Source organism: Artemia sp. Qi Xiang Cuo, chromosome 16 (genome assembly GCF_049724085.1).
Source record: "Artemia sp. Qi Xiang Cuo chromosome 16, ASM4972408v1, whole genome shotgun sequence".
NCBI classification, from domain to species: domain Eukaryota; kingdom Metazoa; phylum Arthropoda; class Branchiopoda; order Anostraca; family Artemiidae; genus Artemia; species Artemia sp. Qi Xiang Cuo.
In genome coordinates this window covers 38,519,456-38,656,290 of record NC_142809.1, presented here as the reverse complement: position 1 = coordinate 38,656,290, position 136,835 = coordinate 38,519,456, and the positions used below count along the sequence as shown (strand labels likewise).

Here is a 136,835-nt window from a genome sequence, read left to right as displayed (position 1 = left end):
CTAAGATCATAATTCTGAGCTAGTGAATTTCCACCATTCAGGATGGTGAACGAAGACCATAATTCTGAGATATTAAATGTCCACCATTCAGTCTGGGTCGCTGAGACCTCCATCTTGAGCTAGTAGGGTTCCACCATACAGGCTGGTGGGCTATGACCCCACTTCTGAGCTAGTGAATTTCCAGCGTTCGGGCTGGTGGACCGGGTCCCCAATACTGAGATGGTGGACTAAGACCCCAATTTTCCAACTCTTGCATTTCATGACAAAAATTCAAAATGAACTTCGAAAAATCAAGAGAATGTAACTGTGAGAAGGTAAGGCACAGCAAGTCACTACTGAAATATTCCAACTCTTGCATTTCACGATAGAAATTCAAAATAAAATTTGAAAATATAGACAATGTAACTGTGATATGGTAGTTTTCGTGTGTGTGCATAAGTTTTCGTGTGTGTGTGTGTGTAAGTTGTTGTGCGTGAGTGTAAGTTTTTGTGTGTGTGTAAGTTTTTTTGCGTGTGTTTAAGTTTTTGTTTTGTTGTTATTGTTTGTGCTTTTGCTTATTTTGGTGTGGTTTTGCGCGTTAGTTTTTGGGTGTGGGTTGAAGTTTTTTTGTGTGTGTTTTGGCTGTGTGATGTTTTTTTTCGTGGAAGTTTTTGTGTGTGTGTGTGTAAGTTTGTGCGAGTTTTTTTATGTTTTTGTGTGTGTGTGTGTGTAAGTTTTTGAGTGTCTATTAGTTTTATATTGAAATTTTTTTAGTTTGTTGGTTTTTGTTAGTGTGTGTTTGTAATTTTTCTATAGATAGCAAGTGTGCTTGATATGGTTTAATTTTGTGTGTGTTTTTGATTTTGTTTTTTTGTTTGTTTGCTTTTTTTTGTATTTGTGTGAGTGTGTTGGTTATTGTTCGTGTGTGTGTGTGTAAGTTTTTGTGTGTGTGTGTGTGTAAGTTTTTGTGCGTGTGTGTAAGTTTTCGTGTGTGTGTGTTAGTGTGGTCGTGTGTGTTAGTTAGTGTTTGCGTTTGTGTTTAAGTTTGTGTGTGCGTGCGCGTGTTTATGTGTGTGTGTGTTTAAGTTTTTGTGTGTGTGCGTGTTTGTCAGTTTTTGAGTGTAGGTGTTATTTTTTGTGTGTTTGTTTAAGTTTTTTCGTGTCTAAGCTCTTGTGTGTGAAAGTTGTTACGTGTGTGTGTAATTGATCATGTGTGTGTGTATTAGGTTCAGAGAGAGTTAAATATTTCTTGAGAACGTTTAAGTTTTTGTGTGTGTGTGTGTGTGTGTTGTGTGTGTGTTAAATCGAGGGTGGTATTGTGTAAGTGTTGGCGTGTGTTCTGATTAGTGCGTTTGCTGGTGTTTTAGTTTTGTGTGTGTGTGTGTGTGTAAGTTTTTGTTTGTATGTTTAAGTTTTTGTGTGTGTGTGTGTATTTTTTTGTGTTAATTTAATTTTTTGTGTGCATGTTTGTTTGTGCGTGTGTGTGTAAGTTTTTGTGTGTGTGTGTATTTTTGTGTTTGTCTTATCTAATTGGTTTTTTTTTTTTTTTATGTTTTTTGTGTTTATGTGTTTTTGTCTGGGTGTGTTTTTGTGTTTTTATTATTTTTTGCTTGTGTTTTTTGGTTTTTGTTTTTGTAAGTTTTTGTTTGTGTATGTTTGTGTTTGTTTGTGTTTGTGTTAGTTTGTGTGTGTGTGTGTGTGTGTGTAAGTTTGTGTTTGTTGATGTTTTGGTGTTTGTGTTTTTGTTTTAGTTTTTGTGTGTGTTGTTGTTTTTTTTTTGTGTTTGTGTGTTTAATTTTTTTTGATTTTGTGTGTGAGTTTTTTTGTTTTAATGTGTTAGTTTTTGTGTGTGTGTGTGTGTGTTTGTGTTTGTGTGTGTGTGTATTTTTTGTTGTGTGTTTTTGTGTGGTCGCATGTTTTTATGTATTTGAAAGTTTTGTGTGTGTGTGTTTGTTTAAGTTTTTGTGTGCATGTTTTTGTTTTTCTTCATGTTATTTTTCGAGTGAATGTTTAAGTTTTTTTGGGTGTGTGTAAGTTTGTGTGTGTGTGTGTGTGTAAGTTTGTGTGTGTGTGTGTGTGTGTAATTTTTGACGTGTGTTTTTAATTTATCGTGTGTGTGTGTGTGATTTTTAGTGTGAATGTGTAAGTTTTTGTGTGTGTGTAAGTTTTGGCGTGTGTGTGTAAGTTTTCGTGTGTGTGTGTGTAAGTTTTTTGTAGGTGTGTGTGTGTGTGTTAGTTTTTTTGAGTTTGTTTTTGTGTGTTTTTTTGATGTATTGTGGAAGTTTGTGTGTGTGTGTGTGTGTGTGTGTGTGTTAGTTTTTGTGTGTGTGTAAGTTTTGGTGTGTGTGTGTGTGTGTGAGTTTTAGTGTGTGTGTGTGTGTAAGTTTTGGTGTGTGTGTGTAATTTTTCGTGTGAATGTAAGTTTTTGTGTGCATGTAAGTTTTCGCGTGCATGTGTAAGTGTTTGTGTGTGTGTGTGTGTGTGTGTGAGTGTAAGTTTTTGTGTGAGTAACTTTTGGCGTGTGTGTGTTAGTTTTCGTGTGTGTGTGTGTAAGTTTTTGTGTGTGTGTGTGTGTGTGGTAAGTTTTTGTGCATGTGTGTGTGAGTTTTTTTTGTTTTGATTGTGAAGTTTTTGGTTTCATTGGTGGTTGTTTTTAAGTTTTTGTGTGTGTGTTAGTTTTGGTGTGTGTGTGTGAGTTGTCGTGTTTGTGTGTGTGTGTGTAAGTTTTGTGTGTGTGTGTGTGTGTGTGTATTTGTTTGTTTTATTTGAATTGGTTGTGTTCAGGTTTTTTTTCGTTTTCAATATAAAGTTTGTGTGTGTGTGTGTGTGTGTAAGTTTTTGTGTGTGTGTGTGTGTAAGTTTAGTAGTGTGTGTGTAAGTTTTGGTGTGTGTGTGTGTAATTTTTCATGTGTGTGTGTGTGTGTAAGTTTTTGTGTGTGTGTGTAATTGTTTTAGAGTGTGTGTAAGTTTTTGTGTGTTTGTAATTTTTTGTGTCATCTAATGTGAATTTCAACCATTAAGGCTGGTGGACTAAGACCCCAATTCTGAGCTAGTGAATTTCCACCATTCGGGATGGTGGACTAAGACCCTAATTCGGAGTTAGTGGATTTCCACCATTCAGGCTGGTGGACTGAGACCACTATTGTGAGCTAGTGTATTTCCACCATTCAGGCTGGTGGACTAAGACCCCAATTCTGAGCTAGTGAATTTCCACCGTTCAGGCTGGTGGACTGGGACCCTAATACTGAGCTGGTGGACTAAGACCCTAATTTTCCAACTCTTGCATTTCATGACAGAAATTCAAAATGAACAAGCCTGAAATAGCAAACTAGTCATCCCAAACTATTGGTTTCAGACAACAAACACCAATGATGGACTAAGAATCCTAGCTCTGAAAAGTTCAAATAGCAAACTACACATCCCAAATCGTAATTTTCTGACAACACACACCAATGAAAGGCTATGAAACCTAGCTAATAAAAGCCAGAAATAGCAAATTAACCATCTCAAAAAACAAGTTTCAGACAGCACTAACCTATAAATGGCTAGAAAATCCAGCTCGGAAAAGTAAAAAAAAAGCAACACAAAGATCTCAAATCATAGGTTTCAGACAACACATATATCTGAAAGACTACAAAATCTAGCTCAGAAAAGCCAAAAATAGTAATTTACCTATCCCAAATCCTAGGTTTCAGACAACACTCACCTAAGAACGGCTAAGAAACCTAGCTCAGAAAAGTCAAAAATAGCAAACTAGTCATCCCAAACTATAGGTTTCAGACAACAAACACCTATGAAAGACTAAGAAATTCAGCTCAGAAAAGTCAAAAGTAGCAATCCACCCATCCCAAATCATAGGTTTCAGACAACACACACCTATGAAAGACTAAGAAATCCCACTCAGAAAAGCCCGAAATAGTAATTTACATATCCCAAATCATAGGTTTCAGACATCATTCACCTATGAAAGACTAAGAAACCTTAGCTCAGAAAAGCATTAAATAGCGAAACTACTCATCCCAAACTAGAAGTTTCAGACAACAAACGCATATGACGGACTAAGAATCCTAGCTCTGAAAAGTTCAAATAGCAAACTACACATCCCAAATCATAAGTTTCAGACAACACACACCTATGAACGGCTAATAAATCTAGCTCAGAAAAGACAAAAATAGCAAACCACACATCCCAATCATAGGTTTCAGTCAACACACACCGAGGAAAGGCTAATAAATCCAGCTCAGAAAAGTCAAAAATAGCCAACTACTTATCCCAAATCATAGGTTTCAGTCAACTCACACCATCGACAGTCTAAGAAACCTAGCTCATAAAAGTCAAAATTAGCAAACTACTCATCCCAAACTATAGGTTTCATACAACATTCACCTACGAAATACTAGAAAACCTTATCTCAGAAAAGCCTGAAATAGCAAACTACACATCCCAAATCATAATTTTCTGACAACACATACCTGTGAAAGGCTAAGAAACCTAGCTCAGAAAAGTTGAAATTAGCAAACTACACATCCCAAATCATAGGTTTCAGACATCACACACCTATGAAAGACTAAGAAATCCAACTCGGAAAAGCCCGAAATAGTAATTTACATATCCCAAATCATAAGTTTTAGACAACATTCACCGGTGAAATACTAAGAAACCTTAGCTCAGAAAAGTTTGAAATAGCCAACTACTCATCCCAAATTCGAAGTTTCAGGCAACAAACACCTATGAGTGACTAAGAATCCTAGCTATGAAAAGTCCAAATAGCAAACTAGACCTCCCAAATCATAATTTTCTGAAAGGACACACCTATGAAAGGCTAAGAAACGTTAGCTCAGAAAAGCCTGAAATAGCAAACTACACATCCCAAATCATTATTTTCTGACAACACACACCTATGAACGTCTAAGAAATCCAGCTAAGAAAATTCAAAAATCTCAAACTACTAAGCCCAAATCATAGGTTTCAGACATCACAAACCTATGAAAGACTAAGAAATTCAACTCAAAAAAGCCCGAAATAGTAATTTACATATCCCAAATCATAAGTTTCAGACAGCATTCACCTACGAAATACTAAGAAACCTTAGCTCAGAAAAGTCTGAAATAACCAACTACTCATCCCAAACTCGAAGTTTCAGACAACAAACACCTATGAGTGACTAAGAATCCTAGCTATGAAAAGTCCAAAAAGCAAACTATACCTCCCAAATCATAATTTTCTGAAAGGACACACCTATGAAAGGATAAGAAATCTAGCTCAGAAAAGTCAAAAATAGCAAATTAAACATCCCAAATCATAGGTTTCAGTCAACACACACCTACGAATGGCTAAGAAATCCTGCTCAGAAAAGCCTGAAATAGCAACCCACACATCCCAAATCATAATGTTCTGACAACACATAGCTATGAAAGGCTAAGAAACCTAGCTCAGAAAAGTCGAAAATATCAAACTACACATCCCAAATCATAGGTTTCAGACACTACACACCTATGAAAGACTAAGAAATCTAACTCAGAAAAGCCCGAAATAGTAATTTACATATCCCAAATCATAAGTTTCAGACAGCATTCACCTACGAAATACTAAGAAACCTTAGCTCAGAAAAGTCTGAAATAGCCAACTACTCACCCCAAACTCGAAGTTTCAGACAACAAACACCTATGAGTGACTAAGAATCCTAGCTCTGAAAATTACAAAAAGCAAACTACACCTACCAAATCATAAGTTTCTGAAAGGACTCACATATGATTGGCTAAGAAATCTAGCTCAGAAAAGTCAAAAATAGCAAACTATACACTTCAAATCATTGGTTTCAGTCAACACACTCCAATGAATGGCTCAGAAATCCAGCTCAGAAAAGTAACAAAAATATCACAAAACACACAAAACCAAATATGTTACAGAAAAAACCCACATACGAAAGACTAAGAAATCCGGTTATGAAAAGTCGGAAATAGCAAATTACATATCCCAAATCATAGATTTCAGACAACACTCACCTATGAACGGCTAAGAAACCTAGCTCAGAAAAGTCAAAAATAGCAAACTAGTCATCACAAACTATAGGTTTTAGACAACAAACACCTATGAAAGGCTCAGAAATCCAGCTCAGAAAAGTCAAAAGTAGCAATCCACCCACCCCAAATCATAGGTTTCATACAACACACACCTATGAAAGACTAAGAAATCCAGCTCAGAAAAGTCAAAAATAGCAAACTACATATCCCAAATCATAGGTTTTAGACAGGACACACCTATGAAAGGCTAAGAAATCTAGCTCAGAAAAGTCAAAAATAGCAAATTAACCATCCCAAATCATAGGTTTCAGTCAACACACACCTACGAATGGCTAAGAAATCCTGCTCAGAAAAGCCTGAAATAGCAACCCACACATCCCAAATCATAATGTTCTGACAACACATAGCTATTAAAGGCTAAGAAACCTAGCTCAGAAAAGTCGAAAATATCAAACTACACACCCCAAATCATAGGTTTCAGACACTACACACCTATGAAAGACTAAGAAATCTAACTCAGAAAAGCCCGAAATAGTAATTTACATATCCCAAATCATAAGTTTCAGACAGCATTCACCTACGAAATACTAAGAAACCTTAGCTCAGAAAAGTCTGAAATATCCAACTACTCAACCCAAACTCGAAGTTTCAGACAACAAACACCTATGAGTGACTAAGAATCCTAGCTCTGAAAATTCCAAAGAGCAAACTATACCTCCCAAATCATACGTTTCTGAAAGGGCAAACATATGATAGGCTAAGAAATCTAGCTCAGAAAAGTCAAAAATAGCAAATTAACCATCCCAAATCATAGGTTTCAGACAACACACACCTACGAATGGCTAAGAAATCCAGCTCAGAAAAGTCAAAAAAATAGCAACCCACACACCCCATATCATAGGTTTCAGACACCACACACATAAGATAGACTAAGAAATCGGGTTATGAACAGTAGGAAATAGCAAAATACATATCCCAAATCATAGGTTTCAGACAACAATCACCAATGAACGTCTAAGAAACCTAGCTCAGAAAAGTCAAAAATAGCAAACTATTCATCCCAAACTATTGGTTTCAGACAACAAACACCTATGAAAGGCTAAGAAATCCAGCTCAGAAAAGTCAAAAGTAGCAATCCACCCATCCCAATTCATAGGTTTCATACAACACACACCTATGAAAGACTAAGAAATCCAGCTCAGAAAAGTCAAAAATATCAAACTACCATATCCCAAATCATCGGTTTCAGTCAACACACACCAACGAAAGACTAAGAAACCTAGCACAGAAAAGTCAAAAATAGCAAACTATTCATCCCAAACTATTGGTTTCAGACAACATTCACCTACGAAATACTAGAAAACCTTAGCTCAGAAAAGTCTGAAATAGCAAACTATACATCCCAAATCATAATTTTCTGACAACGTATAACTATTACAGGTTAAGAAATCTATCTCAGAAAAGTAGAAAATAGCAAACTACACATCCCAAATCATAGGTTTCAGACACCACACACCTATGAAAGACTAAGAAATCCAACTCAGAAAAGTCAAAAAAGCAAACTACATATCCCAAATCATAAGTTTCACTCAACACACACCAACAAAAGGCTAAGAAACCTAGCTCATAAAAGCCTGAAATAGCAAACTACTCATCCCAAAGTATTGGTTTCAGTCAACACACACCTACGAATGGCTAAGAAATCCTGCTCAGAAAAGCCTGAAGTAGCAAACTACACATCCCAAATCATAGGTTTCAGACAACTCACATCACCGAAAGACGCGTGCTCGGGGAGAGCCTTTGAGGGTCTGTGGGTCCCTTGAGGGCCGGTGGTCCTTTGGGAGCTCGGGGGGGCCTGGGGGGCCCGGGGGAGGGGCTTGGGGGTCCGGGGGGGGCCGGGGGGGGTGGGGGGGGAATGGGGGTGGCGTGGGGGCCTGGGGGGGACCGGGGGAGGGGATGGGGGACGCCGGGGGCCGTTGGGGAGCTGGGGGGACCTTTGCGGACCAGGGGTGGACATTTGGGGCAGTTGGGGGCCGGTGGTGGGCCTTTGGGACCCCGTTGGTCCTTTGGGAGCTCGAGGGGCCTTTGGGGGGCCCGGGGATGGCCTTTGGGGGGCTGGGGGGGCCTTTGGGGGCGCCGGTGGCCCTTTGGGAGCTTGGGGGGGCCTGTGCGGGTCGGGGGGGACAGTTGGGGGCCTGGGGGACATTTGGGGACCGGTGGAGGGCCTTTGGGAGCTTGGGGGGCTTTTGAGGACCGGGGGCTTCCTTCGGGGTTGGGGTAGGAGGATTGGAACCCTTTGGGGTTGGGTTAGAGGACCTCACAACACTGTTCAAATGAAACTTGTGTATTATAACGACCACAGAGTTTCACCATTAAATTCTCTTCTAAAATCTTTCCTAAAATCATCTTTTAAAATGTCTCTAACCGTTTCGCCGAAATAGTTCCATAACCTGTCTAAAACGGTTTCGCCCAAATAATCCCTAAACGTAAATTCAGCGTGTTCCTTTGTTATTTGGCATCTCTGCGCTAACGCATTTCAAATTAATATGAAACCTTTCCGCGCGCTAAAACAATTCATCGCTAAGATGCTTCTTGCCTAATTGTTTCCATGGCCTTTGGTTATTAATATCCTTTGGAGTTCGACCAAAAGAGTTGTTTCCGAGGCAAAGACATTAATGACTTGGATCTATTCCTGGAGAATCGTTTCTAGGCGAAAATTTTAGAAGTCTGATAGATGATGTCATTGATTGATTGATCTGTCAAGAAAGGGAAATTAATTTGTTGTTTCTAAGTGGAATTATTAATTCACGATAGGTGAATTGAGGTCAACAGCACAGGTGTTCCAAGGTCGATGTTGTTGTTGTTGTAAGTGCACGCTCTCAGCAAATGTCAAGGTCGATGTTGTTGTTGTGAAATTTAGGTCATTGACCCCATTAACCACGTGTTCTCCCTAATGACTCCATGCCCATATTTGGTGCCCCGTCAGTATTCTATGCCCATATAAGGAGCCCCGTTTGTGCTGGTACCCCCTCCTATACTAACGTATTTTAAAACTCTAAGTTTCTATGTGGTGGTACATTTTGATCTCCTAAGAAAAAAAGTAAACCTATCATTAACCACCGTTTCTTTATAAGATAGATATTCAATGTTTTCTTTCTTTGTAGGGAACACTAGTATATAATGGAACATAATTTACCTGTCCGAACTTACCTTAGCAAACAAGACAGGCAGGGGTTTTCATTATATGATAGAGCTGTTCCATTCAGAGACGTATCAGAGGCAACGCTTTAGCGTTGCCTATAGTAAAGGCCATACGGCTCCAATGTTTTATTATTTATTATTTAATTTTTCCCAGAGGCACTTCATATGGAAGGGGTTGTCGTAGAAACTTCAAAGGGGGTTCACTCGATTGGAAATCGAGAGTTCTAGTGCCATTTTGAGTATTAGAAAATGATTTGAGGGCACCTAGCCCCCCCACGCCCCCCATTCCCCCAAACACATCCAATCAAACTTTTAAGATAGCCATTTTGTTCAGCGTAGTTGATTTCCAGATAGAAAATATATTTTTGAGGAGAATACCCCCCCCCCCCCAAAACCCTTAGAGCAAGGGTTTTAAGTTATGCCCTGGGGGCATATAAGGTTTTTATACAAGGCGTTGTCGTAGAAACTTCAAAACAGGCTCATTCAATTGGAAATTAAAGAGCTAGTGCCCTTTTTAATAGTCGAAAGTGATTGGAGTTTAACTAGCCGCCGCCCCCCCCCGCGCCCATCATTTCCCCAAACACATCCAATCAAAATTTTCAGATAGTCATTTTGTTCAGCGTAGTTGATTTCCAGATAGAAAATATATTTTGAGGAGGATACCCCCCCACAACCCTCAGGGCAAGGGTTTTAAGTTATGCCCTGGGGGCATATAAGGTTTTTATAGAAGGCGTTGTCGAAGAAACTTCAAAAAAGGATCATTCGATTGGAAATTAAAGGGCTAGTGCCCTTTTTAATAGTCGAAAGTGATTGGAGTGCAACTAGCCCCCCCCTCCACGCCCATCATTTCCCCAAACACATCCAATCAAAATTTTGAGATAGCCATTTTGTTCAGCGTAGTTGATTTCAAAAGTGATTGGAGGGCAACTAGCCCCCCCCCCTCCCTATGCCCATCATTCCCCTAAACACATCCAATCAAAATTTTGAGATAGCCATTTTTGTTCAGCGTAGTTGATTTCCGGATTGAAAATATATTTTTGAGGAAGACACTCCCCCACACCCCTCCGGGCACGGGTTTTAAGTTATGCCCTGGGGCAAATTAGGTTTTTATAGAAGGTGTTTTCATAGAAACATAAAAACAGGCTCATTCGATTGGAAATTAAAGGGCTAGGGCCATTTTTATTAGTCGAATGTGATTGGAGTGCAACTAGCACCCCCCCCAACGGCCCGCATTTCCCCAAACACATCCAATCAAAATTTTGAGATAGCTATTTTGTTCAGCGTAATTGATTTCCAGATAGAAAATATGTTTTTGAGAAGGATAATGCCCCATAATCGTCAGGGCAAGGGTTTTAAGTTATGCCCTGGGGGCATATAAGGTTTTATAGGCGTTGTTGTAGAAACTTCAAAAAAGGTTCATTCGATTGGAAATTCAAAGGGATAGTGCCCTTTTTAATAGTCAAAAGTGATTGGAGGACAACTAGCCCCCCCCCCCCTCTTTAAGCCCATCATTCCCCTAAACACATCCAATCAAAATTTTGAGATGGCCATTTTTGTCCAGCGTAGTTGATTTCCGGACTGAAAATATATTTTTGAGGAGGACACTCCCCTACAACTCTCAGGGCAAAGGTTTTAAGTTATGCCCTGGGGGCATTTAGGGTTTTTATAAAAGGCGTTGTCGTAGAAACTTCAAAACAGGCTCATTCGATTGGAAATTAAAGGGCTAGTGCCATTTTTAATAGTCGAAGGTGATTGGAGGACAGCTAGCCCCCCGCCCTACGCCCATCATTTCCCCAACCACATCCAAACAAACGTTTGAGATAGCCATTTTGTTCAGTGTATCTGATTTCCAGATAGAAAATATTTTGTTGACGAGAACTCTCCCCCAGAACCTTCTGGGAAAGGGTTCTAAGATATGTCCTGAGGGCATATAAGGTTTTTATAGAAAGCGGTGCCGCAGAACCTTCAGAAAAGGTTCATTCTATTGAAAATTCAAAGGGATAGTGCCCTATGTAATAGTCGAAAGTGATTGGAGGGCAATTAGCCCCCCCTACGCCCATCATTTCCCCAAACACATCCAAACAAGCTTTTGAGATAGCCATTTTGTTCAGTGTAGCTGATTTCCAGATAGAAAATATGTTTTTGAGGAAGACCCACCCCCACAACCCTCGGCAAGAGGTTTAAGTTATGCCCTGGGGACATATAAGGTGTTTATAGAAGGCGTTGTCGTAGAAACTTCAAAACAGGCATATTCAATTGGAAATTCAAAGGGCTAGTGGCCTTTTTAATATTCGAAAGTGATTTGAGGGCAACTAGCCCCCCCCCCCGCCAATCATTCCCCAAACACATCCAATCAAAATTTTGAGATAGCCATTTTGTTCAGCGTAGTTGATTTCAAAATAGAAAATATGTTTTTTAGGAGGAAACTCCCCCACAACCCTCAGGGCAAGGGTTTTAAATTATGCCCTGGGGGCATATAAGGTTTTTATAGAAGGCGGTGTCGCAGAAACTTCAAAAAAGGCTCATTCGATTGGAAATTCCGAGGGCTAGTGCCCTTTGTAATAGTCAAAAGTGATTTGAGGGCAACTAACCCCCCTCTCACGCCCACCTTTTCCCCAAACACATCCAATCAAAATTTTAAGACAGCCATTTTATTAAACGTAGTTTTAAGTTCTGGCAATTAGGTCTTTGAGGATCGCAACTCCCCCAAAGCCCTCAGGGCAAAGGTTGTGATTTAAGTATTCTTCAAATCCTTCAAATTGTTTCTTATGGAAGGATGCTCGTATAAACTTTAGAGGGGACTCGTTTAATTGGAAATTGAAAGTTCTTGTTCACTTTTTAAGAGTCAAAAGAGATTGAAGGGCAACTAGCCCCTCTCCCTCCTACACGCCCTCAATGCATCAGATAAAAATTTTGAGATATATTTTGTTAAAATAGTTCAAAGTACCGATAACAAAAACTCCGGTGTCGACACAGCCCACCAAGGTCCAGGGGTAGGCGTTGTAAGTTATGCCCTGGGGCATAACTTATTAAGGGGCGTTTGTAACTTATGGGAAGGGGTTTTGCATGGGAAGAATACATAGGAAATCTATTATAATTATTCAATTATAAGGTTAAAATACATACTCTGTGATAGATGAAAAATTGTTTTGGCGCACAAATTCCTATTAAGGTCAATTCCAAACAGTCGTGATCCCTTTGTGTCAGCAAGTGAAATGGTCTAAGCTCTCTTATTGGAGCTATTTTTTCAATACATTCATTGTTGTCAATCGCTGTCCACAAGTTATGCAAACTGTCTATTGTTCATTTATAAGGTTTTGATCAAAGAGGTAATCGTATAGACTTTGAAAAAAGCCTCATTCGATTTAAATTGAAAGTTCTAGATCCGTTTTTTAAAGTCAAGAATAATCAGACAGTAAGCACCCCCCCCCATGCCAAAAAAAACTTGAAAATTTTTCCAATAAAAAACGAACAAAAATTAATTTAAAAAAAAAATCCGAAAAATAAGTTTTTCAAATAAAAGTAAAGTCCATTTTAAACTTAAGCTAAAGAGATACAAATACCTGTTAAACTTCAAACTCAAAACGAACAGAAATTACTATTAAAGAATAAATGAAACCCAAAACGAACAGAAATTAGATAAACAATCATAGCAAAAATCATACAACAAGTAATAATATAAATGAATAAATAGATCTTAAAGCGAGTAATGCTTGGATTGAATATGAAAATCTAGATTAGAACGAAAACAAACATTTTTCTATTAATGTATAAATGAAACTTCAAACGAACAGAAATTAAATTAACAATCAATGCGAAAAAAACATACAATATATATCATTGTAAATGAATAAATAAATCTTAAAACGAGTGAAACTTAAATTGAATAAGTAAATCAAGTTTGAATAGAATAAAAATAAGTACAAACAAGAGTTTGGTTATCGTCTCACTGTAGAAGCCTGAAACCTACTGCGTCATTGGCGCTTTACTGAAAACGAATTATATTACAAATGTTTTGTTTTGTACTTAATATTGAAAATAAATATTAAAATTACAGTAAAATTTTGAACTGTTGAGCTTTTAGCAATTAATATCATTATGCATCAAATATTCAGTTTAATTTATTAGTTCTTTTCAAGATTGGTCAAGACAAATATAGTTTCACTACAAGCACAATATGGATACTGCCCCATTCTTTAACTGTAAAAACCTAAAGCCTTCTGAGTCATTGGTGTTTCGCTGAAAACGAATTACTCGTATATTACATATTTATTATTTTCCAGTTCTTACAGCATTGAAAATTAAAATAAAAATTACAGTGAAAAAAAAACTTGAACTGATTGATCTTCCAACAATTAATATCATTATATATCTAATTTTCAATTCGATTTTGTTTATACTTTCCAAGATTGTTCAAGAATCATAAAGTTTTGCCATTTTTTTTTAACTGTGCCATTTTTTTTAACTAATCGTGTTAGTTTGTTATGAAAAAATTCTATGGCTGCTAAGCATTTCTATTTCAGCGGAAAACTGCACTCAAACTTTGTGGAACACGCATTTTCTTGCATGAAACATTAAAATATAATGAAATGTCAAGTTTTTGTGTGTTCAGCCACTTGCAAGCAAGTGCCATTGGTATTTTTGAATCCGCCTAGTCAATTTAGGGAGTGGAGGGTAGGCTAATTCTCGTAGCAGCCCCATTCCGTCGTGGTATGGTTCACATTTTCAACACCTGGCGTCCGGACAATCATATAATCTACCAAGCATACAACTACCCCAAATCAGTATCAATATTATATATTGTATGTTTTGTTCGCATTGATTGTTTATTTAATTTCTGTTCGTTTTGAGTTTCATTTATGCTTTAATAGCAAAATATTTGTTTTTGTTTTAAGCTCGATTTTCATAATCAATCTAAGCATTACTCGCTTTAAGATATATTTATTCGTTTACATTATTGATCGCTGTATGTATTTTGCTGTAAAGACTCATTTTAGGTCCGGTTGTTCTTTTCTTCGTCTATTATTCAATTATAACTTATGGCGGTTTAAAGCCTGCATTTTAACAAGGACCTGCATCCGCTAAGGAGCGGTTCGGAATGACTCTTACATTCCATTGAAAAACTTCTTTTTCGAAAAGTTTTTTTTTATTAATTTCTTTATAATACTGTAGACTACAGACAACATGTTTTTGGCGAGCTCCTTGCGTTTTTCTCCATGACACTAACATAGGTTTCCGTGGGTGTTTGAGTGAGGCAAAACCGGCTAGGTAATGCAGTTAGGATTCCATTACAGACCCATTCACCAAATTAAAAGGCACCAGATTTATTTCATAATTTATTTTATTGTTTTTATAGATTAGATATTAGCATATCGATACATCTTAGATCTAGGTACGTACAACCCTTCCCTCTTCTTGCCTAACCTTTTCTGACTCTAATCTTGCAGCCAATTCTTTTTCCATTTAAACAGTATACAATATGCAGTGCGGGAGCCATCAACTACCCCCCCCCCCCCAAAAAAAAATTCTCCACACGCAAAATTGAGCAGCCAAAGAGAAAGTACAAAATAGGTATCTCAAAATGTCGATCAGATGTCCTAAGGAAACACAAAAGGACCAGATATCAGAACAGTTTTAGGAGAGGAGCTGGTTGGTCCCCAATTACTTCCGACTTATAAAAAAAGGAATAGAACCCTCAAATAATGTCCACATGTTTCCGAAAGCAAATACTATCTGTTAGAAATGGACAAATTGCAAAACTTACATACCTTTCCCTAAGGGCTGTGGAGGGGTCTTGTCATCCCCATAGACATGTTTATTGGACCTTTCAATTGTACCAAATGACTACCTCAGAATTCCATCCGGGTGTCTTTGGGAGGAAAAGGGACAAGGGAAGGGGGCTAGTTGCCTTCCCTTCTGTTTGGTTACTTAGAAACGAATGAGCCCTCGCCCAATTTTCTAGGATCCTTGGTAGGGGGTGTAATTTTTTTTTAAACGTATCAAAAATGTGTTGTTGTGCATTTTTACTACGTTTTTACAAGTCGGACAAACCTTTCTGCCCCGCATTGAGCCTTCAGGTAAATGCTGAATTGGTTCTAAGGAAGAGGCGGAAGGGGGGGGGGGGCAGGGGGAGGTAGAAATTGATATGTAATATCTCTTGATTTCTGGGAGTATATCTGTTCTACGCTGTTATTGCGAAAATAAAGAGTAACATTAAACCACAAAATAAGCAAAATTTACTCCGTATAGGAGGGCGACTGCCCCTTCCTCATTCCCACCCCCATCTCATGGTCGTAGAAACTTCGGAGGGTGCTTATTACAATCAGACATTGAGAGTTCTAGTCCTTTTTAGTATAAGTCGAGAGGGGTTCGAGACTAACCAGCCCCTGTCTTAAGACTGTTTTTGATATCTGGTCCTTTTGTTACCCCCTAGGACATCTGATCGACGTTTCAAGGTACGTACCTTGCATTTTCTTCTTGGCTGCTCAATTTTGCATGTGGGGGAATTTTCTGGGGGGGGGGGTAGGGGCTGGGGGTGGAGGGCGTAAATACCTAGACCCATGCAGTGCATAGCCATGCTACCACTCCAATACCCAGAAAGGAGATGGGGTGACTACCAGAGGGGAAACGAAAAAGCAAGACCCTCCGTCAAGTCTACCAGAGAAACCTGAAGCACATCTAAACAATGGTCCAACGCCGGTGGGAAGTCGTGTAGCCAGCAGCATATTTAAGCAATAATAGGTGGCTCTGTCTTGGTTTACTCTTGCAGAGAAGAGGGAACCAAGGTTTAAGGTACGTTCTTGTTTTAACACAATTTTATTAATTTCTATGGACGGTCACTTTCCGAAAATAGTTCACAAATATCATCAAGCAAACAAAGAAAACGGAAATATATAAAAACGGTTGAATTTATTAAGAAAGAATAGTCAAACGCTATAAACTACCTAAAATAACTATACAAGTGGACCAAATCCAGAACTAAAAAAAAAAAAAAAAAAAAAAAAAAAAAAAAAAAAAAAAAACACCAGAAGAGTAAATCAAGGTGAAAAAGTGATAAATATTTTAGCTTTCTGTTTTAACGCATAAACTGTGCAGCGTAAAAACATACATGGAAATCTATAATAAAGAATTTTGCAAATCAAATTTACTTTGGCAAATCAAATTAACCTGGGTAATAAAAATAGAGTCACAAAATAAATTTATGTAAAATACCTCACAGCAGCATATCATAGGAGCAAACTAACCGAATAAATGAATTTTGGCATCAGCAATTTTTCATTAATACAAAATTTCAGACCAAATTTAACGAAAAAAAAAGAAAATACAAAATAATGTAACTGTTATTTATTGTTCAGTTTAATTACTTTTTCGAAATCGGGTCTTTTTGTGCCCTTTCACTACACAAGTTCATTTTTCAGTTATTTTCTTTTCCTCTTATTCTCTGATAATGTGTGTCCTAAATTATTCGACAATTTTGTGTTTTGGTTTTACTGCTTTCCGTGCTTATATCGTTGTTTCTCCTTGATATGCCCCTCTGTTTTCAGTTACATTTTCTTTTTCCACCCTTTTGTTTTTAATCTGTTAGACAGATAAGAGCTCATCTTCCATTTCATTCATTTATGTTTTGCTTTTTGCTTCTATTTTATTAGATCTGTTCTTTTTCAACCGTAGATACGGAATCCAGATTTTTTTTCGGTTCAATAATAAGAGTTTAAAAACACTGAAAAAAGTGAAATTGTAAAATTAACATTTTAAGAGGCTTCTAAATAAAAATTATTAGATGCAGAATCTACCAGCTTAAGTGACTGGACAAAAGTTACTAGTTACATTAAACAACTTTGAGAAAAACAGAAATTGAAAATTCAGAAGTAAAACTGATTTACTCTATTGCGGAAAGTTTCTGAGACTTTAGTGCCACACCACTTAACTTACTTTTTGCGCAATCAAATATAAGTTTTTTCTAGAAAACTTAACATTTTCCAACTGATGATCTATAAATTTTAACTGAAGCCAAGCACACGGGTGTTTAAGGTTGTTCAAATAGAAAATTTTTTATGTATGTTAATTTTTACTTACGGACTTTGTGTTTATTATGAATTTTTTACTTACTTTCTGTGGCCATGATCTACGAGACTTCTGTCCTAATAAATCTATTTATCTATCCATGTTTTTTCTTGAAATTTGCATTCTTTTTATGAAATTATTCAATTTTGCGACTGAACTCCTTATATACTTGGACACTAAATACAGATTTTTTATTCAAATTTTGTAAATTATATCATGGAGCACTTTTAAAAGTTACGTTCATACTTATTTTCAAGGGTTCAGTACAATAGTGAAACAAACCCTTTCCTTTTTTTCATTTTTGAGCTGTCCATTTCCCAACATTTCTGAAACTCACTGTTCTTGTTTTTTTTAAGTTTTAAATCGTACACAGGTCAAGACACACATATTTCAACAGTTTTTGAAGATATCCAGAACAAATAACTAAATATAGACATGACATTGGTATATTACCCTCAGCTTTTAACCAGAAAGCTTTACTGGTATTACAAAATTATAACTACAAGAAAGAAATTCTATTTTAATAGCTTATCTTCACAAACCTATATATTCGAAGTGGCTTTTCCTAAAACTACAGCCTGACTATGAAACCAGTCATAAAATATTTGCTAAATTGCTTGAATTTTTCTAAATACTATATTTCGTTATTTACTAAAATTATCACCTCTATAAAAAAAAAGCGTATTCTAAAAATATGCATGTCGATTCTTAGGATTTGAATACTATTGGAGTTTATTTGAACAGCTATTTCCCTCTGTGTAAAGAATGTAACGTTGATTGAAAAGAATTAGGAAGTAGTATTAGTGGGGGCAATTTTGCTGAAGTTTCTTTTTTGCAAGGGCAGCACAGGGGGTGGGGTATTGTGGGGAAACGCCCCTCGAGCAGCCAAATTACACTACAAATATAGGGAGTTATGGGACACACCGAGATATCTCAAATTTCGGAGAAGGGGGAATGGAGGGTCAAAATCACAGGCATTGAGCGTACACGTATTTATAGCCACAAACCGTTATGTTTATAGTATAATTACCGAAGAGAGGGGGAGAGAGAGAGAGAGAGAGAGAAAGAGAGAGAAAGAGAGAGACAGAGAGAGAGAGAGAGAGAGAGAGAGAGAGAGAGAGAGAGAGAGAGAGAGAGAGAGAGAGAGAGAGAGAGAGAGAGAGAGAGAAAGAGAGCGAGAGAGAGAGAGCAATGTGGCGGGATAGGGAAGGGGGGGGGGGTAAAACGACTGTTTCCAATACAAAATAGAACCGTTCATTACAATCCTTAAAGTAAGCCTAATACCTGGTGCATGGAATGCGAAAATTGAAAGAGTATAAAAATAACTAAAAACCAACTCCTTAAATCATATTAGAGAACTAGGGTGTTAAGGCGCATATAAATTACAGAAATCTAGCTTGAACCAGTTCATTTAGCCGAAACACTTTATTGATTTCCAGCTTGACCTTGTTCAACATCGGCAGACATATCAACGGTGCCATAAGAAGGGGAAACACCATCAGTACTGTCATCAGGCGAGCTGATTCTATTTGTATCATTCTGAAAACAAATTAAACAAAAATATACAAGCACATAAATACAAATTGATTTGAGCTTGAGGTTATCTCTTTGTCGCAAGCTGCAATTTTAATTTAGCTAACCAGATTTTGGCTGATAGATTTACTTTTTCTTTAACAGTGCTTAGAAATATAATACTTCATTGTTACAATAATTCATATAATGATAAAAAAAAAACGGATACAAATATTTACAAACGCGACCAAAAAAGTAATGAGACTGGCGATATTGCAAGTGATCTGGCAACCCTGCATTGTTGTCCTTGAGAGAGCACATTTGTCAAAACTTTCCCATTGCTCAAAATTTAAGTTTTTACTCCGTCAATTTTGTGTAAAGCTTGGAGAATCGACAAGTGTGACGTTGAAAAGTTAAAAGAGGCCTGTGGGGAGCATGCTTCTTTATCCCGAGCTTAACTTTTTCGTTGGCACAAAGCAGTTTTGGAGTGTAGACATAATTTTGAAGGTGAACAACGTTAAGGGACGCCTTCAACTTCAAAAACCGACGAAAACAAAGAACATGTGAAAATACCTCTGAGATTAGGCCACTGTTTAACATTAATGTTGACTAAACGACTAAATTTGAACAGACTTACCATTCATAAAATTTTGAGTTAACACTTGCAATACGAAAAGTCTGCTCCAAAATGGCGCAGAAATACTTCTCAATTGAGTAGAAGGAATGCCAAAACACAAGAGTCTTGATCTTTTGAACAGAATCACTAATGGGCAAGATTTCTTTAGTCGTGTAGTCACAGCTGATGAATAATGTATGTTTATACACGATCCTGAGACCAAGAGGCAAAGTGAGGAGTGACACCCTTGAAACTCTCCTCGACCAAAGAAAGCTCGAATGAGAAAGTCAAAGATCAAATCATTGCTGATTCGTCTGATTTTTTTTTTACAGAAGGAGAATTGTCCACAAAGAATTCATTCCTCCAGAAAAAACTGTTAACCATTTTTTTTTATAAAGTCGTGTTCGAAAAGATCAGAAAAAAAGGCATTCTCGTAAGATCCTTGAATTTCAGAAGAACAACTTGAATTTTTCTTCACTTCTTCAAGAAAACTCTCGTTTCAGTTCCACAATTAAAAGTTGAACTGTTTCTCTTCTTGGGGAAAAATTCCGAAGAGAACTTTAACTTTTCTTCACTTCATTGAGAAAATTCAAAATTAAAATGGAACTTCTTTCTCTTCTTGGGGCAAAGCTCAGAATCGAAGTATAGCTTTTTCTATCTTCTACAGTAAAATTCCGAACAGAACTTGAAATGTTTTCTCTTCTTAGAGAAAATTCGGAACTGACGTGAAACTTTTTTTTCTCTTCCTTGGAAAAATTCAGAATTGAACTATAACTTTTTTTTCTCTCTTCCTTTAGAAAACTAAGAAGAGAACTTGAACTTTTCTTCACTCCTTTGAGAAAATTCAAAATCAAAGTGGAACATTTTCTCTTCTTGGCGAAAAATTCAGAAGATAACTTGAACTTTTTCCTTTCTTGGGGAAAAATGATTTGACAGCTCTATGAGGGAAATGATAGAATACCTTTTGAAAAGGATTGCTTAGTTCGGGTATGCAGATATGACAGCCCTGAGGGAAAAGATAGAATAATACCTTTTGAAAATGATTGCTTAGTATTAGAGTATGCATAAAGTCGAAATTAATAAAGTCACATATATTTGAAACGATGATATGACAGCCCTGTGAGAGAAATGATAGAACAAGGAAAAATTCAGAACTAAAGTGGAACTTTTTCTCTTTTTTGGAAAAATTCAGAATTGAACTGTAACTTTTTTCTCTTTAACAAAATTCAGAATTAAAGTGGAACTTTCTTTTTCTTCATGGGGAAAATTTCAAAAGAGAACTTTTCATCACTTTTTTTTGAGAAAACTCAGAATTAAAGTGGAACTTTTTCTCTTCTTGGGGAAAAATTCAGAATCAAAGCATAACTTTTTCTATTTTCTAAAAAAAATCAGAACAGAACTTGAGATTATTTTTTTTCCTCTTCTTTGAGAAAATTCAGAACTGAAGTGGAAGTTTTTTCTCTTCTTCGAGAAAATTTAGAATAAAACTTGAACTTGTAATGAGCAGTGTGAGAGTCATTTTAAAAGGAATAGTGTTGAAAAAAAAATCACCCACAAGTTCTCCCATCTTATAGATGGCAGCACAACCGCTTGAACACATATGCATAGTGAGAGAGACAAGCAAAACGTTAAGTTCATTTAGGTTCACTTAGCATGGCGCACCATGATAAGTGAACCTAAATGAACTCAACTTTTTGCTTGTCTCTCTAACTGTTCTCTCTGAATTCCATTCTCTCACTAATATGAACTTTATTGAAAATCCATCGTTATATTAGTTCTGGTTGCTATGAGCGGTTGTTAGGGCCTCTTGGTTATTTTTAATCCACTTTATTTGGAGTCCCGTTAGTAACATGAGTAGATTTATCGTCATATGCTAAATTTAGATCTAGTTTCGGATGTAAACCCCTTATACTACTGACTATACGGTATTAAAAGCCTTTATCATTACTGGAAAAAAACCTTGTTAACTTGGTGGCCCTCGTTTACCCCCTCCCTCATGGAAAAGACCCCCCAGAAAAAAACGAAAAATACCCCCCGTGGAAAATCCATCCTCGGAAAATATCCCCTCCAAGAAAATACCACCCCCACGTGGCTGGTTGGCCTCCTTCATCCCTTTAGACCTTAAAAAAGGACTAGAACTCTCAATTTCGGTTGTAATGAGAACACTCCGAAATTTCTGCGACCATGAGGTGGAGGCATGGATGAGGAAGGGACAGTTCCCCTTCTATAAGGAACAAATTCTGGTCATTTTGGGATTTAATGTTACTCTTTAGTCTTTACTTTCATAATAACAGCGTAGACCAGACATATTTCCAGAAATCATAAGGGAGTAGATATCAATTTTATATTTTTGATGAGTTTTTTGAAATTTCTTTTGTACCCCTCCCCCCCCCCCAAAAAAAAAACTTTTGCCGGAAAATACCCTTTGCTGGCTTTTTGCTGGGAAACTTTTCCGCAGAGGAGGGGATTACCGGCATGATTTAAAAAAAAAAATCAGAAATTGAAGTCTTTTTTAAATGAAAGTGCGCTCCAAAGAAATTTGTCACCTGAGTTTATCCGCAAGAAATTTTCTGGGTAGAATTTTCAGCTAGAATGGAATTATATGGGGGAACTTCCCCTGCGGGGGGAGGGGTATTTTACGGGCAAAAAAATTTTCCATGGAGGAATTTTCCGTAGGGTGAAGGAATTTTTCATGGGGATCCGATTTTCCATAAAAATGATCAGAAATGAAATTAAGAAAAAATTTTTCTCAACTGACAGTAAGAAGCAACATTAAAACTTGAAACAAACAGAAATTGTTACGTATATGAAAGCGGTTGACCCCTCCTAAAGACCTAGCTCTTTACGCTAATGTTTTGACTTTTTGTCTTAATTCTCTATAAAAGAATGGAGCGAGGTCCTGAGGAGAAGGCAACCCCTTTCATATACGTAATAATTTCTGTTCGTTCAAAGTTTTGACGTTGCTCCTAACTTTCAGTTGAAAAACTTGTCTTTTTTATTTAATTACTTACAGATATTATTTGTTAATGGGAAACATACGGAACAAGTTTCCTAAAGAAAAGTAAAGAGCTTCATTAAACCAAAAATGAGCAGAAAAAATTAAAATAATCTTCAAAGTAAACAACTATGGAGTCTAATAGAACTTAAAAAACCTTTTCCACAATTAAGCTTGTCAAAAGATAGTAAAAAGCTCCATTAAGCCAAAAATGAGTAGAAATAAATTGACATAATTTTCCAAGCGTAAAACTACCACAGATCACCATCAGTAAATAAATGAAACCGAAAATGAACAGAAAGTACCATAAACAACCGAATTAAAATCAAAACGAGCAAAAATTAGCATAGGTAGGGCTGACAACCCTCCCCCGCCTTCTCAAGACCAGAACATCATTTGCACTTTACGGAAAACAAAACACATTTTAAATGTTTTCGCTTTTTTGACTTTAATAAATAAAGAAGCATCAAGACTATAAGGAATAAATATCAGAATATGTATATTAAACTGACAATACACGGTTATTTTAATTTTTTTAAGTAAAGTGCAAATTATGTTCTGGTCTTGGGAAGGCGTGGGGGTTGTAAGCCCTACTCCTTTTAATTTTTGCTCGTTGAGTTTGACTGGGTTATCTATTGTCATTTCTATTCGTTTTAATTTCATTCACTGGACTTGCATGCAAAAGGGGGGGGGGACTGAATTTTCTTGGACTCACAGGTAAACAAGTGACCTATGCCTAATAGGCTTGCCCGCTTAGAGTTTCAGGCGGACTACCGTGTTTTAGGATTATCCAAAATTCTCAAATTTGGAAAACCTTATTTTCCATGAGGTATTTTCCGCGGGGGATGCTTCAGCTCGCCACGACACAAGGAAATCACGGTAACAGTAATAAAATAACCTTCGATGGATCATTCCATATGGATATAAAGAGCCAAACAAAGCTGCTTTTCAAGCACTTTAGTCATTTTTTCATCAGATTTAAGAGGTCATTTTATACTACGCTTTCAATAAAGGTACAGCTTGGTAGAGCAAGGTACAGCAAGCTTGGTTCTGGTGTTTTCCTTGCAAATATGATTCTGCACTTGCAAATATGATTCTACACATAAAATTGACTTGGCTAGATAATCACCATTCGTTTTAGGCTATACAGAACTATGCACAAACAGAAGACAATTTTAGCAAGTGGTATAAGGGCATAATAATTGGCTGAAACTTCAGACAAACTATAATGCACCTTGTCAAAGGAAAAATCCCCTCAAATATGCGTGAAAGACCCTAAATCGTTAAAAAGGTCAGTTAGGCCTGAATAAACTTTTCTCGGGGAGGGGAATACCACCCTTTTAAAACCTTGGCTGTGTGCACTTATATTATGAGATGTATTATAATGTCTTAACTAAGATGTATAAATTAAAATAGCCGAAAGCTATTGGACTCGTTCGCTCACGAGTCCAGGGGACTTGTCTGTCATGTGTTAATCCTAAAACACGGTAGTCCACCTGAAACTCTAAGCGGGCAAGCCTATTAGGCATAGGTCACTTGTTTACCTGTGAGTCCAAGAAAATTTAGTCCCCCCTTTTGCATGCAAGTCCAGTCGACAATGTCCGTCATGAGTCAAACCAAAAATCTCGATCATCCCTTAGTTCTATAGCTATCTACCTTAGTTCCACCCTAGGATAGATGAATGGATGATAGACTATTTATCAACCAGTGGAAATGCAATCATTTTTATACAATCCTGAAAAAAGCTTATGCCAGCTTTGCCTCTCACTCAGACTAATCTGTCTTGGCTTTGTCTCCAATTGGCCAGTGGTTTGATGGAAACTTGATTTTAATTCATTTTTTTTCTTCTTAAAGACGAGTACCTCGACGTGGAAACTGTTAGTACTAAGCCTACTGAGGATTCCTTTATTTCAGTTTCCTTCTTCTTCTTTTTTTTGAGGAGGGGGAGGGGGAGGAGTTTCCAAAGGACAGATATGATAATAGAGAAGCCTATTTTTCCAACATTTTATAGTAAAGCTTCCACGTTCCATATGTTTTTTGTGAATTTCTGAGCCTTATGCGGGCAGGGCACCTCCCCAAAATGACAAAACTGTATCAACACAAACGCTGTTTTCAGAAGTAGGGCGATACAAACGTCACTAAACTGTCTACGAATTATAAACAGGACTCCACTTAAAATATGAAATTGCATTAAACCTAAATACGAGACCCGTCGCAAATTGCCCCCCCCCCCGCCCCGAAAAAATGCTTATCTTTCTTTTATATAAATTTTTGGTAATTTTAAACGATAATTAAATTAACTCAAAAGCTGATTTATCTTAATATAGTAATCAAAGAACAAACCTCTTTCCATATCAGCTTTAGCTCGCCACGACACAAGGCAATTAGGGTTACAGTGATCACAGTAAAGGGTACAAGGTATAAAAGGGCAGGTTGAGCCATATCCATAACAAAGAGAGCGACAAATGTTGTTATTAAACCCAGAGCATAAGCTGAAAAATAAATATAATTTCAATTTTATTTCTTAGATAGGTACATATTGTACATGCACCCTCGTCCTAGCTTCAGAAGAAGGAGGTAGGAGTAATTTTTCTTAGAAGGAAAGTTGTCTGATCTCTACGAAATATTTTTTACGGCCAAAATCTTCCACACTTTTGCAAGATTTTTTTCGGGCAGATCAATGGGAAACCGCGTGCGCGAACCTACCTGGTTATCAAAAAGACATCATTATATAATTGAAAAATGGAGAAGATCATAACTATACAAAGGAGGTAGAATAAGGACTCAACCAAAATAATCTTAGAAAAATGAATTTGATTGAGCAAAAGTCTCGAGATTATACCTAAATATGCTCTATTTGTAGTACCAGATTGATACTTTACTTTTTAGAAACCATCAGATTTTTCACGTCTCACTTGGTAGACAATCCTTTGAGGTCGAGTAAGAAATTTAAGATACTCCGACAGCGTTTTAGCGAAAATTTTGTTTCCAAGTGCGAGCAGCTTTGGACCAACTTATAGGGGGAGGGTTCCATCTATTTCCTATTTAATTAAGGATATGTAAAGGTCTGATCTTATGGTTTACTCAGAAAATCCTCAGATACAGCTTCCATTGGTTGTGCCAAAATAGAAATTGCACCACACTTAATATATCACTTTTACCCTTAAATTCTAAGAATAAGTTTTACAACAAATCTATCTTTTTCTATAGCTTGATATTACACCCAGATAACATATATACCACGTGACCGACAAGGGAGTACTTATAAAGCATTAGGGAGACCCACTCAACACAGTTAATTACACGGATCTTTGAAAGTATAAGAGGAGTTCCGCAAATTCTAAACTTATAATTTTTCTGGTGTTATGCAGTCAAATCAAGGGCAAAAGATACTTCAAATGCCCATCGGTCACTGTGTCTTAAACAACGGTTCAGTCTTAAAAACTAATTCATAAGCATATTGCAGGGCTGCCACCAAGTCTTGACCATAGAAATAGTAACTTTAGGTACCTTTGAAATAAAAAAAAGTGACTAAATAGTAACCAAGAGTAAAAAAAAGTGACCATATTTAGGGACCCACAAATAACAATGACTGGTCAAGATCGCCAGCTTTGGCCCCGTTACAAGTTAGCTTCAGAAAACTAGACACTAAATTCAGGTCTAGATGATCATCATTAGCTTTTTTTTTCCAGATACATTGACTTTATTCGTATACAAGGATACAATGAAAAAAAGAGAAGAAAACACAAAACAAAAGCTGAAAATTGCACAGTACTGACTTTAGAAATCACTGCCTTCAAATCACTTCTTTTTCTTGGGGAGGAGCGGCAAAATCAAGCTTGCCTGCCTTTTCAACATTTTCTGCTGTCTGCACTCGTTTTTCTTGGCAGTTTCTCTTTCTTCACTTAGCCTTTTCGTCGCTGCTTCAATCATTGGCTGGGCAATCCCTATTTCCACAAGGTGTTTCGCTTTTATCGCCTTCTTTAGTTTTTCATTAGCTTCCTCGATCAGCTTATCAGTAACTTTTCCTTGTTCAGTGTGATTCAATTTTATGTCTTTGAAATTTTCTTCCAATGCTTCAATCTTCTTCTTTTCGCTTGCTATCAGCTGCTCGTTTTCTTTCTGCTTGGCAAGTTTCTCTTCTTCCTCCTTTCGACGCGCTTCCATTTCATCTTTTTTTCCTACGCTCATAGCATTCATACCATCACAAATCACTAGCCTTGTATTTAGCATCTTCAAACCCATGCAGGTTTTATCCTCAGTTAAAATACGACCTGACTTTGAGAACGTTCTCTCGTCATCGGCATTGCCATGTGACAGGGACAAACTGGCCTTTACTACCCCAGAGATCTGGGGGTACTTCGGGTTACCTCGACCGTCTTTCAGGTCAAAAAATACTTCCTAAATTCTTCAACTCTACGCGTGGCAATTGTCGGCTCAGGCTCAAGCTGTAGTACCGCCCATTCATCTTTGACTCTGTCACAATTTACAGCGAAAGGCATCACTTGACAGATCTTCAACAAGTCGGAGGAACTTCTGGGAAGCTTACGATTTTCACGGCGAAGGCAACGAAAATATTTCAAGACAGATCCATGTGGAGGCATTTTTTTGCAAAATATGCTTGGACACAGAAACGTAGGCTTCTTTGACCTTGGTACAAAACTGAGCACGTTCTAACTCTGACAGATTTGCAAGGCATTCTCCAACTCCTTGGCCACACTCTACGTTTTATAAGGAAAAAAAGTTATCAAACACGTCTAAATCTGCGACCACGACGCTCCGTCTACTGTGAATATCCGCCAGAACATCAGGTTTCAAGCACCTACTCAGCAGGATAAGCAGAAGCCTGCTCATTTCTTCATATAGAACATGGACCAGAGGGTCCTCCCGCTGGAACATTCCAGTGAAGCCAGCAAACAGGTAAGCATGTGAGACGACGAACAAAACCAGAGCTTTTGTTGCAGGTGATTTTAGCAACGAAACAATTTCAGTATATCAACTGGACTTCATTAACTGTTTCTGTTTTGACGGAATGTACTTCAAAAGGAACTCAGTAAGTCCATTCCACTGCTCGAGGAGCCTCCTCGCTGCTTCTCCAAGAGTAAGCCACCGGGAGGTAACATGTTTCAAAAAACGATGAACCAGAAGCCCAGGGGAACATTGTATCTTCGTGTATTCCTCTGCACGTAGGGGCCACCCGTGAAAAAAGTAGTACACACGAATTACAAGGTCAGAAACAGCCTGTCTGTGAACTTCTAAGCCTTTCAAGAAAGCATTGTGAATCATATGAATATTACAGGTGCCAACATCAATGAGGCCTCGGTCCCTACGTAGCAACTTAACCTGTTCATTAAAAAGTCGTCACACTTTCTTGTTGACATTCGGACCGTCGCTGCCCAACATCAGAAGATTAGCAGAAGGTAAATCTGAATTAGCCAAGGACTGTTGCAAATGTGCTAGCAGATTTTCTGCTGTGGCTCTTCCAACAAAGAAAGTCTCTAAATTGACAGCAGGAAACTTTTTCTGCCAACTCAGACCCATATCGTATCAGGACGTTCAGTTCTTCCACACCTTCGGCGTTTGTTGTTTCATCATTAAGCAATGTGAAAAAGGAAGAGCCAATGTCTTGAAGGAGCCTTTTTCTAAAATAGGGATACAATACTTCTGTTATTAAATAACCGAGCTTGGTTTGCCCAAGACTGAAGTCTTTAGCAGCAGGATCTCCAAACATTGCTCTAAAAACATCACCGAGACCATCGCATGAAGCTGCTGATATATCTGATACCACGTTCTTTAGAGCCCAAATCAGTTCTGCCTTTAGCGACGCATCTCTCTTTGCATTCACTTTCAGTTCAACTTGGTGATCCTTTCCGGAAGCAAGAGTCGAATGTTCACAGGCAGCAGACCTTGGCTGAAGAATTAGCTGCAAGGGATTCAGCGAAGCTCTCACATTTTCTACGCGGTTTGCTCCTTGGGAATGTTGTAGTATCGCTTGCCACCCTTTAACACAACTGAAAGTCTTGCAACAAACTTTACAAAAAGCCTCTTCATCACTCTTTGTGATTGCGCACCAGTCACCCACGCATCGTCCCGACTCGTCGACTTTTTTTTTTTAGCCAAGTGGAGTTGAAATTACACTTCCCCATTGCCAGAACCTTCAACACTGAATAACATTAAAATATGCAAAAAAAACATTAATATCTAACGGTAATACAAAGTGGATATTACCATAGCCTTCGTTAGCATGCCATTGAAACAGCCAAAATTGTGTACTGGACATTCTTAAGACAAGGAATAGTATGGTTGCAACTATGAAATGATCAGGTGAAACACAAATCATGTTTTTGTTACACTACATATGTGTAGATGTATCTACATGTGTGTCAGATGTGCATCTGACAAAACCATTTTATTAAAAGTTTTCAAACGTTTAAGCATTATTTGAAAAGGGAATAAAAAAAAAGTCCAAGCCCCATAGAATAAAACAAAATAATCTCGCACATGGCCAACCACTACGCATTATGAGGAGAACGCAGTTCATAGGCTTGATGTGCTATTCAAGGTTCCTCTTCAAAAAAGTGACTTTTAGGAACTTTTCAAAAGAACAGTGACTTTTTAGGGACCTTTTCAAAAATAGTGACTTTTAGGGAAATAGTGACCTCGGTGGCAGCCCTGATATTGGCGAGGTTAAACTAGCCCCATCTTTGGTAAATGGACCTTGATTGGTTACTCATTTCGATGTAACTTGGCCATTTTGCCAGAAGAGGAGAAAGGACGACATGGCTTTAGGCTTAATATATAAACAGTCAAACCTGTTTTAAAATTTCATTATTCCTTACTTCACAGAATTGGAATCCACAAGGTTGTTTTTCATGACAAATATATAATTCAATAGAACACAGCGCTGCACGTTTGGTAGGCTTAACTGAACATCAAACATTCTTACCATACACTCAGGCCAGGCAATCACGTCAAGAGAGATGGGCCTTCAGCCCGTATCCTCTCGTTTAAGAAAAAAAAAAAGTTTTTTTAACTGAAAGTAAGGAGCGACAATAAACTTAAAACGAACAGAGATTATTCCGTATATGAAAGAGGCTGTCCCCTTCTGAACGCCTTGTTCTTTACGCTAAATTTTTTTAATAGTTTTAAAAAATAGTTATGAGAGAGTCAAACTTTAACGTAAAGAGCAAGGCGTTGAGGAGGGGACAGCCCCTTTCATATACGTAATAATTTCTGTTCTTTTTTTTAAGTTTTAATGTCACTCCTTACTTTCCATTAAAGACTTGTTTTTTAATTTAATTTCTGAAAGTTTTTGAATTAATACCGGTTTTGATTTTGGCTTACCGGACATGAATAATTAAAACAAAATTTACATAATAATTAAACTTTTTTTTTTAGTTAAATGACTTTCTCGAAAGTTGTTTAATTTTAATTATGAACGTTTTTATTAGTAAAAAAATATATGTACCTTACGAATTAACTTACGTAACGAACTTCTATATTCGTATATTTTTATTACATACATAAGGGGATTTGCCCCCTATTCAATACCTCGCTCTTTACGCTAAAGTTTAAATTTTGTTCTAATTCTTTAAGAATGACCCTTAATCATAAAGGCCGTTATCATAGGCAGCGCGCTAGCGCTGCCTAAGTAAAAAACGATATGGGCAAAATGTGTGTTTTTTTTTCTCCGTACCCGGGCACTTCGTATAGAAGGAGTTGGCGTAGAAACTTCGAAAAGGCCTCATTTGATTGGAAATTGGAGTGGCTAGTACCATTTTTAATAGTCGAAAGTGATTGAAGGGCAAATACGCCCCCCCCCACGCCCAGACGGAGCCCAAACACATCCAATACAAATTTTGAGATAGCCATTTTGTTAAGCGTAGTTGATTTCCAGATAGAAAATATGTTTTTGAGGAGGACACTCCCCACAGCCCTCGGGGCAAGGGTTTTAAGTTATGCCCTGAGGGCATATAAGAACAATGTTGGCGCAATGTACTATTTATTATTTTTTCCTTTAGAGCAGGGCACATGGAAGGGGTCGTCGTAGAAACTTCAAATAGAGCTCATTCGATTGGAAATTGAGAGTTCTAGTGCCCTTTTTAATAGTCGAAAGTGATTGGAGGGCAATTAGCCCCCCCAAGCCCATCATGTCCCCAAACACATCCAATCAAAATTCTGAGATAGCCATTTTGTTAAGCGTAGTTGATTTCCATATAGAAAATATGTTTTTGAGGAGGACACTCCCCCCAATTCCCAGGGCAAGGGTTTTAAGTTATGCCCTGGGGGCATATAAGGTTTTTTATAGAAGGCGTTGTCGTAGAATCTTCAAAACTGGCTCATTCGATTGGAAATTCGAAGGGCTAGTACCCTTTTTAATAGTCAAAAGTGATTGGAGGGCAACTAGCCCCCCCACGCCCATCATTCCCCCAAACACATCACATCACAATTTTAAGATAGCCATTTTTTTCAGCGTAGTTTATTTCCAGATAGAAAATATGTTTTTGAGGAGGAAACTCCCCCAAAACGCTCAGGGCAAGGGTTTTAAGTTATGTCCTGGGGGCATATAAGGTTTTTATAGAAGGCGTTGTCGTAGAAACTTCAAAAAAAGCTCATTCGATTGGAAATTCAAACTGCTAGTGCCCTTTTTAATAGTCGAAAGTGATTGGAGGGCAACTAGCCCCTCCATGCCCATCATTTCCCCAAAACACATCCAATCAAAATTTTGAGATAGCCATTTTGTTCAGCGTAGTTCATTTCCAGATTGAAAATTTGTTTTTGAGGAGGACACTCCCCCAGAGCCCTCAGGGCAAGGGTTTTAAATTATGTCCTGGGGGCATATAAGGTTTTAATAGAAGGTGTTGTCGTAGAACTTCAAACGGGGCTCATTCGATTGGAAATTAAAAGGGCTAGTGCCCTTTTTAATAGTCGAAAGGGATTGGAGGGCAACTAGCTCCCCCCACGCCCATCATTCCCCCAAACACATCCAATCTAAATTTATAGATAACCATTTTATTAAACGTAGTTGAAAGTTTTGGAAATTAGATCTTTAAGGATGACAACCCCTCCCCCACAGCCCTCGGGGTAAGGGTTGTAAGTTATGCCCTGGGGGCATATAAAGTTTTTATTGAAAGCGTTGCCGTGAAAACTTCAAAAGGGATCATTCAATTGGAAATTGAAAAGGCTAGTGCCTTTTTTAATAGTTGAAAGTGATTGGATAGCGACTTACGCCCCTCTCAAGCCCACCATTTTCCCAAACGCATCGAACTAAAATTTTGAGATATCCATTTTGTTCAATGTAGTTGAAAGTTCTGGAAATTTGGTCTTTTAGGATGATAACCCACTCAGAGCCCTCAATGCAAGGGTTGTAAGTTATGCCCTGGGGCATATAAAGTTTTTATTGAAAGCGTTGTCGTAAAAACTTCAGAAGGGCTCATTCAATTGGAAATTGAAAGGGAAAGTGACTTTTTTAATAGTTGAAAGTGATTGGATAGCGACTAACGCCCCTCTCACGCCCACCATTTTCCAAAACACATCCAATCAAAATTTTGAGATATCCATTTTGTTCAACGTAGTTGAACGTTCTGGAAATTAGGTCTTTTAGGAAGCTAACCCCCTCAGAGCCCACAGTGCAAGGGTTGTAAGTTGTGCCCTGGGGGCATATAAGGTTTATATAGAAATGTGTTGCATAAATCATAGGCAGCGCGATCGCGCTGCCTAAGTAAAGAACGGGGACACTCGAGAACGAGACAAGAAACGGGGACTAAGTAAAGAGGAGGACACTCCCCCCAAACCCTCAGGGTAAAGGTTTTATGTTAGGCCAAAGGGGCATATAACAACAATGTTGGCTCAGTGTAGTATTTATTAATTTTATCATTTAGAGCAGTGTACTTCATATCGAAGAAATTGTTATAGGAGCTTAAAAAAGCGCAATTTCAATTGGAAATTTTAATGGCTTGTGTCCTTTTTAATTTTCGAAAGTGATTGGAAGGTGACTAACACCCCTTCCGCGCCCACTATTTCCCGAAACACATCCAATCAAAATTTTGTTATAGCCATTTTGTTCAGCGTAGTTGATTTCCAGATAGAAATTATGCTTATGAGGACAGTCCCCCACATCCCTTAGGGCAAGGGTTGTAAGTTATGCCCTGGGGGCATACAACGTTATTTATAGAAGGCGTTGTCGTAAAAACTTTAAAAAAGGCTCATTCAATTGGAAATTCAAATGGGTAGTCACCTTTTTAATAGTCGAAAGTGATTAGAGGGCAAATATCCCGCCTCTCACGCCCACCTTTTCCCCAAACACATCTAATCAAAACTTTGATATAGCCATTTTATTCAACGTAGTTTCAAGTTCTGAAAATTAGGTCTTTGAATATGACAACCCACCCCCTCCCCCACAGCCCTCAGGGAAAGGGTTGTAAATTATGCCCTGGGGGCGTATGTTTTTATTGAAAGCGTAAAAACTTCAAAAGGGCTCATTCAAGTGGCAATTGAAAGGGCTAGTACCTTTTTTAATAGTTGAAAGTGATTGGAGAGCGACTAACGCCCCTCTCCCGCCCACCATTTTCCCTAACACATCCAATAAAGATTTTGAGATAGCCATTTTGTTCCACGCAGTTCAAAGTTCAGGAAATTATACTTTTGAGCAGGCCACTCTCTCCCACAGTCTTCAGGGCAAGGGTTACAGGTTATGCCCTGGGGGCATTTTTAAAAGAGTGTATGTTGGTAAAAATTGCTGAAAATTTGTCTCCAGCATACAAATAGCAGTTCAAACTTTAAAGTCTTAAAAAACGAAAAGATTTAAAGTATTATTTTCTTTTTCCCTGAAAAGACTATGTCAATATAAAACGAATAGAAATTAATTAAAAAAACTATTTCCAGAAAATAAGTTTTTCAAAGAAAAGTAAAGAGCTCCATTAAACAAAAAATGAGCAAAAATAAAATCAAATAATCTACCAAGCGTGAAACAACTACAAATCAGCATCGATTTATAAATGAAACCCAAGACGAACAGAAATTACAATAAATAACCGAGTCAAACTCGAAACGAGCAGAAATTAACATAAATTGGGCGCAAAACCCCTATGTCTTCCCAAGGTCAGAACAAAATTTGCACTTTTCTGAAAAAATACAAATGAATTTTCATTGTTAGTTTAATATACATATACTGATATTTAGTAATCAAAATGTTAATATTATTTGATTTATTAAAGTTATACAAGTAAAAACATTTATATTTTTTTCAGTTAAGTGCAAATTATGTTCTGGCTTTGGGAAGGCATAGGAGTTTTGAGCGCAAGTTATGTTAATTTCTGCTCGTTTGAGTTTGACTCGGTTATTTATTGTAGATAATTTAAAAAACTTTTTCCACAATATAAGTTTTTCAAAGAAAAGTAAAGAACTCCATCAAACAAAAATGAGCAAAATAAAATCAAATAATCTACCAAGCGTGAAACTACCACAAATCAGCATCGATAAATAAATGAAACCCAAAACGAACAAAAATTACAATAATTAACCGAGTCAAACTCAAAACGAGCAGAAATTAACATAAGTTGGGTGCAAAACCCCTATGCCTTCCCAAAGCCAGAATAAAATTTGCACTTTACTGAAAAAATATAAACATTTTATTACTAAATATCAGTATATGTAGATTAAACTGACAATGCACATTCATTTGTATTTTTTCAGTAAAGTACAAATTTTGTTCTGGCCTTGGGAAGTCATAGGGTTTTTGCACCCAACTTAAGTTAGTTGCTGCTCGTTTTGAGTTTGACTCAGTTAATTATTGTAATTTCCGTTCGTTTTGGGTTTGCTATAAAAACTCATTTTTGACACTTCGATGAACATTTGATTTTTTTTTTTTAAAGTTTGATTTCGAAATAAGGAATTTTTAAAAACTTGAAACTTTTTGCAATCAAAAGCGAAAAGTAAAGGCCATTTTAAACTTTAGCTCAGCAGATACAAATACGTGTTAAAATTCAAACTCAAAACGAACAGAAATTACTATAAAAGAATAAATGAAACCCAAAACTAACAGAAATTAAATAAACAATCATAGCAAAAATCATACAGCAAGTAATAATATAAATCAGTAAATAGATCCTAAGCGAGTGATGCTTAGATTGAATATGAAAATCAAGCTTAAAACGAAAAAAAAATATTTTGCTATTAAAGTATAAATGAAATTGAAAACGAACGGAAACTAAATAAACATTCAATGCAGACAAACATACAATAGATATTAATGTAAATGAATAAATAAATCTTTAAACGAGTGAAACTTAAATTGAATATGCAAATCAAGCTTGAAACGAACAAAAATTACTACAAACAAGAGTTTGGGTGTCGTCTCCTCCTCTCTTTGTAAAAGTCTAAAACCTACTGTGTCACTGTCGCCTTACTGAAAACTATATGCGTCTTGAACAGTCTTGAAAAGTATAAAGAACATCAAATTAAATATTCGATATATGATGATATTAATTATTGAAAGATCGATCAATTCAATAATTTATTTCACAGGAATTTTATTTTTATTTTTAATGCTGTAAGAACTGGAAAAGAAAATATTTGTAATATAATTGGTTTTCAGTGAAGCACAATAGGCTTTTGGTTTTTATTTACAGTTAAGGAAGGGGGCAGTATTCAAAATCTTGTTTGTAGTGAAACTATAATCGTCTTGAACAACTTTAGAAAGAAATAATAAATTAAACTGTATAATTTTAAAGTTTATATTCAATATTAAGCACAAAAGAAAATATTTGTAATAAAATTGGTTTTCAGTAAAGAGCCAATGACGCAGTAGGTTTTAGACCTTTACAGTGAGAGGGGGGCAATACCCAAACTCTTGTTTGTAGTGATTTTTGTTCGTTTCAAGCTTGATTTGCATATTCAATTTAAGTTAAGATTTATTTATTCATTCATATTAGTATCCATCTTATATTCGATCATATTGATTCCATATGTAATCTTTGTTCGTCCTGAGTTTCACTTACACCTCAAACGCAAAATATTTTTTTTCGTTTTAAGCCTGATTCTCGTACTCAATTCAAGCCTTACTTACTTTAACACCTATTTGTCCATTTATATTGTTACTTGCCGTATGTTATTTGCTATGATTGTTTATTTAAATTCGTTTTGGGTTTCATTTATCCTTTAATAGTAATCTCTAGTCGTTTTGAGCTTGAATTTTAACAGGTATTTGTATCTGCTGAGCTTAAGTTTAAAATGGCCTTTATTTTTCTATGAAAAACTCCTTTTTCAGAAAGTTTTTTTTCTAATTAATAACAAGAAAACACGACAACGCACAAACATACTAAATGCTCAAAATAAAAGCGATAAAACATACAAAGAAGAAAAAATTACATAACGTGGTTGTTTTCTTAAAGTGAGTAAACACTAGTTAAAAGGGAGGCAGAAGAAACCAGATATGTGGAAAAAGTGGCAAACTCAAGCTATGTTCTAGTTGTACCTGTCGATAAAATTGAAATTATGCTCGACTATAGTACCAATTATGTATTCTGTTTGTAATTACTTGAGCTGAACAATGTTCAAAATTCAAGTATAATTTCAAAATTCAAGTTTTTGATTGACCAATCCGCGGCAAGATTTAAGGCGTCAGGTTTTGAAACTATTTTTTTGAAATCCTGGTGTGGCTGGTTATTTGGTTAGGAACGGGGGTCAATGATGTGGCTCTGTAAGCTCAGCCAAAGTCGACCAAGCTCTAAATGGGAGCTTGGAGATATCTGGGGGAAAACACGCGAAGTGACGAAGGATTCGCTCCCAACCACGTATTACACTTCCGGCCGAAGGTATCGAATCAGTAGATCGGTATCCGCGCAACGCCGACCATTGGTCAGCATGCAAAAAGTTTTTTAGTAGTAAGTATACCAGGAATCTCGCAAAATATATAAGGATATAATATTATCAGAAAATACTTAGAGCTCAGACATCAGAGTTCCAGATTCTACTAAAGTAGGAAACCCTCGGTGGGCGGCGGACTTCAGCAAAAGCATGACAATTTTTAGCTACTTAACCTTTGGAATTACTAAAAATCTGAGAAAACTTAAAAAAAACTCGTGTACAGTTGATTGTAGCAAACCTCTATATTCTGCCTACTTCTGCTTGAAGAGTTCGTTGCTAGACCTCGGGCGGAAAAACTATAGCAATAAGTGAGAAAAAGAAAAACGCCTTTAACTGCTATAACTGCATTAATGAACTAACAAACGTAAACAATGCCCACAATCTCCAAATATTTGAATGCATTTGATCTAAAATTCATGTCATATGTTGCCAGGCGGTTTGGTCGTTAAAGAGTCGCTGGAGCATTTCTTGGCAAAAAAGTAGGCCAGACTGGTAACCAAGCCCATGTGTCGCCTCATGATTATTCTAACAGATCTGTGTGATTTTATCATTCCATGATGGGTTTGTAAGACTTTTGTTTTGTTTGGAATGCGAATGAGATCACATTGTTGATCATTATTAAAGAGCTTAATGCCACATTCCAAGAGGAATCATTAGACACTCCCCCATTTATGGATCTTTGGTTGCCTTTGAGGTTTCGTTTAATATCTTTTAAATCGCTGAAGTCAATGATATACGTGGATGAGGCGTTAGTCCTAAAGTTATCTGGGCAACTTAAAGGATATTAGTTTAAGAAGCTTTAACCTTCCTATTGTGAAAACATTCAAAGGGAATGACCTTATATAATAAGGAACCAAGTTGAGTCTAGGGGGACCATGAATGGTCTCATTGTTTTTAACCCTGGTTTGATGAAATTGTTGCATTGAGGAAGATAGTTTAAGAAACTTAATTTTTCGCTGTGAAGTTGTTTCTACGGCAACTGTTTTTTTTTTAGTTTTAAATTTTGCACAAAAATAAATAAAACCTAAGAACTAAATAGCTAAATGCATACACACACACACACACACACACACACACATATATATATATATATATATATATATATATATATATATATATATATATATATATATATATATATATATATATATATATATATATATATATATATATATATATATATATATATATATATGTATATATATATATATATATATATATATATATATATATATATATATATATATATATATATATATATATATATATATATATATATATATATATATATATATATATATCTGTTCTAAATTTCCAGGAAAGGAATCGCGAAAAAGCGGCACTCGAAATCCCTAATTCCGAATTTTTTTTTTCTTTTAATCAATCTTTTGAATTTTTAAGCACCTGAAGCTTAAGCCCAAAACTACTGAACCGAATCTGTTGAGATCGGGCTCATAGGTAGGGGAAATGGATGGGAGCTAATTCTTCAAATTAAAGTTATGTGTATATATACTACTTCTTGGGGGGATTAAACTCTTTCAAATTAAACTTTATTGGGAACACAGATGGGCCTAAATTGCACTCAGTGTATCTACTAGACAGGGTTGCCATATATCAACAACATTTAGCGAAAGTTCAACGCTTATGTTCAGATTTTGGCCAGAACTTGATCAAACCTTTGTGGGGGCGAGGGTACCTAAATATTTTTTATTGGGACATCTATCAGAAAGACTCTTTTCCTTGGCAGCTAGTGTTAAGTTGATCCTGTCGAGGTTCTTGGACTAAGCCGGCCTCGGGCACGCGAGGGGGGGGGTCTAAATTATAACTATTAGGATATCTAACAAAAGAGACTGTCATGTAACAAACAACCTTATTCAGAAGAAACAGTTTATTTCATAGTAATGCCTTTAGGGGTTGGAGAAGTGTAGGCATATGATTTTGAAACCACTCAAAGTTGTATATTAAAAGAAGGATTACTTATTGTTATACTTACTTATTCAAATTATTTACTTATTGTGAATATTCAATTGACAGGATTAAACTATTTGTAATTTATATCATATAGAGAAATCATAGTACTGAAAACCTATTTGCATTTTTTTCTGTGATATTTTTTTAGTTGTCATGTTACATTCTAACCTTTTTTATAGGATCTTACCCCCCTCCCTACATATAGATATACCACCCTTCCTTGACTATATACCACTGCATTATGAAGCAAATCACTGTAGTTCAATAAGACATTAAGGGAGCTTGCAGCACCCTTGTGGACATTACCCATATTTTTCCAGGACTCTCTTTTGTTACAGTAGCCTTCTAGTTTCTGCTAGTCAGTAGGTGATTTATGCCTGTCTTCATTATGACTTTTTCAGGCGATGTGGGCCGAGTAAAAACAACTTTTCGTTCATCGAAAAACAAACGTTCCTGAAATAAGCCATTTCAAATGCGCCTGATTTGCCTTTTTTAGCCTTTAAAAGTACCAAAGGAGACTGAGGCTGCCTGAAAACTAAAAAAGCACCGGCTATATTGCCATAGTGAAGACACGGCCTAATTAATATTAATAGGGCTGGGAGGGGGAACATGAAATAGGGAAAATTTATGAAGCTCAGAATTCGGGTTTCAAACCATTGAGATTATAATAGCACCCATTTCATTATTCCCAACCTTTCTAGTCCGGAAATGGCACCAAAGGATTCTTGGTGTCATATGGCCCTTTGTACTATCTATTCGATAGCGCAATAAACAAGATACAGTTTTTCGTGAAGGGATCTTACCCTCCCCCTCCTTACACAAAAATCTATCACCGCTCCGAAGACCACTGAATTATGAAGCAAATCACTTCAGTTAAATAAAGGATTAAAATAAACACCAGAAACGATTTTGAGCAATAAGAAGGAAGTCACCTTGCAGCACCATTGTGGACATTACCCATATTTTTTCCTGGAAAAATCTTGCCAGATCCCCGCCGAAAATTTCTCCTGGACAATTCCACCGTAATATTCTCTCCATACATAAGATTGTGCCTCCAAAGAGGAAGAAAGACAAATGAAAACAGCTCTATAGGAGAATCCAGGCAATTCTTCATAAAATTTTGGAAATGAAAACAAACTTAGTTCATAATACCATTTATCGTACCTACACGAGAAATGATCTTTTTTTGAAATTTCGTTTCATTTCTAAGTAATAAGCGGCTTTTCTATTTAGGGACACGTCAAATAACTCCTAAGCCTAAAGACACATTTCTGTCGAGATAGCAAAATTTTCCGCATGCATATCGATATACAAACCTGTACGCTTAGTTAAACTTTTGTGTCGAAGCTACTCGCCAAGAGCTACTTTCTTAAGTGCTACTAAATTTCTTTTTCCTTCAATTCTTGTACGGCTACTTCGTTCAGCTTCTTAATAAGGGTTGAGGTGTCTCATCTCCCATAGATCGGAGAAGATTATAAATTATACAGAATAACAATAAAAAAACCGAACTGAAGCCAAGGAGCAACACTAAAACTTAAAACGAAAAGAAATTATTCTGTATAAATAAAAAAGATTATTGCAGTGGTGTTTCTACATTAAATTTTAATCAAAACGAGCAAAGAATAATAAAAAAAAACAAGTTTTTCCGAGGGAAGTAAAGAGCGAAGTTGAAACTTAAAACTAACAAAAATTTACTTCACAGCCTATCTAACATATATCAATAAATCTAGTGCAAATAAATTAAATGGTGATATTTCCCCATGTTTCTAGAATTACAGAAAACTAGCGATTTACTGAAAACACAAAAGCCAAGCATAAAAAACAAGAATATTGATTTAAGAGTCAAAAGTAAGTACGTAGCCTCACAACGACAAACTAATCCATAAAGCTTTTTATAGTCTCACAGGATATGTTATGTCAGTAACTTTCAGTATACAATTAAAATTATCTTAAAATTTGTCATAAAAATCCGAATTGCAGCGGTAGCTAGCAACTTAGTAAGAGACGATCATGTCCAATATTAAGAAGCGCAATAACCCATAACTCATAATAATAGCGTCAGATCAAAACAAGAAGTGCCTTGTCCAAAACCCCTTTATAGGAAACTTACCGTCCCTAGGCTTGAATAACGAGGAAAATCTATTGGCTTGAAAAACTACGATATTCTGCATATACGGCATCTTTTTTTCCTTTTCATCACATAGGGAGGGGGGGGGGGGCACTAGAACATCGTAGAGAGCTGTTTAATGGCTCATTTTAAAGGAAATTGCCACATCTAGTGCCTTTTGTAAGTGAATATCTTTTAAATATAATAACTTTTTTATGAATAACTGCATTTTTCTATAACACTGTAGTAGCTTATGTTATTATAACATCAGGATTTTGTCATATCTTCGTGCTTTTGTAATTAACAAAATTATATTAAAAGACAATCCTTATATAATAAAGAACGAACACTAGCTCATAGTAACTGAAATATTAATCAATATTAGTAGCCTTAGCTTCAGTTGCAGTATTATCATCAGTAAGCTGTTCTAAGGTATGGTGCAATATTTGACTTACTTAGCTGCTTGATTCTCGAAAATTCGTCTCTCATTATTCAAACTAAGAAAAAACCGTAGGCTTTTTCCTGATTTTAATCCCAACGTAAGGAGAGATAAAGTCACTTAAGGGTATTTTTTTTGCAAATACGTGACAACGAGAATCCATATAGACAAGTCTGTCGCTTAGCAATGACAGGGCCTGGCCTCAAAATCGGCTCTACAGTTTATTTTCTTCTTAGAACTGGCAAATTGACATTTATGGACACAAAAACGATCTAAATAGGTCACAAATTAAAGAGAAAATTTGTATTTTTTTCCTGTGGCTGTATCGAACCTGTTGTGGCGTCATGACATCAAGAAAAGCTCAAATTGTCTTTGGCTAGAAGACAATAAAAAAAAAAACGATCTAGACAGGTCATAAATTCGAGGAAATTCTTTAAAAACCTTAAATTTGGAAAAAAAATTTATGTGAGTGATGTCATTTTTATATACATCAGAATGGCAATGACATTGTCACACTTGTCAAACTTATATGGGAAAATTGAAGATTTTCATACATGGAGAAGTTTACATTAACTTGCTTAAAGAACAAAAACTGAGCAATATTTGTATATGTTTTGACAAGGGATTGCAGCAATTCAAAAACCTGAAAAAAGAAAACCAGAAGTTTGAAGCTTAGTAGAAATCGTTGGTAAAAATCGGACTTGCTTGAATAATCAAACATCTTTGAAAACACGGTAGTGTGAAGACATTTTGCAAAGGCACTAATCCTAATTTAAAGTCATTTAAAGTGTTTAAGGGGTTAAAGTGAGAATCGCAACAGCTAAAGAAAAAGACATGGAACAAACGTCAGAGAGAATCACATTGAATTATAAACAAAATTTTGAACAATGATCTATGGTTAGAAACTGGAAAAGACGTATTTGTCGTCTGTGACGTATTGAGAAACTAAACAAAATTATGTATTAATCTAAACAGCTAATGTAAAAAGCTGGGAATAGACTTTTTAATGTAAATATGAACAAAATTGGACAATAAAATCTATGGCTGGAAAACAAGGAACAGCAATGACTGGCCACAAAAACAATCTAAATAGGTCAGGACTTCAAGAAAGAATTTGTATTTTTCACAGGGTGGCTATATCGAACCTTTGGTGATGTCATGACATCAAGAAAAGGCTCAAACTGTGTGCGGTTAGAAGGCAAGCCACAATGAGAATCCGCCGGGAGCCGCCGGGATCCCGGTACTATATATACAATGTAAATATAGCACCAGGAGCCCGAGGGCTTCACCGCCAAACTCCAGCACTCGGCAAGTGACAGGCTTCTGTATATGTATTCTCGTTGACGCTTGGCTTCTAAACACAGAAGGGGGGGGGGGCTCTTCTTGATGTCATGACGTCACCATAGGTTCGTTACAACCACCCAGGGAAAAATACGAATTTTTTAACTACCCATGTCTTACTGTCTTTGCTCTTCATTTTCATTTCTAACTTGCTCATATTCTCTGTGTCCCTTGTCTTCTAACCGAGTGTGTCTTTGTTCTTCATTTTTATTTTTGACTCGCACATATTCTCGGTGTCGCTTGTCTTCTAACAGCATATGTCTTTGCTTTTCATTTTCATATTTGACTCGCTCAGATTCTCGCTGTCGCTTATCTTCTAACGGCATGTGTATTTGCTCTTCATTTTTATTTTCAATAAGTTTAAAATCATTATACAAAATAATAGATTTATCTATCAGGTAACATCTTGGTCTCACCTAGTATTACTCGAAATTAAGAACATATCAATCGTAATATGAACTTTGGAGATCCGGTTATTTCATGCAAAGGAGAATTTTAAATTATGATAAAATTCTAAAGCGAGTTTGTACTCATAATACTTAAATGATCGCTTCACTTCAAACTTGTCTACAAAATAATCACAAAAATGTCCTTTTCAGATTCGAAACGACAGTCAATCATTAAACTGAGCTCATTGTGCAGAAGCAACAATCAACAATCTAAAAATGCTTTACTTTTATACCGTTAAATGTCCTTAAAGGGTTTACATAGTTTTATGTAAATGGTTAAATAGTTTGAAGGATATATGTTAAGATAGGCTGTGAAGTAATAATTGTTGTTCGTTTTGAGTTTCAACTTCCCTCTTTACTTCCCTCGGAAAAACTTAGCTTTTACAAATTAATATCAGGTAACATCTTGGTGTCACAAGCTATAACATCAAGAGTGAGTAATATATAATTTTAAATTATAAAAAAAAACAAGCTTTAGTATTACTCGAAACGAAGAACAAATAAACCATAACATGAACTCCGGAAATCCCATTATTTCTCTCTATACAACAGAATATTTCAAGTTGTTATATAAACTCTAAAGCTAGTCTATGTTCATAATACTATGAACACGACCGGACTCCGAACATGTCAACAGACTGATAATGAAATGTCATTTTCATAGTCAAAATATGATTCACTTATTGCACTAAATTATTGGGGTTGAGGTAACACCAAATTACATGAAAAGAAATAAATAAAATAAGGCAACAATCCTAAAATGCCTTATTTTTTTTCAAAAAATGTCCTTAATCGGTTTGCTTTTATTGTACGAAAACTTCTATATCGTTTTGTCTGTTCAGTTAAGCACTAGCTTCCTATAATCATACAAACATGGGAAAATATTATCAGTTGGTTCATTTGCACTAGTTTTATAGATATATGTTAGAAGACTGTGAAGCAATAATTTTTATTCATTTTAAGTTTCAACTTCGCTCTTTACTTCCCTCAGAAAAATTATGACAGGAACCATGAAATTTCCTTTCATCTAGAAAATTTGAAATCCAATTGATTGACACGAGTTTCAAGTGCTTTGTCTATCGAGTGCGAACAGATATTTGGCAAATGTGAAGACAATCTGAGACCCATTAGAAGAAATAGATCACTCCTGAAGAACGTTCTTATTTTCACAGCTGTTTCCCATCTTCTTTGTCGCGGTATGTAAAATTGAACCAAAGGTGATTAGCATTTTGGCCACTGGAATTATTATTCTAATCATAGGAAGATGTTCTATTCACATATATTGGTTTAACTCGCCTTAAAGGAACGATAATAAAACAGTTGAAGAAAGGTTTCATTACACTGCAGAAACGTCTCGTACCTGCACATCCCATCCCCAGACCTATCCTTGCGAATAAGAGACATATTACAATAATTGGTAAATTGAGTTATATACCTTTTCGAGATTAGATTTTGAGGCTGAGCTGACCGGAGAAGTTCATTTCTATGTTCTTCCAATCAACTAAGTTAAAGGAGAGACCAAACTGGCATTTTTTTAAATCCGTAGGTTTCCACAAAGGGGTGCAATAATGTATTTTGAGACACCTTGATATTTTGCCACTATTTTTTATTCACTAGTTCAAAATCCATTACAATTCCCATGGAAAAAGGAACATCCCGCTTCTCCTTCTCATTTATAATTAATTAAAAAATAAGATATTTTATACGGCAGTAAAGAGCGAAGCTGAAATTTAAAAATAGTAAAAATAATTGCTTCGCAATTTACGCAAGATGTATCTACAAAACTAGCTCAAATTAACTGACTCGTGACATTTTCCAATATGGGTAGAATTCTAAAAATTAGCAATTTATTGACTATATAAAATTGTTCCCCCAAAAACAGGACGTTCTGATCAGAACCAGGAAATACAATAAGTAGTCTACATAAAAAGGAAGACAATTATTAAGGCTCTGAATTGCCTTTCACCGGTCATGATATCGATAGCATTTAACATACGATTATAACTCTCTAAAAATTTCAAACAAGCCCAGTTTTCATAGCACAGTCAATTTAAGGTTTAACCTCAAACAATTGCAACTACACCCCGGCGCCGCGCCGGCGGATAAACCGAACGCCACCGACGAGAGGCCCGGTCGAACGCCGCAGACCTGTCTTAACACCACCGGCGCGCCGCAGGCGCGTCACCGCCGGCAGAGGTGGTGGCGTTCGGTCGACTTTAAATGAATTTTTGCGGTAATTCTTTATTGCGTCAATCGCAAAGTCAGAGCTTTTCCTTCTCGTGGGGTTTACTATTTCGATTTTCCTGATTAGAAATCAAGCGGAGCTTGCATTATTCCCAAATTTTCGGGTATTTCCCCGAAAATCTATGCGTCACCCTGAAAAAAATTTGGTTTCCCGAATCCCCGAAAATCACGGTATCACGGTGCCACCCCTAGCGATTTATCACCAGTGACTTTCCCTGCCAAATATTACTTTGCATACCATAATTCTTCACTACTCTCTTATTCATTAATTTTTGTCTCTTTTGTTACTTTGAATAAAAACCAGACAGATGCAATTGCAAATATTGCAATATACACAGTTCTTCATATGTTGACAAAAAAAAGTATCGTCTTTATTAAATGAGTTTAAATCATTTCGAATTCAGTTTCCCAATCGCTATTTCTTACATCATTCGTAGTCAAGAATTTTAGTTTCAAGTTGAACAGAATTATAGAACCTATTCACTACTATACAGCTTCAGCCTTCAGTTGGATTTTGAAATTGACAGCCGACAGATTGTTTTTACAGCTTAATTGTAAGTTTGCAGATTTTTTTTTTTTTTGCTGTTTTTAGATAAGATTTTCTTAATGTTTAATACTCAATTGTTGAACGCCTGATCGAAAATACAATATTCTTTCTGAATCATTTTTACCCCCCCCCCCAAAAAAAAAAACCATCTATTGAGACAAAATTTAGCTATATACTAAGCTATGTACAGGGATAGGGAATTAAAGTTACCCCAAAAATATGATTCATAAATAAATTGTAAATTATTACATATCGGGGGGGGGGGGGTAGGGGGCTATAATTTTGAAATGATAATACCTAAAAAAATTTTATTGAAAGCAGGGATGTCAAAAAGATAATTATTTTTTTTCATTTAAAGTGGAGACAGAAGAAAATGATATTAAATTCCCTGGGAAGCCATTGAAATATTTTGATATACCCAGGGCCACCATTAGAACTTGTTCATTGTCTTGGGTATTTTGCGATTTCTCATAGGCTACTGGCCTAATTTGGCTTTTGTGTGTGCTCCCTCTTAATTAGATTCTTTGGATCCTATTGAATGCCACGGCGAATCTATGAGTTTTCCAATAATTTGAGGTATATGAGAAAAATTTTGACATTTATGTTGTTGTCTTTGTACCCCTTTACTCATACCCCCAATTTTTTTTCAAGGAACACTAAGCTGTGTAACGTTATTTTGCGTGTTTGTTTGAACCATATAGTGACTTAGTTAATTATTAAGTAAATTATTTTTCTAATGAAAGCTGCGACGGCATCCTATCAAGGTGGTATCCCGTGGCGGGGGGGGGTAGGGAGGTATTACATTTAAATGATAATATCTCGACATTTTTTTATGGAAAGCAGGGATCCCAAAAAGTTTTTTTTTTATTTAAAGCAGAGACAGCATCCTATCAAGGTGGTATCCAGAAGGGGGGGGGGGGTACTGAGCTATTATATTTAAATGATAATACCTCGTTTCTTTTTGAAAGCAGGAGTACCAATAAGTTAATTTTTATTTATTTAATGCAGAGACAGTATCCTATCAAGAAGGTATCCAGAGGGGGGGGAGGGGCATAGGGAGTTATTATATTTAAGTGATAGTACCTTGATTTTTCTTATTGAAAGCAGGGATACCAAGAAGTTGAAAAGTTGAAAAAAATTAACAACGTTTTCGTGATCTATACTTCATTCAACACTTGCATGGTTTTATCGTCCAAAGGGAAAGGACCATATGCGTCCAACCCGTTTTTTTTCTTATTGATGAAACGGGTTTACTTTGAAAACATTCATTCATTAATACCAGGCATATTCACAGTAAAACGAATTGGTGTGCCGAAAGCGATATCGACATCCCCACCTAACGTAGTGCTCGAGTGACAATGGCGCCCTTGGTCCAGTGCCCAAGTTACATTAAAAGGCCAAGTCGTAATAAAAGCTTTCAATTTGGGAGGTTCAAGGAGGAGTCTTTGACAGTCTAGTGACCTCAGGGTACAAGATGTTGCCACATTCTTTCATATCTACAGTGGTTAAAAAAATTCTATCACCTCACAAATGACTACAAAAAACATCCAAAAATATAACATATGTAAAAATTAAAATATTATAACACTTTTTTCAAAGCTTTGAAGAAAAGGAAAAAAAGCTGAATGCCCCTAGCTACCCTTGAAAGCTATTTCAAACAGACATTTTTTGGAAATTTCCATGGAAATGACCCTTGCAGAAGCTTTGAGCCTGCATCGGTGGGGTTCAAAGAGGAGCCCTAGTGCATTCTGACCTCAGGTGACTTATTGTTGCGACTTTCTTAAATTTGGTAATTTTTGTGAGCATTTGGAAATCAAAGCTTAAACTCAATAACTGATGCTAAGGGTCCTAACATTTTGCTTGGATTAAAAGTGACGAACTAGGATGAAAATCTCAACATCTTCCTGGAGCTACTTCAGTCTGCATATTATTTCATTTAGTTACTTTTAAAATGGCTTAGCTTTTAATGTTTCACTAAAAAAATAGCTGGCACTTCATTTTTCTTCATACCAAACTAAACATTAAATGTTTTTTGTTTCATTGTAATTGAAATATTCTCATGTGAAGTGTTCATCATGTATTTTTCAATTTGATAATTTTGCTCCTTTTAGATGCAGTTTATAATTTGACTGATATTAGGTATTTATCAGTTTATAATTTGGAATGAATCCCCAAAAGAAAAAATGAATAATATCCAAAAGAGCAGCCACAAGCAATAAAAAAGCAGCAGTTCAGCCTTAGCATACATGGCATATATTCTATAAAGAAGCCAAAACAACTTTAAAATGCATTTTTTAAAAACTGTTATTAAAAACCAGTTTTTAATACAAGGAAGGCTTTTTAGTAATCTAAAAGAGCAAAAAAAAAAAAAACAACCAGCCTCAAAATAGCCAATTTCAATAGGTTTAAAAGGGACAAAACAAATATAGGCAAAGGTTAGTAGTAACAAGTTAAACTTCTAAGTTCAAGCTTACTTAAAAAGTTTTTAACCAGATAAATGATGCATTTTTTTTGATACGGTATTTGAAGTTTTGTATGCAGTAATGCACGATGAAAAAAACTACAAATTTTGATAATTATTTATGTTAAGAATACATAGCTAATAGATACTTCAACTACTAGTATCATGCAAGGGTTCTGAAACGTCACAGCCATTCTTTTTCTACCAGATTTCTACTTCTCTTGAGGAATAACGAAGAAGACCAGTTTCCAGCCAGCGACTTGTGACGTTTTGAACTCGTGAATAGACTCAAATCTGTTGTAAATTTAAGCTGTGATTTGAGAAAGACTGATGAAAACATTATTGTTTGCGGTCAACATTGATCGCGCCGGCGGCGCGACACCGATATGTTACCGGCGGCGCGGCGTGCTGTTTTTGGCCCCGCCGCCGCTGGTCTTCCCTCATCGGCGTGGCGCAGAGGTCTAATTGCAACAGTCTTGATTTTGGCACCATTCAAACCGATATTGATATCGATATCGATAGCATTTAACATACAATTATAACTCTCTAAAAACTTCAAACAAGCAGTTTTCATAGCACAGTCAATTTAAGGTTTAACCTCAAACAAATTGCAACAGTTTTGGTTTTGGCACCATTCAAACCAGAAAAAAAATTGTCTACAGCATACAAAAAATCAGCCAAAATCGGACGAGGTGAAATTGAATGTTTTTCGTCTTTTCTTCCAAAATAACGGCTTTTTGGAAACAACTTAATTTACACGTATAGAAAGTCGGTAGCCAAATAGGTAAATCTGGTACAAAGATTAAAAATATGCATTTTGTTTTTGTTGTGAACGCTCATGTTCAGTTCCCCCTCCTGCCCATAAGTCAAGCGCCGATATAGGTCCGAGAGCAACATTACGCGAAGTCGAATTCATAGAGAAATAAACTGCTAATGCACAAACTGCTAATGCAGAAGAGAAGTCGTGTTTATGTCAATTCAACCCCCCCCCCCTCCACCCTAAACGTAACCACCCCAAATTCTTAAAATTAAATAAACAACTTTTCACAACTAGCTAAATAATTGATTTTAATCATAGGCAGTGCGCTAGCGCTGCCTAAGTAAAGAACGACGTGGGCACAATGTGTTTTTTTTCTCCACCCGGGCACTTCATATCGAAGGAGTTGTCATAAAAACTTCGAAAAGGGCTTTTTCGATTGGAAATTGGAGTGGCTAGTGCCCTTTTACATAGTCGAAAGTGATTGGAGAGCAATTAGCCCCCCCCCCAGGCCCATCATTCCCCCAAACATATCCAATCAAAATTTTGAGATAACCATTTTGTTTAGCGTAGTTGATTTCCAGATAGAAAATATATTTTTGAGGAGGACACTCCCCAAGAGCCCTCGGGGCACGGGTCTTAAGTTATGCCCCGAGGGCATATAAGAACGGTGTTGGCACACTGTACTATTTATTTCCTTTAGACCTGGGTACTTCATATGGAAGGGGCCGTCCTAGAAACTTCAAAAGGGGCTTATTCAATTGGAAATTGAGAGTTCTAGCGGCCTCATTTAATAGTCGAAAGTGATTAGAGGGCAACTAGCCCCCCACGCCCATCATTCCCTCAAACACATCCAATCAACATTTTGAGATAGCCATTTTATTTAGCATAGTTTATTTCCCGATAGAAAATTGGATTTTGAAGAGGATATTCCCCCACAACCCTCTGTGCAAGGGTTTTAGGTTATGCCCAGGGGGCACATAAGGTTTTTTATAGAAGGCGTTGTCGTAGAAACTTCAAACAGGCTCGTTCAATAAGAAATTCGAAGGGCTAGTACCCTTTTTAATAGTCGAAAGTGATTGGAGGGCAACTAGCCCCCCTCCCCTCGCCCATCATTTCCCCAAACACATCCAATCCAGATTTTGAGATTGCCATTTTGTTCAGCATAGTTGATTTCCATATAGAAAATATGTTTTTGAGGAGGACACTCCCAAAGAGCCCTCAGGGCAAGGTTTTTAAGTTATACCCCGGGGGCATATAAGGTTTTTAAAGAAGGCGTTGTCGTAGAAACTTCAAAAAAAGCTCATTCGATTGGAAATTCCAAGGGAAAGTGCCCTTTTTAATAGTCGAAAGTGCTTGGAGGGAAACTAGCCCCCCCCCCACGCTCATCATTCCCCCAGACATATCCAATAGAAATTTTCAGATAGCCATTTTGTTCAGCGTAGTTGATTTCCAGATACAAAATATAGTTTTGAGGAGGACACTCCCCCAAAACCCTCAGGGCAAAAATTATAAGTTATGCCCTGGGGACATATAAGGTTTTTATTGAAATCTTTGTCGTAGAAACTCGAAAAAGGGCTCATTCGATTTGAAATTCAAAGGTCTAGTACCCTTTTCAGTAGTCGAAAGTGATTTGAGGGCAACCAACCCCCCTCTCACGCCCACCTTTTCCCCAAACACATCCAATTAAAATTTTTAGATAGGTATTTTATTCAACGTAGTTAAAGTTTTGGAAATTAGGTCTTTAAGGATGACAATCCCTCCCCCCACAGCCCTCAGGGCAAGGGTTGTAAGTTATGCCCTGGGGGCATATAAAGTTTTTATTGAAAGCGTTGTCGTAGAAACTTCAAAAGGGCTCATTCAATTGGAAACTGAAAGGGCTAGTGCATTTTTTAATAGTCGAAAGTGATTGGATAGCGATTAACGCCCCTCTCACGCCCACCATTTTCCCAAACAAATCGAATTAAAATTTTGAGATATCCATTTTGTTTAACGTAGTTGAAAGTTCTGCAAATTAGGTCTTTTAGGATGATAGCCCCCTTAGAGCCCTCAGTGTAAGGGTTGTAAGTTATGCCCTGGGGCATATAAAGTTTTTATTCAAAGCGTTGTCATAAAAACTTCAAAAGAGTTCATTCAATTGGAAATTGAAAGGGCTAGTGCCTTTTTTAATATCTGAAAGTGATTCGATAGTGACTAACGCCCATCTCACACCCACCATTTTCCAAAACACATCAAATCAAAATTTTGAGATTTCCATTTTGTTTAACGTAGTTGAACATTCTGGAAATTAGGTCTTTTAGGATGATAACCCCCTCAGAGCCCTCAGTGTAAGGGTTGTAAGTTATGCCCTGGGGGCATATAAGTTTTATATAGAAAGTTGTTGTATAAATCATAGGCAGAGCGATCGCGCTACCTAAGTAAAGAACGGGGACACTCGAGAACGAGACAAGAAACGGGGACTAAGTAAAGAGGAGGACACTCCCCCACAACCCTCAGGGCAAGGGTTTTGAGCTATGCCCTGGGGACATATAAGAACGATGTTGGCACAATGTATTATTTATCAATTTTTTCCTTTAGAGCAGGGCACTTCGTATCGAAGAAGTTGTCTTAGAAACTTCGAAAAGCGCTCATTCAATTAGAAATTGGAGTGGCTTGTGCCCTTTTTAATATTCGAAAGTGATTGGAAGGCGACTAACACCCCTTCCACGCCCATAATTTCCCGAAACACGTACAATGAAAATTTTTAGATAGCCATTTTGTTCAGCGTAGTTGATTTCCAGATAGAAATTATGTTCTAGAGGACAGTCCCTCACAGCCCTTAGGGCAAGGGTTGTAAGTTATGCCCCGAGGGCATATAAGGTTTTTTATAGAAGGCGTTATCTTAGAAACTTAAAAAAAGGCTCATTCGATTGGAAATTCAAAAGGCTTGTGCCCTTTTTAATAGTCAAGGTGATTACAAGGCAATAAACCCGCCTCTAACGCCCACTTTTTCCCCAACCACATCTAATCAAAACTTTGAGATATCCATTTGATTTAAGGTGGTTTTTAGTTTTGTAGAGTAGGTCTTGGAGGATGACAACCCCCCCACCACAGCCCTCAGGGTAAGGGTTGTAAATTATGCCCAAGGGGCATGTAAGGTTTTTATATAACGCGTTGTCGTAGAAACTTCAAAAAGGGCTCATTCGATTGGAAATTGAAATGGCTAGTGTCCTTTTTAGTAGTCGAAAGTGATTGGAAAGCAACTAACATCCCTTCCATGCCCACCTTTCCCCCGAGCACACCCAATAAAGATTTTGAGATAGCTATTTTGTTCCACGCAGTTCACAGTTCAGGAAATTATACATTTGAGGAGGACACTTCCCCCACAGTCTTCAGGGCAAGGGTTATACCCTGGGGGCATATAAAGTTTTTATCGAAATCTTTGTCGTAGAAACTTGAAAAACGGCTCATTCAATTGGAAATTCAAAGGGCTAGTACCGTTTTTAATTGTCAAAAGTGATTTGAAGGCAACTAACCCCCCTCTCACGCCCATCTTTTCTCCAAACACATCCAATCAATATTTTAGATTTCCATTTTATTCAACGAAGTTGAAAGTTTTGGAAATTAGGTCTTAAAGGATGACAACCCCCCCCCACATCCCTCAGGGCTAGGGTTGTAAGTTATGCCCTGGGGGCGAATAAGGTTTTTATTGAAAGCGTGGAAACTTCAAAAGGGCTCATTCAATTAGAAATTGAAAGGGCTAGTTCCTTTTTTAATAGTTGAAAGTGATTGGAGAGCGACTAACGCCCCTCACACGCCCACCATTTTCCAAAACACATCCAATAAAAATTTTTAGATATTCATTTTGTTCAGCGTAGTTGAAAGTTCTTGGAATTAGGTCTTTGAGGATGATAATCCCCTCAGAGCCCTCAGTGCAAGGGTTGTAAGTTATGCCCTGGGGGCATGTAAAGTGTATATAGACAGTTGTTATAGAAATTTCAAAAGGGCTCATTTTATTGGAAATTAAAATTACCCTTTTTAGTATTCGAAAGTGAGTGGAGAGTAATTAACCCCCTTCTTACGCCCACCATTTCCCCAAAAACATTCAATCAAAGTTTAGAGATAGCCATTTTGTCCAACGTAGTTGAAAGTTCTGAAATTATGTATTTAAGGATGACAAAACCCCCAGAGCCCCAGGGGCAAAGGTTGTAAGTTCTGCCCTGGGGGCATATAAGGTTTTTATAAATAGAGTTGTCGTAAAACTTCAAAAGCGACTCATTCAATTCGAAATTGAGAGTACTAGTGCCCTTTGTAATAGTCGAAAGGGATTGGAGGGTAACTAACCCCCCTCTCACGCCCACCATTCCTCCAAACACATCCAATCAAAATTTTCATATATCTATTTTTTCAACGTAGTAGAAAGTTCTGGACATTAGGTCTTTGAGAATGATACTCCCCCCCCCCCAGCACTCAGGGCAAGGGTTGTAAGTTATGCTCTAGGCGGATATAAGATTTTATTGAAAGTTTTGTCGTAAAAACTTCAAAAAGGCTCATTTGATTGGAAATTGAAAGGGCTAGTGCCATTTTTATTAGTTGAAAGTCATTGGAGAGCGACTACCACCCCTCTCACGCCCACCATTTTCCCAAACACATCCAGTCATAATTTTGAGATAGCCTTGTTGTTTAACGTAGTTGAAAGTTCTGGAAATTCGGTCTTAGAGGGTGAAAACCACCCTAACACACCTTATTGTATGAGTGGTAATTTATGCCCTGGGGGTATATAAGGTGTTTATAGAAAGCGTTGTCGTTTCCAAAAGGGCTCATTCGATTGGAAATCGAAAGGCCTAGTGCCCTTTTTAATAGTCGAAAGTGATTGGAAGGCTTGATGTTTTTATAGTAAAGATCGAAGTGGGTATAATGTATTATTTCTTTCTGTTGTTGTTGTTTAGACCAGGGCACTTCGTATCGAAGAAGTTGTCGTGAGAACTTCGAAAAGGGCTCATTCGATTGAAAATAGAAAGGGCTGGTGCCCTTTTTAATAGTCAAAAGTGATTGAAGGACAACTAATCCCCTTTTCACTCCCACCCTCTCACGCCAACCCCCCCATTTCTGCTCTTAAAATTTAACCAAATCAAAATAGCGTAAGTGTATCCAAGCTATCAAAGAAAGTAAACAGATTTTTTTGCGAAAGGTATAAAGTTTTCCATTTTAGATCAACTAGAGGAGGTTTGGAAGTAAATTAAACACTACTATTTGTGTCCAGATTTTTAAAAGGGTGTTTGTTGTTAAAAATGGCTGGAAATTTTTCTCCAGCATACAAATATCAGGCCAAAATATATTGTCTTATAAAACGAAAAGATTTAAAGTATTATTTTCTTTTTCCCTGAAAAGACTATGTTAATATAAAACGAACAGAAATTAATTAAAAAAACTTTTTCCACAAAATAAGTTTGTCAAGTAAAAGTAAAGAACTCCATTAAACAAAAATGAGCAAAAATAAAATCAAAAAATCTACAAATCGGGCGATAATAGCATATCAGTATCGACGAACAAATGAAACCCAACAGGGAGTGGTATTACGCATATTAACCGATTCGACATCAAAACTAGCCTAAATTAATTAAGTTTCGGTGCAAAACTCACATGCCGTCCTACGGCTCGAACATAATTTGTACTTTATTGAAAAAATACAAATGAATGTACATTATCAGTTAATATACATATACTGATATTTAGTAACCAAAATGTTATTATTATTTTATTTATTAAAGTTATAAAAGTAAAAATATTTATATTTTTTCAGTAAAGTGCAAATTTTATTCTGGCCTTGGGAAGACATAGGGGTTTTGCGCCCAACTTGTTAATTTCTGCTCGTTTTGAGTTTGACTCGGTTAATTATTGTAATTTTTGTTCGTTTTGGGTTTCATTTATTTATCGATGCTGATTCGTGGTAGTTTCACGCTCGGTAGATTGTTTGATTTTATTCTTGCTCAGTTTTTGTTTAATGGAGTTCTTTACTTTTCTTTGAAAAAGTTATTTTGTGGAAAGTTTTTTTAATTAATTTGAACAAAATATCACAGATAATTTGAAATTGCAAAAGGATTGGAGTTTCGTCACATTTATTTAATTAATAATATGTCTTCTTTATCTTTGATTTAGGCATGAGACTTAGAGCAACTAGTTCCTTTGCAAAATTTCCAAGCAATGTCGCATTCGATTCCATTTCGATGACAGCTGCATCGGTTACTATCATAGGATCCCTTACAACCACACTTCACGACAATGAGAATTTTCTTGGGTGCCGCTGGAAAATCCGTGAGGATAGGGTACAACATGCAGTTTCTGGAGTCTCCATCCCAAATTCTCAGGATCAAGAGCAGGGCTCTGAAGATTTTCCCCAATAGTATCAATTTCTGAAAGTCGCTTGATAGCTTTTATTAGCTCTGGTTTATTTGGCTTTTGGAACGTGCCAGAATTATTAGAAAGCGACGCAGGATAGGAGCAAAGCTCATATTCAAACGAATATTCTCCGTCCATATTCAGTCTTTTGGATAAAGTTAGACCCATGAAGGGTCAAAACGGTGGATTTCTCCCTCATTTTTTTGCTTCGCCATCATAAGGACTGACTGATACTTCCGTTTGAATGAATGCTCGTTCAGAGATTTCCCTACCATTCCGTCAAGAACCTTCTTCTCAACTTCTACTGCTTTGTCGGCGTTCACGTTTTCTGCAGCAGTCTTGCCAGTACCAAGGCTTCGAAGCAATAGCGGATCATCCTCGAAAGGAGAGGACTGCTCGACAAAGTCAATAACTATTTGTGTGCCTTTGCATTTCCTCTGCTGCCTTGAAATACCAGATTCTTTGTATTGGTCACTTGTGTGACACGGAACATCCATCAGCTCTTCTATCAGAAGATTAATGTGATCACAGGCTAAACGTTCCATTACCCATAGAAGTCTCTGTACTTCCGTCATTCCTTTACCTCTAGTTGATTCGATTGCCGCTTTCAGACTTCTCATCAGTTCTTGTTCTATGACCAAACCTATATATAAACCGACCCAAAGTATGTCCGATCTCCTCAAAACGTGGCAGACTTTTTCAAAAGACTGGAAAAGTGTTGGGCTTGTATGTTTAAGTCTGTTCATCTGCTGTAGGTACAGCCTCACTGACATCGTGCAGTTGTTGAGACCAGCTGCTGCGAGGCAAGGGAGCATGTCGGAAACTATTTGCAATTTAAGTTTCCATTGACCTGTACGTTCATCTCTGAGGAAATTTCGAAGAATGGCAACTATATCCATGTACTGAATCCACAGTTTTTCTGTTCAAGTCTCGTGACTTCGCTCTGATTTAAGAGTCGACAGAGAAGCTTTGACATTCATGAGGCTTTCAGAATAGGATATATATTCAAGAGAAACTCGTCCATCCATTATTTTCTTATATAGGTCTCTGATTTCACTAAGTTAAACCATATTCGATGCAAGTTCTGTATTCACTTCAAGTTCTGTACCTGAATCCTCGTCTACAAATTCCTTTATCAGAATTAAGTAAAGTGCTGCGTCTACAACTGTATGGGCTCACAGTGCTCGAGAAATAGCCTTACCACTTAGAAGATGAGGAACTGTATCGGAAGCGTACATCAATTAAAAGATTTCTTTCAGTCCACATACATCAAAGATCCAATGGCACTAACAAATCTCATGAAGGTGTAGAATCCTTCTAGTCTAACCACTACTTTTGCAACGCTATTTCCAGGTGCTTCAGCAGCAATAATCTTGGACTTCCACCAAAACGGTTGGTCAAAGGTTACGATAAAGGTCAAAGGTTCCAGAAAAAAAATGACATACCTAAAGCAGTTTTTCCAGTTTAACTTTTGAAAGGATCAATCAACCAAGCTAAGAATTCTTCATTGAGACATGAAGGTTAGATGACGATCTTACTAATTTTTGTCGAAATTTCACAAAATGGTGTCTGAGTAATTGAGAGCGTGTAGTTCAACCAATTTCCGGTTCAACCCCAACATTATTTATGTAAAACCGGGTTTTGCGTGCATTAGAAGCTGATCGCTTAAGAGTATGAATAGCACCAATTTCTTCAGATGCTTCTGACAGCTTCACAAAACATTCTTGTCATATCGTTCGTAGTTATAAAGTTGCGGTTATCCCCGTACATCTCAATCATTCTGGCAGAGAAACAGTATTTCTCGACAACAAAATATATCCTTGCTGTTGATGGCTCATAGTAAAAGATACCCATCACGTCCTTTCTATGCTCTGATTTCAGTTTGGCAAAACTTACCTTGAATCTTGAATGTAACTAAAAATTTAACAAGAGGCCTAAATTGATCAGTAAGCGTACTGCTTACAACTTCTTTCAAATTCGAATGTCGGCACAATGGGTCAGCTTGTTCTTGCACATCACCACATCTATTGAATAATTTCTAACCAAGAGCGTTGAATGTGTGCAAAACCATTTATTTGATTCACAGGGCGTGGGGGGAGGAGGGCAAAATATGCCAGATACTAGGAAACGACTTCTTCCTAGCATTTCAGCATAGGAAGTGTAAATTTTCTCTGCGTGGATCCGACTTTCTGTAATATCCAACGCATATTAATGCATCCTTTATCGTGCGCGCGCGCACGTATCTGTGTGTGTGTGTGTGTGGAGGGGGGGGGGATTGAAACAACTAAGGGATAAACAATACACAGAACTGAGTCCATGTTCACGATCTATGTACCAGCTTTTCACTGATTTTTTAAAAGTGGAAGTTAATTTTTTTAAGTCGTTATTTTAGAAGAAAAGACGAACAAACGTCAATTCCACTCGGCCGATTTTTCATATGTTCTAGGGTAATTTTTTCCGGTTCGATTGATACCAAAATCAAAACTGTTGCAATTTGTTTTTAAGGTAAACCCTAAAATAAATTTAGATTGACTGTAGGCTACTATCAGTAAAGCGCTAGCTTTTTAAAAAATTTTCGGATTGGAACAAACCACGAATCAGTTTATTTGAGCCAGTTTTGTAGATGTACCTTGCGTAATTTGTGAAGCAATATTTTTTGTTAATCTAAGTTCCAACTTTGCTTTTTACTTTGTAAGAAAAACTTTACTTTGTAAATTATTTTTATTTTAATCCCTTTTTGCTAAATGTACACAATAAACCTTACAAAAGCATCATTATTTAAGCAAGGTGATAAAACTTGTTTTGTCCATGCTTTTCAGTAGGGAAAGTAAGGAAAGCAGGATCTAAAAGACTTAGCGGTAGTCTATCTGTGGCTTCAAAAAACTTCCATAATCGTAATAATGGGTAGATGACTCCCTGCACGAGAGATAAGGCCGCAGAAAAACTACCATTAACCAAACTAACATCCAACATTGAAGAAATATCCCTCGGGGGAGGAGGGGGGCTAGAGAAATATGACTTATAGGATGAATGATTCTTTTTCGGAAGAGGGAGGTCCAGTCTAATTATAGATGACATTTAGACAAGGAGATGAAATGGGAAAGTATGGTAGGCACTGGTCATGATTATTTGTTTTAGCGTTATGCTGGTTTGGTAGGAACCAAGTTATCTTTGGTGAGGAGGCTGTTCTGAAATACAGTTTATAGAAATTTGTGGGGATGGGCGACAGCCGGGAGTCTCTCTGTTAGCGCATGGGAGGGGGATAAAACGGGGAATACTGGAGACGAACACAGGGACGAGCCAATCCGATGCGATCAGAAATGGGAAGGACACGCTACTCAGTTTTAGGTAGGGAGAGGAGCGTAATTAGCGGCAGAACGAGACCAAACGGCGAAAGGAGTGGAGGTTAAGGATCGTCCTAGACTAACGATCTCCCGTCCACAATTGTCAATACATGAGTGAAATTGATTCGTCAATACAAAATACACGATTCGACAATACACAAAAAGAAAGAACAAAGGTCAACTGATCAAAACCAAACTCGTCAAGCCTGCAAATATGCGAAATGAAATCTCCCATCATCATCTGACAACATTTCATCAACAGCCTTGGTAATCGCTCCCCATCATACTCATCCGTCGTCCCTAGAAAAGGAAACCCCGTCTGTGACAATTGTAGAACGCCATCATTTTCAAGATGGAGGGGGACTCAGAACCTCCAGGCAATAGCTTTACCCTACCTTAGACCTTAGGACTACCATTGCCTTCTGAGGCACCCACTATATCAAGGAGAAGCTACCAATAATCCCTCACGTTTGCTGCTGCAATGATATCCTCCCATTCTGATTGGACGGAGGTGTGCAGATTACCTAGATCCCTTTGGTATATCCAGCGCAGTGTATTTCGGGTCTTCCCTGGGTACGACTCCCTGGTGGTTACGTACGTAAAGCGGCTTTCAGGAGTCTATGGTTGTCCATACAGAGAAAGTGTCACAAATATTTCCATAGCCGAACTCTGATTATGTCGGTCACTCGAGGTTGCCACATCATTGCATACATAGACTGGTTGATCGTCTTCTGTGACCAGTGGATCTTTAATATTCTGCTAATTCCAGTGGTGCACTTTTAATTTCAATCCATGCTATTTTCGACACATTCAAACTTTTTTCAAAATTCCGATAAATTCGTTTTCACAATAAACTTTTACTATTAAGATTAACCGAAATAAAAGTTACCATTCCAGAAACAGCTTCAAATGGTTACTTTTTATCACTAGATAGTTTTTTTGAATACTCAGTTTTTGAATTTCGGTTACTATGGGTCATGATTTTCTCTGTATTAATATAATAAAGCTGTAAAAAAACAGAATCTTTTATTATTTGTCCCAAATTCAATACCGGATACTTGCACTAAAACAAGAAGAAAGAAATGAGGGGGATTTCTTTGTAGAGTAAAACTACAAGAACCAAGGAAAAAGAGGGAAAAAGAAGTGAAGATATGTCTGTCATACCAATATGACTCAGTATAAGTGGATGGAATTGAACAAAAGGTATCCAAACCAGCAAATTAAATAAAACGACTCAAGAAGCGGGGCTTTGAAGTTCTACCCAAGTCACAGCATAAATAACGACTGGTAATCTCTTCAAAGCAAAATTCTAGCTATGCCAAAAAATGAGAGAAACTGAAACAATTTTTCAATAAAGTTAAACTAAATTGCCCGGGAAGAAATCAAGAAAAAACAAACATTTTCATTATACTAAACTAGAAATACATGCGCTACCCATTAAGATGTTAAATCTGCTTTTTGGAGAAACTGAATTGAAAAATGAAGAAATTACCAAAGGGGTTGCATACTGGTTGCATTTCTAAGACATAACTAATTAATTTAAAGAGGGGAGACTTGAAAATATTTAGGCGAAAATTGTTTAATTCCCCCAATTCAAAAACTACCGAACTAAATTTTATTCACTATATGCCAAAGCAGAGCCAACGCTCTCCTTGTTCCAAAAAATGGCAAAAGAGGACTGAATCCCTTTATCTACAATTTATTGGTGTATTTACCAACTAAGAACGTTAATTTCTAGTTCAAGTATACTTAGCCCATTTATTTTTAGGCATCTGCATTTCTTTTAACATTATTGTACATGGATATTGATTTAGTGTAGGCCTAATTCAATATCAAATTTCACTAAATCCTATTTACATTTATGGAACCCATGTTTAATATATTTCTTTTAATTTTTAATTACAAAACACGATTGGAACAGAAATTGAAATATAAACTGAAGAATAAAAAGGTATCCCCTCCCCCTATATAACACAAATTAACTATAGGACATACCTTCCAAAATTTTCCTCAGCCCACAAAAATTGAACAACATACTCCTTTAAAGTGGAATTTTAGCTCCGTCCCTGAATAAGGTCCCAATTATATATTAAAATTTGTTAATTCAGTAAAATTGTGCATTAGGTGAATTCCACAGTGCCCGAAGTGGTAGAGATAGTGAAAATGAAATGTGACTGTTTGAATGGGCCAAGTAAAAAATTTACACAACCATCTCTTAAGAATTAGGAAAAACAGGAATTCTGTGCTCTAACAGTTCGTCATAACAAACCGCAAGCAAGGGGCGATTCCTTTTAATAATAACCAAAACCTTAAAAGGAGCTTAAATATTACCATAAATAAGTTTTTTCAACTGAAAAAAATGAGCAACATTAATACTTAAAACGAACAGAAATTATTCGGTATATGAGGTGGCCCTTCCTCAACCCTTGCTCTTTATGCTAAAGCCTTGACATTCTTTAAAATATTTTTCATTCAATTTCAATGACCCTTCTATTTGAGCAGTCTTTGAGCAGTCTTTCTTAAAGAAATATGACAAAAAGTCAAACTTTAGTATAAGGAGTGTGGGATTTACAGAAAAACTACAGACACTAACCTTGAACAACAAGGAAAATCGCTTTTTTGCATGGGAAGCACTGTTGTGTACTTTTCCCAGGAGTGATCCTACCGAAGGAGTGATTGTAGTATGTTAGCAGAGGTTCATTTGAAAAAAAAATCTCGCAATATCAAGTACCCTTTTCAAATGACAACATACAACATCAAATTGGCGTTTTCTGCCACGTTGTGCCACCAAACATCAATTTTCATGCAAAGAGGATCAAAGTGGCTAAGAGTGGACACTAAGATAGACAACCAATTTTTCATTTTAAAACCACAAAAAAGGTATTTTGAGCCCCCCTTATCTTGACAAACCACAACAAACCAACAATGTTTATCATTTCGTGATATATATATATATATATATATATATATATATATATATATATATATATATATATATATATATATATATATATATATATATATATATATATATATATATATATATATATATGTCTTTGAGAAAAAATAACAACAAATTGTTAACGTTTGAATTTTAACAGACGAAAAGTGTCGTCAAATTTAACTATTTAGTTTGGCTTATTTCTTTACACGATTAAACGTGGCAACGCCGGCGAAAGTATAAGACTCCCATAAAAACTTCACAATTTTTGAAAGAGCCAAAAGCAACATTTATAAAACCACGATTATCAGGTATGAATAGACCAAAGATTGATGCAGGAGAAACAAATGTTTTTATTTTGATGTCCTCGGTACTTAAAAAAAAAAAAAATCTAATTAAAGTTGGAATCTTAAAAAAAACTCTATCAACGGATTTTTTTTTAAAACTTTGTTGCCCGAAGCATACTTTGCTCATACTACAAATAGAAAATTTTCGTTTCCTTTTTTTAAGTTGAAAATTAATCTGGGCTAACTAAACTGAATAGTTCAAGACTTTAGGGTCAGTAAGACGAATATAATTATTTGGGTATTACATACACGAGAATAACAGGAAGAACTTCAATAATAATCAGTGCATCCAAAGATGTTTAAATACATTCAGCTCTATGGACCATCTAAATTAGTTCTTGCCTCTCCTTTAGAATGTCCTTGCATTTATCTAATGCTAACATTATCTTGGAAAATAAATGAGAGTCTTTTGGTTTCTTGGCTTTAGCGCAGAAGTATTTGCTGTTATTTTTGGTTTTTGAATCAGGGTGAGATCTTCTTCGCCACCTGTGCTAATAAATGAACTTAAACCTGTCACGTAAATATTGACAGTGAGTCAGGGATGTTAATATCGGAGACATTCGGATTTTGTTGTGAAATTTTGAATGATTAGTTCTTAAATATCCCAATGCCATCAAGCCGCATAAAGATCGAATTCCTGAAATAGGTTTGCTAATCAGGATGTAAAATACAAAGGACTAAGGTGAAGACAGCTTTTATAATTTATAAAGTATAATTTATAAATTATATTTTATAAATTATATAAATATATAATTCACAAATTATATAAAATATAATTTATAAAATATATTAAAATATAATTTATAAGTACAAAATATAATTTATAAATATATAATTTATAAAGTGGATAGTTAACCTTTAAAGAAATTATATTGCCAACTCTTTTTCATTCAAAGTAATTTCAAGCAAAATTATATTCAGAGCAGATGTTTATATTATTTGGACTTTTCTTAGTTGGAGTAAAGAACGAACCACAGTGAATCATTATCTTGTCAAAAGATAAGCATGTTGCATCATCGTGCATATGATGATTTAGTCTTGTCAAAACCTTCATTTTATTTTAATATTTCGGTTACAATGGGCTAGAGTCCGTTCTTTACTATAAAATAAAGGTTCAAATGCATAAATAATTAAAACACAGTTTTTACCCAACTTCCTAGAAATTTAGAAAACTAAGACTTATCGCGACATAAAAATTCGCCCTTGAATAGTCATGAAATACGTCTGGACTGCCCGAAGAATATTTTTTGGATCTACAAAACATTGTTTGGCTTTTAGCACGCTTGTTAAAAGCGTTTGTTGTTTTTAGTTTGTGAAAATGCTTTTATTTTATTAATTAGGTAAATGTTATAGGAAAGAAAATTAATCTTGTCGTATTTTATCTTAATGCATATCTAACGATCCATACTTTCTAGCAAATCCCATTTCTTTAGCTTCATATCAAACCCACACCAATCTATTCACCCATCAACCGAAAGCCATAGTTATCTGCATATGCTAAATATCATACCTATAAACTAGTTTTTGACCTTCTTTGAAAATTTAATTCCCCAAACAAACAAAATTAAATATAAGTATTTAAAAAGAAAATAAACAGCCACTGACAAACACAGAGACCAAATTGAATCATACAGCGCTAATTTAAATTAAAACTTAGACCGTTGCAAGCATAAAAGATTCAATTGTAACTTATTTGTTTCACAACATCCAGTAGCAAGCAAAAGAATAAAAGCGAATCTTGTTACAATGAGGCAAACAAAAAGTTTAAAAAAGAAAGCTTTGTGTCTCTTCTTCTTCTTGTATTGTAACCTTCTTCTTGTAAGATCAAGTTGCAACACAGCATAAGTGTATTATGCTAGCGTTGCTGATAACATCGATCGAGAGCCATCTCGATTTACGAGAGCCATCATCAGTTCATAAGCTCATATTTACATTTCCCACGACAGGCAACAAGTTACAGTAGTTTAGATGGTTTAATTAGCATTTTTAGAAAATATTGGAATTTAGAAAAAACTAAACAAAAAGAGAAAAAACGACAAACGAGACTGCGGCCAGTAGAGAAAAAAGATGGAAAACTAAAACAAAGCGGATATTTCGCCTGTATGCAAACTAGGCGTCCTCAGCACAAGAGAAACAAAGATAAAAACTATACTAAACTAAAAACAAATTGAAACCCCACCAATAAAACTACAATTGTCGCCACTGATCCACGTAAGGAAAAGAAGCTATTAGAGTTACTTCGGTGAGAACACAAAAGCAACTGAGGTAAAAATGTAAAATTGAAATTAAGTTAATTATTCTGTTGCGAAATAGCTAACAAGAGGATTATTTCTCCATTTTTCGTTGTATCCTCCATTCTTCGTGGTAACTTAGGGTCACGTAGAATTTCCAGTAGAGAAACTTTGAGACACTAGCACATAAAAAATGTATACTTGGCCTTAAGATTAAAAGTTAAAAGTCAGTGGTAAGAGAGAAAAGACAAAGGATTAGACTTACCAGTTAGAGACGAAACGTAGTAGATTTTAAAGGGTGTTTTCATCTTCAGATCAAAATAGTGACAAAAAGAAACAAGAAGCCCAGGCACCAAAATATCTCCGAACCCAAGGTGGGATTGCCTTAAAATGTTAAAAAAAAGAATGAAAAAAAAAAAAAAAACACCCAGAAAGGCAGAAAAAAGTAAGCTGGTTTCAGAAATAATATTTAATTTTATTTGTCTGAACCTTTGAGACGTTGCCTCAAATAAAGGAAATAATGGGTTAATCTGAGAAAAACAGAGTTTGAATCTATAAATTCTCCTCAACTTCATTTTGTCGACAAACCGTAAGGCTCATTTTTGAAAAAAAAAAAAAATGATGAACATGTAGCCTATATAATTGAAAAAAAAATCTGTTGCTGCATTTTTTTAAACTCATTCAACGTCATAATTAAGTTATAATCTGACACCTTACTAAAAATATTAATTTTACTACAATATTTTAAAATCAAACTGACAGCATTTGCTTAAAGTATTGCAGATGCTTCTATTGCGAAGCGGAATTATTGCGACAGCTTCTAAAATAACGTACTCTTACACTGTCGTGGATATCGTGAAAGAGGAATCTGAAGAAAAGTAAAAATAAAGAAATGAACAAATTCTTAAATCCACAAAAGCAGCGAAAATAAGAGATTTACCGAAAATCATGACAAAAGAGAAAAATAAAAAATTACGGAACCTTTCTGGGATAAAGGGCCTCCGACACACGCGCTTGGTCCCGGTACATACCGAAACTTATTATTCCATATTAAACCTTTTATATGATTTCGTTTTAATTATTCATGTATGGTGAACCAAAATCAAAGCTGCATTAATTCAAAACCGATTAGAAATTAAATAAAAAAAACAAACAAGTTTTTCTTAACTGAATGTAAGGAGCGACATTAAAACTTAAAACGAACAGAAATTATTCCGTATATGAAAGGGACTGTCCCCTCCTTAACGCCTCGCTCTTTACGCTAAAGTTTTTTATTGTTTTAAAAAATAAAGTTGTGAGAGAGAGTCAAACTTTAGCGTAGAGTGAGGCGTTGAGGAGGGGACAGCCCCTTTTATAAACGGAATAATTTCTGTTCGTTTTAAGTTTTAATGTCGCTCCTTACTTTCAGTTAAAAAAAAACTTGTTTTTTTTTTTATTTAATTTCTTAAAGTTTCTTAATTAATGCAGCTTTGATTGTGGCTCACCATACATGAATAATTAAAACGAAACTAGCATATTAATTCTACTTTTTTGGCTAAATGGCTTTCTCAAAATTTTGTTCTGACGTAACTTACGAATTAACTGTCGCTCCTTACTTTCAGTTAAAAAAAAACTTGTTTTTTTTTTTATTTAATTTCTGAACGTATTTGAAATAATGCAGCTTTGATTTTGGCTCACCATACAAGAATAATTGAAACGAAACTTGCATATTAATTCTACTTTTTTGGCTAAATGACTTTCTCGAAACTTTTTTCTGACGTAACTTACGAATTAACTTACGTATCGAACTTCTATATTCGTATTTTCTATTACGTATATTAGGGAATTTGCCCCCTAGTCGATATCTTGCTCTGTACGCTAAGTTCGAATTTTGTTCGAATCACAAACCCCTGAAACACAAAGGCCGGTTAATTAGAATAGATAGCTCTTTTGAAAATACTAAAGAAAACTTTAGCGAAAAGGGCAAGGTATTGACTAGGGAGCGAACCCCCTCATATACGTAATAATTTCTGTTTGTTTTAAGTTTTAATGTTGCTCCTTACTTTCAGTTGAAAAACTAGTTTTTTTTACTTAATTTCTGATCGTTTTTAAATAATGCTGGGAAATCCGGCACCCCCTTCATAGCAATGTCCCTTCCCCCAAAGAAACATCCTCCATGGAAGGATCCTACCCCATAACCCCCTCCTCTGACACCCTCCCACCATCAGAAAAAGAATACCTCCTTAAACGTCTTTATACTTCCCATTAACCAATACTATATGTAAACAATGGGCAAAGTTCATAACTTCCAGCCCTTCCCCCGGGAACTGTGGGGGATTAAGTCATCCTCAAAGACATATTTATTAGGTTTTCGACTATGCTGAACAAAATGTCTGTCTCAAAATTTTGATTGGGTGACTTTGGGAAAAACATGAGCGTAGGAGGGGGCCAAGTTGCCCTTCAATTTTTTTAGTCACTTAAAAAGGGCACTAGAACTTTTAATTTCCGTTCAAATGAGCCCTCTTACGATATTCTAGGACAACTGGATCGATACGATAACCCCTGAAAAAAAAAAAAAAAAAAAAAAAAAAAAAAAAATGAACACGCATCCATGATCTTTCTTCTGACAAAAAATACAAAATTTAACATTTTTACAGATAGGAGCTTGAAACTTCCGCAGTAGGGTTTTCTGATACGCTGAACCCGATGGTGTGATTTTCATTAAAGTTCTATGACTTTTTGGGGTTGTTTCCCCCTTTTTTTCGAAAATAAGACAAATTTTCTCCGGTCCGTAACTTTTGATAGGTAAGATTATGCTTTATAAAACCTGTATATTTGAAATCAGCATAAAATTTTGATTCTATTGATGTATCTATTAGTATCAAAATTCCGGTTTTTAGAGTTTCGGTTACTATTGAGCCGGGTCGCTCCTTACTTACAGTTCGTTACCACGAACTGTTTGATTTTTCTCCTTATCCTTGAAGACGTTAAGGCATAATGAAATTCCTATTTCTAGATTCTTAAGTCTAAAATCAAACTTGTATATTAGCCTTAATTTCTTGGTTTGCATTTGATTTATAAAAAAAGAAGAAGATCTATAAATTACTTTAATGGAGCGATATCATTTTCTATGGTGAATTCTCTTTAAAGTTCATCCAATGTCAGGAATGTCCGATCCAATGTCCAATCTCCGTGCCGTTTCGAAAATGTCATTCTTGAGCAGTTTTTAAATCGAGTTAATAGCGTTAATTTATAGTTAGCACCAAAGAGTACGAAATTCTAATAAGAGATGAAACTCAATTTGCGGGAAAAAACAGCAGTATTATTATAGTCGCAGTATATGTTTAGTCAGTGTGGGGTTAAACTTTACAAGTACTTCTTTTGCTACATTCCTATGCCCATTTGTTCAATCGTTCCATTGCTCAACCCCTTAACTGCCGCTTTCCAACAGCTCTGAGAATTGAGAATGAAGGGTTCTGCCATCTGCCTTCTCATTACCTTCGATCTCAGAGTGGCCTGGAACCCACGTCAGAGTAATTCGATTTCCTTTGAACTGGACTATCCAGTGCTTCATATCATTCCACTTCACTTCTTTGCCAACTCTTTATACTCTAAACAGCATTAAATTAAATTGGTTATCACTTAAAATACATATACCCATACTTTACTTTTAAATCGGTGTTTTAGCTGTCAGATCTTCCCAAATGACAACCAATTATTTCTTTATCCGAATCATCTGTAATCTAGTACATAACTACTCCATTTCCCGATTTCCCATCAAATTTGAACTATCCGTAAAGTAAATTACCTCATTTTTTCAGGAGCAGCTTCATCACCTGCACTATTTCTTTTCTGTTCTTTATAGTAAAAAAAAAAAAAAAAAAAAAAAAAAAAAAAAAAAAAAAAAATCTCTTCTGGCAAAAAATACAAAATTCCACTTTTTTTGCAGATAGGAGCTTGAAACCTCTACAGTAGGCTTCTCTGATACGTTGAATCTGATGGTGTGATTTTCATTCAGATTCTATGACTTTTAGGGGGTTGTTTCCCCCTTTCTTCTAAAATAAGGCAAATTTTCCTAGGCTCGTAACGTTTGATAGGTTAAGACTAAACTTGATGAAACTTATACATTTAAAATCAGCATAAAAATCTGATTCTTTTGACGTATCTATTGGTATCAAAGTTCCTTTTTTTAGAATTTCGGTTACTATTGAACCGGGTCACTCCTTACTTGCAGTTCGTTACCACAAACTGTTTGATTTGGAACTGCCTCTCACTCTTGACTATTGACATGATGCTATCCTTAGACATTTAAAGTCCCTTGCATTTAAGGAATTGTAGATATCAGGTTTGTATCTACTTCCATTGGCCATTAATCTACTGTCTGGCAGCACTTTTTACAGCTTCTTTCCTTGGAAAATTTTCTGCGGTTTGCAGTTCTAGTATTATCTTCATAGATACCACATCCGTCCCAAGGGATGCTGACTTTATCATTCAGCACTTTACCATTTGTGCCCTTATCAAAAGAGTAACGTGGCTTCTAATCTGAGTTGAATTAACCCATGCCATTGCTCCATATGACAGAACCAGTCTGATTGCAGTCTAGGTACATAGCTTATTTGGAGCAAAGCCCCAGATCTTTTCCGTAATTCGTTAGCACTGGATTACAGGAGTTATGCTTTTCTCTCTTTTAGTTTTGATTGAGCTTTACTGAAGGTCTAATATTACTTCAGGGTATTTTAGCTGTCTTTTCAGGGAGATCCGGTGGTCAGATATTTTTAGAGCAAAAAGAAATAGAAGTTGCATTCATCTATTTTTTTTACTTTTGATTGACATAAACTGAGTTAGTCATTTTACTTTTAATTTTGCTTTTGGTCTTCGAAAAAAACCTTTTTATAATCAGCACAAACAAAAATGCCTACTTTCAGAATTTAAAATAATAAATGCTAGTCATCTAGTATGCAACAGAATATGCGAGTTTTTTTTTTTTTTTTTTATTATTATTATTAAATGCTCAACAAATAACATATGTCTATAAAACCAATTTATTGCAGTTTTGTTTTAAATGATAAATAGCTACTGTTCCTTAATATCAAACCTCTCTGAACTTGCATGGTTGAAGACTTTTATTAGAAAACAAAAAATAGAAACCCAGTATTAATACCGCTAACTTTAAATAGCTTTAATATTTAAGGCTATATCCCATGCCCCTTGACTATCCGGATATGGACCCATCTTGCCCTCCCCCCTAAAAATGCTAGAGATTTGACCCTGCATGGTATAGTTGGGGCTGTTGAGACAGAAACTAGTAAATTCTGAGTTGTTTTTTTTTAAGTAAAGTTTGAGAAGGTGCTTTCTATACTAGAAAGTAGAATGAATTCAAAGTCTGAAATATTGACCTACGCTATTTTAAAGCAGTAAAATACTTGGCCTGCTTATACCATTCCTAAAAGCGGACTAGGCCTACTAGACTTACCCCCATCCCCCTAATGGACAAATAGGCTACATAGCCCAAATTACCTCTAGGCTACTTGATGAATTTTCAATAGCACGAATCTTAGAGTTGGAATCTTAGAGCAGGAAGAAAAGGGTTGAAAATTCATTCAGAAAACTATTGAAAATTCATTGAGTAGGTGTATATCATTTAGTGGCTGTATATTTATTCATTATGGGGGTAAGGTTCAGTGGTCTACATTTAGGTATAGGCCTAGGGTAAGATGCTCAGTAGTTGAACAGCTAACGACAACTTTAAGTGTATCATCACTGTAAAATCTGCATGAAAGTGGACTGTTTCACCATTGGACTTTTCTAAAATTTCTGAATGAGTATGTGATTAGCTTGAATATGTCAATCTTAAGTAACACTAACAATTTGAAATACAATGATAGTCAACAGTGAAGCCTAATCATGGACACTTGAGTCTAAACTTAGAATATACTACACAGTCTTGGACATGGGCCCTTGAAGTTAGAACTAATGATGAAATGATAATCAACAGTGAAGCCTAATCATGGACACTCGAATCTAAACTTAGAATATACTACACAGTCTAGGACATGGGTCCTTGAAGTTAAAACAAAGTATCTAAATCAGAGACTGGCTCAGTCATGTATACAATCAATCTAGGGCAAGTGCTGTGAAGTAGAACAATTGTAGTTGAGTGGGCTAGGATGTAAGGGTAGCTTTTGTTTAAGCTTAAATATAAAAAAGAGTTTTCCCAGATTTTAGTCAGCCAATCTTGGCTAGCCCAGTCCCAACCAACAGCCAAACTCAACTATCTGCACCATATCCGAGATTGGGGAGCCTGCTTTTTGCAAAACATATTTTAATCAAATATTTGTCCGAGATTAGCCACTGCCCGAGTACTGGGGGTATTACGCTAAATAAAATACACTCTATCAAAACATGAGTCAAGGTTGAAAAGACAAAGTCGGGTCCCATTTAGTATAAACTTATATCACATGTAGATACTTCTACTAGTGGATGGGGGCGGGGGTTATCGGCGTTGAGTATGCGTAAAGCCGTATTTTTCAGGGCATTGTAAACATTCAAACACTAAAATAGACAAATGATGTGGAACGCATAGGAAATTAAGCAGAAAAAAAATTTCAAAGACTTATACCCCTCTCCAAAGTACGTATCCACTCGGCATAGTTACTACCTTCCAAATATTTGCCCCACATTAATAGATAAGTTCTTCGTTTATGGTTTGAAATTCAATAACTTCAGTTAAAATTCAACCCCGAATAGCTATACCATATACCTTAAAATCCCCAAATCATTTCCAAAATTTGAAAATAACTTTATTACTTTCGACCAAAAATGGTAAATGAATATAAAACTTTAGTGTGTTTCGATGTTATGATGTTTTCTCTTTAGCCTAGTGGTTTTACATGATTTGTCATTTAACGCTTTTGTTTCTCTGACCCCTAGCAATTTCGCCACTGGGTTAACGTGAGTAGAATAATTGCAATGAAACTCTTTGGGTAAACTTAAATAGAGAAAAGTTAACTTTTAAAAATTAGTCAAAAAGGACTTGGGCAATAAAATAACTGAAAGAAAACTGAATATTGTTCTTACATGGAAAATCTCACCAATACCCCTTCCCCCAGCTGGATTTACGAATCAACAGAGGCATCAAGTCTTTAGCTCAGGGGACTATCAAGGGAGGTGGATGCAAGGGTGACGAAGCCCCCTTCCCCCCCAGTGGTTTTCTATGTTGCAAAAAGTTTTCCAAATAATAAATAAAAATTGGCATTTTGACAGGTCCATCTCTTCTGGTTTTCGACTGCAAATTTTCTGAATAATTTTTTCGTCAAAATATTAAAACCTATAAGTTTACGATTTTAAATTGCGTATCTGAATAATTATTGGGGTTTCAATGATTTCTTTTTTTGTATCGGCAAAAACGTACATTAGTAAGATTGTTTGACACATCTGTTCCCGAAGAAACATTGGGTCTTAGACCTTTTCCCCCAACTAAAGTCCCATACATCTCCTTGACTTTGCTCACCTTGTATAGCAAGCATCAAATGGATGATATCCCAAATGGGGGACTCTTAGGAGCATCGGTAGCTGTTCGTCATCTGATATTTTACCACTGCCACCTACAGAGCTGTCTGAATGCCCGCCAGATGCAACCTCAACCATAATGCTTTCTCCATTCTGAAAAATATAGATGTTAAGCAGATTGTACACCTTTTTTGATTCAAAAGATCTCTGCAGCCTAACATAGGATACATTTTTTTTATATTCAGGCAAAGCAGCAAATTTGAATTCAGAAAAAATTTGTTGCGGTTAGTAATATCTGAATTTTTCAATAAATTGATAATTAGTTTTTACTTTCGATATTCCATACATCGAAATCAATATTTCGAAGCTGTTGCCTAGATAAGATACATGTCACCTGGTTGAACTTTCTAGATTTTTAGGAATTTTAATCAGAGCCTTAATCTTATTTCTCTTTAATCCGAGCCTTAATCTTATTTCTCTTTAATCCTTAGCGACGTATCTACTTCCCTTATTTTCTTCTAATTCTAAAAAAAGATAAGTCATTCAAAAACTTTTTTTTTAACAAAACTCTTACCTCTTTTACCTTGCGTAAAGCGTTTTCACTGATATTCCAAGCGGGTTTTCTAGCATTCTACCCTAAGAAACAACTATTAACATCATTAACGGTACTACTATTTACCCTATTTTCCTGCACTGACCTTGAAACTCTGATTCACAATGAAATAATCGATAAAATTAGTCGCCTCAATATCATATGAGTACCATGAATTTTTTTTTTTTGAAAACTGTGTAATATTTTGTTTAAGAAATGTGAATTAATCAGAATTACCACAGTCCTTGGGCTTTTAGAGCAATAAAACTTAAAATTGTCATTATCGTATTGCTTATCAACTAGATTATTGTACTTGCAAAATCATAGCAATCTTTTGCCACTGCCATTTTTTTTTACCAGCAACAAATTTCCCATAGCTACGGTATCATCTATCCCCATTTGTACCCCACTGGGCAGTAAAGTCCCTAATAAAAATATTATATTTCTACGTGGTATCTTATATATTTGTTCCTGTAACTGTACGTGAAATTTATCTAGGTTAAAACTGTCTTCGTCAGTGCTTTCTACAGGGATATATACCAAACTGACTGATACATTGCACTTTCTGGTCATAAACGTGTGCAACTACGACTTTATTGTTAATTCTGTTGAAATCTTAACAAGACGTAAAAGGCTCCTCAGTGCTGATGAGTCCTAATCCGTATCATTATAACCCATTCTTCACACCTGGGTAAATATTTACCAAATATTTGAGTTACGACTAAAGTGAATATACCACTCGGTGCCCTTATTTATGCTCTTTACGAATATAATAATCATTTTTGTCGGAAATGAATTTTAGCCCCCACCCCTATATATAACAATTCAGGGTATATATTTGTACATTAGGGGGGTGGGGTAAATATTATTTCTGATATAAATGAGAGGTAAGTTTAAGCGTCACTCCTTAAGGTCACCTTGCAGCGCGGTTTTCAGCCCAGTTTCTTGTTAAGCAAGCACAAGAAAGGTCAAACCCGATGCAACCATGAGGCCACAGAGGCAGAGTTTCGCTTCCGGGTTAGGGACGACGGAAGGTGATTATGACAGAGTGGAGACACTCAGCCATCTCATAACACTGAGACAGCTCCGAAATTTTTGTAACCAGCTTATCCTTGCTAGGGTACAATGAATAGCTAATAGCAGATGAATAAAGTTAGAAATAACGAATTCGTTAAAACTATTAAATGCATATTTTCTGATAGTTTTTCTTTCCAGTTTGGAATGCTTGCATCCCCAAAAATGATTCATAGTTCTAACGTAAATTCACAATAAAAGGTTATACCGACGACCAACTTTAAGTAATTAAGTGACGAAGATATACTAAGGAAAACAAACATAACCACATAAACCTAAAAAAGTACTCAAATTTAAGTAAATTTACAATCAACTAATATCACATGCGCAAATTTTGCACATGCAAAATTCGCCACAGTTTTTAACGCTATTTTTTGGAACTAAATCATTTTCAACAAGTGATTGGCCTAAATTCTAACGGTAATTTCTTAAATGTTTTGATTCAAAAATTGCAAATTCTCTCTAAGTATTATGCCAATAATAAATTTTCAGAAACGAAGTGACAAAGAAACACACACACACAAAACAAAAACTTTAAAAGCATCAACATACCTTGGTGAAGAAAGGCGTGATGAACACAAAGAATATGTCATAGAAGAACAGGACAACGAGCAAAATTGTACATATTTTGAAATTTGGTAGTCTTATCAATCTCAGCATGTTTATACTAGAAAAAAAAAACATACAATCCCACATACACGAATTAATAGGAAAATAGAAGCGACATTATGGAACACTCTCCAAGGCAAAATAAATACCCAGAGCGAAATGTTGACAGACACAGACTAACGGTTAATTAATCCAAATTTGCAGAGTTTCTTTTCTGCCTCTCACGACAAACCTATAATCAATATTGTCAGATTGTCAGTTACAATCTTTCCAATTTGATGTATAATTTTTTTACCCGTCACCTTGAGTAGATACTTTATAAAACGTCACAAACCTTTAATTCTGTTGACCCCTTGTCTTATTTTTCTATTTCGTGGTTAATTAGTTCTTTGCCTTTACAAACAGCATACTTTTTTCAGTCAATGTAACGTTTTTCGTGTTAGCGGTGTGACGTCGAAAGTTTTTTTCTTGTTCCTTTAGTACTCCACTGATTTTTTTTTTCCTTATTTTAAGTTGGAGACAATTAATTATATCAAATTTAATCGCTTCAACAGGAGCTTTAACCATTTTCCTACAAATATGTTGTAGCCCTCAGCCCTCAGACAAGGGTTGTAATTTATGCCCTGAGGGCATATAAGGTATTTATAGAAAGCATTGTCATAGAAACTAAAAAAGGGCTCATTTGATTGGAAATTGAAAGGAAGGTACATCAAACAAAGTTAAGCTGATTGTAATCCGACTTTTATCTTCTCTGTTATGATCAAAATCCAAATTGTAAGAATCTCTGTTGCAGGGATTGTGCATCTTTATGTGTGAAAACAGACTTATATTCTGAGTAGATATATATTACGTTGCTCACAGGGAGCGACATATCCTATGGAAATTACAAGAGTAAAGCGACATATCCTCTTGCCAAAAACGAAAGGTATAAATTATGATTTCAAAAAAAAATAATAGGAAATTGGAAAAGATTCCTCAGATCTTTTACCACCATTCCGCAAACCTGGTAGAATAAAAAAATGAGGAAACTTATCACCCTATTGTAAAAAAACAATTAACACAACTTTCGATAATATGAACTTAAATGGAGACCACACTAACAAGCTACAGACTATTGTTACAGATCTTATTGTTCTTGCATTTTGTTAGATTATTTATTTTTCTTAATTGAAGGACAATTGTCATACAAGATGGTAAAGAATCTGCGTAAACTAATAAAATACTAGATATGCGGATTTGGCCTCAGCAACAGCATAATTATTCGTGGCATTATAACTTTTGCAACAAAGAAACTTAAAAGAATCAACTATCTGGAACGTATATACAATAGCCTCCGGGATTACATGGAGTGGATGGGTTTCGCAAATAATGAGCATTTGAATGAGGAAGGTAAAGGGAGATAGAGATTGTGTATCTCAGTAGTTTATTATTTTTTGTCCACTGCTTTGTTTTAAAATATTATGCCCGTTATCTCTATATTTTTATTTGTTAAATTCTGTGAGTGCAAAGGCAGTGTTGTCTAAGCAATTATTTAAAATAATTATTTTAAAACTTCGCAAACCTAGATATCCAAACCAATATTTATTACACTTTTAATCAATAATTATTAATTTATTAATCACAATATTTTGTTCATCGTTATATTACAATGTCGGAATCTCAAAAAAAAAAAAAAATCCACTGGAAACAATAAATCAGAAACCTTGACTCAGAATCACATCATGCAATAGCTGATGGGCTAAGTACTGCTCGAAAGATACGAGGACAATACACGAGTCCAAATTTCCGAGCTGCTGACGGTGGCGATTAAAACTGGTGGAAGAAGATAGAAAAGGGCCGCAAAGCATGTTATAACAATATTGTTAAACAAAATTTACTCGATCGATTGGTCTAATCTACATGCTTATATCCTATATGGGACTCATATTATAAGGTCAGTTCTATTAATTGCAAAAACAGTCTGAAATATGAGCTTTTCAAAATGTATGTCTTATCTTTAATGCTCGAAAGATACGAGGATAATACGCGAAGCCAAATGTCCGAGCCGCCGACGGTGTCGATTAAAACTGGTGGAAGAAGATAGAAAAGGGCCGCAAAGCATATTATAACAATATTGTTAAACAAAATTTACTCGATCGATTGGTCTAATCTACATGCTTATATCCTATATGGGACTCATATTATAAGGTCAGTTCTATTAATTGAAAAAACAGTCTGAAATATGAGCTTTTCAAAATGTATGTCTTATCTTTAATGCTCGAAAGATACGAGGATAATACGCGAAGCCAAATGTCCGAGCCGCCGACGGTGGCGATTAAAACTGGTGGAAGAAGATAGAAAAGGGCCGCAAAGCATATTATAAAAATTTTGTTAAACAAAATTCACTCGATCGATTGGTCTAATCCACATGCTTATATCCCATTTGAGACTCAAGTTATAAGGTCAGTTCTATTAATTGCAAAAACAGTCTGAAAAATGAGATTTTCAAAATGTATGTCTTATCTTTAATGCTAGATAAACAGCTTTATTGTAAAGAAAACTGTTGGTCAATAACAATAAAAAAAAAACAAAATGTATATTTCACCTTCGTAATTCCCCTGAGGAATTTATGATGAATAATATACCTGCTTTTGGATTATCAGACACGAAACATTCTTTCTTTCTTTCTTTCTCTTTCTCTCAATTAAATAAGACACCAAAAAGCTAGATTAACATACTTTTGACAAGTTTTCCAATTTGAGGCTCTGGGGCAATTAACTCATAAATAAAATCCATTTAGAATTTTACTGGCTTACTTCTATAGAGTCTATACATCTATTGCTTTGATAAAAGTGTTTCACAAGAAAAAGTACCTAAAAGCAACTCCTAGGATATCTTGTAATATCCAGGCCCAAGGCTCCTTCCGGTAGACTACCCAAATGATAGAAAGACTGCAGGCAATAGTGAAGAGAACTATTTGACTCAGCCTGAAGACTATGCTGCGACGATTCGCAGATTCACTGAAAAAATAAATAAATAAAGTGTATCTAATAAAGAATGCCGGATTACCGGCATTATAGAATGCCTTTTGGATTACCGGATTTGAAAAGTCTTCTTTATTATTTGTTGTTGCTGGCAACATTGTTTTTACATGTTTTGTCATCACTGATGATTAAGATTATATTTTGATACTGTGTTTTTATCTTCAAGTTAATGTATGTGGTGTAAATTCGTGAATGTGATGTAAAAATATGGTAAATTCGATTCAAATTATTTTTTAATCTGGGATTCTTTTTGAAACATTGATACTACCAAGAATAAAAGTTCTAAATATTAGTGTAACATTTCCTGTTGCACTTTTATCTAGATGGCACTCGGAAGTTTCTAAATAGCAACCACATTAGTTCAAGTGTACAGCTACAGCTATTTAAATTGTTTAGAAGCAAAATCCATTGTGTAAAAAAAAACGAAAAATCAAATGAAAATACATCGCTGGTCTTATTGTGCCAGTTATTAAGTATAATATTTTTTTTTACTTATTTCTGTTATTCGCTTAGGTGTTTGAATACGAGACCTGTTCTTTTGAAAATATAATTATGGACTTAGTCATATTGGAATCAGAAATATTCAGTATTTTAAACAGAAGTGACTGTTACCCACTTTTTTGGTCTTCGGACTTCCAGCACTTCGGACACTCCGCACTTCTAGCAAAATACAGATTCTTCATACTCTATCAGTGAGGTCTGACTTCAATCCTCTGACAACTTGCAACAGGATTTGGAACACGCTTCCTGTGTTTGCACGAAGCTGCCACTCGTTTGGTATGTTAAAAAATTATGTTAGAGATTTTCTAGCTAGTAATTAAGTTTTTTCTGGTTTCCCTTGGAGTTGATGTCTCTGGATTGAGTTGGATATTTATTTGAGTTGGTGAAATCATGTGCTATCCCCTGCCTAGCTTGTCATTCTGGGGATTATTAAGGTGGGCGACTGGTTTTTTTTTTTGGGATTTGGTTTATATTTTTTTTTTTTCTCCCCTGTTCTTTCCCGGTCATGGAGCCTTATGATTTGGTTGAAGTACTTTTTTGTTTATGATTTTTTTTTATTGTTAATTAAAGAACTCAGAACTCAGTGGTTTGACACTTTAGTGAGTAGTGTGCATTATTGCAAAATTTTTATTCATTCGTCAAAATTGAAACCGAAAACATGACCTAACGTTAAAAATCCTGACCTGCAACTATGCTATTGTATGATATTGAGTTTCTATTTTCCCTTGAAACTTTTGGTAAACAGTCAGCCCCATGTACAAATTAACTTCAAACACTAAGTTATTTGAATGATTGACAGCATTCCATTTTGAATTCATCGTCTAGTAATTAACTAGTAATTAAATCGTCTATTATTAACTTTTCTTCTTTCTATAAGTTCGATGAATCAGAACCTTCGTTTATGGTAAATCCATTTGTCTCGCAAATGTCAGGTCGACAGTGACTAGAATTTCAATTTTCTTTCCTTCTTGATGAAGAGATTCCCGTACACGTAAGAAATATACAAATTAAACACCACACAAGCTGACGGGGTGAGGGAAGGGGTTGTTCACCAGTCGAGGTTCTTAGAGGGAATATTCGCAAGCTGGTAGGGTAACAGCAGTAACAGTGAAAAGTAGAGTACAGGTTGTAGTAGTAGGAGTAATAAAATAAAAGTATCAGCATTAGAGTACAGGTTGTAGTAGTAGGAGTAATAAAATAAAAGTATCAGCAGTTGTGATGACAGGAACTAGTTAGATTTGCCGGTGAAAACATCTACCCGCCAGCTTAAGACCGGCTAGGGCAGGCAAGACTCGTCCCTCAAAAGAAAGGGGAGAGTCGCCCACCACTTACCCCCATTAGTGGCAAGCGGCATTTCATCCTCAGAACCAGTGGAAACAAGAAAACTTCTTTTTCCGCCTCGAATTGCTCGTAAAGGTATATTTTCTTGCGCCGTGGCCAGCACTTCATAATATATACCAGGGGATTACACAATAAACTACATAAACAAACCAAGAAAGTAAAACGGATGGCATATTAGCGTCTCAATATTGCAGGAAACCTGTGAAATTATTATTTACTAAAAAAAAATTGCTGAAGAATTTCGATTACCTTTTTTTCTTTTCTTTTTGTTGCACATATTCCTGTAAATCAAAGAGAAACTAAACAAATTAAACAACGCGCAAGTCGAAGGGGGAAGGGATGCTGTTGGCCAGCCCAAAATCTTGAAGAGGAGTTTGATAGATTGGTAACAATTAAAACGAAATGAAAAGTATGGATTAATGAGTAAAACTTTATAGTAAGAAAATAGAAAAATAAGAAAAAATACGCTTTGTCAGTAATAATAAAACTCCGAAGCCCGCTGAACTAACTAAACGGACAGGATTGTAGGGCGACTTACTAAAACGTACAATGCAACAGCCGTTTATTTTTATATCCGTATGCATGGCAAAACCTACTTAAGGAAACTCAGGGGACTCTTTTCAAACCTACCTGCCCCCCCCCCTCAAAGAGTAGCGACATTTGAAGTAAATAAAGCCAAGAAACTGGCAGTTTTTTGTATAGCCCTGTTGACCATATGCAACTTTATCATACAGCAGTAGTTGTTGACAGCAAGGTCAAGAGTCAATTAAATTTTGACTCTCAAATTATACAAGAATATGACTTAATTAACTTTGTTTCTAAACCGCTCGTCTCATGAGCTAAGCATATTTGAATCTCGGATAGCTTTTCGCTTCTTGCTTTTTCCATTTACATATCCATTTATTATATAACTGCAAGAGATGATTCCTCAAGTTAACTATTTCTCCCATAGCGAAATTTTGTGTCTCTTAGCTCAAATAGAATTGTCGTAGATTCTGACCTTAAAATATAACAAGCTTTGGTGCTTTAATATCGCTTTTATAAGAATATAAAACATCCAAAGACAACCTACGGAGAGAGAGAGAGAGAGAGAGAGAGAGAGAGAGAGAGAGAGAGAGAGAGAGAGAGAGAGAGAGAGAGAGAGAGAGAGAGAGAGAGAGAGAGAGAGAGAGAGAGAGAGAGAGAGAGAGAGAGAGAGAGAGATTGCTAAGAATTTTTAAGAAAATTCAATTGCAAATAATTGTTTTCTTAGCACGTCTCCTTATGTAGTCGAATGGTCATACATTTATACCAAAGTATGTTCTGGGAAGGTATTATAAACTGTTATGTTTATAGTATAATTACCGAAGAGAGAGAGAAAGAGAGAGAGGGGAGAGAGAGAGAGATGTGAAATATCTGAACTCATACTTACTTATAAGAACAAACGCATTTTGGCATAATTTTCATGAAAAGTGGCTCCAAGCACTGATAAACTGCAGTAGCAGATGCAAAGGCAAAAAGTCCAATGATAACATAAACTAGAAAAGAGAGAAAATTGTTGAACTCGTACAGAAAATAAGGTTTAAACATGCCTATAGGTAGGGCCTACAAATCCCAGCTACTCCCATTCTTATTAAACGAGAAAGAATTCATTAACTCCTTAAAATAAACAACGGAGAGAAATACGTGGCTAGCTTGAATAATAATGCATTAATCATCTGGTGAAAAAATTGTCGAATTTTCGGGAGTTCTGGTGTAATTCTGAGCACGGAAAATGTATGGAGAATAGTTAGTTAGGTAGTATGTCATAAATTACATCTATACATATAATATGGGATGTATGTCTGTAGGTCTGCCCTTTATGCATTACAACACTCAAGACCGTATCCAAGATTTTTGTTAGGGGTGGTGGGAGGGTGGGTTGTTACAAAAAAAAAATCAAAAAGCGCATCAAAAATGAGTTTTATGGATGTTTATTACGTTTTTACGACTCAGACAAACATTTCGGGGGGGGGGGGGAGGGGTTCAAACACCCAAACCCCTCTCCTGATTACGGCCTTGACTAAACTGTTCATTTGATCCCCGAGAAAATTAAAGAAGTTTTTGAGTAGTTAGTACACTCTTGGGGAGGTTTTAGGTATACCCCCCCCCCCGAGTCCTTCTTAATACTTTAACGCTGATGAAATTAGAGAAGCCCTCTTCTGGCAATGTTATTCACATTTCCAGGATATTCAATTAATGGTTTAGTTAATCATGAATTTTGTCATCTAACAAATTTCTGGAATTACACAATTACTATTTCAGTGAACTCCCTGAATTTGGTATTCAGCAATCTTTTCCAAATTTAAAAATACCATCTTTGTTTGTTATGTGGAGAAAATTAATCGTGAGAGGGAATTCAGTAAGAGAAGGCAGGATTTCCCTTGAGGGAGGACGTTCCGCGGGAAAATTTTCTTTGGAGGGAGAGGGTTTCCGCAAGGGGAAATTCTCCAGGGGGGTGGAATGTCCTTTCTTTTAAGATCGCAGCAACACACGACGGATAAGCTAGTATGATTATATTTTAAATTACACATGTGGTATAGGAAAGGTTTCCTACCGGTAGATGACACCCTGGGACGGGAAGAGCAACTTTTTTTTTTCTTCTTTTTTTTTTTTTTTTTTTAATAGGGGATACGATGGTTTTATATCTACTAGTCCATACATTGGCTAATGTACAATAAAGGAAGATTAATTACTTATATTTTATTTTGTTTTGTTCATAGGTTTATTGATTATGACATGTGAATGATACCAACAAATAAAGCGACGATAAATAGGTAGATTATGAAAATACTAATATCACGGAATGCTGGAGTCGTACCGACTCTTTGAAGTTAATTCTGTAGGAGCATACGATGAAATAGATGCTAAGAGAAAAAAAAAACATAAAAAATCTACAGGATTCGGCAGTCAACGAATTTTTCGTCATTTCTAGGTAATAGTTTTCATTAATATGGAATACCTTTATTAATATACTAAATAAATTGTCAATCAAGTGATGCTTGTTGTTTATTTAAAATTGGTCTAGTTCAGATGATTAGAAGAGACTGCGGCTTATTCTTGTTTTGGACCAATCGCAAATTCAACCTGCAACAAGGAATCGCTTCAATATTAAGATTAATAAAGCAAAATAGAACAGTGATTTACTCTAAGAGTTATTAGGGCCTTTTGGGTCCTTATTCATAATATTACCCTAAAATAAAAGATCTTAACTACAGTTATTGGCCAATATATATTTAGTGAGTTATATATATTTATAAGTAGTTTGCGTGTTTGGGTACCTCCATAGGAGGCACGGACCAAGGGGGGACCTTGTCCCTGGGGGTCCATAATAGACTCTGGGACACCCTCGCCCGGGGTCATAAATACAGGTAGAGGAGGAAGAAGGCCCCTCAAATGTACACTCAAAAGGACCCACAGGTTTGTCCTCAAGTCCCATGAGTTGCATAATTTCTCCCAGTAATGGGTTAAATTGCACGGTGATGCAGAACACCAACGCGGGAGGATCCTCTATAGGAGGACAACTGTGGAAGAGCATAAGATCAAGATCTATGGACAACGAACTCCGCAAAGGGTTGCCTAGACATGTTTGGTGCACCTGCAAGACTGGGGAGCTTTCCATTAACTCTATTCCAACGTGAGGAGTGGCACCTCTCAAGGAAATTATACCCTAGTAAAGGACAAAGCATTTACATGGGTTTCTGACTAATGGATAATTCTTCTGGGCTTAGTATTTTCTGAAGTGTTTTTTTGGGCTGAAAAACTTCTTCCTAGCTAATTTATCTATTATGGGCTGCCTCCCCGTAGTAGCATAATATTTGTAAGCATGAATATATAATGAGTCGGAGGTAATAGGCTTGAGAATGTCTGTGCAGAATTTCAACTCTTTTTGATAGAAGAGCATCGCTAAGTACTGAGAACAATGTTGTAACCAAGAGGGGTCCAAGATTGCACAAAGCCTCCATGCATGGAGGTCCCAGGGACTTCTTGCTGTCCGGTTCTAAGCTGGCTTAAGCACTTCGGTGTAGACTTGAGAAGATATGTGATCCCCGTCCTGCACTGGTATCCGGGATCATTGCTTTTCCTGAGGCGAAAATAATTTCAATGATTTAAAGAACATGAAAATTGGAACTTGGAATGTTACGACATTAAAAAATGACTATCGTATCGACATTTTGACTGTCAAATTCAGATTCGAACTGGACTTATTTGGAGTTTCAGATACTCATATCCCAGGGGTAGGAAGCATGAAATTAGGTGATATAGAATTTGTTTTCACAGGCAGGAAGGATGGGGTACATAGACAGGGAGTAGGGCTCATGATGAATACGGAAGCTGCTAAGTCTTGTTTAGGCTGGGAAGGTATTAATAATAGAATACTAATTGCTCATATTATGACTAGAAAGTTCAGGGTATCAGTTATAGTAGTAACGCCCCTGTAGAACCGACTGACGGAGATACTAGGGACTCAGATGAATTCTACTTAGAGTTACAAGAACAAATAGACAAGGTCCCCGGTAGAAATATGATGTTATTACTGGGGGATGTTAACGCCCAGGTTGGTAGAAATAGGGATAGATGGTATCCCAGCCTAAGTAAATTTGGTGTAGGAAAAGAAAACAGTAATGGATACAGACTTTCGCAATTTTGTAGGTATAACAATCTAGCTATAACCAATACGGTGTTTGGTCATAAAATGGCTCATAAGTTAACATGGTATTCACGTGATGGTAGGACAGCAAACCTTATTGATTATGTTAGAGTAAACCGATGACTGGCAGGATAAATACAAGATACTAGGGTATATAAGAGTGCTTCTATTGATATTAAAAGTAAAGATCACCATCTATTAGTGTCAAGGGTTAATTTAAAACTGAAATATCGGAAGGGTAACTACCTCCCAGGAAGTTATGATGTTGGTAGACTCCAGGAAGAGAATTTGAAAGAAATTTTCAAGGAACAGTTGAATACTAAACTTGAGAGTTTAAAATTTGATAATGTGGAAGATGGTTGGAATAATTAAAAAAAAAAAATTTGTGAAGTTGCTGAAGGTGTATTAGAGAAGAAAGCTAGAATTGCAGCTAAGAATATTAGTGGAAAATATTTATGTTTAATATAAAGGAGAAAGGAATTATACAAAAATTATGTGAGTGATAGATTGTACAAAAACAAAAGAAATGAAAAGAAAGTGAATAAAGAATTAAAATATGAACTAAGGAGATGTGAAGTTGAGGCCATGGATAAAATTGCCGAGGATCTGGGAGATTCAGCTAGACGGCATAATAGTAAAATATTGTACTGGCACGCTAAAAAATTGAGAAGGAGTAGTCACTCCGCACTTATCCCAGCTAAAAATTGGAATGGGGTCGCAATTAGCTATAAGGAAAAAACTAAAGCGAGATGGGCCAAACATTTTGAGAATTTGCTAAACCGGGATAGAGTTACAGGACAAAATGAAGAGGAAAGTGAAAAAGTTTGTGATACCTTGGATGTGAAGGAAGATTTGTTTTGTGAGGAGGAATTAGCAACAGTATTAAAAGGATTAAAGAATAATAAGGCTCCAGGTGTTGATAGGGTGGTAAATGAGTTTCTTAAATATGGTGGCTCTGAGGTCAGAAATCATTTATTGAAGATTATGAATATGATTTTTGAAAGAGGGGAAGTACCTAACGATTTTAGGAAAACCTTAATTAAGCCACTTTATAAGAAAGGTGATAAAAGTGAGTGTGGTAATTATTGGGGCATTAGTCTGGTCTCTGTAGGTAGTAAATTACTTAGTAATATGATACTTTTTAGACTGAGAGATGCCGTAGACAAAGTTTTAAGAGAAGAGCAGTGCGGTTTTAGAAAAGGTAGAGGATGTGTCGACCAAATTTTCACTCTTAGGCTATTAATTGTAAAGTGCCTGAGTTTTCAAACACCTTCGGCCCTCAGTTTTATAGATTATGAGCAAGCGTTTGATACTGTTGACAGAAGAGCTTTAGTAAAGCTCTTATCCTTGTATGGTATACCAGACAAATACATTAAAGTGATTTGTGCTATGTAAGAGAATAACACTGCTGCGGTTAAAGTAGGAAATGAGGTTAGCGGCTGGTTTTGCATTAAATCAGGAGTTAAGCAGGGCTGTGTTTCCCCCTTTATATGGATTATGTTGATGGACTTTGTCTTAAGGAGCACAGGAAAGGCAATGAAAGACCGCGGAATCAAATGGGGAGGAAAAAGTATCCTGGACTTGGATTATGCTGATGATTTAAGCATCCTAGATGAAAGTATGAGCAAAATGAATGAATTTTTAGAGGTTTTGACAGATCAGGGTTCTAGAATTGATTAGAAAATTAATGTTAATAAGACTAAGTCACTAATGCTAGGAATAAGTGAAGATGAAAATGTGACGTTGAGTAATGAAAAGATTGATCAGATGAGCAGCTTCACTTACCTTGGTAATATTATTAGTAAAGATGGTGGGAGCAGTTAAGACGTTAAAAATAGAATAGCCAAGGATCAGGGTGTTTTTTCACAATTAAAAAAAGTCTGGAAGAATAGGAAGATAAGTCTGCAAACCAAGATTAGAATATTAGAAGCTACAGTAATGACAGTGGTCAAATATGGCTCTGAAGCGTGGGCGCTCAAAAAAGTGGATGAAGATTTGATAGATGTTTACCAGAAAAATTGTGTAAGGATTGTTCTTAGTGCTCAGTTGACAAGTCATATGTCAATTAATCGGGTAAACGAAAGATGCGATTCAAGGCCGCGTTCTTTAGCTGTAATGAAATTAATTCTGAGGTGGCTAGGACACGTTGTGCTGATTAAGCATGAAGTACTGCCAAAGGTTGTTCTTTTCAGCAAATCATCTAGGGCTCAACAGAAAGCAGGTTGTCCCCGTCTGGGGTGGGAGGACTTCATAAAGAAAGATTTAAAGGAAATGGGAACTTCGTGGGAGGGTGTAAAAAGGGAGGCTTCGAATAGATTGGGGTGGAGGAGGAGTGTGCGTAGCTGTGTTGGCCTCAGGCGGCTTGGTACTGCGGTGAGTTGTTGTTAGTAGTGGTAGTAGTGGCCAATTAAGACAAACCAATGCAACAATTAAGATTGAGCCTTGGAGCAGGTTATTCTAAAGTTATCCAAATCGCGATCTATGTTCTCTGTCTAGACTTTATTCGATGTATCGAAACCAGTCGATTCTTTTACTGCAAGGTTATTGGCCAATGTTAAAACACCAGAAATATCATCTTGTTTGATTTTTTCTATGTAATTAATTTCATCGTAAATTTTTAGTTTATATTGAAATTATTTTTAATCTGTGTTTGGTTTTCGACGTTCTCCTTTTGTTTTCATTAGGCTGCTCAACATCTCTTTAATATATACAGCATTATAAATAAATTATTAAAACAACTCTCACTGCTTAGTTTTCACGATACAGGCACCAAAAATACCTCCATTGAGCCTTTAAGCCTTTTGATAGTCTTCAGAGAGCTAGGACTAAGAGATTAGAGATGACAGTGGTATTATAAATCTAGACAAGCAAGAAACAGTTGAAGCAATTTTTTTTTGTCAAACGAATGCCATAAACATGCATTCAATACTAGGGGACTGGGTTACATAAGTGAATCGCAAGCTTAATCAGAGTACACTTGATAGTTTATGGCCACAAAAATGTCAAGCATCAAAGGAATTGCCCTGGGCTGTCCCGTACCCCGCGGCAAAAAATCCTTTACTTACCTAGTTTACGCTTTTCAATGCCGCATCCACGGAATGGTGGGTGGGGAGGGGGGTTAGGGGCTTGGCCCCCCCCCAATTTTTTTCCTCGTAAAAACGTAACGAAATCAATATAACAAATTTTTTGATACGTTTTTAGAAGTTTTTTTTGTACCCCCCTGGAAAAATTTCTTTGTAGCCCACCCCCCCCCAAACAAAAAAATCCTGGATACGACCCTGCCGCTTTTATATTGACTGAAACTCTCGTACCATTTTGGATAGACATAAATGGATAAAAGCTCATATGAACCTAAAACGAAAAGAAATAGCCCAAGTATAACGTAGTGTTTCAGAAATTTGGCAGGAACTTATGAAAGTTATAGTAAGTCCATATTAGCTTGCAAAGAATTTAATTTCTAAAGTTACCGATATGATCCTCAGGGGTCTTTCAGAGAAGACCCTCAAATTTGAGAAATTTTGGAAAAAATCAGAAAAACCTCAGACTTCCCTCTAATGTTATTGCCTGATCAGCGTTGGCAAATTTGCTGGAAATCTTACACCTTGATATATCAGGTTTGGTATCGTGCTTAGGTCTCCCTGCCATAGGCCATTATTTCAATACTAGTGACTGGTATGTATTTCACAGCTGATCTACATTGTTGCTACCTTAAATTCACAATAGTGCACACAGGCGTATTGAAGATTTTTTTTTTTTTGGGGGGGGGGGAGTACAAAAAACTTAAAAAAATGCATAAAAAATTCGTTTTTATGCATTTTCTTAGATTTTTATGAGTCAGAAAAAATGTAGAGGGAGAGGTGAAAGGTAAAACCCGGTAGCCCCTTGCTAGACCTAGGGTGTATCTCCCTGGATAGACCCTTGCTAGCCTATGTTCAATTAGCTTTATTAAAAAAAATGGATTTGGGATTGTCTTGAGTTTGATATATATGTTATTAGCCATCAACACCAAAAGACATTAAAAGTAGAAGACGTAAACCTAATCTAGAGATTTAACATTTTCAGTTAGGATAAGTAAAATAGGCGGCATTTAGGGGTTTCTGAAGTTTTATCAGTTGATACAGCGGAACACATGTTCATCAAGGGTAGACCTATTTCAAAATCTTAAGACAAAACAGGGGGAACATTATAAAGCAATGGTATATACTTTTCACGACATTGAAATTATAGAAGGCAAAGAACAAAACATTCTAAGATATCATTTCGTTCAGCAGCAAAATTGGAACTAGTTATTTTGACTGTAACTAGTTGTTTCCAGGGTTAATTTTTTGCAAAATTTATTTTTGATGTTAATTTAGAATTTTTTTTTTTTTTTTGCTGTTCTTCCCTTACGACAATTATCTTTTTTCCCTTATGCAAAGAGAAAAACTCCTTGACATTGTCCCAAAATATCTGATTATTTGCTTTGCGTGTAACCACAGTGGTCATGGCTGTATACTACTGTTTTTCAGACTGTTTCAGGCAAAATAGCGTGGTCTAAGAAATTGTTTTAAAAGAATACATTTTTACTTTAGATGAGCGATGTACGTTAGACTAGTTTTGACCATATTCTTTTTCAACGGACAATATCTTTTTTCGTAAAGTTTTTTAAAGCTCTTTTTTTGGTACTGTCAATGCTAAAAAGAAATACACATTAAAAAATAGTAATTTTTATCTAATTTGACCTTTTTGTGTATCAAATGTTCCTCCTCCCTTGAAAAAAGGAAAACTACAAAGAAAAGGAACAAAACCTTACCCAAGTAATCAAAAAACCAGTACAATAGCAAAAGCATGTTGACCATACAAAAAACAAAGATGACAATCATCATAGGGGTCAAAGAAACGGAGACCTCTTCCTTTGATAATTTTCTCGGTAAGTACATCGAACTTCTATCTACACTACTGGTAACATCCATTGATGACCCAGATACCCTATAAAAACACAAACGTTAGTGAGATTTAAAACAATATTAGTCGAAATTTAATTCAAAGCCTAAGATCATAAAAAAAAACAAGATATAGATTGACTACTACAACTAAGGGTAAATTTAACCATTTTAACTGAAACTTTGAGAATCAGCCTTTTAAAATTATTTTTAGAGACTAAAAATACAGATTTAAATCCGAGATTCTACACAGGTGATACATACTTTCGAGGATCTTTTGTTTAAAGTAAAGGAGAAGCTCTACAGTGGTGCAGCTTATGTACAGTATTAATATCTCACATACCAGAAAGGAGAGCAGGAGGAGACTAATTCTGATAAATTAAATTTTCAATTCTGCTCTTTACTACGATAAAAAAGTACTTTAACAGTTACAGAGACTAAACAATAAAACTAAGGAAATTTCAAAACTAAATTAAGAAAACTAACAGCTGGCAAATAGTACAGAATAGAAGCCATTGCGTATAAGAAGTAGGTGGTTATTAAGAAATAGGGGGAGGTAGGAGGAATATTAAGGGAGGCATGATTTTGATTGTTCTTACGAACAACTGGCTAGAAAAGTTTAATCTACCGAGCGTTTCAAAACTTACTCTAAACATGGAAAGCTACCGTAAGTTACAATTTGAAAACTCGGATACTAATATTTACAAAGATTTTCATCTCCTCTCCTCCAAGAAGGTATCAAAGAAAGTTTTCGTTTGTGTATGTTTTTAATAAATCAACATACTCAATGTTTTAAAGTAAGAATTAGTGAAGATACTCGGAAAGGAGATGAAACTATCACCAAATTTGAAAATAAACTATAAAACATTGAAAATGGGGCTAAGGAGTCAATTAGAAACTTTAGGGAATAATGTCACTCACTTTTCATTTTATTATAGTATAACTGACCCATAAGTTTCAGTGGGTTTATCACAGAAAAGATAAATTCAGTCTATCCCTTAGAGAACTTTCCATTTTGACAAGAGGAGTACCCGACTTGAAGATCGTTTAGTTCATGAATGGGACATTAGTTGCTTTTCTTTTCTAATACTTTCATGATTGTGATGTCAATAATCATTTTTTTGCCAAATATTTCTTTGAAAATATAAGTTATTCCAGATAGAATTCTTCGTGACAGATTAGTCTCATTGGGCCCTTGACACCATTGGCCCTAGAGCCAACAACCTACTGGGCCTATTAGCAAATCCTACCTGTCTTCAGACCACGACAAAACCGTATCCAGCTGTTTCAATCTTTACGGAATTTTTTTTTTTTATGACTTAAATTATGAGGTTTGACCCCCCCCCCTCCTGAAATGTTTGTCCGACTCGTAAAAACGTAACAAAAATGAATATAAACAAATTTTTGATGCTTTTCTGATTTTTTTTTTACCCTCCTCCTCCCAAAAAAATTTCTGGATATGACCCTGGCCGGAGATAGAGATATTCGGATTTTATGAAACTTACGTCATTAGCAAATGCTAATTTTTTTTTTTGCTTGAATAGAGAAGACTTTCATTTTTAAGTTCAGAAAAGAAAGTCTCTAAAAATATTTTAGCGTACCTCCTAGGAAAACATTAAAACTCAGCTCAAAATTGAATCACTGAATAATTTGACAGCTTTGGAAGTTCCCTGTTGTGCTAACCACCTTGATTGAAATCTTTTTCCGACACAGGATGTATATTATTTATGCTGTACGTACATTGAATAAACAGCGTTTTGTTTAAATTTAGTAAGAGATTTTAAAAGTTATGCTTTTTTTGTTTTAAAATAACCTTTTGTCAGCTTTTCAAGCTGTTGACACGTTAAAAATTACCCATCAATTTCTAACAAAATTGCTTTGGAAGTTCCTGTGGATCTGGAAAAATATTGTCTTTGTCTTTGAGACTGTCAGCCGACGCTGAGACTCACGAAATGATTTTTATGGTATCGATTTTTGGTGTATATATTTCTTAATTTCCATTTATATTGAAATTATTAATCCAGATTTTTCTCTTCTATATTATAACATATCGCAACTTGATAAATGTCAGATCATACCAGATTTGGAAGCGATTTATTTAAAAAAAAAATAGTAAACAAAATGAATTCAGATTTAGCACGCTGAATTGTCATTAAGTATCGATTTTTATTCAGTTGCTCTTTCACCGGTACATGGGTTTCTTTTATTTTAGTGGTTGTTTTTTAAAGGTCCGTTTTTATTTTTCTATTTATGCACTGAGGACGGCTGAGCAGAGGCCTTGGCTGCTCATATTTGCACTGTTTTTTCCTTTTGCCTGGCTGAAACTATCCCTATTTTATTTTATTTACACATATCTTTTCTCGTCTTCTTATTATTAAGGAAGGTGGACGCAGCGAAGAAGTAACAAGTAGAATAGTCTAGGGCCAGGGTGATTTTTCCCAATTGAAAAAAGTTCGAAAAATGGAAAAATAAGCCTGCGTAAATAAACCAAGACTAGGAATATTTAAAATCCAAGGGTATGCCAATAATCAAGTATAGTTCTAAAAAATGAGCGCTTTGGAAAACGGAGGAGGCTTTACTGGATGTTTTCCAGATTCAGTAATGTCTTCAGTATCAAGGCATTTCCTGTGAATTGATAAGAAGAAATCAATAATTGCAGCTACAAAGATCATGAATAAACCTACAAATTGATTGACGATCAAACTGCTCATTACACTCGAAAAGTCGTGTTGTTATACAGCGTTACTGCATTTATGGACAATAAGGGGAAAAAACTGAATACAAAAAAAGAAACATTAAATTACCACAAATAAAACTCAGATAGCCAGAAATAAATATGATTTTACCTTATTAACTATTTTTGTCTTGTTCATTAAACGGTTTAATATAAATCCAACACAATTTAATTTTTTTAATTCAATAATGATATTTTGAAGAATACCTAAGCAAAATTAAATTATTTAGCACGTTTTATATATGACACTAATGGAGGGCCAAGAAATTAATACTTACAGATGATACCGAACTATTCCACTCCAAAAGGAACCTATTGCAACTGAGCCAACTGCAAGAGCAAAAATGAGCAAGAGACTACCATCGAAGTACACACCCTCCGACGGACTGTAAGCTGAGATCTTGAGATTTTTCCCGAGTTTCTGTCAAAAAGAAAAAGTGTTACATAACTATCCACGCATGAAATTATTTTTAAGAGTGCTCTGATGGGTACCTTTGCAGAGGCTTATATACTTCTAAAACGTTTGAGGAAAATCCACCAACATCTGGACAGACGGTTTGCAACACTCCTTACTCAATGACAACCTCACCTAATCACATATGATATACATTATAAAGCCTAATTACTACTAATTACTAATTAGTAGTAATTACTAGAAACCCTAATTACTAGAAACTACAGTTTTATCGACTTTTTCTTTCATTTTGTAAAAAGTTGTCACCAAGAAAAATTCACTGATCTTGTCTGATCTCCAGAGCATGGGGATCTCTATTTTGCACAGAATTAAAAGCTACATTTTATATGAATTCTGTTCTTTTCCAGAGTGGCTTAGCCTATTAGGGAATATTCAAGGATGCATAAAAACACAATGTATAGGTTCTACTGATTTACTAAACTTTAGCACCAGATCAAAGGCCCTAGAAAACAATCATACATAAAACTCAACTCCTTCCCAAAGAAAAAAAATCACTGATCAAGTGATAATCAGGGTGACGATACAAAAAAGTAGGCAGTTGGCTCACTCTAAATAAATGAAACATTTGGGATAGAGCGATTAAAAACTTTTTTGGGCAATTTGAACTTTCAACTGGAACCATCTCCATGAGGGGATTATTCCATTAAAGCTATTCTTTGATTCCTTCAAGCGAAGGTTAAACCGATGTCTATGTCAATGAAATTATTTCGTACACTTGTATTTGCAATATGTTTTTATGGTAACCATTTTCTTTATAAATCATTGCTGCCATCTTCACACTTTGCAAACCAGTCTATTCAGCCTAACCGAGCTATTATTTGCTATTTTAATGCTATTGGGCTATTATTTGCTATTTTAATGCTATTGGGCTTATAATAGCTTTCAGAAAATTGGTTAAATTATAGAATAAAATAAAACAGAGGAGAGAAATTTAATTTTGTTTCAAACATTAAAAGTCTAAAAGCAGTACTTTTAGACTACAATTTAATACTTTATTAGTGTAAATGGAGACACTTGTGACCAGGGGCGTCCCAAAGGAGGGAAGAGGGGGGCAACCCCCCCAACAGTTCGGCATTCGGTAAAATTTTCGCCGAGGGCGCAAATTTTGGCAGAAACTTTGCAAAATCGGCCGAAACTTAGCAGAATTCTTCATTTCTGCAGAAAATTCGGCATAATTCAGGTAAGGATTCGGTAAAATTTACGAAGATCACCCCCCAAATAAAACGAGCCTTGGGACACCCCTACTTGTGACAACCATATTTCACCTTTAGTACCCTTCATAAATTTTACCACATGAAATTGTAATCACTCTGTTTGGGAATAATGGAGGTGGAAGGGATGGGAGGATGCCGAACCATTTATGCGTCTGGTATTCTCCTAGTAAGTAAACATTCTCGTTCATTGTTCTCGTTCTCAATATTGTTTTACGTTTGTACAGAAACAAAAGCAGTAGGCAGAATGACAAAACAAAAGCTATAATAGGAAACTACGAAAAACTTATCTTTTAGAATTAAATTTAACGAACCTTTTTTTTTCACTTTTTTCACGAAAAAATTTAACAAGAATGAAAGTAAAGATGAAAAGTTAAGTCTTGGCTACGTCTATAGTGTATCTTCCGATTCAACGAGAAAGAAGAAGAAAAACAAAAAAACATAAGTAAAAATGAAAAATGACAATAATGATAATTAGTTGAATTCTTTAAATAGCAAAGTTTTTTTAAATGAAAGTTTAATGTAACAAAATGAAATTAACAAAAACTTTTCCTTTTGAACGAAAGTAAGAAAGATATTAGAACTCAAAACAAGAAGAAATTATTCGGTCCATGACGGGGAATGAGAGACCCATCTATCTCCCGCTCTTTAAGCAACAGTTGAGTTAGTGATTAACTGAAAGCATTTGAGAGTGCAAAAATAAAGCCACTTGGTAACTGAAGGTGTTTTCTTTATTGTCTGAAACACACTAACTGAAAATTCTGTTGGTTAATATAAAAGCAAATAAATAACCTAATCGTGAGTCATTGAAAAAAAAAAAACTTTTTATTAAATTTCCTGTTTTATTAGTCTAAGTCAGCACCAACAGTCATATTTTCTATTATTTTTCTCTCATTCTCATCCGTCTTTTTTCTTTTAATTCCCTGTTCTTAATTATCTCCACGTCCCCTCTACCTCCATCCCTGTTCTTAATTATTTCTACGTCCCCTTAGTCTTGTTTTTAATTTTCTTTCATACTATTTTCATTTAAGTTCTTCTTGCACGTGCTTACCCTTTGTTTTTTATGGTGTATGCGGCATTTGAGATGACAACAAGTTTTTAAACTACACTGAATGAACTCTGTTCTCTGGCATAAGATCCACTCAATTGGAGGTCTACCGTTGCTACGTTATGCACCTCTAATTCTTCTATACAACCTTGGTTTCTGGGGTCTGTTGTCTAAATATTATTATGTATTCTTACATATTTAGTCAATAAACAGATAATAAAATAAATTAACATCTGTCTTTAAATTGAATTCAGGGTAGATGAATCCTCTTATTCAACTCTCGTTTTTGAATTATTCATCTCCTGCCATCGGCTTTTATTATTCCATCTTAATTTAGGGAGATAATCATTGACTTGTTAATTAAGGATAATGTAACTCCGCGAGCACGTTTCCCTATTTGGAGCCCCTGTGCTAACAATCTCTTCCGAAAGTTTGGTCGAAAACTATAAATATGAAAGAAGTCTAGACTCCTCATCTCCGTAAATCTCTTCGGGGACCAAGTTCTAATTATAGTGTTAAAACACAAAAACAGATAATTTTTTCCTTTCTTTTTTTCAAGGCGCCAATATAAGTCCTGCAAATTGTTTTTATTGTTATTAGTCTTTCTTTGACTTTACCTCCTCTTGAAGAATAGGTCATTTGAAAGAGCCTCAACATGGAGGTAATTCCATATGTTGACACTACGTTGAATAAAAATCCCTTTTGGGTTTTTGGCATACAGCCAATATAAGGTCAATTACCCTTTAATTTTAAAAATATAAAAAAGTAATTCTTACGTTGATTGCCTCCTTAGTACTAGGATTAATAAGCACAATTTGAAAATCACTTGGTATGGTGACATTGGATAGAATCCTCAAAGCTCTTGGAGTGACGATAATCATTCCAGCAAATCCAGCAGACTAAAAATGACAAAAAGAAGTAAACAAAATCAAGCTCAAAATCTATTCATCTGAAATATGTACAATCATACAAAAGCACAATGTCCTTTTTTGTAGCCGAACTAGTTAAAGCCCCTTTTCATTTGTTTATTCTTCTCAGGGATTTGTCAGAAACATTTCAAAAGGAAAGGGTTATGCGAACTCATTGTTGAGTTGAGTAGCATTTGGTTAAAAGTATGACTATAGTTCCGAGAAATATACTGAAAATATGAATAGGAACCCATAACGCTCCAATAACACAATAATACTAACACAAATTTAGGGTTGCCTTTGGCATTGAATGAGTAAAAGAAAACGAAAAACCTTGCATAGTATTTCATATAATATTACCTACATTTTCGATTGAACATGAAAGACTTATTAATAAAATGTAACTAGAACAAAATTCTAACTCTAGTCAATGGACAGTAGAGCTCAACGCGCCAGCCTAACACATAATTACGTTGGAAAAAAACACCAAGTAGCAAAAAAAATCTTCAGGCAAAAGAAGAAGATTAAACGAGAAAACAAAAGACAAAAGGCAGGAAGATAAAAGGAAACCACTGCAGTGCGGTAATAACATAATCCAACTTTAAAGCTAGTTCAATCATTATAAGTCAAAATCAAGGACTGCATTACGAAAATAAAAAATTGTCCACATATTTAAATGTTAATCTTCAAAACAAAGTTAATATTCTTCAAAGACTTTGGAGTCCAAAAAAACAGTATATTCAACTATATTTTTTTTTCAAACTCTTCACTTAAGGTTAATTTAGAAAATATCATCACAAAACAAAAATGTAACAGGTCAATTCTTAAGCTTCTCTATTGTCTACATGGTTTTGACACACAAATACTGCAGTTTAGTATTACTCCCAGTTTCCTAAGAAACGCTAGAGAGTGGTGAAGTATCTTGGAATAGAATTTGCCGGTGTTCTGAGTCTTGCAATTTATCATATAACACCATTCGAAATTTTTTCTACATTTATTATCACAAGAAAACTTTAGTTGAACACTATGCAGAAAGCTTACTAAAGAAAAGGTTAAACAGAGTTTTTAAAAGCGACTTTTCAAACACTTAATTTTTTTTCTAAAAAGAGGACTGACCACCTTTATACACAGCGAAACTTAAATAAAGGTACAAAGAGCACGGGTAATTGATACGAGAGGATTCTTTGGAGCTTTAACTCAGGTTTAAGTGAAATCCAAACTAATAGCGCCACAGTCAATGCAGCGTTGCCTAGTTACCCGTTTATGATCAGTATGGTTTCAATTTAAGGCTAGATTTATTTGGATCCAACTTGATACTTTTTGAAAGCATATATATTCTGTTTTGTATGTTGATTATAAATTAGTTAGGATATTGTTAGTATACAGAAAATACACTAGCATTGTGCAAAAACATATTCATTTTGAACTTTTAGCAAAACTGATTCTGTTATCTTACTCATGGTTTAAAGCAAGACTAATGTTGTAGGCAAAACTGTATTTGTGAAACGAATGACGTTGTTTGTAATTTCCCTTTTATTTTACTCTTAATTTCAAAAAGTTAAATCAAAGAAATGTTTCTTCAAACATAAGGATTTTGGCTTCAAAATACATTATGTGCGCCTCATAGCTAAAACGCTAAACGATTCTTTGCCTGCATAATTTAATACACGTGGTTAAGATGGATTATCTACTATACTTTCCTCCAGGAACGACCACAAAAGGAAGAGAGAGATTCAGGCTCAATAGCCCTTCCCATCCCCAGCAAAAAATATCTGGGAATAGTTTCTATTTTTAACATATTTCCTAATATTTCCCATATAATTTGTCTATTTTTGGCACTTTTTCGAATCCCCCCCCCCCCAAAAAAAAACTCGAATATCCCAAATTCTTATATTGCTTAGGTCCACAATAACCCCTCTAAGTCCATGATTATGTCAATGTGTTTCCTTACCTCTCCACCCCATTTTCTTAATCATATCCCTTCTGAAATATCCCTGCCCTCCCTTAAGTTACTTGGCCTCAAAATTTCTTGTAACTTAAAGTGGAGCATCCATGCCAAAAATACTATCTATAAAGTTAATGCATCCTCCCTCTTAAAGCTTTTGAATAAACTTGGCAACCCCCTCCCCATTTTTTAAGGGTTTATACTTCCTTTGTCCGCCCTCATCTCAAGTATACTTGTCCAGTGTGGCACCCAGGCATCTCCAGGGAAGAGTCATATAAAATTGAATCTATAAGAAAGAGTCACGTGAATAATTTTCAAAGTTTGCAAAGTCCCATACCCCCTCCTTTTGCAAAAGTTAGGTTAGAAACCCTTGAGTACAGGAGACGCATGTTGTGCCTCCATATCTTTGAATGCAACGATAAACCCCCGCACAGAACAAACTTTTCTGAAACCCCCCCCCCCCCCCCCCAGATTCTGCCTTTCTCGGGGAGTTTCCTAGCCCGTTCCTCCTTGTCTAACATTCCATGCTGTATCTCCGGATTCGAAAAAACCTTTGTCCCTTCATTACAAAAAAATAAACAAAATATCCCTCTAGTTTCCCTCTTTAACTATTTAGCACTGGTCCCTGCCAGGTTGTACATTTGTTCGCTTGTGTTTTCCCCTCTTTTTTCTCGTATATATATATATATATATATATATATATATATATATATATATATATATATATATATATATATATATATATATATATATATATACATATATATATGTATATATATATATATATATATATATATATATATATATATATATATATATATATATATATATATATATATATATATATATATATATATATATATATATATATAAATATATATATATATATATATATATATATATATATATATATATATATATATATATATATATAAATATATATATATATATATATATATATATATATATATACCGGTTTTCGTCTTTTTAACTTGTTATAGCATTTCCCAGTTTAATTATTGAGTAAAGAATGATTTTCCATTCTGATATTTGTAATTTTAGCATTCTTTGCCAGTTTTTTAGTTTTCGTGTTTTTTTCTTATGTTTTGTTTTATCATGTTTTTATTTGCTAAGCCCAAAATTTGAATTCAGCTTCTCGGGGCTTGTGACAGCAACTTTTTGCAATAAATATCTTACCTTATCTCACGCGGTCAATTTCTTCTAACTATTTTGTTATGTAGCTTTATTGTTCACAGTGTTTACTAGTAAGTAGGTAAAAAATTAAGAAAATCAAATAGAATAGAAAAAATGAGAAATAAAATTTTCACTAAAAGATGACATAGTCAGTAAGTAACTCAGCGTATTTTTGCAAAATGATGTTAAAAACGAGTCTTTGAAAAGTCAACTCTCTATGTGTTAAAAGTTGCCTGGTCTAGTTTGTCTGTCTCATTTAAAGTTTTGTTTCCTATTTATTTTTAAATTTACGGTTGCGTATCTTCACTTTTTTCAGTTTATATTTTCTTATTCTTTAACTGATTGTCGAAGCATATCTTCTTAAGTAATTAACTAAGAAGTCTTATAAAGTAGAAACCCAAACGTCACTTAATTTGATAACTTATGATAAGTATTAATATGTTATACCTGATACATTTAGTGGTAGACAGAGTATATATGAATATATTTTTACTTATTACTTATTCTTTATATATTTTTACTTATTTACTTATTATAATTTTACTTAGTACATTATTACTTATTTGTTTTGCTTCATAAACTTCGTTTACAAGTTGATTCTTATTCTGTACCCTGATGCGCGGCATACAGATTGCAATTCAAGCTCCAAATGCCCCCCCCCCCTCTCTTGGTCTTCTGAATACCAATAATGACAGTTAGTTAATGATAGGAACATTATGTGACAATTCAATTATAACAATATAATTGAATTCTAATATAATATTAATAAAATTGAATAATAATGTAACAGAATTGTAAACATTATAATAATAATATTTTAGGAAAATCTTAATTAAACAACTGTATAAGAAAGGTAATAAGAGTGAATGAAGTAATAATCAAGGCATTAGTCTGGTCTCTGTAGGATGCAAATTACTTAGTAATATGATTCTTTTTAGACTGAGAGATGCTGTAGACAAAGTTTTAAGAGAAGAACAGTGCGGTTTTAGAAAAGGTAGAGGATGTGTCGACCAAATTTTCACTTTTAGGTTAATAATTGAGAAGTGCCTGAGTTGTGAAACACCTATGGTCCTCAGTTTTATAAATTATGAGCAAGCGTTTGATTCTGTTGATAGAAGAGCTTTCCTAAAGGTTTTATCTTTGTATGGTATACCAGACAAATACATTAAAGTAATTAGTGCTATGTACGAGAATAACACTGCTGCAGTTAAGGTAGGAAATGAGGTTAGCAGCTGGTTTTGTTTTAAATTAGGAGTTAAGCAGGATTGTGTTCTATCCCCCTTTATATGGATCATTTTGATGGACTTTGTCTTGAGTAGCATAGGAAAGGCAATGGGAGACCACAGAATCAAATGAGGAGGAAAAAATCTCATGGACTTAGATTACGCTGATGATTTAAGCATCCTAGATGTAACTGTGAGCAAAATAAATGAACTTTTAGAGGTTTTGCAGGCTCACGATCCTTGAATAGGTCTAAAAATGTATTTTAAGAAGGATAAGTCATTAAGAATTGAAATGACTGAACATGATAAGGGGACGTAGGGTAACGGAACAGTCGATCAGGAGGATAGCTTCACTTACCCTTTTAGTATTATTAATAAAAGCAGTGGGTGTCGCAAAGATTTTTGAATTATAGTAGCTAAAGCCAGGCTCTGGGTGTTTTTTCGCAGTTTGGGAGAATAGAAAGATAAGTCTGCAAACCAAGATTAGAACATTGGAAGCTACAGTGATGACAATGATCAAATATGGCTCTGAAGCGTGGGGGCTCCGAAACACGGATAAAGATTTGCTAGATGTTTTCCAGAGAAATTGCCTACGGATTGTTTTGGGTACCCGGCTGACTGACAGTATTTCAAACAGTAGGCTGTCCAAAATATGTGGTTGAATCCCGCTTTCTAGGACTATAATGAAAGAAAGATTGAGATGGCTAGGGCACGTTCTGCAGAGGAAGGATGACAGATTACCGAAGATAGTCCTTTTCAGCCAACCGTCTAGAACTAAACAGAAAGCAGGTCATCCTCGTCTGGGGTGGGAGGATGCCATAAAGAAAGATTTAAAGGAAATGAGAACTTCCTGGGAGGGTGTAAAGAGGAAAGCATTGAATATATTGGGATGGAGGAGGAGCGTGCTCAGCTGTGTTGGCCTCAGGCGGCTTGGTGCTGCGGTGAGCTGTTAGTAGTAGTAGCAGTAATTATAATAATATCAACAATTGAAAACTAATTTCTGTTTTGCCTTCTATTTCAAAATTATTAATAACATTTACTAATTAAATATGTAATTTGCATAGCCAGCAGTCATGGGTAATCTGAAGATTCGCAATTCACTCTACTAGTTTTCTTTAATAGCTAGAGTGCTTTGCTAATTTTATTAATACGTGTGCTGTTACTTGTTGGTTTTGCTGTATTATCTTTGTGCAGAAGTTTCTATTATTAATGGTGTTTTTTTATCCTTGAGTGTTGATATGTGTCATTTTAGTGGTCAATTTCTATCTAATTTAGCCCTATCCTTGGTTCAAATAGACGTTATCTTACCTTATAGCTATCGGTCACACACAATGTGGAAACCTCTGATTTTTACTAATGTAAATTCTTGTACCTGAAAAAATTACATTTATTTATTTTAATTAATGAAAAAGTATTGCATTTAAACAATTAGTGTATTTGATTTCTTATAGACTCTGGTTTTGTTATTAACAAGAAAATTACTAAGCAAATTGTTTCAATAATTAAGTGCTTAGTTCGCGAAGACAATGGTCACGCGCAATCTCCCAGCCTCTGTACATGACTACTGTTATTATTATTATTTTTTTAAATACCTTGAGTGTGTTGACTCGTTCCTCGATTGTACAGTTACCACGATTTAGGATTGGAATAAAGCCACCCTGATCCAATGGGAAAGGCTTAGTACCGTTACGAGAGCATCCATCCCAAGGTGTCCGATCAAGAAGCTCGTAGAACACCTACGAAAACAATAATTAGATTATATACGAAATTGAGTCTTCAGGGAAAAGTAAATTTTCTTGCGTTTTTAACTAACGCATTACTGCACTTAAATAAAATGTCATTTACGTTCCATGGGCAGCATGAGTTTATGTCCAAAGATTAACATTTTCTTTAAAAAATGATGACATCTTCCTTGAAGACAGCCTCAATACACATTGTGTCAAAAACAATTTTATCCTCTAGTTCACGATATCAATTCGATGTTTTTTATTTTCTAAAGGTATCATGCTTTAAGCTAATGCTTAATTAGTTTGTTCGAAAACATGAAATCTGACTCAATTCTTGTATTTATTACAAAAATGCAACATTGGGGAGTTGAAAAAAAATCTGTTTGAAACTTTTACTTACTTGGTTTTTAGAACTGAGTTTTCCACCCAAAATTAAAAAAAAAGGTCAAAGAAACAAGTTTTCAAACATGGCTTGGCAAAACAACTTAATGCAGTTTTCTCAAACATGGACTGCAAAACCCCACTGGGTTCACACATTGTAAGCTCTGGTTAAAGAGCAAGCAAAACCATCCTTTTTGGTTCCAGGTAAGACTTATACGTAATAACTTTCCAGCACATAATTTTGTATCCATAAATTCGACCAGAGGTCAGATTTTTTCTATAAAGACAACGGAGCGACACGTTACGGCTATAGGGACATGTTGAGGTTTTACCGTAGGCGTAATACGTTACCGTCTTTCATAAGGCTGTAACCATATTACCTGTGATGGAACATCTGGTAAGGTCGTCAAATTTGGGTAAAAAGCAGCACAAAGCGTTTCATTTCTGCGATCTGGTGTTTGTACTAACAGCAAAGCGGGTGAATGGCTCACAAATTCAGCAGATAAACCCTAAAAAAGACAGTACAATAGTGAGTGTCTATTATTAACTATTCAAAGCACAAACCACCGTTATTTGGCGAAAAATAAAGCATGCAGTGGCTTGAGACATGATAAAAAATATCAAGGTATGGAAAGGGGATGCTTCCATAAAACTTAGCTAAAATATCCCAGGAGGAATAAAACCTCTTCAATGAAGTAGTATCCCTTACTCACAAACAATTCCCTGGTCTATTCTCTTATTCAAGGTTTCGACCAGTGAGTAAAGCCTTTGGGAGAAAGAAGGGCAAAAAAAAAAACCCGTGGCCCAAGCATCAAAGGGCCTAGTAATTTTTTTTTAGGCTCTGGTTTGTGAGGTTAATATTCCAAATCAAAGGGGACTCCAATTCTAAGCTTGAGCTCCATCGAAAAGCGTTGAAAGATTTATATGTATTCTCAATGTTTTTCTCTAAAAAGACCAAAAATTATCAGAGGCCATATAATTTTTCGACATTCAGTATGTCTATACTGAATGTCAACATTCAGTATAATATCTGATATTTTCCATGCGACCTAGTGGCTTTCTAGGTAGCAAGTTTGCTAGATTGCAACCTACAATTGTTTAACACTTGCATCTTTTTCCCTTAGTGGGGAATAAGATAGAACTATGGCCCATTTAGTTGATTGTATAGAGATATTAAACAGCAGTTTTTTCTAGACTGAATTCTCTGGCATGGGCACCACCATAAATTTTTGTGCGTATGTGGGGATTCATGCTGAAATGTTTTCAACAGGATGCAAAACAATAGAAAAAAAATTCTGCCAAAAAATCATATATTTTTGAACTTTATGCAATTCTGAGTAAGTCAAAAATTTGTATTCTTCTCTCTTGTATACTATCCAAAAAAAGAAAACGGCAAAACCTTGTCTCTCTCCGTTGTTTTCAAAATAATGCCAATATCCTCACGACTTTCAATGCCCAAGTCCTCACCCAGTCAATGTTGTCTTATTACGCTCAAATTGAAAAAAGTTGAGTTTCCCTAGGATCTTGAAAACTAGCATAAAAATTTCATCCCTGTGATATTTCACACTTTCCTATTGTTTAGAAAGCTATTGTGCCAAATCCCTCGATGGTCCCTCTCTTACGTCAAAATTGGGGGTCCACCTGCCTTCCCTCCGGTGTCTTTATCCACCCATTCCCCAAGTCAAAACTTAGACCCACTTACGCTCTCCCCCCAACATACCAAACCCAACTACTTGATCCCCTAAACCATTCCTGAGCCATTGTAGATAATTCGAAAACTAGTGCACAGAGCGTCTTTTGATTCACTCAGGTACCTGTGGAATTTCCAAAGCATACCCTGGGGAAACGCTGTAAATGAGATCATTTGCAGAGTTGAACTAACATTTGATTTACAGTGTGAAGTTCTCTTTACGCGAAAGTTTGACTGTTTCCCCAATTCTTTGAGAAAAACTGTTGAAACATAAATACCGCTAAATGGGAATAGAAAGCTTTTTTATTACATTAAAATGTTTTTGTGTATCAATTGAAGGGCTGAAGATTGGGCAGCCTCTCTCATATATGGAATAATTCTTGTTCATTTTAAGTTTGAATGTTGCTCCTAAGTTCCATTTGAAAAAAAAAATGCTTTTAAAATTTAAGGTTCAACTTGTAAGTTTTATATCAATTATCTTTGAAATTACTCCAGTTTTTTAGCTGGAAAAAAATCTTTTGTTAAAAGTCAAGTTTCAGCAAACTTTATTTGCATCTACAAATTGTATTAGCTTTAGACTTATCATTTGACTAATATTTTCTTTTCCAGGTCATAGATGTCCAGTCAACAAAGAAAGCTAAATCATTCAGAACAATCACCTGAAGAAGACCAGTGAGAGAGGAAAATTTGAAAATGGTCACTTCCAAATGCCAAAATGGGGTACCTTAGTACAAACATGAACTTTGCTGAATATATAGTTTTTATTTCAGAGCTAAAGATGCCAAAGGACAACAAGGAAGAAGTAAAAAAGTTGACTATAGTTTGGAGATGCTTCAAAAAGCATTACATGATATACATCATTGCATGACAACCCATAATGCAGTTAAGAAGTATAAAACCCCAAAGAACACCCTGACAAGCAAACTACATAAGCAGTATACAGGTAAAATTGGTGGCCCAATTAAACTCTCAGTGACGATCAATCCATGCTGAGTCTAAGTGTTTGCCACCTCAGTACTTTTAGAGTCCAGAGCTTTTTGAGGGGAAACTCAGTGAGCTTGAAAAAAGTCTTGGTTCTGCAAGATATTAAGAGTCTTGCACATTCAGGTTCTCTATCATGTCCCTTCCATACTGATCCGCTTATGTCAAGCACATTTTTAGTGCAGTCTCAGTTGTCAAAACGAAGTCTCGAAGCCACTTTGCAGTTGATATCATTTACGCCGTACTAGGGAGCAGATCCGCGACCACGGTACTTGTGTTTCCTGGAATCCTCAGGAAAAAAAAGAAAAGAGAAGAAGAGCAAGTACTTAATGAAATACAAGACGCTGCAGAAGAAGAAATTGAGTCTTTGCTAAGAGACCTTGATGGTGTGATGCTCCGAAGGCTTTTCTTATAATTTTAGTTTCTGAACAACTGATTTGTTTTGTGTCTCTAGGTAAACTCTGATCTTTTATCCAATAAAACCAATCTTAGTAGCTCAGTTTTTCAGCTCCTGGTTATGTAGGGGTTTGTTCTAGGTCGGCCAAAAAGTATATAAAAAGTACCTATGGGTGCCTTTTAGCTGGAGGAATTGGAAGCAACTGCTATATTAATTCGATGCTAGGCTTTTTCAAAAGCCTTTTTATTGACAAATTATAATAGTTATAATATAAAAAATATTTTATACATGTTTTTAAAAACCTAGGGTCTATTTTATTCATCAGTTCTTTTCCAATCGCTTCAACTAAAACGCAGCCGTAGTTACTTTTTATATACTTTTTGGCCAACCTGGAACGAAGCCTAGGTCTGATCAAAAATATATAAGCCTAAATAATGTTCCTTTTTGGCCCTTACGGAGTCACACAGCGCAAAAGAAAAAGGAGTAAAGCTGGGACTTCACCTCCCAGATTTTTTAGCATTTTGCTTCCTAATTCTGGGTTTACGTTTCTTCGCAGGCAATCTGGAACGTCAAGCCAGACCAAAAGTACCCTGGACCAATTTGGAAAAAAGAGGGATTTGAACATCCAGATTTGGATCTTTTGCGCTGAAAAAATAATTCTAATAGCGGAAGAAACAGAATAAGAAATAAAAAATTGATTTTGATTAAACATGAAAACAAAAAAATTGTAGAAGCTCTGAAGAGTGCTGGAAAGTGGGAGGGAAAAAACCATCTGGAGGCTCTTTTCCTTATTACCAGCTTCACTATCCAGAAAGCCTGATACTAACCAGAAGAGTGGGCATCCGCCTTCATCCACCTTGAAAGGAATTGGAAACCATTCCAGCAGGGAATATAATCAATTTCAGCAAAACAAACTTAATTGATGGTAGCAATCTCCGAAAAAAAAATGACAGAAAGTGATTAAAAATATCCAGAGCAGACTCTGAATCCTTCAAAAACCTCAACAACAATTATGATGACAGAGACAGCTGTTGGTGAGATGCTGCCTCTGTATGCTATTTACATAAGTCAGGCAATGTAGATGCTCTGGGTAGGAGGACAGGCTGGTGCCAATATAGTTCTGTCAAGTCTATTTGGATTGATATGACTTGCTTTGAGGCCAACTTTGTACAGCTCCTCGTATCCATTCAGCGTTGCAATGCGTTCAATATATTTTCCTCCGACCTGTATATCTGTACGACTTTTTTTAAGTCGAAAATTCAGTACAATTCCAAACTGGTAAAAATTCTATACATTTGCTGCAAAATTCAGCGTCTTTTTTCGATAGCCGGAATTAAGACTCTCACTGTTCATTGTTATAAAAATAGTGATATCTCACGACTTGTCTCTCTCTTCTTTGTGACTTCGAAGGGATTCTATGGACTCTGTGCAAACGTACGTTTTCAACCGTTGATTTCAAAAATTGGCATCAAATTTAAAACTCCAAAAACAAGGCCCATTTAATTCCAATATTAAGGCAGGGCTGCTGAAGTATACTTTAGATCTGACCCTTTGATAACACATAAATAGGTAAAGGTGCATATTAGCTACCCCTGATAAGACAACTTATTTTTACTGTATATCATTCTGTCAACTGGGCTGTAAAATTGCACAGATACAGTCCGGTAGTAGCAAGATAAAAGAAATTCACTCATTAATATGTAAAGAGTCTGTGATTGCTTGTTAGGGCTTGTTGAGGTGCCATCAGCGACAGCTTAAATAATGAAAGAAGAAGTAGATAAGCTACTTCATGTTATAATTATTTTAAAACAGAATTGCATAAGGTTTGGATGGGATAATGCCTCTTTGAATATGGAAAAGATAAACAGGTTGAAGGCTCTGGTGAAAGTCAACAATCCACATGTTATTGTTGTTGGCTGTGTCTTCCATTGCCTCGCTCTGTGCGTGTCTAGTGTCTCCAGGGAAATTCCCCCACAATATGAAGAGTTTGTCAGCGATGTGTATTACTATATACAACATTCACCAAAACACATCACAGCTTACACAGAGATTCAGGAAATGACAAACACGAAAAATCATAGACTACTCAAAATCTGCAATGTCCATTGGCTGTCTCTTGAGTACTTGAAGTTCACTTTTAAGAAGAATTCAAGGCCACTAAGTTGGCATCTTCAGAAAAGGTCCTAAAAATGATGGAAAATGTGCTTACCAAACTGTGCTGGCAGTAATTTTGCCACAAGTCAGCAAGTTGAATGTTTCATTTCAAGCAGAGGGGGTTAGGCTGCACTGCCTTTGCGAAAATGTTTCCTCATTATTCGAGACCATTCTAAGGAATTTTCTACGTCCTGAGGTAGTAAAAAAAAGCCATTAGGTACGTATGCCCCGTCCAACCCTGAATACCCTTTGCCTCTCGAAAGAATCTATGTTGGAGCGAACGTGAAACCTGATGTGATAGAAAAAAAATATTCCAGCCCAAACACTGCGTGGCTTTAAAATCGTGTGTCTGAACTTTTACGTGAAGTTAGCAAAGGAGCTTTATGTTCACTTCTACTGCAAATCAACTTTTAGGTTTTGCAGAAAATGAAAGTGACCCAGTTGTGGCTGCCTCTATCAAAGAAGACTTGGTACCAGTACTAGTCATGTTCCCTAACCTAGTCGATCGACAATCTTTAGAAGAATTAAGTTTCAGTGGCGATCAATCCATGCTGAGTCTAAGTGTTTGCCACCTCTGTACTTTTAGAGTCCAAAGCTTTTTCGGGGGAAACTCAGATAGCTTGAAAATAGTCTTGGTTCTGCGAGATATTAAGAGTCTTGCACATTCAGGTTCTCTATCATGTCCCTTCCAAACTCATCCGCTTGTGTCAAGCACATTTTTACGCAGTCTCAGTTGTCAAAACGAAGTCTCAAAGCCACCTTGCAGTTGAGATCATTTACTCCATACTAGGGAGCAGATCCGCGACCACAGTACTTGTGTCTCCTGGAATCCTTAGGAAAAAAAAAGAAGAAGAACAAGTGCTTGATGAAATACAAGATGCTACAGAAGAAGAAATTGAGTCTTTACAAAGACACCTTGAGGATGTGATGCTCCAAAGTCTTTTCTTGCAATTTTAGTTTCTGAACAACTGATTTTGTTTATGTCTCTAAGTAAATTCTGATCTTTTATCCAATAAAACCAAGTTTAGTAGCTTAAATTTTCAGCTCCTGGTTATGTAGCGGTTCGTTCTAGGTCGGCCAAAAAGTATATAAAAAGTACCTATGGGTGCCTTTTAGCTGGAGGAATTGGAAGCAACTGCTATACTAATTCGATGCTAGGCTTTTTCAAAAGCCTTTTGGTTGATAAATTATAATAGTTATAATATAAAAAATATTTTATACATGTTTTTAAAAACCTAGGGTCTATTTTATTCATCAGGTCTTTTTCAATCGCTTCAACTAATACTCATCCATAGTTACTTTTTATATACTTTTTGGCCAACCTGGAACGAAGCCTAGGTCTGATCAAAATATATAAGCCCAAATAATGTTCCTTTCTCGGCCCTAACGAAGTCGCACAGCGCAAATGGAATAGTAGTTAAGCTGGGACTTCACCTCCCAGAATTTTTAGCATTTGGGTTTCCTGATTCTGGGTTTACGTTTCTTCGCATGCAATCTGGAACGTCAAGCCAGACCAAAAGTACCCTGAGCCAATTTGGAAAAAAAGGGATTTGAGGATCCAGATTTCTGGATTCTGGAATCTTTTACGCTGAAAAAATAATTTTAATGGTGGAAGAAACAGAATAAGAAATTAAAAATTGATTTTCATTAAACTTGAAAACAAAAAAATTGTAGAAGCTCTGAAGAGGGCTGGAAAGTGGGAGTGAAAAAACCATCTGGAGGCTCTTTTCCTTATTACCAGCTTCACTATCAAGAAAGCTTAGAATCTAGAAATTCTGGTAGGTGAAGCCCCAGATTTAGATTATGTATTCTTGTTCGTAGAGACAATCTGACTATTTGTATGATGGAAAAGATAAAAATTATTAGGGTATTATGTTTTACATTGATGGCATCTTTTTCTTTTTAGATGCTCTTTTGATTTTTAAGGAAATAAATTAATAATAACAATGATAAAAAAGAAAAAAGGAGGCAAGAGAGAAAAGACGGGCAAAGGAAAAGATTGTATAATTCGTACATTACTGTTCAAGGCAAGATGCACGTGTTGCACTTAGCGTAACACACATCAAAATGTTTGATGTCTGGTACATTTTTTCCTGGAAAGTACATTTTAGAGCTTTGTTTGGTACAAATCAAAGTTTCAACATCGCAACACTGTATCCATTTCAAAGGAAAGGCCTTCCAGAAAAGTTGTAATTTCTGATGGTCTTTCATCATACATCAGCACTGATGTTCTCAAGACTTGCAAGGAAAACAACACTGCATTAATCTTTTTCTCTCCTAACCAAGCCAATTAGATTCAATCATAAGATGTCATCTATTTTCAATTGATGGAAATAAAATGGTAACAAATATTCCTGAGGTACAAGAACAGATTGCCAATTGGCATACCAAAAGCCGATTTTCCAAAATTACTGAAAGAGATACAACATAGCTCAAAGAATGATCTTGCGCAAGGGCATGAAAAGCAGTTTTGGAAAGTGCAGAATCTGTCCTCTGAACAGAGATGAAGTTCTTAAGTACCTTCCCTCATGCTTTAATGCCAATATAAGCAATATGACTCCAGCACTGAGCAATACTATGATGGACTATTCAAAGGAGTGAAACAGTGAAAACTAGAAGACAAAACAATAAACATCCTTATTGAAAGAATCTATTCAGTTGAAGTTATTACCAGAACAAGGGGAAAACAATCCAATGATAACTTGATGGAGATGAAATTCTTTGAAGATTAGAAAAATGGAAAGAAAGAAAGCTGTGCAAAAAATTGCAACAGCATCAAGTATACAAGTAACAACCTGAACCGATTCTTGAGCTGAAAGTGGGAAGTTATGTTTAGTTTGTGTATGGATAAAAGAGATCTATTCTTTGAAATTTATTATGGATAAAAGAAATATGTATGGATAAAGGAATTGGATAAAAGAAGCATTCTTATAATTCTATTGCCAGCAAATGTGATTTAAGGTAGTTTAAAGTAACAACCATAAAAAACAAAGAAAATAAGATTTTGAAAATCAAGTTGATGCAAATAGCAAGACCAAGCATGTGGAAATGACCAGAATGCAAAGACATTGAAAACTACTTGGTGATTGAAATTTTGATAATGCTCAAAGAATGAGAACTTTTCCTTATTGTATTGTTGACCAGGCCCACCATATTTGCATTTTTCAACTTTTAAGTTCTTTCTGTTCTTCCTTCAAAAATGCCAAAGTCACCAGTTTTGTATTTTCATTTGTAAAGATAAGAAGTTTCTTTCATCACAGAGTTCCTTAACCAATACCAATTTTACATAATTAAAAGAATAAATCAACAAATGCAGTTTGTGGAACAAAGTAAGCCCTATTTACGCATTTTTTTTCTTGTCTGCAAAATATGCTAGTGTATAGTCAGCTTGACTCTTCCACTGAAATTGGAACAAAAACAATATTATAAAAACCTTTCAGAAGTTGTAATTTTAAAATTAGCTTTTTAGTTATGTATACCTCTCCTGAAATTCTAATCTTTTTTTGTCCAAAATTTAAAGTTACATAAAAAAAAACAGGGTAGAATTCTAGTTCAGGAGCTATTTGCTTTCTAGGAAAGTAGTTGAGTTAACTGAGGAATGTATCCACAGCCTTAGTGATCTCATGGGAAGATATTTTGAAACAACTATCTCAACTCTTTCTCCCTCCAGAAGGCACTGATAAATGATGACCTATAAAGACCTTTGTGTTATAAAAGTGAGACCTCACAAAAAAGTCTGCCAAATAAGGCACAATGAAATTGTATTCAGATTAATACCTTTGCTCAAGCCTAATTTACTGGGTTTTTAAAGATCTGTAAATCTACTTTTTAAATTTAGGAAAAAAACCTTTGATATGGCTTAAATTTATACTGAAATGATAGCAAGTGTATTTTCAAAAACTACAGTGTGTATATTTGAGAAAGAAAAATGTCAAGAAAACAATTCTTACTTCATGAAATGCAAAAAAATTTGTGCTTAATCCATTTTGAAGGAGCTTCCATCAAACTGTTTTTTACCTCTAGCCCCCCCCCCCCCCCCCAAATGATATACCCAATATATACCCCAAATTACATATTTCTCATGTGCTTTTCCATTTCTTGATTTTGTCCTCGTTTATTCAATTTATTGGTACATGCGTTGAAACAAGAGTGATCATCCATAGCAAAATACATTGGGAAAATATAATTGAGGCTATATATTTGCACATTAGGGGGAGTCAGAAGTAAAGTATAATGGAAGTACCTTCAAAAAGTGATCAATTAAAATTTTTCAATATTTTATAAGCCAAATGAAACTCAGAGAGGAAAGACAATAAACAAAATGAAAAATAAAATAAAAAAAGGGTGAAAAAAACGGGGATTTTGTCAGCCAGTGGTGAACCATGAAGACAAAGAATTTGTTTCATTTTGTTTATTGTCTTTCCTCTCTGAGTTTCATTTGTCGTGTATAGCCAGTGTGGTCTTATAAAGACCACAAGAATGTATTTATAAAGCAAGAACCGTTTTCTTCTAAATAACCCATTTACAGGCTTCTATCCTAAAGACAATAAAAAAAAAGACGAAAAACTACAAATTTTTTCAGTTTTTTTTCGAATTGATATAGATCTGTCATGTATGTATGCCATCTTCTAAGTCCTAAAAATGAAAAAAGGGTTGACACAACAGCTTGACAATATCTTCCTGGGGTACATTTTTCAGCCCTTAATAAATTTCTTAAGGTTTTAGATAGATATGGAGACCTTTCCATTAGTGAGCTATGAATTGGGTGAACATACCACTTGATGCCCTTTTTATGCTCTTCCAAATATAATAATAGCTTTGCTCATAAATCAATCTTAGTCTCCATATTTACCAAGTTTTATTTGCCTAACAAAAATACTTTCCAAGATTGTCAACTGCCCCTAGAATAAAATTTTAGATAAGTTTGTAGTTTTCAACATAATATAGCTAGGATGAAAGTGAATATCACACTTTCTTTCTTTTCTTATGCTCTTTCATAATTGAATAATTGCTTCTAGGAGGAATTCCACTTAGAGCCCTTAATGGGTCCCCAATAGGTAAAACAGTCCATATTAACCAAAAGTTTAAAAGCAAATCTTAAAAAAAAACACTCAAGTGAGAACAAATTGCAATTTACAGCTTAATGGTAATTATTATTTTCCTCAGTCTTAATAGTAAAATGTTAATTTGAAAAAAAAATATAAAAAAATATCAAAAAAGCCTGAGACCCCCCAAAAACAACATCGCAGTGAAACTGATGTCATTTTGGAGGGGTCTCCAGCTCTTTTCCAAAATTTCTGAAAATCTGTTTTACTATTAAGACTAAGGAAGACTAAGACTAAGGAAGGATTTCCTTGCAAAGTCTGCAATGAAAGAATCCACCCCAACCAATTTGGTTTCCGAGTCGGCATGGACTGTATTAACCAACTCTTCACCTTGAGACAGATTTTGAACATAGAGCCAAGCATCAACAAATCACCGTCGCTGTCTTCATTGACTTCATTACGACCTTTGATTCAATCATCCGGGAGGGAATTTGGATGGCGATGGAAGATGATTGTGTCCCACCTAAGATCATACAACTCATTCAGGTTTACAATCAAGACGCACAAGCCTGCACCCAGGTCAAAAGAGAACTTTCCCCACTATTCAATATCAACTTCGATGTGAGGCAAGGGTGTTTACTCTCTCCTGAACTATTTAATTTTGTTGTCGATTGGGTAATGAAAAAAGCAATGCTAAACTTCGAAGGAATCAAGGTTAGTCCTGATTTCAGTATCACCAACCTGGATTATGCTGATGATGCTGCTCTTCTTGGAGAATCCGTTGGCAAAGATCAGAACATGCTTCTGAAAGTCTTCGAAGTTGCTGCCTCAGTGGGGCTCAAGATTAATATTGATAAGACTAAAGCTATGTCTAATGCCCTGGAAATAAATTTTTTACCCCTATAACCCTTAACCAAAGGCAAATTGAAGCTGTCAATAAATTCAAGTATCTCGGATTGTACATTGACATCAACAGCAGATGTAGTGAAGGAATCCAATGTCGCATTGCATCAGCTTCTGCTGTCTTTACACAGCTGTGGAAGCCACTATGGAAAAAGAAGGAAATTAAGCAGAAAACAAAAATCCTTATTTATGATGATCTAGTCCAATTGGTCTTACTATATGGTTGCAAGACATGGCCCTTAAAATTAGCCAAGGCACACGCCCTCAACACTTTTGAACAAAGATGCCTGAAGAGCATATTGGGGTTACGTCTCAGCAACTGAATCTCAAATATCATAATCCGCCAACAATATGACCAGAAGTGCAACATCACAATCATCATTCAACACTGCCACTTGTCCTGGTTCAGTCATGTTTGCTGAAGCCTGGCCAAGACTTCTACTAATCAAACCTACATTGCAGACTTTTACCAACACTGCAAACCAGCCCCTGATAAGAGATAAAGACATGGAGGACAAGCCAAAACTTGGCTCAACACCATCAAATCTGACCTCAAGCTGATTGATGGGTTCCAGAGAGATGGTCACAGATGGGACCCTTCATGGCTCAAAATTATTGCCCCATTAACCCAAGACAGTAACCTGTTGAATTCAACAGTCTGCCAGATCCTGTTGCCAGGGGGATCTACAAAGCTTGTGTCCTGATCCAAGTACAAGTACAAGTAAGTACTACATAAAATAATTATTACCATTCCTGAATCAGCTACAAATGACAATTGATAAAGGTCTAGATTAGGAGCTATTGAGAAGGAAAAATGTAAAAAAATAATTTCGTTCTGACTTTATAATATGCAGAATAATTGTGGTTAACACAATTTTCTGTGGTTTTAACCACTAGGAAGCCATATTTGATTATGAAACTATATACAGCCATGTTCATCCTCAGCTTTTGGCATGACCCTAGCCTCTCCCCACTATAAGTTATTAGATATGAAGGTACTTGAGAGTGTTCAAAGAAGGGTGACAAAGCTTATCCATGCACTGCGAGACAAATCCTACAAGCAATGTCTCAATTCACTCGAACTCCCTATTTTAATATACTGCAGGAAAATAAGAGACATAATAGGAACTCGTAAGCTGCTAGAACATGAACTCTTTAAATCATACTTTCTCCCTGTCCCTCTAAACCACTCCAAGAGGACACACCAAGAAGCTGCAGGCCCCCATTGCATCAAAAAAGAGTGCAAACAGTTCTTCTCAGTATATTCTTTCCAACTCTGAAACAACCTATCTGAAGCCACCTTCCAATCAAAAACCCTAGAATCCTTCAAGGAAGGAGTCAATCAAGACTGGGTCAAAACTGAATGGAGGCTGAAGTATGATGTCAGATCATAACCTAGAAACATCACCAGCAAGATCTTTACAGGAGGTTCAAAACCATCTTATCCCAATTAACAGACAATTTAAGGTAATTTAAAGGTAACACATTTTAACTGCAACTCTACTATTCTTTATTCCTACCCCCACCCAAATGTGCAAAAATATAAAACCCAAATTATATATTTCACATGCATTCTGCCACCCATCACTCTTGTTTTTCTTGTTCTTGTTTTGCCATGGTTAATTCAATTTACAGGTACACAGGTTGAAACAAGAGAGACACATACATGGGAAATATATAATTTGGGTTATATATTTGTACATCAGGGGGAGGAGGTACAGTATAGTGGAGCTGCAGTCAAAATGTGTAAACTAAAATAATTCTGCATGTTGTGAACTAAGAATCGTCTCCTTCTCAATAGCCTCTAATACCTTTACTTGGAAAATTTTTCTCGCTAGCCAGTTTTTTTTTGGCAAACATGTTTTTAAACTTATGGTTACTAAAGACTGTTTTGGGCCCTTTTAGACCTATATGACCTCAAAATATAATTTCACCCAGAAGCAATTGCAAAGGCATTACTGAGCTGCGCATTAGGTGAATACACCACTCAATGTCTTTGTTTTGTTCTTTCTTAATACAATAGTTGCTTCACTCAGAAATTCAATTTTAAGAAGTTTATGGACCTTAAAAATGATATATTTTTCTCTAATATCTGGGTACAAAAAGGGTTAAAACATTAGTTTAAAACTTACGATCTAGTTATAAATCTGTTTTGTTAAAGTTATATAATCCACAGGAAATGATTATTCATAATCCAATTGAAAAAAAAAAAATTGCTTTTTTTTCCAAACATAGTCCATATAGGTTTTTTTTTTTCAAATGAAGACTGCATTTTCTCAGTGCTAAAATTTGCTCAATATTATGGTAGTTATCACAAAAAAGCAAGTGATGGCAGAGTAGAAAAAATCAAACAGTATATTTGATTTATAGCAAGCTTGAAACCAGGCTTAGATTGAACCAGTAGGCCGACAGGCCCAATTAGATTTTTTTTTTTTTTTTTTTTTTTTTGCTGGCCTTTTCTTTATATTAACACTTCTTTTGTAATAACAAACTGTTCTGGTTTTCTTCCATAAAGCCTCAACATGTCATATACCATGAGTCTTGCATCAAGAATGCATTCAGATATTAACATCTGGTCTTCACTGAGAAACTACCAGGACGCAAGAAACTACTAGGACACGAGAAGCCATGCTCAACATCTGCGCTGCCATGCAACAACATTAGCACTGCTTTGATAAGCTTGGTAAGTTCTGGGTACTTGCTGTCCCTGTGCTCATTCACCAGTCCAAAATAATAGCTCCAAAAATGATCAATCCAAGTAATATCCTCATGAGGTCCAGTTTCTGTTTGCAAAATCAGCCATTCAGCCTGGGCAATGTCTGAGCTTACTCCAATCACAAACTTGCATGCCACAACTGCTATGTTTGTAATACTTTTAGAATCCTTCATGTTGATAGGACTCAAGCAGCATAAAGCCTCTAGAAAACCATGCTTTTCCAGAGGACATTTGTTCAAAATATGGCAAATGCTCACAATAAAATTTATTTGCACATTGACATAGAAAACGGTCTTGCCTTTCAGTTTTACTTTCTCACCAAAAGCTTGTTCCACATTTTCTGAAACTATGGGCTTTTTCTGAAACTCTGCAAATTTTTCAGCAAGGTTCAGCATTTATGGTAAGAAATTTTCAGTCTCGGTCACAAAATCAAACAGTTTGTGGTAACGAACTGTATAGTAAACAGTATAGCCAATCCATTAGCCAAGTAATCATCTCCAAAGTCAAGCAAATTTAACATCAATAAATATAAGTTGTAGTAAAACTCCCTTTATTTGCCCTTTATCTGGCCTTGCTTGAAAGCAATATTTAACCCTTTTTTATAGCCATAAAAATAGAAAAAATGTATCATTTTTAAGGGTCTATAGCCTAAAGGGCAGTATATGCATAGAGAAGGGCCTGTAGAGAAAAATGATGTTAAGAAAACAGCTCATAGGGTAAAAAACCAGCATACAATTGAGCAAAATTATCTAAAACTCAAACCCTTACATCTTGTTACCACATAAGAATTGAGAAGAATTGTACATATATCCATAAATAGCAAAAAATCTAAGCTATGCATCAATATGGTTATTATTAAAATTATTTAAGAACAAACACTGAAATTATTAGTTTACTGACTTACCTAGAAGGACCCCAATTTGGAGATACCAATTATCCTATTTTTATGTCTATATCCTTTCACTGTTTCAGTTTTATTTACATACTAGCAGAAAGCTGATTGTCTTCTGATTCTAAAAATGAAACTTGTTGCTTGATATTTATTCTATAAATCACAAATACTAAATATAATTTTATGTATTGTTGATTGCTTGTCAAAACATAAGACTAAATTTTGAATTTATGATGACAAATTATGGTGAACATTTCACCAAGAAGGTAGATAAAAAGCAGGGATCTTGTTACTACACTCAGATTTGCCATGGTGCAGTATAATATGGGCAGTCCAAAAACCCACCTCTGTTTTTCCAGAATATCAAAGAAATGTGGTCTTTCCCAAAAAGAGGCCTTTTACCCTACTTCATCCTATAAGCCTAGAAAACAATTCTTACTTCATAATATGCAGAATAATCCTAGTTTACACATTTTGCAGATGGAGAGAATTTATTTTCCCTTCTTTCATTGTTGCACAATTTTTTTTTACAGATTTTTAAAAAATAAACATGGATTCAACTGTATTTTGTCTATGTTCAAATATTCTATATATGTAATTAAACACCATCAGTGCCATCTAATTATTTCTCACAAAAACTTATCAATAGACAAATAGTGAGAAATTAGGTTAGGTTTGGTTAGATGGGGATATCCACCTTTGACTATTGGAAAAAAATAGTTCATAAGCTTATATAAAATGGTACTATCCATTTTAAAATCTCCTTATAATTAAAAACATTTTTTGTGATCTAGTTGGAAAAGTTGGCCCACCCCTATAGGAGAAATCTATATTTGCCAACTAGTTGACAAGAAATGTTGCCCCAGCAAAACTTTCATTTTCCAACTAGTTGACTAATAACTTCTCCCCAGCAACACTTAATTTTGCCAACTAGCTTGAAACAAACATTAGCCTACCCCAGAAAACAATTATTTTCCAACTAGTTGACTAGTAACTTATCCACAGCAATACTTTCTTTTTCCAACTTGCTGGAAACAAACTTACCCTATAAACTTTTTTGCTAGCCATCTAGTTGGCAAGTAACTTTTCCTTAGAATAATTTCTTAGCCAACAATATGAAGAGAAAACAAAAAACATACCATTCCTGGTCCATCAGTCCAACAAAAATCAACAGTATGCACTTTTAACAAAAGCACTACAGCCAAGGTAAATCAAACAAATTGAATTCAGCAGTAGATATTCTGGAAGCCATAGAACAGAAAGTCTTTTCCTTCTATAAGTGTGCTTTCCAATCTTAGGCTAAACTGTGCAAGATGGTTTTACCTCAAGTTCACAGAGATGCAATTTCACAAAAAAAATACACATCTTTGCACAACCCGTCAAGTTCCATTGATTGTCTGATGCATATTACAATGGCTTGACTCATTCATTGAAATATCTAAACTCATACATTTAAGTGCTTAGAAGTGGTAGGTGGCCTTTTGACAGATGTACTGGACTGGACTGATGTTAAAAATTTTGCATTTATTCTGCATGACCTATCAGGCTTCTGTGAAGAAGATTGTCATTGAGCAGAAATACTTAGAGAAGGGGCATATGCAGATGGAATGCAATTCTGTACAAGCAGCCATACAAGCAAAAATCAATGGAATGGAAATTTATGACCCCCAAAACTGCATTTGGACCATTACAGAAGCAAGGAAGAATTATACACTGGTTGTCACCCCTTTTCTGATAGTCTTATGCATAAAAAGAGATACTTAACCTGTGTCTGCTTTATTTTAATTGAAGCTGTTTAATTTTGTTTTTGTAGACTTTGGTTATCAACAAAATAAATCTTATAAGATATACAGTTAGCTGCACTTCCTGTATAGGAATGATGCAAACCCTGTAACTAAACTCATATCTTGGACCTTGTTTTTATATTAACATGTATGTAAAAATTTTAGGTAAACTAATTAAACTAGGAAAAAAAAATTCAACTAATATGCAACTTTATTTCTTGGACAATATACCAAGTGCAGGCTTAATGCTTCAAAATTAAAGAAGTTATAAGGACTTTTTTGTTTCCTGTAAAAAAAACAAAAAACATGGTTTTGAGATACATGGTTAGTGTGCAAGACTGTATTTGAAAAGCCCCTTATTCAAGGTACAGTTTACACTTGCACTAGAAGTTACTAGTAAACTACAAGGTGTGTTTTTTAATTAAGGTCGTAAAGATTATAAGGCCATTTGATCATAAAGATCATTTAGGTCATTTGATCATAAGTACACAATGAATGATTATTTTAAAAATGTAAATTTATTTTCAAAAAGTACATAGGCCTACTACTCTATTTAACAGCACAGTTTGTAAGTTTCTTGTAACATTTATCATACCTCTTAACTAGTTTTAAAGTAACCTCTGTATAAAAACTTGCTACCTTTTCTGCTAATCAGGAGTTCACTTCCATTTTTATGTTGTCATCATCATTCTATCATTTGCCACTGAGGTGGAGAACCAGGTGGTAATCACTCAGAACAAGATCAGGACTGTATTGTGGGTGATCTAAAACTTCCCAGCAAAACCTGTCCAACAAATTATAGGTCTGAGCAGTAGTGTGAGGTCTTGCATTGTCATGAAAAAGGAAAATTTCCTTTGTCAGCATGCCAAGCTTCTTGTTTTTTAATCACTCTGTGGAGCTTTCTGAGGGTTAGTCAGTATGCTTCTGCAGTGATAGTGGTTCCTCTGTTGCATGAAGTCGACCAAAAAACACAATGCCTATTCCCTAATACTGATGCTGTGATTTTGTGCTGGGAGACAGGATGTTTGGCCTTTATATCTTTAGAGGAGTGTGTGTGTGTGTTTCCATTCCATGTTCTGTTGCCTTGATTTGGGCTAATATGTAAAATCCATGCTTCATCTCCAGTTCAACTGGTTGCCACCTCAGTAGCAATCATTAAAAAGATGACAACATTGTAAAAACAGCAGTGAACTTTTGGTTATTAGAGCTAGCAGCAAGTTCTTATTAAGACATTACTTTAAAATCAGTTGAGAAGTATGACAAGTGTTTCAAAAAACCTGGTAACTATGTCAAAAAATAGAATAAAGTATGCACTTTCTAAAAATAAATTTACTTTTTAAAAATAATGTTTCATTGTGTACTTATGTTCAAACAGACCTTAATTAAAAAACATACCTTGTAGTAAGAAAAATTAAGTGTTGCTGAGAAGAAGTTATTAATCAACTAGTTGGAAAAGCATAGCATATATTAAATACTTAACCTAACCTAGGTGCCTTTATTCTCCCTAAACCCCAAAAAACTAAGGTTTAAATATAGTTCCCAGAGTGAGATACCCTTTGTTCAATCACTTTACATTGGAGACTAACCAGTTATATCCTATTTGATCATATTTGGTGCTTTTGTGTGTTGCCTGGCTACTAATAAAGTACTAAAGTTACTAGTCAACTAGCTGGAAAATTAATTGTTGTCTGGAGCACCACTTGTTTCAAGCAAGTTGACAAAATTAAGTGTTGCTGAGGAGATGTTATTAGGCAACTAGTTGGAAAAATAAAATTTTGTTGGGGAGAAGTTACTAGTCAACTAGTTTGAAAATGAATTGTCTTCTGGGGCAATGTTTGTTTTCAGCTAGTTGGCAAAATTAAGTGTTGCAGGGGAGATGTTATTAGTGATCTAGTCAGAAAATGAAAGTTTTGCTTGGTATAAATTACTAATCAGCTAGTTGGAAAATGAATTGTTTTCTTGGGCAATGTTCATTTCCAGCTAGTTGACAAAATTAAGTGTTGCTGGGGAGACATTATTAGTCCACTAATTAATTAGAGAAAGTTTTGCTGGGGCAAAATTTCTTGTCAACTAGTTGGCAAATATAGATTTCTCCTATAGGGATGAGCCAAATTTTCCAACTAGACGACAAACATGTTTTTAATTACAAGGAGATTGGATAGTAACATTCTATATATGCTTGTAAAGTAATTTTTTACAATAGTCACAAGGTGGAGTCCTATTTCTGAGCAAAGTAATTAGGCCTATTATATTTGGAAAGTGCCTTAAAAAGACATCAAGTGGTATGTTTACCTAGTTCATATCTAAAAAATTAAAAGATGTCCAGCTTTACTGAAGTAATTGTTGAACTACAAAAGAGTATAAGAAAAGGCATTAGCCCAGGCCTAAGTGATATATTAGGGCTGTTTTTTCACTCATCAATGTGCTAAGATCTTATATCTTTTGTTGTTTTTATGCAAACATCTTTCATCATTCTGTTCTGATCAGCAGTCTGAGAACAATGATGAGTATATCAACAAATTTCTCTCATCATAGCCTAGTTCTATGCAGCAGAAAATGGCATCCTTCACACTTTTTGCTAACATCCGTGAGCTGTAAGATCTTATAACAAAGATGAGTTAAAAATGATAGCCTAGCCTAATCTTTGCAGAAAGATGCAAGATCTTAGATGTAAGATCTTAGTGCTAAAAAACAGGCCTATTTTCTTTCCCCTAGCCTAACTAAATTATCTTGAAAACTGCCTGTAAATTTAAAGCATTTTACCTGTTTTTTTTTTTCAAATCAACTTTATTTGGAATTGTGAGACAACTGCTGATAAAAAAATGAACACCAAAAATAATACAAACCCATAAAAAGTTCAGCTTTTCTAGCCTTATTAACAAGCTACGATGTCAAAAAATATTTCAAAAGAACAATTTCTTTTTTTAGAATCTGATTCCTGCCCTAGGCCAAAACTATATTTTTAATTTAAAGAATAGCCTGGCCTAATTTAATAACAAAACTAGCCATCCAACAGGCCTAGGGCCTGTTGGATGGCTACTGTGATTCATTTTTGACTAAATTTAATTTTTTTCTAACTACAACCTGAGAGTAGCGCAAATACAGACCATGATAAAAAAGAATATAGGGAAAGCCAATTTATGACTTTCCATTTTTAAATTTGTTCTCTCTTTAATCCTTCCTGTTCATCTTAAACGCACTACGAAAGCTGAAAATTAAGCCGTCTTTTTTCGGCGTCTTTTTGGCGAAGGCAGAAAAATGACGTCCAACCATTGGCACCTTCAAATTAGTTGATTTGTTTAAATTAAACTACCAGGGGGGAGGGAATAAACAACAAATGCCTGAACACAATTACCTATGAAGGGGTGCTGTTTTGTTCGAATATCGAAATTCAAATTCGGCTGTCTTTTTTTTTTGTTCCCATAAGGCGAATTTAAATTTGCAATTCTTGTATTTGTTGTTCTTAAGGGCTGGGCACACGTAGCTGATTTCGGGAACTGATTTCCAAATCAGCGCCGATTTTAAAAGAAATCAGCGTCGATTTGAGCTTGAAAAATGTTCTAGTTTTTGGCGCCAATTTACAAATGAGTGCCGATTTTCATCATGATCATCACACAAAAATAGGGATACGAATAAATAGTCAGCCACAGATGAGAACTAAACTGAGAACTAAGCTGAGATCAATCATGCAACTATTAATAACCTCCAATTGAATATTTGTTTCCGTGATTTTTTGTTTTGAAAATCTCGCGTAATAAATTTTCCTTTCAACAAGTTTTTCTTACCGCTATTGTTTGTCCACTGATGCTGAAATCGGTTCCCTAAATCAGCTACGTCTGCCCAACCTTTGTGCTTAAATCCAAACTGAAAGTGGTCAATTAAAAACCCGATAATTAATTTTGCTAGCCATCGCTGATTCTGCAAAGGGAAAATGAGCTACCAACGTGTTCTAACCTGTTTTGAACAAAAAATACTCAAACAAGAGCTTGGCTACCGCGCTCTACTTCTCACCTAACAGTAAAAGCTCTAAATCATGGTGAATAATTTCTAAGACGTTTTGCAAAAAGGGCATAAGCCCACTTTTTCTAATTTTACAAGAGAGCTAAAAAAAAGGAAAAATCAATGAATAAAAAATAAGAAACTTGAAATTTTGAAGATTAATTCTTGTTAAATTCTGAAGCCTAATTTGCTGGAAATGTCCAAATTGCTGAGTTGTTTGATAATTACAAGACAAGGGACTTGTGCCATTTTTTACAAAAAACAATGAGAATTTCAACTTAAAAAAAATTGCAAAATGGGCTTTAATCCTTTTATACTTTTTGTTTCTTATATTTATGCTTTTTCAATGGCTGGAAATATCCTCGTTTTGCATCTGCTTGAGTTTTTCTTGCATGGTCTAAATTTCAGTCTAGATGTATATCCTTACTCCTAGATCTCCAACAACAATTTATTTACTCCTAGATCTCCAACAACAATTTTGGGCAAAAGTAATACGACATTCCAACAACAATAAAATCTATTTTCTGACCACTGCATGATTCAGAGAAGCATATCCCGCATCAGATTCGACTGTACCGGACCGAACAATAAATATAAATAGCCCAGTAAAAATAGCTAAAAAAAAGGCCCAACCTAAAAAAAATTGCAACAAAAATTATTTTTACACCAAAAAATGCAGAACAAAAAAAAAAATCAGAGAATAACATAATAAAAGCCTACTAAAATCCACCCATGGGAAAATCCGTGACAGGGGAAAAATGGGGGAACCAGGGGAAATTCCGCAAAATCCAGAAGTGTTCGGATTAATCCAAGTCAAGATGATTTCCAATGTAATTTTTAACGTAGAAGCCAAATCTTGCATCAGAATTTTGATTACTCTTTCCCCTGAACATTTATGAGGGGGAAAAGGGGGGAAGAAGGGGAGATTTTTGTTTTCCAGGTCATTGCGATGTTAAGATGCGACCATCCTGCTAGTAGGATATAGGCCTGGCATCAACAAGTTAGCATTCAGCATGACACCTAGCAACGACTTCTCTGGACTGACATCTAGTGTCTCTTCAGTGACAGAATTACCCAAAATGTAACGCGCTGAATACTCAAAATAGGTAAGTTTTCTTTTGAGTATTTGGTCATTTTTGTTCCGAATCTTCAAGAATGTTAGTCATTTTTTGTTTATCTTGTACCATTGAGAATTCTTTCGCTTTTAAGTGACTACTATACTCAGTTTCGTGACATTTTATCTCTAGTTTTACCAACGCCATAATACGGCTCCTGGAACCGAATCTTAATGCTTGAAATGATCAATCCGTGGAAACTGTGTTAGTTACGTCACTGACAACAGTTCACTATGTTCGTTCAATTTGTGCTTCAATTTCAGTTTTCTACAAGAAGAGGACAAATCTCGTGAATTTCTTTGCTCCGTATCTCCCTAATTATCCAACTAAAAAATCTCACAAACAGAGAGTGCTGACAACTTCTTATCAGTCGTGTAAAGTGTTCAGTTTTGTGCTTGTGTCGGGGATTGGTTTGTTTAATTGGTTTTACCGTTTCTTGTCATATTTACACTAGTTGATATGATTATCTACTATATATCTTTTTTAATTCACTGATGATTATTTGGGTAATTTTTTTTTACCAATTGCTGCTTGAGGCACTGATGTTCATATTATTTCTGTTTGTTCAGTATTTAGGAGCCTAAAAAAAAAAAACATGTCGCGTACCTACAGAGCAGTGTTTTTTATGCAGAAATTTATGCAGAAGCCCTCCGATTTGAAAGATGTGCGGCAATGGCTGAAAGCCCCGACCAAGAACTCAACATACCAAGAGGCACTCTTGTCCAGTACATTGCAGACAATAACGATCATAACGCTTACACTCTGGATAGGCAAGGTACTTCACATGGTATGGCTATTCTTGAGGTTAAGTCGCCGTTCGGCAAAGAAGAGTTACGCGTGTTTCCCAGAAAAGATTTTGACTTGAAAGAAATTATAGAAAAAGCTGCTATACCGATCTACCCTTACGTGAAGCATACTGCCTTTACAAATCAGCTCACTTACGTAGAGTTGGTACTTCCAGAGTTCAGAGACAATGGCAGACATCTTGATATCATGTGGGTAAATTCTCAGCTAGCTCTGCGAGGTTCTCCAGTCGGCTGGTCAGGTGCAATGCAGTCAGCTCATGCTGGACAAACCCAGAAGCGGTCATCGATAGTTTTGCAGCCTATGATTGATTTAAACCCAACCGATCTCACGTGCGTCAACACAACGTTGATGTTTATTGCAGAGAAGGTGAAGAAACTGAACCAGATTCCTGTCGTAACCTTTGACCAACCACTGTATTGGAAAGCGAGAATAATGGTTGAATCGTCGCCTTTCAGTAGCCCCTTGAAAGAGATCGTAGTGATGCTTGTGTCCTTTCATGGAAGAATGAGTTTTCTTGGGTGCATGGGCTATATTATGGAAGAAACAGGTTTGGTTGAAGTCCTTGAACAGATTTACGCACCGAACACTGTAAAACACATCATCTCTGGCAAAGCAGTTTCTAGAGCAATGACGGCACATTCTCCTCTTGACTTAGCTCTGCACATCTTACTTTTTGCCTGTGCTTTCAAAGATACTGCCGACGGTCTGCGATGTGAACCCGTACCCCAAATGGTAAGCGCAGCCAGTGTCTATACAGAGCGGACATCCGAAAATATTTCTATTGAAGACCTTTTTGCGTCTCCGGCGGTGGTTTCACTTTTATAAGAAATTGAGCAGGCAAAGAAGGAGCTAGTTAGCGAATCTAAGACTGCGAAACTGTGGCTTCAACAGTATTCTGAAACGAATAAAATTCTTAGAATTTCAGTTCACGCTGAACGGACTGGATATTTCAACCTGTATCTTGAGAGCTGGTTTAGTATGCTTCCTTATTTCACGGTATGAGGTCAAACTACAAATGCTGAATCAGCCCGTCTCCATTTACAAACCTTTGTCAGGTTGAAAGAATAGTAGCCAGAATCATACGAGAGGTTCCAAAGGTCACTTTTCTGTTAACAGTACCGAACATTCGTGGTCAGGACTGGCAGCAGACCTTGTTATAGAACAAGTCTTCATGAAAACTCTGAAGACCGCTGGCAGTCTCACTAGAGGGAGAGGTATGAATGAAGCGCAGCGGTCTATCTGGACACTATCTATGCCAGTGCGAGCTCAAATGAATGCAATCATGCAAGACCTAACCGGATCTGTTTACCACACAAGCGACCAGCGCGTTGATACATCGGGGTCCAGGATATTGAGAGACAGCGAAGATTTTCAGAAGTTGCTCAAGTTCCTTGAGCCTTTGCAGCCGTTCAACAGGGGTCAGGAGCTAATGAATATTGTTGCCGGAGTGAATGCTTCGCCAGCGGTCAATGTCAACGAAGCAAAAGACGTTGGATACTGCAAGGGATGGTTGGAAAGCCAGTAGTGACTTTTGTACTCAAAAGGAAAGATAATGTCGTAACTATGGCTGCAAAGTCGGCTCCGAAGCTTGATGGTGAGCTGGTCGAGACTGACCAAACGTTATTGTTTTAGCGACTAGCGGCTGTAGACACTGCCGACGGTCAGGATCTGTCGGATACTCTTAGTTATGAACTTTGCTCTTTTCCTCCTGTACTTTTCAGGTCATACCAACTCCTACGCACAGCTGACAAGGCTTCCCTCTCAAAAGCTCTCTGGAAAATTACCGAAGCCTCTTCTGCGAATCTTTTAACGAGTTACAAATATGTTGTTGATAGAGGATGGCTCCTACATAAATTGCCTTGGACAACCGACACTACTTTTGGACAAATATGTCTGGCCTACGCTAGCTATTTCAAAGCTCGTTTTAGGAAATGCTACGGCTGTGTTCAACGGATACGAAGATTCACCGTCAAAAAGACCAGACTCACTTGAAAAGATCGAAAGGCATAAGATCTCCTGATATCGACTTTACTGGGACAACAACGGTAACCCTCAAAAAAGACTTTTTCCTGAACAACCTGAAGAACAAGGGAAAATTCATCCTCCTGCTAGGTGGAGTGCTAAGCTCGTCAGGATGTCCCGTGGTGTATGCTTCAGGTGATGCAGATTTCACGATTGCGACAGCCGCAGTGACAAATTGTTCTGAGGTAGAAACCTGTCTTGTTGGCAATGACACAGACCTGCTCGTCTTGCTTCTTCACCATTGCCAGCCAGGAAGCTACACACTTTTCTTTCGAGTGGAGACCAAGCCGGGAACATCCAAACTCTACAACATAAGAGAACTAAAAAGCAAGGTTGGGGAAGTCGCAGAGGTCATACTGCCCATCAATGCTTTCCTGGGATGCGATACGACCTCTAGGTTCTACGGCGTAGGAAACCTAGTGTTACTTTTATTGGCTAAGATCAATGAAGAATTCCAAAAAAATGCGGCAGTTTTTTGCCGGGAGAACTCAGAAAAGCATCAGATCATCAGTACAGGCGAAAAGCTCACCCTGCTTGTTTATCGGGCTAAAGCTGATACCAACTTTCAGGATTTGCGTCACACCATGTTTGTCACGAAACTGGCTTCTTCGACCTTGTTCGTCCGCCCAGAAAGCTTACCTCCGACATTGTCAGCTGCGAAGTTTCACTTCTTCAGAATTATCCTACAGGTCATGGAATGGATGGGTTGCTCAGCTGATCTGGACCCATGTGACAGGGGTTAGTGGCTACACAGAACCAAGTACGTACCTGTAACGATGGACTCGAAGCCAGCACCCGAAGCACTACTGAGAATGGTACAATGTGCTTACAAGTCAGGCTGTGAACCAAAGCGTTGCAGTAGCAAAAGAAACGGACTTAACTGCACAAAAGCATGTGCCGAGTTTCATGGTAACGACTGCCAAAATTCAGAAAGCATTGACCTTGATGATGATTTTAACAACTAATTTCCTGTTTTCAGTTTTTTATTATTGGATTTGTTTTAAGTCTGTGATTTGCCGAAGTAGAATCAATCTGTACCAATTTTATACACCGTGATGATTCTTAATATACTGTGATTGAATCCTTGTTGAAATGGGCTCCGCAGCCAAAAAAAAGAAAGAGAATGCAATTTCCTTACTTTTCACCCTCTGCCATTTTTTTCCGATGAGGGAAAACTAGTATTCTGAAGGAAGATTTGGATTCTGCGTCTCAAATAATATCAGAAATAGTCTTTACAGCGATGAAATCGAGCGAATTTGAGTCTTCCTCATTTTCCCCTGTTTCCCCCGCTAACCCTATCAGATACCCCGGTGGTGCGATACAATAGTTCTGATGCAGAATTCAAATTCTGCGACTTGAACTACGTAGGAATGGGCATTTACAGTGCTAAAATCAGAGATCCTGGCATTTTTTCAGAATTTTCCCTCTTTCCCCTCTTTTTTCCCCTGTCAAACCTTTTCCCATTGGTGGATTTTGATGGGCTTTTAGTATGATGTTCTTCTGATTTTTCTGCATTTTTTGGTGCAAAAATCATTTCTGTTGCAATTTTTTTGACCTCAAACGCTATTTTTACTGGACTAAAAGTGGAAGCAAAATTACTAGCTTCCTTTTCTGACGGCCCCTTGGGCCTAAAAAAAAATTATGTGAGTTATCTCTTACTCTTCAATGTGCACTGTCAAATTTAATGTCCAGAGATTATGCTTTTAGAAGACTATATAACTTTGGCTTAACATCCAAGGTTGGAGGCATTTCAGCGATGTCAAATATCCGAGTTCCGAAGTTCCTGATTTCAGTGCCGTTTCCTATGTCATCTCTTTTTCAGTTGTAAGCTAGTTTGAAGGCATTTTGGTGCTGGTCTTTTTCAAAGATTGCAGAATTTTAAGGATCAGGATCCCCCTGGGTTTTCATTTCCAAGCTCTTTCATAGTTCACAATTTTGCTTTCTTACTTTCAACACTTTTAACAATAAGTCTTTTCTTGTACTGAGTAATAGATAATTTTTCCCCCGTCTTATTCACATTGTGCCTTGTACAGGTCAATCGTTTTCGGAATATTCAAATTTGCAGACGAATTCTTTCTGAAGGTATGAGCCCTTTAATTATCGAGCTCAAAATCTGGGAAAGAGCTAATGTGCTCCGTAGTAAATTCGAAATAAATTTCCTCAGATCTATTGTGGGCTTTTCTCTCTATGGTTGAATAGAGTGTCTGAACTGCTTCAAAACCGGTTGTTTTTGAAACCATTCCTCTCAGTTCTTTTTCTGTGGTACCAAATGACATCAATAAAAGAGGTTCTGTAGACAGTTTCTGCGTCCCCAGAATCATTCTTAAGTGTATACTGATAACAGGCACTCCTAACTCCTTAAATTTGCTACCATCCCGTTTCTTTCCCAAAAGTTTCCAAATGGCCTCACAATCAGCAAAGTCAAGTGCAATGAACTCATCTTTCTTCTTCCCATTTTCTTTGAGGATCTCCAACGGTCTTACAGAAACCTTTTGCATGACAAGGTGTTTTGCAAGCACAATTCAGACAAAGCTGAACTTCACAAGAAAAATAATGCTTCTTTGATTAATACTTGCTTGTCTCATATGTTCAATTGAAGATTTTTGAGGGAAGAAATAAAAGTATAAGAGGAATATAGCCAATTTTACAAATTTTTAATAGCTGAAATTCTAACATTTTGATTTTGTAAAAATGTCCCAAGTCCCTTATCTTCGGAAAACCAAAAAACTCAGTGATTTGAATACTTTCATCACATTCGGCTTCAAAAGTTAGCTTGGAATTAGCCTTCAAAGTTTCAAGTTTCCTAAATTTTTTTCGTTTTTTGCTTTCCTGTAAAATAAGGAAAAATGGACTCAAGTGAATACGGGCACTTGGGCTCATGTGTGAAATATGCTTCTAGAAATCCTTCCACTCGATTTTCTTGAACGATAATTCCTTGCCATATAACTTTAAGTAGAGGAAGGGGAATGCTGTAACGGTGATTTCGGCATAAATCTCAAGCCAATCGGTGAAAAAGAACCTCCCTACCTAACTTCTGAAAAGTTGTAAATGGGAAATGATTTAGATTGGGCCCAAGAGCCCACTATGTGCCTCCGACCACACAGATAGAACATTCTTATATGATTCCATTACGAAAAAAGAGTAATTAACCTAGTTTTCAGCTAAAATCTGGCATTGAGAAGGGAGGAGCTTATTATGGGCCATGGACTGACTCTTTGACTAAATTCATACCAAAAATCGAATATTTTTTTTTACATTAAACACGCTGCAACATGCCTAACCTTCCTATAAAATTTTTAGGTGAGGATTTCCAAGGGCAACTTTTCCAAATTCAAAAATTAAAGATTTAGGTGGGATTTGGAAGGGCAGCTGTAACCTTTCTTCTAAGAAGATGGTGGGTAGAAAAAGAGGATATTGAAGGAGCCATGTGCCTGTTTTGATCCTCTAGTCATAATGAATAAAAGTTATAGCATGATGCTGGCCAGGGGCGTAGCTACAGTATTTTTATTAGGGGTGGGGTGGGGGGTTGGGACAAGACGGGGTGCTATTAAAGTAGTTGCTATTCAAGTAGTAGTGAAGAAAAGTAACTATTTAACAAACATGCTACTTGATAAAAGTAAAAACATTACACAATACATTATAGTCAATAAACAATCATAAATATAAGTGCTGGTGCTTGAATTCTATTAAAATTGTCAGCAATGAGCTGCTGCAGACGACAGTAGAATAGCGTGGGCTTTCGGGTGGGCGAAGGTGAATGTCGTTTACTCTCGGCTTCTTTCAGCCAGATTTACCACTAATGCTGCAGTACATATCACCCCTCCACTTCTCTTAATCTCCACGTCTAGGACAGGAGGCTCAATCTCATAATCGAACGAATATCCATTCTAATAGCCTTGGGTATCGAGCTATTCATTTGCTCGTAATTTTGAATGGATTTCGCCTATTTAGTATTTAATTTGTTGCACTGAACTTTTCATGTACGTGATTTACTGAAAGATTATTTTTAATTTTTATTAAATTGATTTGTTTGTGCGTTCGCCGATTTATATGAATAAACCGCATTGATATCAGCAGGTCAGATAAAGCCGAAACAAAAATCATAGGCAGCGCAATAGCGCTGTCTAAGTAAAGATCAGGATAATTTACAGAAATCCAACAAATAACAATAGATTTTTGTCTTATAGTTCCGGTCACGCTCGCCAAGTAAAAATTGGTTTGATCCTTTCTTTAACTGATCGGATCTTTAGTATTTGCTCTCCAAAATTTGTTGAGGAGGAGTTGTCTTTTCTAAGGAAAATACTAACAAACATGTATCCAGAATGGTTAATTAACCAAAGTTTTTCAAAAAGAAGAAAAAGGTTTCTAGAGATTTCTAAGGAAGTCTTTGAGACAACTTGGGAGAAGGATGTTTTTAGTTCCTTACCATATGTACCCGGGCTAAGTGAAAAACTTAAAAGAATTTTACAAAGCAATGGTCTAAGGGTAGCTTTAAAGAGTAATAATACTTTGGGTAGTTTTCTAAATTCGGGGAAGGATCTAACTTCATTGGGGCAACAAAGTGGGGTTTATCAGATCCCATGTACTTGTGGAAGCTCATATGTGGGACGTACTAACCAGAGTTTTGAAATGAGATTATTACAACACAAAGATTCTATTTCTTTAGCTTTAAAGCATGATTCTAATTCTGAAGATTTCACTTCAGCCCTTTCAGAACACATTTTTAATTTTTAAGACCATTTTATTTTGTTTGAGAATATCTCTTTGATTTCTAGGGATCGGGGTTTAAAGCAAAATTTTCGTGAAATTTTGAAAATAAAGAAAATTTTATTCAAGAATATTTCTTTGAATCGGGATGCAGGTGAATATGGGCTGGACTCTATCTATGATAATTAATTAAAATCTGACAGAGTAAAGTTCAATTCACCCTATGTAGTTGACCTTTGTACAAATGTTATATCATTGAACGCTAATGAACCGTATCCAAGAAGGTCAAAGAGAATAGCTTCCGCCTTTGCTTTGAAAAGAATTAGAGATTCAAACAATATGTAGTGTTATTTGATTTAGTATATAAACTTTTGTTTTAAATTGTTTTATTTTAGTTTTACTACTGATGACGGTCACTGTATATGTGACCGAAATATCTGGTATTTTTGTGAATTTCTATCACTGTTATCATCATCACTGTCTATTAAAAGGATTTATCCCTATTTGAACTTTTATTTATCATCATAGGCAGCGCAATAGCGCTGTCTAAGTAAAGATCAGGATAATTCAAAGTATTGCCATAGATTGTGTAACATCATATAGTGGCATATTCTGGACATTTAAATAGCAATCATATTTCAAATTTGAAAGTATTCGAAAAATAAAGAGATAACTATTAACTTATCCCTTGGGCAATGTTTGTCAAAGAGAAAAAAAATGTCCAGAAAATCTGAAAAATTCTTGGCATCATTGCTGCAGAAACCTTAAATTAATTAAAAATTGCCAGGGATGAAAATTGGAAGGGAAAATTGACTCTTGGAGTCTAAAAACTACCTACTCCTTTATATCTTTGTTTAAAAAAATACAAATTCTATAAAAATAACACAAAACTTTTTCTTGTGTAAATCAGGGTATGGGGTATATATTTCCAGATGGGGGTTACACTGCATATCGTTTTTATGTCTATAATTCCCTTCCCAAACAAAGCTCGATCTTCTAGTGCTGCAGGATAAAACTGATAACAATAGAAAAATAGGTTGGGTTGGTGCCGCTTATACCTGCGCACAAAATTTATAAATTGTGAGAAAAATATACAGATTTCGTTTAAATTTACTTTATTCTATCGTCAGTAGACATTTTGTACAGCATGCTGATGGAGAGAAAAATGTCCTATAGGTGCGATTAATTTCAGCCATATCTATAATGCGACTAATTTCAGCCATAATTCTTAAAAAACTTATGTCAATTTTTTTTTTGAGCTGATTGAAAGAAATTTTTAGAAAAGCGAAAATAGCGAGAAGTCAGCATGGTATTACGCATAGAGGCAGTTATACATTTATGGAATAGTATGTGAATCCGAAACGTAAGGAATAGGATGTTATCAGCGCCTATTAGGCATTTCAATGACAAATAGAGAATTGGACTTTCAATTGAACACCGGAAATAAAAATTAAAACAATTATATGGTCCCTGGAGCGGATCCCCTTTACCAAACTCCATGACCAAACCCCAACCGATCTGACCTATCAAGTTATAATATGAATACCATTATAAAAAGCACTAAGACTAAGTGTTATTTTCTATTTCAATAATTTCTTTTTCATTCAGGAAAATATATTCGCTGTATATCTACCTTCTTATTATCCAATAAATCCATTTCTATCCTATTTGTAGATGTAGAGGATATATTCACTTCCACTTTTGAAAGTTTTAAAACAAGATAATATAATATTGAATTGGTAGATTTCAAGAAGTAAAAGCACCTTAAATATCGGAAAAAAAATGACATGAGCAAATGTGGTGACACGGGAAGCATAGAACATATTTCAGTTTAGCCATTGACTAGGCTCACATTTTTGCTTGATGATAAGGTTTCAAAGGCAGTATATTTCGAAAAATGTTACTGTGGAAGATATTATGAAGTGTAATTGATCCCTATTTTTCTCGTTTTCCTTATGTTAAACACAAGCATGGATTAATTAAAAAATATCTGCTCAAAGTAAAGAGCAAGCTTGACACTTAAAACAAGTAATAGTTTTTAAGCTACTTAATAAATTCTAAGTTTTTCCAAATTATTGGGGGGCAGCTGCCCCCTCTTGCCACCCTTAACAACGCCAATGATGCTGGCTCAGACAGGTGCAAAGTAACGCACTCAGTACTAAAAAGTTGGTGGATGCGTAGGAGGGCATGGGCACTGGCAGGGGGGGGGCAGGAGAGGAGGGCCATGGCCCCCTAGATGATTTGGGACTATAAAGTAATTATAAGGAAACCAAAACAAAAAAGGTGGAATATGGAAAGACCATGAAAAAAAAATGTGTGTTGCCCCATTGATGTAGAAAATGCTGATGTGAGCGTAAAACATGGTTACTGCGAACAATTTTATCCGTAACAACCGCTTTGTGAAAATATTCATTTTCAAATTTATTCCAGTAAAGACTATTTAATAGATTTGACTTCCATATTGATAGATCTGCAAGTGATTGTAAAAAAATCTAACAATGAAAAAACAAGTGCTGCCGAGGGGTTATCCTATGAAAATTGTGTACTATACAATTTGTTAGACAAATAAGTGCATACATAAATGGAACACTTGTGAGCACAAGCAACAATCTATCAAACTATGCGAGTTACATACAATTCATGGTGATGATTCCAGAGTCCTATAAGAAATTGAGAGGTTTAGCCATTGGATATGAATATAAAACGGACATTGACACTACCAATATACTTAGAGAGGTGATAACTAGTGATTTACATTTGGTTGGGAAAATAAATCATGAAAAACTTAATATACCTCAATGTATGCCTCCCAATGTTAAGATTGATGTAGAGTTACATTTTGCCCCGTCCAATTTTATTTTGCGAAAAGTGCTTGCCACTGCATCTGATGCAACAGTCTCTCTCACCCCGGCAGTACTTCATGTACGAAAACTACAGGTTATGAGTTCTGTTGCTTAAGCAATTGGAAAATTATGAACTAGCGGAAATAATATCAAACTACTCGTTCCGCATACAATCATGAATCAATGACATATTGATACGGGTTCACATAGCTACACAGACTCGTCATTTATCAATGGTGAAATTCCTTCAAAACTTGCTTTGGCTTTTGTAAAAAATGCTAGTGCAATTGGATCATAGACAAATTCCCCACACAAGTTTGAAATACTCGGACTTTAATCTCTTGTATGTAGTAAGTAATCTAATAAGTAAATCTAATACCGCTCTACAATTTATCCTTTGATAAATACTACCGGATCCTATATGAATTGACAATGCAGTCCCTAGATCGAGATTCACAACTATTTTAAAATGGTATAACCGATGTAATATTTCCAAAAACTCATGGTATCATTGTATTGGATTTGTCTGGTATACTCAGGATGTGAGTGTTGTCCGACCGGGAACTGTACGTTCAGAGTGTATCTTTTCCGAGCCATTGGTGGAGAGTATAGCATTAATCTTACTAAACAAACTTGAAACCAATTGGGATATTACCCCCGATGACAGTATTCTATTAGATTTGGCACAATGAACACAAATCAAATAATCATTGTATTCAGTTTGGATCTGTACATGACCAAATAAAAATCCTATTACATACCCTCAGATTTCCTTGAACATTTCTTAAGGGTTGGCAATACCATTACCATTGTTAATAGGAGTCCGTTAACTGTAAAGACGGGTCGTTGGCTATACATCTTTCAAACGGTGACGAATATTACAATTTCAACGGTGGCGATCCACTTGGCCTACCGCATGCATTCTACATGCCTCACATCGAAAACATTCTTGAGCAAAGTGGAAAATCTATTATTCAAAATCGGATGCGAGTACAAGATTTATCGACCAAAAGCTGTGTTTTCACGCACTACTATATTTTATTTTTCGATGTCGTGACTATACTTACATTGAATATCTCAGCATTTATGTAGACAATCCTCGATTGAACACCTTTCTAGTTGAAAATGACCTTTCCTACCTGAATAATATAGATTTCAATGCCCAAAGAGTAAAGTGCTTTAACAATTTTTGTAAATTTGTTTATTAATAAAAATATGTATCCACAAGAAGAGTCTTTATTCTTTAGATTTCTTCTTCCATGCATAGGTAGCCATTGACAACGATAAGTGGCAGCAACTCGTCAGGATCTCGGCATGCAAAGCCAGGGTCATATTTTCTACAATATAATATAACTTCTTTACATCTCCTTGTAAAGTCAATAATACTATTTTGATTCATGTTATAAAATTCACGCGTTTAAGTTTGCTTACTTGAAGCGATATCACACACGACATTCTTATATGAAGAATCGCTTTCTGTAACAGCCAAATAAAAATCAGTATTTTTACTCAGCAGTTGAAGCGTAGACTAGGTTCTTCCTCCCAAAACAACTTAAAACCACGACGATACCAGTCTCTTAAAAATAAACTGAAGTCGCATTTAGGGTTTTTCCAATCATACCAGGGTAAGTATTTTCCCATTGATCACATTTGTCATAGAGGCAATTAGAGGATAGGAAACCTCCAGTGGGAGAGTCAAAACATTTTCAAGACAGGAATTGCAGTCTTTAATTTGCACTGCATATTCTTTATGAAATTTACATGGATTACACAACATACACTTTTCGTCACAGTCATCAGCAATAGTACAATTCTCACAGGATGGTCAGCTGCCCATTGTGTACAAACATAGTGGATATGCGTAGAACATTTTTCACTGTTGACTGTCTTACTTCCAAAAAGAAACTGAGTTGCGATCGATTAAATTGAATGTTCACTTTTTATTTTTTATTTTCACTTTTTAATTAGCTCATTAGAGAAATGGGAGGTTTAACTGAAACTCTAAGTAATCTTCAAACAAATAGGCAACATCATTTTGTTTTGTTTCGATTAGTATGTCAGTTGACTAAATGCTTTGGGACCGCAACACTTAAGTCTCAGATAATATTGCAAACCTGGAGACTCATTTTTCATTATATACTCAATCATTCTCTGAGTGAAGATTCTCTTCTGCACCGACAATCTTTGAAAATGATCATTTAGAATTAACTATTTTTCTATAGTAACAAGATTCTCTATAATTATCTGTCCATCCACTTTATTAATTTTTAATCCTGAAATCCTCACTGTTGATAATCAAATAGTTCGTGGTAATGAACTGTAAGTAAGAAGCAATCCGGATCAATAGTATCCAAAACTATACAAAACATAATTTTGATAACAATAGATATATTAAAAGAATTGGATTTTTATGCTGATTTCGAAAATAAAAGTTTTATCAAGTTTTTTCTTACTTATCAAAAGTTACGAGCCTGAGAAAATTCGCCTTGTTTTCAAAAAAGGGGAAAACACCCCCTAAAATTTATAGGATCTCAGACCATCATACCATCAGATTCAGTGTATTCGAAAACCCTACTGTAGAGGTTTCAAGCTCCTATCTTCAAAAATGAGGAACCTTGTATCTTTTGCCAGAAGAAAGATCACGGATGCGTGTTTATTTGTTTTTTTTTCGCAAGGGTGATCGCAACGACCCAGTGGTCCTAGAATATCACGAGAGGGCGCATTCGAATAGAAATTAGAAGTTCCAGTGCCCTTTTTAAGTGACCATTTAGTTCGGCATAGTCGAAGGATCTAATAACTATGTCTTTGAGGATGACTTGATCCCCCACAGTCCCCAGGGGAAGGGCTGCAAGTTACGAGCTTTGCCCATTGCTTACATATAGTATTGGTTATTGGGAAGCATCCAGTTATTTTCGGGGGCATTTTTCTGGTGGGGAAAGGGGGTCGGTGGGAGGGGGTCACATAGAAGGGTCTATCAATGGAGGAATTTTTCATCGGGGAGGAGAATCTTCCAAGAAGGAGGGGCCGGATTTCCCAAGATTATTTAAAACAAAAATCAGAAATAAAATAAAAAAACAAGTTTTTTCAATTGAAAGTAAGGAGCAACATTAAAACTTAAAACGAACGGAAATTATCATGTATATGAGGGGGTTTGCCCCTTCGTTAATACCTCACTCTTTACACTAAAGTTTTTTAGTACTTTCAAAAGAGCTACTTATCATAGGCAGCGCGCTAGCGCTGCCTAAATAAAGAACGATGTGGGTACAAGGTGTTTTTTATTCTTCTTCAGTCAGGCACTTCGTATCGAAGAAGTTGTCGTAGAAACTTCGAAAAGGGCTCATTCGATTGAAACTTCTTATTGTCGAAAGTGAATGGAGGGCAACTATCCCCCCTCGTCCACGCCCATAATACCCCCAAACAAATCCAATCAAAGTTTTGAGATAGCCATTTTGTTCAGCGTAGTTGATTTCCAGATAGAAAATATGTTGCTGAGGAGGAAACTCCCCCACAACCCTCAGGGCAAGGGTTTTAAGTTATGCCCTGGGGCCATATGAGGTTTTTATAGAAGGCGTTGTCGTAGAAACTTCAAAACAGATTCATTCGATTGGAAATACGAAGAGCTAGTACCCATTTTAATACTCGAAAGTGATTGGAGGGCAACTAGCCCCCCCCCCCTACGCCCATCCTTCCCCAAAACAAATCCAATCAAAACTTTGAGATAACCATTTTGTTCAATTTATTTGATTTCCAGATAGAAAATATGTTTTTGAGGAAGACACTCCCCCACAACCCTCAGGGCAAGAGTCTTAAGTTATGCCCTGGGGGCATATAAGGTTTTTATAGTAGGCGTTGTCGTAGAAACTTCAAAAAAGGCTCATTCGATTGGAAATTAAAAGGGCTAG

General features: G+C 35.9%; 1 protein-coding gene across 1 annotated transcript; it reads right to left on the bottom strand.

The window, feature by feature from the left end:
• Positions 1–16,240: 16,240 nt before the first annotated feature.
• Positions 16,241–120,619, bottom strand: LOC148942881 (signal peptide peptidase-like 2B). Its single transcript, XM_089102096.1, has 13 exons — positions 120,548–120,619; positions 101,259–101,387; positions 100,363–100,506; positions 94,277–94,399; positions 91,045–91,187; positions 87,903–88,078; positions 79,853–79,958; positions 76,429–76,575; positions 73,520–73,634; positions 71,303–71,454; positions 64,079–64,197; positions 24,734–24,882; positions 16,241–18,806 (listed from the first exon to the last, which is right to left on the bottom strand). The coding sequence occupies exons 1-13, from the start codon at positions 120,590–120,592 to the stop codon at positions 18,693–18,695; spliced, it is 1,662 nt and encodes a 553-aa protein (XP_088958222.1). The 5' UTR covers positions 120,593–120,619; the 3' UTR covers positions 16,241–18,692.
• Between the last annotated feature and the right edge of the window lie 16,216 nt (positions 120,620–136,835).

Coding starts and splice junctions, on each gene's coding strand:
- LOC148942881 (XM_089102096.1), bottom strand. CDS start 120,592: ATGGAAAGTCATAAATTGGCTTTCCCTATATTCTTTTTTATCATG. Junction 100,507..101,258: donor TACCAGATGTTCCATCACAG/GTAATATGGTTA, acceptor TTGTTTTCGTAG/GTGTTCTACGAGCTTCTTGA. Junction 91,188..94,276: donor GTACTAAGGAGGCAATCAAC/GTAAGAATTACT, acceptor TCTTTTTGACAG/AAACTCGGGAAAAATCTCAA.